The 127,749-nt window shown below is 31.4% G+C and overlaps 14 protein-coding genes, 4 non-coding genes and 2 pseudogenes across 25 annotated transcripts; 9 read left to right on the top strand and 11 right to left on the bottom strand.

Moving 5' to 3' along the window:
- Positions 1-9,059: 9,059 nt before the first annotated feature.
- Positions 9,060-11,816, top strand: LOC101253916 (NAC domain-containing protein 73). The gene is made up of 3 exons (XM_004243336.5): positions 9,060-9,489; positions 9,604-9,793; positions 10,995-11,816. The coding sequence occupies exons 1-3, from the start codon at positions 9,397-9,399 to the stop codon at positions 11,525-11,527; spliced, it is 816 nt and encodes a 271-aa protein (XP_004243384.1). The 5' UTR covers positions 9,060-9,396; the 3' UTR covers positions 11,528-11,816.
- Positions 11,817-11,951: 135 nt separating this feature from the next.
- LOC101254219 (uncharacterized) lies at positions 11,952-16,250 on the bottom strand. Of its 4 annotated transcripts, XR_011210889.1 has the most exons (3): positions 15,009-16,250; positions 12,386-12,629; positions 11,952-12,304 (listed from the first exon to the last, which is right to left on the bottom strand). XR_011210889.1 is itself a non-coding variant. In XM_004243339.5 (2 exons), exon 1 carries the CDS (start codon positions 15,715-15,717, stop codon positions 15,043-15,045), a length of 675 nt encoding a protein of 224 aa, XP_004243387.1. In that variant the 5' UTR covers positions 15,718-16,250; the 3' UTR covers positions 11,952-12,304; positions 15,009-15,042. The 4 variants fall into 4 exon arrangements, 3 of the variants coding, with proteins under 3 accessions (XP_004243387.1, XP_069143619.1, XP_010323754.1); XM_004243339.5 differs by lacking the exon at positions 12,386-12,629; XM_069287518.1 differs by lacking the exon at positions 12,386-12,629 and having other exon boundaries at positions 11,952-12,254.
- Positions 16,251-34,210: 17,960 nt separating this feature from the next.
- LOC101254916 (zinc finger protein NUTCRACKER) lies at positions 34,211-36,851 on the top strand. The gene is made up of 4 exons (XM_004243340.5): positions 34,211-34,435; positions 34,546-34,670; positions 34,805-35,201; positions 35,661-36,851. The coding sequence occupies exons 2-4, from the start codon at positions 34,568-34,570 to the stop codon at positions 36,667-36,669; spliced, it is 1,509 nt and encodes a 502-aa protein (XP_004243388.1). The 5' UTR covers positions 34,211-34,435; positions 34,546-34,567; the 3' UTR covers positions 36,670-36,851.
- A 3,215-nt stretch (positions 36,852-40,066) lies between these two features.
- LOC101255214 (protein ECERIFERUM 16) lies at positions 40,067-45,602 on the top strand. The gene is made up of 5 exons (XM_004243341.5): positions 40,067-40,194; positions 41,017-41,409; positions 41,929-42,038; positions 43,884-43,988; positions 44,810-45,602. Exons 2-5 carry the CDS (start codon positions 41,049-41,051, stop codon positions 45,431-45,433), a joined length of 1,200 nt encoding a protein of 399 aa, XP_004243389.1. The 5' UTR covers positions 40,067-40,194; positions 41,017-41,048; the 3' UTR covers positions 45,434-45,602.
- On the top strand, positions 44,604-44,725 carry LOC112941945 (U5 spliceosomal RNA; annotated as a pseudogene).
- A 906-nt stretch (positions 45,603-46,508) lies between the features above and the next one.
- On the bottom strand, positions 46,509-46,955 carry LOC101255509 (glutaredoxin-C9). The gene has a single exon (XM_010325453.4). The coding sequence runs from the start codon at positions 46,953-46,955 to the stop codon at positions 46,509-46,511; it is 447 nt and encodes a 148-aa protein (XP_010323755.1).
- Positions 46,956-59,345: 12,390 nt separating this feature from the next.
- LOC101256014 (fasciclin-like arabinogalactan protein 9) lies at positions 59,346-60,417 on the bottom strand. The gene has a single exon (XM_004243344.5). It carries the CDS (start codon positions 60,181-60,183, stop codon positions 59,440-59,442), a length of 744 nt encoding a protein of 247 aa, XP_004243392.1. The 5' UTR covers positions 60,184-60,417; the 3' UTR covers positions 59,346-59,439.
- Positions 60,418-62,854: 2,437 nt separating this feature from the next.
- On the bottom strand, positions 62,855-64,016 carry LOC101266654 (fasciclin-like arabinogalactan protein 9). Its single transcript, XM_004243769.2, has one exon. It carries the CDS (start codon positions 63,956-63,958, stop codon positions 63,206-63,208), a length of 753 nt encoding a protein of 250 aa, XP_004243817.1. The 5' UTR covers positions 63,959-64,016; the 3' UTR covers positions 62,855-63,205.
- Positions 64,017-67,848: 3,832 nt separating this feature from the next.
- LOC543591 (uncharacterized) lies at positions 67,849-73,418 on the top strand. 2 transcript variants are annotated; one of them, XR_742394.4, is made up of 3 exons: positions 67,849-68,714; positions 70,039-70,151; positions 72,944-73,394. XR_742394.4 is itself a non-coding variant. In NM_001312645.1 (2 exons), exon 1 carries the CDS (start codon positions 68,000-68,002, stop codon positions 68,702-68,704), a length of 705 nt encoding a protein of 234 aa, NP_001299574.1. In that variant the 5' UTR covers positions 67,916-67,999; the 3' UTR covers positions 68,705-68,714; positions 72,944-73,418. The 2 variants fall into 2 exon arrangements, 1 of the variants encoding a protein (NP_001299574.1); NM_001312645.1 differs by lacking the exon at positions 70,039-70,151 and having other exon boundaries at positions 67,916-68,714; positions 72,944-73,418.
- A 308-nt stretch (positions 73,419-73,726) lies between these two features.
- LOC101266956 (putative pentatricopeptide repeat-containing protein At3g08820) lies at positions 73,727-82,154 on the top strand. Of its 4 annotated transcripts, XM_069287516.1 has the most exons (4): positions 73,727-76,211; positions 76,345-76,905; positions 77,040-77,382; positions 81,622-82,154. In XM_069287516.1, exon 1 carries the CDS (start codon positions 74,197-74,199, stop codon positions 76,078-76,080), a length of 1,884 nt encoding a protein of 627 aa, XP_069143617.1. In that variant the 5' UTR covers positions 73,727-74,196; the 3' UTR covers positions 76,081-76,211; positions 76,345-76,905; positions 77,040-77,382; positions 81,622-82,154. The 4 variants fall into 4 exon arrangements, with proteins under 4 accessions (XP_069143617.1, XP_010323757.1, XP_069143618.1 ...); XM_010325455.4 differs by lacking the exon at positions 81,622-82,154 and having other exon boundaries at positions 77,040-77,894; XM_069287517.1 differs by lacking the exon at positions 81,622-82,154 and having other exon boundaries at positions 76,353-76,905; positions 77,040-77,584.
- Positions 81,269-82,760, top strand: LOC101267252 (cytochrome P450 83B1-like; annotated as a pseudogene).
- A 740-nt stretch (positions 82,761-83,500) lies between these two features.
- LOC101256787 (uncharacterized) lies at positions 83,501-87,656 on the top strand. Its single transcript, XM_004243347.5, has 4 exons — positions 83,501-83,793; positions 84,745-84,879; positions 86,926-87,012; positions 87,118-87,656. Exons 1-4 carry the CDS (start codon positions 83,665-83,667, stop codon positions 87,271-87,273), a joined length of 507 nt encoding a protein of 168 aa, XP_004243395.1. The 5' UTR covers positions 83,501-83,664; the 3' UTR covers positions 87,274-87,656.
- Positions 87,657-90,252: 2,596 nt separating this feature from the next.
- LOC101257485 (ras-related protein RABA1f) lies at positions 90,253-93,237 on the bottom strand. Its single transcript, XM_004243349.4, has 2 exons — positions 92,606-93,237; positions 90,253-90,999 (listed from the first exon to the last, which is right to left on the bottom strand). Exons 1-2 carry the CDS (start codon positions 92,824-92,826, stop codon positions 90,567-90,569), a joined length of 654 nt encoding a protein of 217 aa, XP_004243397.1. The 5' UTR covers positions 92,827-93,237; the 3' UTR covers positions 90,253-90,566.
- Positions 93,238-93,874: 637 nt separating this feature from the next.
- Positions 93,875-113,292, bottom strand: LOC101257189 (uncharacterized). The gene is made up of 19 exons (XM_004243348.4): positions 112,827-113,292; positions 109,453-109,527; positions 107,819-107,969; positions 107,673-107,741; positions 107,342-107,511; positions 103,137-103,274; positions 102,407-102,532; positions 101,163-101,261; positions 99,240-99,360; positions 99,008-99,071; positions 98,539-98,593; positions 98,327-98,451; positions 97,670-97,743; positions 96,216-96,265; positions 95,267-95,353; positions 94,842-94,892; positions 94,683-94,766; positions 94,375-94,425; positions 93,875-94,196 (listed from the first exon to the last, which is right to left on the bottom strand). The coding sequence occupies exons 1-19, from the start codon at positions 113,151-113,153 to the stop codon at positions 94,113-94,115; spliced, it is 2,001 nt and encodes a 666-aa protein (XP_004243396.1). The 5' UTR covers positions 113,154-113,292; the 3' UTR covers positions 93,875-94,112.
- Positions 110,939-111,031, bottom strand: LOC112941931 (small nucleolar RNA snoR113). The gene has a single exon (XR_003247580.1). It is a non-coding gene; the product is annotated as a small nucleolar RNA snoR113 (small nucleolar RNA).
- LOC112941928 (small nucleolar RNA snoR113) lies at positions 111,462-111,556 on the bottom strand. The gene has a single exon (XR_003247577.1). It is a non-coding gene; the product is annotated as a small nucleolar RNA snoR113 (small nucleolar RNA).
- Positions 111,884-111,978, bottom strand: LOC112941929 (small nucleolar RNA snoR113). The gene has a single exon (XR_003247578.1). It is a non-coding gene; the product is annotated as a small nucleolar RNA snoR113 (small nucleolar RNA).
- LOC112941930 (small nucleolar RNA snoR113) lies at positions 112,303-112,397 on the bottom strand. The gene has a single exon (XR_003247579.1). It is a non-coding gene; the product is annotated as a small nucleolar RNA snoR113 (small nucleolar RNA).
- A 1,077-nt stretch (positions 113,293-114,369) lies between the features above and the next one.
- Positions 114,370-116,784, bottom strand: LOC101257785 (senescence-specific cysteine protease SAG12). Its single transcript, XM_004243350.5, has 2 exons — positions 116,310-116,784; positions 114,370-115,045 (listed from the first exon to the last, which is right to left on the bottom strand). The coding sequence occupies exons 1-2, from the start codon at positions 116,731-116,733 to the stop codon at positions 114,441-114,443; spliced, it is 1,029 nt and encodes a 342-aa protein (XP_004243398.2). The 5' UTR covers positions 116,734-116,784; the 3' UTR covers positions 114,370-114,440.
- Positions 116,785-123,038: 6,254 nt separating this feature from the next.
- Positions 123,039-126,860, top strand: LOC101258080 (basic leucine zipper 61). The gene is made up of 5 exons (XM_004243351.5): positions 123,039-123,832; positions 124,368-124,458; positions 124,556-124,682; positions 125,104-125,282; positions 126,352-126,860. Exons 1-4 carry the CDS (start codon positions 123,282-123,284, stop codon positions 125,262-125,264), a joined length of 930 nt encoding a protein of 309 aa, XP_004243399.2. The 5' UTR covers positions 123,039-123,281; the 3' UTR covers positions 125,265-125,282; positions 126,352-126,860.
- The last annotated feature ends 889 nt before the right edge of the window (positions 126,861-127,749 follow it).

Here is a 127,749-nt window from a genome sequence, read left to right as displayed (position 1 = left end):
CGGACAAGAAACGAAGCGGGAATCGTAATTTGAAGTTGGCTGTTAGGGCTGAATTTTGACTGCGAAAATCTGCTCCTTTTCTCTCTTTTTGGCCGCTAAAAAACTCTCTGTGTATTTGAAAATAAGACCTAAATAGGCTTATATTTGCCTCATAAGAATGGGCCTATGGGCAAAAATGGGTTGGTCCAAATTGAGCTTTTATTTATCCACATAGGAAGGGAAAAAAGACCCATAACCCAACAATTCTCCCCCTCACGAGTATGTGGAGGAGACCGCTATCCGGCGACCATGCAACAATCTTCAAACTTCCCTCTTAGCAAAGCTTTAGTCATCATATCGGAACCATTGTCATTTGTATGAATCTTTTCAAGCTCAAGCAACTTAGAATCCAACACATCTCGAATCCAATGGTATCTCACATCAATGTATTTAGACCGACCATGGAACGTAGAATTCTTGCCAAGATGTATAGCACTTTGACTATCACAATAAAGCACATACCTCTCTTGAGCACAACCAAGTTCCCCCAAGAATCTCTTCATCCAAAGCAATTCTTTACAAGCTTCAACGATAGCAATAAGCTCAGCTTCTGTAGTAGATAGAGCAACACATTTTTGCAACCTAGATTGCCAAGACACAGCTCCCCCTGCAAAAGTAACCAAGTACCCTGAAGTAGACTTGCGAGTATCAACATCACCAGCCATGTCTGAATCAGTATAACCACAAAGAATAGGCTTCCCTGTACCAAAACACAAACTCAGACTAGAAGTGCCACAGAGATATCTCATAACCCACTTCACAACATTCCAATGTTCTCTTCCCGGATTAGAAAGAAAACGGCTAACAACTCCAACAGCGTGAGCAATATCCGGTCTTGTACAAACCATCGCATACATCAAACTACCAACAGCTGAAGCATAAGGAACTTTCTTCATATCTTCCTTCTCATCATCACTAGAAGGACACTGTTTCGTGCTCAATTTGAAGTGCATAGCTAAAGGTGTACTGACAACCTTAGCTTTATCCATGCTGAATCTGCGAAGTACTTTCTGAATGTACTTCTCTTGTGATAATACCAATTTCTTGGCCTTTCTATCACGAACAATCTGCATGCCAAGAATCTGTCTTGCTGGTCCTAAGTCTTTCATAGCAAAAGACTTACTCAACTCTTGCTTCAACTTCTGAATCCTGCAAGTATTATGACCAACAACAAGCATGTCATCAACATAAAGCAACACAATAATAAAGTCACCATCAGAGAACTTTTGCACAAAAACACAATGGTCTGAAGAAGTCTTCTTGAAGCCCTGCTGACTCATAAAAGAACCAAACTTCCTGTACCACTGCCTGGGAGCTTGTTTCAAACCATACAAGCTCTTCTTCAATTTGCAAACATAATTCTCTTTACCCTTGACTTCAAAACCTTCTGGTTGCTCCATATAAATTTCTTCATCTAAGTCACCATGGAGGAAAGCAGTTTTAACATCCATTTGTTCAACCTCTAAATCTAGACTTGCAGCCAAGCCTAAAACCACACGAATGGATGACATCTTCATAACTGGAGAGAATATCTCATCAAAATCAACTCCTTTTTTCTGATTAAATCCCTTGACAACTAATCTAGCTTTGTACCGTGGAACTGGATTACCATCTTCATGTTTCATCCGAAAAACCCACCTGTTTTTCAAAGCTTTTCTGTCTTTAGGTAACTTAACCAAATCAAAGGTATGATTATCATGCAAGGATTTAATCTCATCTTCCATAGCATCAAACCACCTTTCTTTTTCTTCACTTTCCATGGCCTCATCAAGGCTCTCAGGTTCTCCCCCGTCAGTCAAGAGTACATACTCATTGGGAGAATAACGAGATGAAGGAATTCTCTCTCTACTAGATCATCTGAGAGAACTCTCTGGAGCATCTATAATTGGTTGTTGGACAACCACATCATCTTGCACTGGAGCATCAACAACATCATGCCGGTCATTCTGAACATGATCACCATCTTCATTATCAACTTGATTTTCATCATTATGAAGATTTTCTTCCGGTGCAATAGTCAAAGGAACTGGATCAACATCAACTAAGCTCTCACTAGTCTGAAAATCAGCCTTGTCAGCTTTGTCAAAATCTTCAATTGTTTGGTCTTCAAAGAACACAACATCACGACTTCTAACAAGTTTCTTCTCAACAGGATCATAGAAACGATAGCCAAATTCATCTTGACCATAACCAATGAAGATACACTGCCTAGTTTTAACATCCAACTTTGACCGTTCATCCTTAGGAACATGTACAAAGGCTTTACACCCAAAGACTCTAAGATGATCATAAGAAACATTCTTACCAGTCCAAACTCTGTCAGGGACATCACCATCTAAAGCAACAGCAGGAGATAAATTGATAACATAAGCAGCAGTATTAATTGCTTCTGCCCAAAAGGAATCTGGCAGCTTAGCATCTGAAAGCATACATCTAACCCTCTCAACTAGAGTTCTGTTCATCCTCTCTGCTAAACCATTTAACTGAGGAGTCTTTAGAGGAGTTTTCTGATGCCTAATACCCTGCTCTCTGCAATATCTATCAAAAGGACCAATATACTCACCACCATTATCTGAGCGGATGCATTTCAATGTCTTCCCTGTTTGTCTTTCAACCAAGGCCTGAAAACCCTTGAACACATCAAGTACTTGATCCTTGGACTTCAAAGGAAATACCTAGAGTTTGCGAGAATGATCATCAATAAAAGTCACAAAGTAAAGTGCACCACCATGAGATCTTACCTTAAAAGGACCACACAAATCAGAATGTACCAACTCCAGCAAATCGAGCTTTCTTGAAGGCGGATGACTCTGAAAAGAAACTCTTTTCTGTTTACCGGCTAAGCAATGAACACATTTCTTCAACTTTGCTTGTTTCACTCCAGAAAGCAAATTTTTCTTAGCCAAACTATCAATCCCCTTCTCGCTCATATGACTCAGCCTTCTATGCCATAACTCTGATGAAGTATCATTCTCCACCAAATTTACTGAGTCTCTGGACATGGAGCCCTGAAATACATACAAGTTAGACAACTTGTCACCACGGGCCACAACCATCAAACCTCTAGTAAGCTTCCACTGGCCAGCACCAAGTGTATTAACATAACCCTCATCATCAAGATATCCCACAGAAATCAAATTCAAGCGAACATCTGGAGCATGCTTGACATTATTAAGAACTAGTTTGGAACCGTTGTTACTTTCCAAACAAACTGTCCCAATGCCAATAACTTCAACTTCATGATTATTGCCCATTTTCAACGTTCCAAAATTACCTGGAGTATAAGAAAAAAATAATTCCTTCTTTGGCGTGACATGAGAAGTAGCACCAGAATCCACAAACCAGCTAGACTCATCACGAACAAGATTAATATCATTTGCATCACAAGAAACAAGAAGATCATCATTAGCAACAACAACAACACGATTTTCATTATCGCCTTCTCTCTTTTGTTGTCTCATATATCTCTTGTGCTTGTAACAATATTTCATGATATGCCCATTCTTGTGGCAATAGTCACATGTAATATTCTTGTATTTAGACTTTGACTTGCTTCTACTTTTACCTCTATCGTTCTGACCTCTGGACTTGTTTCTCCCCCTATCTTCAGTAACCAAAACATCGGAGTGTGAAGCTGAAGAAGATGAGGCTTGAGATCTTCTTCTCATTTCTTCATTCAAGACACCACTCTTAGTATATTCCATGGTTACAACACCACTGGGAGCAGAATTAGTTAAAGAAACTCGAAGAGTTTCCCAAGAGTCTGGCAGAGTATTAAGAAGCCAAAGTCCCTGTATCTCATCATCAAACTTTACACCCATTCCGGACAGCTGGTCAAGAACACCCTGAAAATCATTAATATGATCAGAAATAGGAGTGCCCTCTTTATACCTGATATTCATTAATTGTTTCAATAGGAACAACTTGTTGTTGCCAGTCTTCGAAGCATAAAGTGTCTCGAGCTTGTCCCATAAACTTTTGGCATGTGTCTCATTCACAATATGATTTCTAACATTATCTTCAACCCATTGTCTAATATAGCCACAAACCTGCAGATGCTCAAATTCCCATTCTTCATCATTCAAAGACTGAGGCTTATTAGAAGCAAACACAGGTAAATGCATCTTCTTGACAAATAGAAGATCTTTCATCTTGCCTTTCCAAATATGATAGTTACTACCATTTAAACACACCATTTTGCTCATATTTGCCTCCATAATTCAAAACGACAATCAACAATAACCAATGCTCTGATACCACTTTGTTGGGAAAGACAAGACACTAACAAAGAATGCCTGACAGGATAACTGCGGAAGAATACCCAAGTCTATACTTTCCCTTTTCGATTTGAACCAAGAGAAGACAAACAACCACAAGCAATATGATAATAAGGCAGCAAGTAATTCAATCAAACAAATATAACAAGGCAATGATAAACCAATCACACAAGACACCAAGATTTACGTGAAAAACTCTTCGATGTGAAGAGTAAAAAAATCACGGGACCAAAAGCTCCACTATAATCACCAAGAGTTAAAATATTGTTCTCCAAAATTGGCCACAAAAAAAGTGCCAAACAACGAGCAACAACAAAATAAGATTGCACCAAATCTAGAGAATTAAAGGAGCAAAATCACCAATTTCGCAGCTACTATTCACGACAACAAAACTGAAGCTGCAGGCCACCAAATCCAACTCTGTCAGTTCCTAATCAAAGATTGAGATGAAGATAATATGCTGTCCAAAAATCAGCTCAATCGGACAAGAAACGAAGCGGGAATCGTAATTTGAAGTTGGCTGTTAGGGCTGAATTTTGACTGCGAAAATCTGCTCTTTTTCTCTCTTTTTGGCCGCTAAAAAACTCTCTGTGTATTTGAAAATAAGACCTAAATAGACTTATATTTGCCTCATAAGAATGGGCCTATGGGCAAAAATGGGTTGGTCCAAATTGGGCTTTTATTTATCCACATAGGAAGGGAAAAAAGACCCATAACCAACATTTTGTTGATTTTATTAAAACAAATTGAGATCAAACAGACTTTCTATTAGTTGGATGAAATGTGCCGCACTTTAGCTATGCAAAAGACTAAAGATGCTCAAAATTATATCTAAGGAATCGAAATAGACGTACTTGGTACTTCCATAAATAAGGGACGATAGCTATAACTCGATATTGGTAAGTAAGGGTCAAAAGTTCAAGTTCACTCGTATATTATCCCCCCCCCCCCACCCCCCCACCCTTTTTTTTTGCAAATTTTACTATTCCTTCGGCCCAAAAGAAAATTGTAGGTTACGGCCCAATTCATTTTTGGCGATACAAATTACTTGGAGCTTAGCTTTCTCTTTTGCTATTTGCGTTCTATAGCCAAACTTTTGTTTGTTATGGAGCATCTATTTTTGTATAAATCGTGGTGATACGTCGATTTGTATGAAAATTGTGTTTGTATATGTTCTCTGTGTTAGGCTAGAGTGACGAGCGAAATTGGAAGAGCGAGGAGAAGAGAGATGCCAGTGAGAGAGGTGAATTATATAGTATATTAGTTAGATAATTGTATATATGTATCGATGATTATGTTTGTATATCTGCATAAAATTTGATTACATATACAATTGTGTTGAGCTAAAACATTTGAATTTGTATATTAAATCTCTTTCGCTTTATACAAATAAACTCGTACTTTGTATTTTATATAATTTTGTGTCGGTATAAAGTAAGGGAGAAAGAAAGGCAAAAGAGAACTGAACACGGGGAGATTTGTATTTGTACAATTATAAGCGTATAGGACGGAGAGATATGTATTTGTAGGGATGGACAACTCCTTCCTCTTAGGGCTGTCGGGGAGTCCGAGGCGGCTCCAACCAAAAGTAGGAAACTGAGCGAAGTAAAGTAATCAAAGAGGAAGTCAGTGCTAGTAGTGTAGGTCTCCCATTCTATTACTGGGAGTTAGAACATGAAATGAAGAAGTAATAAAGAACGTTACCGCCCCAAATCTCATTGATTAGGTCTTCTGGATCACCTGATAATCGTCTAATCAAACAAATGTCATGACCTAATGGACTTTAGGACTAAAGCAGAGAAAAGTTCGGCTGGATCGAGAGAATCTGGATAGGCATGATCGAGAGATGTCCTTGTCAGAGGACCGAATGTGCAATCTCTCTCGCTTTATACGGACGCATATTGTACATTTGTGTTTCTATAAAATGAGAGAGGCGAGCGAGAGAGGGCTGAAAAGAGGAGAGTGGTGAGTGAGATTCCAGAGAGAGGGAAGATAGATGAATAGCAAGAAGTTTGCGGCGAATTGGAATTAAATTAAACTGTATCTGTATCATTTATTTTGAATTAATAGTTTACTATAGTACACGATAATTGACTTATAAATAAAAATATATAAATGAGTAATAAATTAAAAGAATACATATCAATTTCATCGAGTGAGTTTAAGGTTTTTATTGAATTTTATATTTAGGCCATCAATTTTATTCAACAGCGTTCTATGCATCATGTTAATAAAGATTTTAGTTTCACAATAATAAAGGTTCAAATTGATATTAAAATTTTGATAAAATTAAATGCCTAAATATGAAATAAATAAATACATCGGATTGCAATTTATCACCACAGGCTAATGGCTATAAAGAGCTAGCTCAGGTTCAAAAAGAAAAAAAATTATGAAAAATAATTAAGTAATCATGCTTGCTAAAAAGTTGATTAATTAATTTGACTTTCTTGCAAATCACCATCAACCCTTTAATATAATCATTCATCACTACTTAATTATTTCTTTTCCCTCTCTTTTCGAGTCCATAGGCGGATTCAACTTTTTTAGTTTACGAATTTTGAATTATAATTTTTTTTTAATTATACTCATAATAAATATTTATATATACTATGAGATTTTACTATAAATATATAATCTAATTTAAAAATTATTATATTCTATCAAACTCGTAATTTTTAGACTTCGCCACTGACCTATTTTAGGTGGGGTGGGGTTGGAGATTCACTTGAAGAATTTTTTAGGTTTTATGTTATTTTTGTTTGTACTTCTTTTTGGCTTATTGTGTGATGAAGCTATAAGTGGGGAATTATTAATGTTCTTATCACATGTCCAAAATCTTCAAGATTACAAAAGTTTAATTCTGAATTATGTTCAAATGTTGAGGAACACTTTAAGAATCTATGTTTTTCATTAACTACAAGAAAAAAAAAGGAAATTATGATTGATAATAGATCGATATCTTTAATTTTTGTACGATCAGATCTTTATATAATATTTTTATCTATTTAGATAATTTTTTACTATTATAATAACATGCTATTATATAGAACATATAACGTAATATGTATAATCGATTTCAAAATGTATTTAGCTATTATTGTAAAATGTTTTTATAATAATCTACACAAATGATATGACAATTTGTTACCGTTTGGTACAAAGCCACCAACTTTTGATTTGACAAATTTGGATAGTAAATTCAGCAACCAGAAAATGCAAACTCTTTATAAAACATTTGAATGAAATATATAATATAAGATTAAACTACCATTATCCTAGTTCGATATATCTACATATTGATCATATAGAATCTAAAACATAAATATTATTCTTTTTTTCTTATTTTATATAATAATATTTAACTAGATAAAGAAATTAAGAATATCGTTTCTCTTAATATATTATCTATCAGTGATGATAATAATAATGTTTCTAACACAAAAAAGTTAGTAAAAATCTTGTTTGATAGAGAAACCTTTTTTTTTTAAAAAAAAATAATAATGTATTTTTGAGACGAACTAATTAGCTGGTTAGTGTGATCCTATTATACGTATAAAACTCGAGATGAATATAATAAATTCAGTTGTACCCATCAAAACGCACTCTAGATGTCGTAAAACTTTCTTTGTGGAGGTGCGGAGCTAAAAAGTTACTTATGTACTATTAGCTTATATGGTCGTACTCAATTGCTTTAATCTAAACTCCGATTTGTATGTTAAGAAATTGATCATTAGATATGTGCACATATTTTTTAACTCAAACTCAATTAATCTACACTTAATGTCATTTTTTTAAAAATTTAAAACTCATCAAATTTAAATTCTGACTCTGTCATCTATCTCTTTTGTGTGCCCAAGTTTCTTGCATTGCATGAGAAGTTTAAGTGAAGCAATGTCATTATTGGTGGATGTTAAAGTTCCTCTTGTTTTTGTTTCTTTTCTAACCAAAATTGTTTTGTCTTTGTGTACACTCTAGGGTGACATTAGAACTGTAACTAACTGAGTGTGTGAATTTTGGGGGGGGGGGGGGGGGGGGGTTGTGAAGGAGCTAATACTAGGTTGCCTTATTTACACTCAAGTAGTTTCACAATTAAAAATAAAATAAAGAGATTTATCGCGAATTAAAGAGAGATTTATGCTATAAAACATGATTTTTTGTATTCAAGCTCATTGAAATAGTGGAAAGTTTTCTATTTTTTCTGTACGAAAACATTACTATTTTTTCTTTTCTCACAAATTCATTCAAAATATCGATACAAATATAGCCACCGAACATTTTTCAGTGCAAAATTTTAGTGGAAAATAATACTCTTTCTGTTTCAATTTATGTAACTTACTTTCTTTTTTAGTCCGTTCCAACAAGAATGACGTATTGCCTTATATATATTTAGTAACAATTTAACTTGAAAATGTCATTTTATCCTTAATAAAATGATTTCTAGCCACACAAATATCCGTAACTCATTTTAGACCAGAAGTTTCTAAAGTTTTTTTTTCTTTCTTTTTCAAATTTCGTATTAAATCAAATTAAGTCATACAAATTGAAACGGAAGAGTAAATATCCAATAGTGTTTAAGTTTAATTTTTTACCAATACATGGTAAACTGTCTTTATTAAAATGTTCCTTGTCAATGAAATAATCAATTAAACTATAACCCTTTTGGTTCTTCTTCACAAAGATATACATTTATTCTACATGAAGCATCCTTACTTAAATGAGCTAAAAGAAGAAGTGAATCCCAAGCAAACACTTCCTTTTTTTAAAATTTTATTTTTCTATCTTTGGTACTACTAATACTAGCTAATTATATTACTCAACTTTTTACATCTAATTTTAATCTTTTTAAGTGTTATAAGATGAATACAAAAAGTAGAATTTCAATAATATTATATTATACCTTCCCAACTTTGATGAACAATTAGGTTGAGGGAAGAACATGGTGTTGCTACTTTTTCTTTTTTTTCTTTTTAACCCTTTGTCTCTCCTTCTACAAATTTTGTTATTTTTGTAATAGTATTTAGTGGGAAAAAAAAAGAAGAAGAAAAGGATTTTCTCTAATTATTATTATTATCAAGAAATGACTTGTATCAATATTGACTCTCTTACTAGTGTTACAAAAATAATTAGGACTTGTCCTTCTTGTGGTCATTTGATCAAATATGAAGAAAAGGTTAGTAATTTTTTCTTTCTTTGATTTTGCTTATTTATTATATTATATATACAACATGATTTGATGATTTTAATTATTTTTTGTGAATTTTTTTTTATTAATTTTTAAGTATAGGCTGGGATTCATAATCTTCCAGGATTACCAGCTGGGGTGAAGTTTGATCCAAGTGATCAAGAGATTCTTGAACATCTTGAGGCAAAAGTGAGATTGGATGCACACAAACTTCATCCACTAATTGATGAATTTATTCAAACATTAGAGGGAGAGAATGGGATTTGCTATACTCATCCAGAAAAGTTACCAGGTAATTTATTAACGACAGATAAATTTTGTAGCTAAAAGACAAAATTGACGACGATAAGATATTAAAAGTTATGTTAGATACGGATTAAAGTTCGTAGCTAATTCAAGTGTTTTGCGAGATGAAATAAAACTTATAATTCTGAATGAGTTTAGCTTCTATATACTTAAATCGTTAACTAGCTTTTATACTATTAGATCATCTAAAATTAAAAAAGATAAATATGTGCATGTAATTATTCGTTATATAAGTGGATGATAATCGAAAAAATAAAGCAGGTTATCTACTAAAACAAGTTAATACATGGATACTGTTATATAACATCAGTACATGTATATAATATAAGTTAATTAAAGAAACTTTGAGTTGATAATTAATTAAATAAAATAGCGTTATTATGAATATACAAGTGCAAATTTTCAGTTCTTTTTTATCTGCTGATTTAGGTTATTGTGAATGAAATCTTCTATAAGCAGACAAATAGTGAGATTTTTTTTTTCTTTCTACTGATTTATTGTGAATTGATTTTTAGTTTGATGTCCAAAATATAATTTTTTCATGCATGAGGTTACTATAAAGTTTTGTTTTACTTAAGATATGCACTTTCACTTACTTGGATTATCAAATGAGTTTAAGATTAATGTGATCAAAGAGTAATATACATAATCAGGTCATTAAAGGTAATTACATATATTTTTCAAAATAAGTATTAGTAATCCATCACTTGGTAAAATTGACAAAATTTTAATCTGTATATGTTTGTTTATATTTTAAACAATTATTTACATTATCAGATCACTCAAAGAATATCTATACATAAGCCTTCTTTAAATTTTAAAAATATGTCAGGTTATTTGCTTTGACGTGTAAAAGTGACGGTCTAATAATTCCTTAATCTCATGATGTATATAAGAATAATAACGCTAATTTATAACTAACTTACTTACTATCTCACGTTAAACTATATTGATATTGTATAATACGAAAAAATTATATTGTTTGTGTGTATATAACTTAATTAAATTTTGATTATGATTATTATTGATGAATGATTTTCTTGAGACGATGAGGTTTTTACTTGTACACAATAAGAATAAAGTTTGCGTAAATTCCACCCTTCTCAGTTGGCCCTACTTGTGAGATCACAGTATTGGATATATTGTTGTCGTCGTTGTTGTTGATTATTGATGGATGGTGCATGCAGGAGTGGCAAAAGATGGCTTAGTTAGACATTTCTTTCATAGACCATCAAAAGCATATACAACAGGGACAAGAAAAAGAAGAAAAGTCCACACAGATATACAAGGCAATGAAACAAGATGGCACAAAACAGGCAAAACTAGACCAGTTGTGTTAAAAAACAAAGTGAAAGGCCACAAGAAGATACTTGTTCTCTATACAAATTATGGCAAACAAAGAAAACCTGAGAAAACAAATTGGGTAATGCATCAATATCATCTTGGTGATAATGAAGATGAAAAAGAAGGTGAACTTGTTGTCTCAAAAGTATTTTATCAAACTCAACCAAGACAGTGTGGTGGTGTTAACAATAACATCAAAAATAATTCATGTCCTCCTCCTCTTCCTCAAGTTAGAACAAGTCAAGTGGGATCTCAATTTGTTCAATGTTTCAATCCAACTACTCTCATATCTTTTGAACGTAATAATCCAACGATGACTACTACTTCTCGTCTTCCGAATTTCAATAATCTCCCTGACGCTTCATTTATTCCCTGACCTTTTCTTTTAGATGAGACAGTCACACTGAATAAGTTATCGAAACAAAGAGTAGGGTGGACAGGAGGACTAGCTAGGAAGAATAAGGAAGAGTTCTCTTGTGATTTTTCTATTTTTGATGTGGTTCCAATTTTATGTATTGTTAATGGTATTTACTTTGTACAGTGAGCTAGGCTGAAGAAATAAGTGTACATGACTCTTGACTGGGAGAGTAACTAATTAATCAAAGTTCAACTGTACAAAGATATCTATATATATAAACTCACTGTTCATTATTTTCTTTTACTAATACTGATCTTTATTTCTATTTATATATATACTGGTAAAGTAAAGTACTAATCTGGTTGAAGATAATTGATATTTTCAAGTTTAAGCAAATAGTAAACTGAAGGCAAAATAGCACATAGGAACAATTGTGTTGATATAGTGTATAAACCTGAGCTCTGGGACATGCATTTTCATCATAAGAGTGAAATATTACAAAGTTGATGATTGTACTTGCTATCCTTTGGCATCAAGATATCGTTAAGCCTGGTATAACCATAGCTATCCAATTCTTGTGGCAGCAGAATAGCCATCTATCAGAATACATATATATAAATATAGGTCTTCGACTATAATGATATGCATGCAAACACAGCGGTGATGACTGAGACGATATTCCTTCCTGGTGTTCTGCAGTTGGGACACTAGATAGACGATCCTTTCTGCAACAAAACATACCAGACTGGTTACATGGAGTGAGTACTGAGTCCAGTGAGTTGCAAGTTTCAACTCCTGCACAACAATATGTTAAAACTTATTGAATCTGTACACTCTTTACATTAGGAAAAATAATTGAGGTGAAAAGGTCTTTACTTGTACACAATAAGAAAGTTCAATCCCAGTTAACTGTGTCTGTATCAGTATACAACTCTCTCTCTCTCTCTCTCTCTCTCATGCTCTCACACTCTGTAACGGCTTTCTAACATCAATCCATTCCATTGTTCTTGGACAGTCAAGGCCTCAAACGGCAGTAGTGGTGGCCCGAGCAAATCAAACTGCATGTTCATGGACTACATTGAAAACTCCTTCTTTGAAGTGTATCCCAAACTGGAATCAACTGCAGAACCCATAGAAAAGCAAACTAACATCCATTCGTGTAGGCAAGTACGCATATCCAACTGAAGATACTGTAAAACCTAAGGGGGAACTGCAAGCTCGCTTCTATTACAGAGGAAAAAGAAAGAGAGTCTGCAAGCTCACTCTAAATTGTAGTATATAATTCCAAAAGCAAATTATCTTCTCTTTTTTCCCACCACCCCTAGAAGGATCAATAATGTTTGTACTTGCCCTTACTGGCTGATGTTAGAGGTGCTCGAACACTTGAGCAAGCCAAGTTATCTGCAACGGCTTTTGACATTAATTCATTTTCCTAAGTTTTTCTACTAACCAAAATAGTTCTCATTTCTTATTTGAGTAATATAGTTTTCACTAAAAATAGAATGGTTTCTCACTTAAAGAGGTCAACCCCTATTAACCCAACCCATTTTTAACCCACACGAATATTGGTGGGTTAGGATATGACCCATTTTCAACCTGCCCATTTGCCACCACTAACTGTGTGGGAATACATATTACCAAGTGCAACTATTCAGTTGAACTGCCCTGATCTGTTTGGAGAGTACGAAAGCTAGTTGCAACTGAAAAAACAGAGAAGACACTAAGGAGAGAACCTCAAATACAAGGTAAGTGTACAGTCAATTGCCTTGTTGAGCACATGTATGTATCATGCAGGTAGAACAATTCCCAAGCAATTTCCCTGGGCACATGTACCTTTTTGTATGGATTGGACGAAACTCTTTGAGTGGAGAACTAGGATACATCACTAATAATTTAGAGATTCAAGTGGGAGAAACCTCTCATATTAAAGTAGAAAGAAGCGTTAGAGAAACCTGCCTAAAAGGAAGGAACTGTAAGAGATTCAAAAGGAAAACTACTAATGGCATAGTGTATTACTTCTTTTGATCGGTTCAAGAGAGGTATTAGTTCAATGTGAAGGTGCAGGCGATGCTTTTGGAACTTAGATGGTGTAACAATCACTCAATCAAGGATCTTTAAAGGAAAAGGATATCTTGTACTCTCCAGAGCAGTAGAAGGAATGACGACTACAAAATGGTGACCGAAAGATTATACCAACGAAACCAAGACCTCCCTAGCAGATATAAGCAATCAAGTTCACTAGCAGATAATCAAGTAGCAAATTCAAGGTAACCTATGGACATCAAGTCAGTTCTTGTCAGGTCTATGTTGACTGTAAGGAGCTCAGACATGATACTAAGGGCTATCCGAAACTTGGAAAAAATCAGTACCCTTTCTTCATGATCAGATATCAAATTTTTTTTTAAAGGCAAACAAAATGCATAACACCATTTACACTGCAGAGTTGAAATAAATTCAGCTCAAATTATAATTGAGGACAACCACCATCCCATCCTACATGTATATATCTATTGGATTCGAACATACGTGTATATATCTATTGGATTCCAAGGTACACATATATATGTGTTGGATTTGAACATACATGTAGGGGTGGTACTAAACCGCACAAACAAAGGTAGCTACTTTTTTTGGTATGAAGAGGACCTATATAAAATGAGACTGCAAGGCAGGTTGGTCTTGTATCACAGCTAGAAGAACCGCATTCGACAGTTCTCTCAGTCTCTCACATTCTTAGTATAAATAAACAATATCGGTTAGGTTTTTATTTTTTGGTCTAGTAACTAACATATTCAATGCCAAAGCAGACAGGCAATACAGATATGATGAAATAAGAAGTTGCCAAATAAGGCACAATAGGAGTAGGTATAGTTGCAAAAAGGAGTCTTTTACAAAAATCTGACAATACCAGGGAAAGAACTCTGCCGCCAATCCTTAACAGGGGCAAATCGTTTACAATGGAAAATTGCAGAGGTTGCATTTATGACATAAAGTATTCATACAATTGAACCCAACTAGCTCGGGGTCGAGGTATAATAGTAGTAGCAGTTTATTTCGAGGGGTTTAAGCTGGACAAGTGATTGCTCTTGCACCAAGAACACCATCCGGTAAAGGAGTTCTTAGGAAAAATAGCTGAGACTTGAAAGTTGAAGCTGACACTTCATTTTCTTATTTATCGACTAAAATCTTAAATCCTTCAACCAATATTATTATTCTCTTCAATGTACATTACTCTTATAGAGAGAACAGTGTTCTTTCGTATAAATAGAAGTATGCATATCTAGTACGAAGTTCGATTCCTCAACAACAACAAATTCCAAGCTAGTTGGTGTCTACTATATAAATCTTCATTATCAGTTCAACTCCAACTTAACCGTTTCATCGCAATACTCAACGATTTCAACATCACTAAACATCTTAATTAACACAAAAGATTTCACGCCAATGCAGAATACGAAAAATAACACACACAAAAAAAGTCGAGCTTGTCAATAATCACCTGTTAAGATTACAAAATTTCGAAGGAGGGGGTCCTATAGTTTCTTCTTCTTCCTGAAAATATAAACGTCAGTCTCCTCATAGGCGTATTCTGGATGTAAATGCTCGTGTGGAACCTTTTCGACGTCAAACATCTCTCCACAAAGCTCCCAGAACTTCTCATGCGCCTCAGGAGATCTCAGCTGATACCCCAACAAAACGACACCGTTTTCTCCCACCAAAGCATCCATAGCCGACAGCAACGGACCAACCGTCTCCTCCAAGTACACCACATCGGCGGCGATGACGACATCAAACGGCGGGCCGAGTGATTTTATCTGATCCTGATTGGACCAGTTCAACTGAGCCGTCTTCAAACTCTTCTTCAAAACAGGCTTGTTTCGCTTCAGATTGTGCTTTAGGGCTGGCATAACCGGAGCAATATCGGTGATAACGACGTTGTTTAGACCTAATAAGAAAAGCCCCATCGCTGCTACTCCACAGCCGGCTCCGAGCTCTACACCGCGCTTGTTGTGAAAGTTAAGGATTTCAGCATAGGGATTTGGGTTCACGGCGCATGTTTGAGGATGCCACCTTTCACCGAACTTGACAAGGACTAGTGAACAGGGCCATACACTGGTGCCGACATGCATAGATCCATTGTCTTGATGGAAAGCTAGCTGAGAATCGAGGACTTTAAGGTCGATCACCGGCGAGTCAGTGAACTTCATTATCTCTTCAAGGTCGATCACCGGCGACGGTAACGGCGACGGCTAGTCGGAACTTAATTGAAATTTGAGTGGGTTAATGGGCCAAAAAGATTAGAACGTGCAAGGTTTAGTCCACAAAAAAAGAATTTGGGCCACGACCCGTGTTAAATATTGGGCTTATATATGGGAAATATTTCAAAATGTCATTATTTTGTTATTTAAGAGAACTCATCAATACTTCCATTATTTAGTAAAAATACTTAAAACAGAAAGAAGAAATTAAGGGGAGAGAAAAAAAAAAACTAAAGATGGAAGTATTGCATAAAACTCTCATCAGTTACAAAAAAAAATTTAAAAAATTTAAAAAATAAATCGACACTCTTAAAATTTTATGAATTCTCTCAACTTTTGATTTTCAAGATTACCATTTTCCATACAAATTCGATGAGATAATTGTTTCTTCCTTGTTCTTTATCTTATTGATATAATTGTCAATTGTATTCTGTTTTCGTATATTTGAAATTGATATAGTACGAAAAAAATTGAAAGTGTAATGAAAATAATTGTAAAGCATAGTATTCAGGTTTTGTGTAATTGTAAACAAGTAGTATGTTTTTGTTCGTTTTTTTTTCGTCAGTATTCTATTTTAGTTGTAAATTGTATGAACTATGGATAACGTATGACTATTTGAATAAGTTATATTCCTTAACGAAACAAATATGATAATGTAATGTATGTTGCAAGCGTTTGATTTGAAACTGATACAGTTTCAATATTTGTTTTGTATACATATATATTAAGGGACTTCTATGGAATATGAAGAATTACTATTGTGAATACATAATATTTATTACTATGATGAAGTTTTCTTCATGATGATTATTATGTATTCAGTAAGTGATATTACTTGAATAAAGTTTTGTTCATAACATGATGCAAGTACAATTGTGAATGCATATATTAGTTACTTAATCTTGACTTTGTTAACAACTCTACTCCTGACTTTATGAATACAATAAGAATACACTGAATAAACACATCTGAATTTAAAATACAATAAGAATACACTGAATACAACTAATATGTATTTATTTTGGAAACATACAAATAGCATTACAATGTGTATATATATTTTACGGATACAAACAAGGCTTACACAAAGTACAATTAGTATAAACACATCTGAATCCAAAATCACCCAAAATGAATTCATTAACAATAATCATATAACACAAATACAATAAATACATAAAAATTTCATAGCATACAACACAAATCCAACAAAAGTTCATTAGTAAAATTTGAAAATCATAGTCATGTAAAATGTATTCATAAATTATTGAATATCTACAAATGTGAAAAATTATAAAGGAATGAATAAAAAAATGATATCAAAATTAACAAAAATTGATCACAAAATACAACAAATAAATAACAAGTGAATACAAATACAAACTAATAAATATTGCACGGTGTACATAACAAGAAATTTACAAATATATTCAATACACATGGTTGAACAAATTGTTCTTTAACTTCAACTCAACATACAAAAATCTAAACATGCAAATATATTTAAATACCTCTTCATCAACAATTTGGTCTTCTCCGTCATTTTTTTGTACTGTACGAGTTACATTTTCAATATGAATTTGATGAAGATTTTGTTCTTGTTGTCTCTCTTCCCTTATTTTAGAAGCAGATCTTACAATATTCGCTATTTATTGAGTAATACATAGATTAAATGATAGAAAATCACTAGAAATCATTTTACTAAGCTGAATAGTGTCTCTTAGAATCATCCATTGAAGAGTATTTTATAGTTCTAAACGAGAATTATCCCACTTTCACCAAATAAGAATGATTTAAACAACAATAAAATCAGACAATAAATCTAAAAAAAGAAGAAGAAGATAACGATGAAAATACCTTAATTAGAGGAATTTGTGTGAATCTAGATTTTGAAGATAAAATAATAACCTTTCGGTAGAAGATAATAAGACAATGGGGTTGAAATGAAGAATTTGAAGGTCGAATAAGAATATGAACAAGAAAATATGGAGAGATAATTTTACTTTTTTTCCTTATGGGATAAACATGGAAGAGATATGGGAAAAATTTGCAGATTTTGATTTTTGTTAAATAAAAATAATTTGGAAAACGTGAACTATGGATGTACATGGGAATATAAATAAATAATTTTTTTAAGAGATAAAATAAGGGTTTAATTAGGATACATATTCTTTTTTAAAATAATGACACTTTTGACATTTTAACTAATATTTTTAAAATAGTGAGATTTTTACTAATTAAATTATTAATTTTGACTAATTTGCTAATTTTTCCTACATAATTTTCAGATAATTTCTTCCATTAGCCACAATATTCGAGAAATTGACACAGACATACTATTACTATATACAATTGACAACATGTAACTCAATATTAATTAGTTATTAATAATTCAAAAAGAAAAAATATGTAATAGCCTAAAAGAAATATCACGCCTTTTAATAGTTGTTTTTAACCACGTTGGAGATGTGGAATTATTTTTCTTCCTTATTTTTAACTTATATAATTAAGGAAGTTAGCTTTTTAGTTTCTTTGAATTCTCAAATTCAACTTTGTTATCACTCTATTTTTTTAAAAAAATTAAAAGAATATTAAACACGGTTTACAATAACATAAAATATATATTTGAATGCTCGTAAGCAATGAAATCAAAAATTTGACGTTTTAAATAAAGTAAAATTTACGAATAATGCCATCAATTCTGTATCATTTAATGTTTAAAGTGAACCATTATAATCATTTTATCAAAGACTAGTACAGATGTAAATAAAAGAAACTTCAAGCGTTCATAATTTTGACCTTGGATGTTAGTTTCAGATATTGAAAAACTTTATTTCACGTTTCATACATCATTTTGTAACGACCTGTTTAGTCGTTTTGAGCAGCAGATTTTAATTCTGAAAAAGCTGTCTTGGTCGACGGACCCCACGACGGACCGTCGAGGGTGTCTCGTTCCAAAATACTTAGAATTCTGAAAATTGGGTACTGAAATCGACTCTCTAAACTTCGTGACGAAGTGGCAGGACGGACCGTCACAGGCATGACGGGTCGTCACAGACTCTTCAGTAAATTTCAGTCCCTGAACTCTGTGACGGAAGCAGCAGGACGGACCGTCGCAGTCACGACGGCCCGTCACAGGTTGCGTAATCCCAGGCTGAGTCGGATTTCTTTAAATGTTTTAAGGGACGTTTTGGACTATTCCTGCTTTAATTATAAATTTAGTGGTTTAATATTAATAACTCAATTACTTGGGGGTTAAAAGAGATAACCTTGAGTTAATTAGTGGGTTAATTCCTCATCTTTTATACTTAATTATATGATAATTAGGGTAAAAGAAAGAGGGTTTGAATAAGAAAAATAGAAAGAACAAAGAGAGAGAGAGGATCGAACGAGAAAGAGGAGAAACGAGAAGAAGAACAAAGCTTTGGGAACTTGCTTGCTTGATCACGAACCTTCGGTGGAGGTAGGTTATGGTTGTTATACTATTCGTAGTAACTCTTAATAGCGAATGATATGTGTTGGGTTGTATTGTAAGGTCTTCTATATGCTTAATTGTATGCTTGCATGAATGTGATTATATAATTGTGATGAAATAAGCATGATGAAGCTATTGAATCCCAAATCTTGAAAATCCCTTGTTAATGATGATGCCTTGGTATAAAAGAAGGCTTGATGAACTAAAGTAATGAGATTGATGATGCCTTGGTATAAAAGAAGGCTAGATGAATTAATAGAATGAGATTAGTGGAGCGGGTGTCACGAACCGACACGTAGAATTAGGGGATCGGATGTCACGAACCGACACGTAGAATTAGGGGATCGGGTGTCACGAATCGACACGTAGAATTAGGGGATCAGGTGTCACGAACCGACACGTAGAAGTAGGGGATCGGGTGTCACGAACCGACACGTAGAATTAGGGAATCGGGTGTCACGAACCGACACGTAAAATTAGGGAATCGGGTGTCACGAACCGACACGTAAAATTAGGAGATCGGGTGTCACGAACCGACACGTAGAACTAGGGGATCGGAGTGTCACGTTCCGATACATAGTAGTAGGGGAGCGGAGTGTCACGTACCGACACAAGAATAAAGGTGATGAATCTTGAAAGATGTTAATATACTCAATCTAATGAACCTAATTCCCAAATGAGTATGGTATTGAGGCTTGAGTCCTCATGTGTGAACTTGGCGGTACTTATTAACGATTATAGGACTTGTTGTTGCTACATGTTGAGTAATGTAGTTGATTTTATATTATTACTTGATATATATTGTTTTCTATTTTGAGTTGGCCGATGATACCTACTCAGTACTGGTGTTTTGTACTGACCCCTACTTGTATGTTTCTTTCTTTGTTATCTGTGGAGTGCAGCAAACGTGCCGTCGTCTTCAACTTAACCGCAACTCTAGCCAGTCTTCATTACATCGGATTTCAGGGTGAGCTAATGCTTCTAGCTTGGACTGGATCTTCCTCTTCATGTCTTGATGCCTTGAACTTCCGGCATGGACTAGTTTTTTTACTTATTTCAGCTTCTTAGATACTCTTAGATTAGTAATTTGAGGATAGATGTTCTTGTGATGATGACTTCCAGATTTTGGGGATAATAATAAATGTTTGAGTTTTTAGAAGTTATTTGATTTATTTTGTTAATGAGTTTTTAAGTCTTCCGCAATGTATTCAGTTCATTATGTTTGAAATGATGGGGTTAGATTGGTTGGTTCGCTCACATAGGAGGATAAAAGTGGGTGCCACTCACGGCCCGATTTGGATCGTGACACATTTGAACTTATAAATACCTATAATTACCCATTCGAACTAGCACGTATAATTATTAAATCATCACAAACACCCAAAAAAAGTTTAATAAAAAAATTACATACAATCAATGTGTGCTTCTCTTGAAAGCAAATAATGTATAATACCATATCTTTTAGTACGTAATGAATTAGGTGAGTCATGACTTATGAAAATTGCAGGTCAATGAGTTTTCTTTCAAATGTCACCTATTTTGTATCATTTTTAATGTTTTAAATAAAACATTATGACCATTTTACATGAAACTATTATACACAGAGAAACTTCAAATGTTCATAATTTTGATTTTATAAATCAGTTTCATTTATAGGAAAATTCTATTTCATGGTCCAGACCACCTTTGAACTTATATACATATAATTACCATTCAAACTAACACATATAATTTATTAAATCATCACAAATACCCATAAAAAAATTTGGTAAAGAAAACAACATGAAAATTGAAATCAATGTGTCATCTATAAAAGGCAAACACTGTATACTACCATATCTTTTAGTACATAATGGATTAGGTGAGTCATTACAAACGAAAATTATAGGTTAATGAGTTTTCTTTCAAATGCCACCAATTTTGTATCATTTAATGTTTAAAGTAAAACATCATGACCATTTGATTGGAAACTAGTGCAGTTGTAAATAAGAGAAACTTCGGACTTTCATAATTTTGACTTTAGATGTTACTTTCGCGTATAGAACAACTCTATTTCATGTTCCATATCTCATTTGAACTTATAAATACCTATAATTATCCATTCAAACTAACACACATTATTTATAAAATCATCACAAACACCCACAAAAAATTTTTGTCAAAAAACTACATGTAATCAGTGTGTGCCTCTCTTGAAGGCAAATAATGTATACTACCATATCTTTTAATACGTAATAAATTAGGTGAGGCATAATATGTGAAGATAGTAGTTCAATGATTTTTTTTTAAAATGCCACCAATTTTGTATCGTTTAATGTTTAAGGTGAAGTATTATGACAATTTTATCAGAGATTAGTGTAATTGTAAATAAGAGAAAGTTCAAAGTTTCATAATCTAAGCTTTAGATGTTTTTTTCACGTATAGAAAAATTCTATTTCACGATGCATACCTCATTGGAACTTATAAATACCTATAATTACCCATTCAGACTAACACATATAATTTATTAAATCATTACAAACATCAACAAAAAATTATTAATCAACCCACTAAAAAAAGTTATCAAAAGACGGCGACTACTTTTAATGTAAAAAAAAAGATTATCGTTGATCAATTAACGTGTATTAATTATCATATAATTGATACTAATTAATCAAATAATATAAGAGGTAATCTTTTTTTATTAGAAACTATAATAATAGGTATGCAAAAATTATACGATAATGGAGTTGCAATTACATATTGTATACATTAAAAAATCTATAAGTATACACACAAAAAATCATTTATAAAAATAGGCGTGTAAATTTTATTAATGTATATAATAACTGTAGCATGTATACATAAACTTGTAATGTATACATAAGAATGTTACCAACAATTATAGGTTATAACTATAATGAATACAAGAATGAAGTTAATATGATAACTTTGAAAATTATTTTTATTCATAAATTGTATATGTGATTCTTGTTATGTATACGATAACTGCACTATGTATAATTGATTGTTATCTATGTTTTCATTTGTCTATATTCACCAAATAAATTTATTTGTATATATTTATTCAAATTGAGATTGACATTTATTGGTATACATTGGTTTGTATTCAAGAAAATCAGCATTCTATTTTTCTACGAGGATCTTATGAGAACAATTATTACCCATGAAATTGAAAACAAAAATTCAAATACTATAATTTGAATTTTTGACCTAATTTTTTTTAATTTTTTTAATTTCACAAATCATGATATTTCAACATTAATTGAAAAAAAACACTACATAATTACATATTAAAAGAAGATTTTGGGAGGATCAATGGATAAACATACATCTGATCTGCATAAACAAAATAAATTAATGAGAATAAAAGAAATAGAAAAGCAACAAATATACATATGAAAAAGATTTTAGAATGAAATAAAAAAGATTAATAACATAAATTTTCGCAAAAACAAAATTGAAAAAACTTCAATTCCACAAATTATGAAATTCAACAATTAGTTGGACTAGAACAAAATATATATAAAAAATTATTATTAGAAGTATCCATTAATAAATATATTGTTATATTTTCATAAACAAAATGAGTTAAAAAGAAGAACAGAAAATTTGGGAGAGAAACAAATATATGTATAAAAAGAATTCAAGAAAATAAAAGAGACAAAAAAAAAGATACCTATTATAAAATGATTGACAAACAATAAGAAGAGGTAAAACAAGAAAAATAAAACAATAAATTTTACCTTTTTAAGAAGAAAAAAAAAGAGCAATCAAACGTGTTTGGAGAAAAATAAGAAGAACAAAAATACATTTTTTAAGAAAAACAAAATAACTATTGAATGCCAAATAAATAAATAAAAAAGTCCTTTTTTTTGCCAATAAATTTAAAATGGGCTATTTTTTGCCAATTTAGTTTATAGGTTGTCATGTTGTGCCATTTATTCCTAATCTTACGTAAAAAACTGTATATCCAAATGTAACTTCAAGTTTCAAAAATTACAATTTTGAATACTCAAAATTCTAAATTTCAAGTTCAAAATCAATAACCAAGCGGGAGCTTAATATGTTCATGAATACGTAATAAGCGTCTAAATTTAAATCATAATAATTTTCGATCTATGTATTTATTAGTTCAACTTATTTTGATTTGCACAAATTCTACATAATCTTCCCTTTTAACTTAGTAATTATAAGTTTTTAACTCTTTCGATTTTTTTAAAACTTCGTCCTTAATCAAACTAAGACAGGGTGAGAGTAGTATTTTGTCCACACCTCAATCATGCATGAAGCAAAATATCTTTGTTAGTTATAACATAAACTTTGTTTATCCAATGTGCAAATAGGCCACAATTAGGTTAATTTATTTTTTTTAAAAAAGCCCATATCTTTTATTTTATTTTTCCTTTTTAAAGTGGCAAACAAAGTGGAATAAGGACCCTACTTTGAACATTTGAACCCCCCTTTTTTTATCCTACAAACTAGCCTTTTTTCTCTTATAATTCTTCCTATCATCTATCTGTCAAGATTTATTTATCTTAAAATTATAGCATCCATTATTAGTTAGTGGAATTCCTGTTAAGGTGAATTAAAATCCTAATTAAATGGTTATTAATATCATGTTTAAGATTGAAACATTTCATTATCAAATTGAATGAATATTGTCTTATTTATAAAAAGTGAATCATAGGATTACTAGGCAATGGATATATATATATATATAGGGACCATCCAATACACCTGGAGTAGGAAAAAAATAGAGATGAAAATTTGTGAGAGTGGATACCTTTAGCTTAACTTTTGCTTTTCCAAAGAAATTAAATTAAGGAAAAGATTCTTTACTTATTAGTCATGAGCACTCGATAGGGTGTCCAATGGACGAGTTGGTCTGGAGAATTAAACATGTCGAAATGTATCGAATTATTAGTAAAATAGAGATTACGTTAAAAATAAGGTCGGTTTGGAGAATTTAACATATCAAATTATTAGTAAAATAGAGATTACGTTAAAAATAAGTTATGTTAGACGGACTAAGAATTAATCTAATAAAATTATCTTGTGTCCAATTCTTAAAATTTTGAGTGAATTGAGCTGATTATTAAATTTTGGGCCATATTTTAAATTCCTAGCACTCAAGCATATTATCATTATTTAAATTTTTGATCAGATCTTAGCATGTCATCCTATATTAAGAAAAAAAAAGAATTAGTTATGGATTTTTATCGCTAATTTGTCACTAAATATTCATTTATGTACATAGGTAAATAGTCGTTAGCATATAGTTGGTAGTTAAGATGCTGTCAAGTATGAATTTTTATTTTTTATATAACCACTCCTCCGAAACTAGCTCTATTCTTTTGTTTCTCTAGTGATTCAAACTCGTAATTTTACAATTGAAAATCGCAACACTATCTCTAGTCCATAATTGAATTGGACTAGCAACAACTTCATTGCTTTTTTTTTTTAGAGTACTAATTAATTACGATTTCTTGAGAAAAATCCTATAATTGTATCCCAAGTCTTCACGAAATTTACGTTACATCACAATCATATAAAATAAATTACCAAAGAGCAATATTTAGCATCTTTGTTACAAACTCTTATCTGCCAAAAAGATTAAAAAAAAAAAGTAGTTCAATAAAATTATTTGTGCCATAGAAAACCCTTTTAACAACTTTTTGGCCAGCATGATTAAACAGTAGACACAAAATCACATTCAAAATCAGACGTACGTGGGAAGAATTTTCATTATTGAAACTTTACACTCATATTTGTCACACTCAACTAATTATATATGACACCAACCTTATATTATATGCTTCAAACTATTGCAAATTTGACCGGCAATCAATCAATCATACATGGGAAGTTACACATTTGATCGACTGTCCGAAAATAATTATATCGACTAGTAAAAAATATATGTTATCTTGTATATAACATATATAAATATATTTGTCAGTTATTATTTTGATGAGCGACTATACTGTATAGTTATTTTGTTGAAATGGGGATATTATTAGGTTTGCTAGTTGCCAATGTTTTAAGTAAAGTGACAATTCCATTATTGTATACAAGAAGACACTATAGCGTATTCTAGTTTTAACAGATTTTGTCTCTCAATAATTCATTTTCATTATCTTTGAAAAAGTAAGTTTGAATTCTTCAATTTGTAGGTCATCTTTATAATCATTGATAAATGGACTTACTATTAGTCATGGAATATGAAAGTTTATAAAGTTTATCTTACCTATGTCATAATATACATATAAAGCTAGCTCTTAAATAGATGAGAAATATTTATTATTATTACAAGTTCAATTAGATAGAATGATGATTGGTTGGTGACAAAGGTGAAACAAATAAATTTTTTTTATAAATTTCAATTTTTAGACCCCTAAGATTTGTGAAGCTGCACTTAGGCTCTATGATAAAAGTCAAGGGACATTATGGTCATTTGCATCAATAGTAACGATTCATATAGAGTTGTCAAAAATGAGCTTGAGTGCTTCTAGAGGCTAGTTTTTCCCAATCGGCCAAATAAATATGATCGAGGTAAAAAGTTTCAACGTTTTAAACATTAAATTACTAAATTCAGTTTTAACAATTTTGTGATCGCTCATGATTTACTTAAAGCCTAGGTCAAATTCTCCGATTTGTTAAGACTATGCCAACCATATTAATTCATTTGCAAGAGAATTTGCTAAATTATGAAAAGTGGCATTTAATTTATTTAGTTTTAATGTAATGTATTAAGTTATCTTGGTGTATTACATTACCACTTTCTCAAACCTCAAGGAGTTAAGTGTCACTTTCCAAAACTTTAAATTAAAGTGTATAAGTGGATATTATCTTTTAAAAAATAAAATATGAACCTTATTGTTGAATTTACTTGGTGGACCACTTTGATGACTTTTGTTAAAAGAGGGTCTTTTACGTGATATCTATTTTCCTCCGATCTCAAATATTAGTCGTTTTCAAAAAAATTATTTATTTTATACTATTCTAAATTTTGCAAATTAAAAAAGTCAATTATTATATTTTTTTTTCTTTAAATTTATCTTTCATGTGTTACAAGGAAAAAAACAAAATATATATAATTTAAACAAATACTTTTGCAATCAAACTATTATATTGTCTTTTTCTTAAAGGTATTCAAGAACCTTAAAATAAAAATTATATGTAATGGAAGTAATTTTTTTTTTTTTGGGAGAGGAATGTGTCAAATAGCTAGAGGAAAGGATTTGACTAAAAAGTGAAACTACAATTATTTATTCAAAAAAACAAAAGAAAAGAAATTACAATTATTACAGTGCATGCTCCAATTTCATATATTGCAAATTGTAAATTTGAAATTTTGTAAGTGGTGTATGTTCTCATCACCAGAAAACACTTTTAATTCTATACCAAAATAAAAAATAAAAAGATATAGTACTTATAATTGATCTAAATATTTAAATTTGTGTTTGATGAATGCATTGAATAGACATAGAATACACTTTGTAGAGCCAATAAAGGTTAGTACAATTTAAAGATTAATTAAAGCGCCTAAGGATGTAGCATTATAGCCTAGCTAGCGCGATGAAAATCATGAAAGATTAGAAATCAAATATTTTTTCGTGAAATTACGATACAGTAAGTAATTTATTCATCGAAGTAAATTAAAGTCAAAAATTATTTTTAAATAGTAAAAGTTTAAAATTTAAATGTTACTATAACATATGTTACGCAAAATGTATGAATTATGTATTAACGATATATATAACTTATAATGGATAGTTATTAATTAATATGTAAAACCAGAGAGGAACAAAATGTGGCCTGGATGGCTGAGTAGCAAACAGCATATTCAAACTTTAATTAGCTCTGAAATATAATTAACTGATAAAAGAGCAAAAGAATATTCATCCACCTACCTACTTTGCTTCACCAAGCTCCATAACTTTTTTTTTCGAATTTAATCACGGGTTTCCGATTTGAACTTACGAAAAATATTTATTTTTTTTTGTTTGGAATGTCGCTTTTCATAAATGGGCTTGCAATGGGCTAATCTAGATATTTTATTTCTGAGGCGGAATCAGATAGGATCAAGGAATTCATTCGAATCTTTTTCTAAAGAAATTATATTATTTATATATGATTAAAATTAATTTTTTTTATGTATACATCGTAAATGTTAAATTCTTTTGACTAATCTGTGTATGTGCATTTCATATTTTAGATCATCTTAATAAATTTTTGGCTCACGATATCAAACGTTGAATAAATAAATAAAAAATAAAATCTTTCTGTTAATGAAATCCCATAAAAAAAGAAGTGAAGAAAAATGAAGAAATTAGGATTATATATTAATTATATATAAAGGTTTATATTCTCCACCTTTTGATAAGTAAAAAAAGCTTTTTGGGTTTCCCTAATAGATAGATTCCTAGATCCAAATTATCATTCTTTATTTATCTAATATCAAGTTTTAAAGGTAAAATAAATTTGAATCTTCTATTTTCAAGGGAAGTTTAGTAAAATTATTATTTCTTTTTAAATTTGCAAAATTATAGATGGTGTATTTATTTATTAATTGTTCACTTTTGAAATTTAATTGGTTCTTGTTTCAACTCTGAGAAAATTAAATAAGCAGGTTCAAATGGATGTGATTAGGGGTGATAAAGTAGCCTATAATACATTATAGTCAATCCATATTGACCTATACAATTTAGTTTATCTAAAAATTAAGTTGATTTGGGTTAATATATAATCCAAATATTGGATCCGTGAAAAATATTATAAAAATATTTTTATATTTTATATTTATTTATTTGATATGTAATATACAATTATTAATAATAAAAAAATTAAGTAATTGAACAAAATTTAAGAAAATAAATTGACACCACTTGTCTATAAGCTTGAGTCGAGTCATGAAAAAAGTTATGATAAGCTAATTTTATTTTCAAGATTGAATTTCCGTCTTTTTTTATACAGTAAATTGGTCTTTTTACTTCTTCTTTTTTTCTGCCGAATGAATTTCTTTTTTGAAAAATGATTAATTATAATTTCTAATTTCGTCATGGATCACACGACGAAATAGTCATCTATCACACGACTCTCAGACCCAACATGTGATGGATTCTGCTAAACAAAATCATAACGCAAATACTTTGAGATGCTCTTCCCATCATTAACTCATTGAATACAATGAAATTTTATATCTGATGAATCTTTCACTCTATATTTCCTTCCACAAATACATGAGGGTTTTCGCCAACATTCCTTTAATGGAAATTTCACTGTGTAATTAGATAAAAAAAAAAATATTATTTACTGACACTTTTTGATTTCTATGTGATTTTACTTCTTTATATTTTAAAATTCATCAATCAAAATTCTAATTCCGCCATTACTAAAAAGTCTCACTATTTTCAAACTCATTTATTTGCATCAAAGTTGTGTTAGCAATTTGTCTTATTGTGTTCGAACTAAATTACAAAACAAACAACGTAAACATCATACATAAATCCCTTTAACCAAAAAGAAATCTTGTGCCATATCTATTTGGATTTTCTTCATAGTTATACTAAACGACATATATTCCATTCCTAATTCTCATCGATCATTGAAACCAAATATTTTTAAAAATTAGAGGAAAATCTCACATGAAATTTGACTGAGTTTTTGATTAACAACATATAGACAAAACTAATAATTCTTGAAATTTGGAAATAATTTAATTAATCTACCTAAGCTATAAAAGGTAAAAATAACTAGATTTTCCTTCAATTTCAAAAGTAAAAGACAAACAAAGAAACAAACATACCCTTGGTGACAACGTTTTACTTTTCCCCACACCCTTTCTCTTTCAAAAATCTAAAATTTTATATACTATCACTATTTTATATATAAGTATATTTTAATTTGTTATAACATATTAGATTATATTATTTAATTTTATAACTAATCGCACAATTTTATGAATGAATCATCGAAATCTTTTTCTGAAATAACACTCATATATTGTTATGCTTTTTGTGAGGTCAAACACTTATGCAACAAACAATTTCGCTACTATTATAATTGTGACTATTGTTCACCTTCGATCACTTTCTTATTATCAGGTCACCAACTTTTTTGATATTTCGATAGTACGTAAATACCTTCAACACCTATACACGATTTTCTAAATTATCTAATAGCATAAATTAAATGGACTATGTACAATAACATTGTTTATTTCAATACTTATTGTGATTGCTATCGTAAAATGTCATTGCAGAGAACATATAATATAACATCATTAACAAAATAAAATCGATTCCAACAAAATTTGAATGTTATATATAGTGAAATATTATTACATATATAGGATGGCTGTTATATAGAAATGAAACTGTAATTATTATATCCCACTTTTTTAACGATTCGAATTCACAAATTTAAAATTAAACGTAAAGAATACTTATCGTTCAAGCGACCAAATAAGGAATCTAATTTTTGAGGGATAAAGAAGAGAAGTAATTAATTAGCTGGACCTTGAAAGTTGAAGCCTTTGAGAGGTGTGTGAGAATATTCCATAGGCAAGAAAGTTCAAGAACTAAATTCCAAAGATTAAATATTAAACAAAAGATATAAAGTGAAAACATAATTAGATTATGATTAAGAGTTTAATTAAACAGGAAAAGTCAGCCCACAACCAGACGACTGCTCATACTTCTAAAAATTCACTGCTTTTGTCAGTTCTTTGTCTTTTTTTTTTTTTTTATTTTTTTAAAACTTTCCACTCTTCTCTAAACTTTATTTAATTAACTTCTTCTAATTTTTATTATATTATATATTCAACCCTAACCCTACTACTAGTCATATTATACCAGTCAATGAAATTCTTTTTACATGACTAATTAATTAGTAGGGTAATATTCAAACTTACTATAACTATATACTAAAAAGGTATTTTGGTGATTCAAAATTTAACGTCTTTTATATATTTTCCAAAATGAATAATTCTTTTATCACAAATTATTCCCAATTTATATATAACACTGTTCGATTGATCAAGTATATAATTTAAAAAGTCAAATTATCGATAAATTCAAGTTTTATGCCAACAGATTAACGATATTAAGAAAAATAATAGAAGTTACCTAAGCTTTAAGGTAAGTAGAAATAAATTGCTATGATAAAATTTTTTTATAAAAAATGTTCAGTGATTATTTCTATAAATATTTTGATTGAATCATTAAAAAAGAAAGAAAAAAATAGAAAGCCTCTTAATACTTCAATAAAATCTATTTTCACCGTGTATTTTTCAGTGATTTAATTCGATTGATAAATTATGTTCTATAATACAAATTTCTCGTCGATCAATAATGAAAAAAAAATTGTTTGAAAGTATTTGTACATTTTGAAAGCTGATGCAAGTAAAATCATTGAAAAGTTGCCAAAAAAAAAAAAAAGCAGAAGGAATATATGAATAAGGCTCTTCACATACAGTAAGAATAATTGATACCAAAGAATTTGTGTCACCTTAGCTTTGAGTAGAGTTGAGAATTTAGAGCTCATATTATTATTTTTGTGTCAGAAATAGATACCACAATATTACAAATATTCCTTTAAGGAAAAAAATTGAATAAAGACATATATACTTTAATTCACATCCATAAAAAATAAAAAAAAAGCCACAAAGTTTTTGCCTTTATTTAAACTCATCTAACATTCAACAAAAATCATCCAACAATCAAACTTCTACTAGATATATCCAGTTTGAACTAATTCTTCCAAAAGAAAAAAAAAGATGAAATTAAAGGATGGACTCAATTTCGTTATTATTAGATAAAATGGTATAATCAGAATTTTTAATAAAGAAAATTAAATATAAAGAAATAACCGTATTAAAATTAAAAAATATTCAATATTTACTATATATACATAAAAATAATAATTTAACTATCACGTACAATATGTAATTATTTAAACAAAGAGGTTCGAATGAATCCATCTTCACTCCTACTTGATAGGTGCCTATTGATCGATTCATTCGAATTTAATATTTTCAATATGTGAAATATATATGTTTATTTATAAAAACATGTTAAAATTTGAATGAACAATATAATTGAACCCATAAATATGTTTAAACGTCTCATTAAATTTAAATTTTGAATTCGTTTATGATATCGGATACGATTGATGAGAGATTAAGCTATTGTTTATAATGCATGGTGGGACTATCATGGTCAATTTTTTCATTATAAGGACGATTATTCCCTTTTATGTTTGTGTGTGTGTTCGTCGTTTCCTTTGGAATTTATATCTATTTTTTTTTCTTTTGGAATTTACCTAATTGTTTCTATAGTTGGGCACATGCATTTTTTTCTTTTTTTTTTACATTCATCAATTATTAAGGATACAAATTTAATTCACTACGAAAAATAAAACTAACTACAAACTTCATCATTAAATGGCTCGTACCTAATAGTTTTTTGAGATAAGTATTGATAACACCTTTAAATATATAGTTCATGTTCAAGCTATTGACAACCTTGAAACTATCGTTATATTTGGCTAATTAAACTTAAATACACTCTTAATCTTGCAACATGCCTGAAATACAATTCAAAAATTCTCGCCTAGTTTAGGAGTGTTTTCAACACTTTACTCGGCTTAGTATTAAGAGTCACATGCTCCTACGAGACTACTTCCGATGTCATGTGACAGATCATAGATGTATCTAAGTTAATTATTCAAGTAAATTAATATTTTTAAGACTGTCAATAGTGAGAGATAAAACTAATAATTCATGACAAGTATATCTTACGAAACTTCAAAAAAAAAATTCTTATTAGTGATTTTTAAGTTGTTTACTTGTAGAGTATATTATGGGAAGAGTCAATGGTGTGTCGTTTAGTATTTGATCAGTTTAGTTTGGAGTTACCTATCTGATTTAATACTTAATTAACCAGTCAAATAATCTAATAATGGATTAATTAATTTACTGTTTTAATTTATGGCAAAATGATTTAAGACTTTTATATACTTAGCTTGCAATCTTTCTAGGACTAGGAAAAGCTTCCAACTTTTCTTTTTCAAAAAATAGCAAATTAAAGAAGCTTTTAAAAAAAAAAATCTTAGCTTTTAGAATTTATTTACTCTCTCCATTCTTTACCCAATATTCCTAAAAATAAGAAATGTTTTTGCTAATTTATCCTTAATTAAATAGTACATATCTAATATATTTCTTGATTATAATTAAATAAAAATCCACAAATATCTAAATAAGAAGCTTAATTTATTTATTTTTTTTTAAAAAAATACCACTTAATATAAACAAGAGAAATTAACCTTTTTAAAGGTTTTCATTGACACTACAAGAAAGGAAAATATATGAGTCATGAACACTTTAAATTAATTAATGGAAAAATCCAAGTACTATATAAGATGTGGTGTTTTCCTATCAATTTATTCAAAAAAAGATATCCCTTCATTCATGAATATATGCACTTTGAGTAACAAACATATTATTTCTCGAGAATCTCAGTAGTCAATAGTTTAGTTAGTTAACTATCTGTACCCTCACTTCGTTGATGAAGGTTTGATTCCTGCGTTGTAATCGCGTCCCAGTTTCAAACATATTATTTCCCCTTTCTTAAGTAAATAAAATAAGTTATACATTGATAGAATTAAGTCAAAAATTCAGAGGATATACTAGTTGAAGTGTTTTGTTTTGCAGTCTGAAGAATCTTAAAAGTCATATCTTTCCAGCATCCATGTGTCCAAAAGAAAAGTTCAAAAAAGGTGAGAAAACCACTTTTGTCACCTATTTTTCAAACTCACTATTCTTATAAATATAAACACCATAAATATTTACATATTTCCCTCTAAAGCCAAATAATATGACCCAAAAAAAAAAAACAAGGAAACTCAGCTTTTACCTCAAAATCTAACCAAAAAAAAAAACACCCAATATTTGTACATAAAATGTCAAAGCACTGAAGACAGACATACCCTAATATAGTTTTAGTTATAACACTTTCAACTTAATAATTTTACATAACTAGGTCATTTTTACCTATTATAATAGGTAGAATGTTTTATTTCATAATCACACGTCTCACATTATCTTTAAGTAAACTTACTTATAAATATATTTACTCAGTAACTTGATATATAGTCTTCAGAACTACCAATTTTATCGTTGATCCTATGCTATTTTACTGATAACTAACTTTATCGCTGATCCATCGCTATTTTACTAAAAATCTATCGCTAAATAGGATTAACAATGAATTTTGTGTTTTAGCAATAAGATTTGTTTTGTTGCTAAATCCAAATTTTTTTCAAGTATCATATACTATGGTGAATATATTACTTTAAGTTCATGATCCTAGCATATATATATATATTTGGGGTGGGTGGGGTTTGTGGCAAATATTAAAGCATTTAAGAACATATATTAATCATATTAATAGACACTATTTACCTATGGTAATTGGAGTATAGTATTATAAATTATTAATAAGAGATATCAAAAGAACAAAAAGGAAACAATTATGGGATAATCATTCCAATGAAAAGTATGGAGTCTTCACCTTTCTCCAGTCCTCATCATATGTGTCATCATGCACCTTGTTTTGTGTTTTTTGCCAACCCCCACCCCCCTTCTTTTCTACACAAACATATTTTACTTTATTTTTTAAGTCTGAGCCAATTTTTGCACACCTCGACTAATTTTACACGGTATCTGTCATTTCTTATCAGTAACATGTATCAAATAACTCTATTCACCAACATTAAAACCTCAACTAATTTCACAGGATATCTAACACCTCGCATCAATAACCTATATCAAATAACTCTGTTTACCAAAATTAAGACATATCGAAAGAATCATAACCTACTTTTATTTTCAAAAGAACCCCACCCCCACCCTCAACCCCCATATTTTTTTTTAACTTTTCACCACCTCCCATGTTTAATATTACTATAGTAATATTAAAAATTCCGACAATAAGCAGTTAAAAGACTGCAGTATGTGAGAATGTGTGCATTAGAGAGATCTCATATTTTCTCTTCCTATATACTCCCACTCTTATATTTTCTCCTTTTCATCTCTTCTCTTATAAATTCAACCAACAAATACATAGATCTAAATAATCAATCTTTCAAACTTATGCTATATATCTTTCTTGGCATCATAAATAAAAGGTAAAAAAAAATTTGTAGTACATATATATATATTTATTTATTTTTTTGCTTAGAGATAGATCAAGTTTTAGCTATAAGCTAACAATTTTAATAAATATATATTTTTGTAGATTGAATTGAATCTCATCTAAGATGACTGAAGAAGTGATATCAAATGGATTTACTCATGATAACTCAATTGAAGGATCTAATCCTCCTCCTCTCAAGAAAAAAAGAAATCTTCCGGGAAATCCAGGCAAGTTTATATTCTGAATCTCTTTAGTGAAAATTCTGATTCTGTCACTGATCGCTACAGTAGGTTTACAAGCTATATATCATGATGTATATTCATATGTTTTTTTTTAATACTAATATTGTCATGATCACCAGATCCTGAAGCAGAAGTGATTGCCTTGTCACCAAAGACACTGATGGCAACAAATAGATTTTTGTGTGAAATATGTGGTAAAGGGTTTCAAAGGGATCAAAATCTACAACTTCATAGAAGAGGACATAATCTTCCATGGAAGTTAAAGCAAAGAACTTCAAAAGAAGTGAGAAAGAGAGTTTACGTGTGCCCGGAGAAGGTGTGTGTGCATCATCATCCTTCAAGAGCTTTAGGAGATCTAACTGGGATCAAGAAACACTATTGTAGAAAACATGGAGAAAAGAAGTGGAAATGTGATAAGTGTTCAAAGAGATATGCTGTGCAATCAGATTGGAAAGCTCACTCTAAGACTTGTGGTACTAGAGAATATAGATGTGATTGTGGCACTATTTTCTCAAGGTAAATTTATTAATCTCGAGATAACCTGTCTTGTTTTCAAGATCACGAATCTCATCTTTTTGTCGAGTGTAATTACTTGTAGAAATAATCATTTGAATGGATCTTGAACTCTAGTTATTCTGTGATTGTGATGCGTTTGTCTATTTACACATGAACTTGAAAAAGAGTTGAAATTAATTTATTTTTTTTCATCTTTGTTTTCATCACTTTCTTTTTATTTTTAGTGGGTAGTTTAATGAAGACAAAATAGCTGTTTGTAATATTTTTCTTCACCTAATTGGTACTACTATTACTAGGATCCTATAGAGTAGTACTAGTACACCTTTTTTATTTTTCACTTTCTTCCATTTTCATATTCATTAGAAAGTCTTTATTTTGTTTTTCTCGTTCTTTCTATTTGAAAAAAAACATTATCTTAATCGTTCAGTTGATTGATTATCTAAATTTTTACTTGAGCAGGAGAGATAGCTTTGTGACTCATAGAGCGTTTTGCGATGCATTAGCTGAGGAGACGGCTAGAGTTACTGCAGCATCTAATATGCACAATCCATTAGCCATGGCAAACAACATCAACTACCATTTCATCGGCGCGCCATTAGGGCCAAACATGGCACAACATTTCTCTTCTCTCTTCAAACCAGTTTCCAATAACAACAACAATAACAATAACAACGAGAACTCGGATCCAATGAGAAGAAATCAGCTCTCACTTTGGAACAATATAGGTGTGGCCCAAGAGCAAGATCAAATCGGTATCAATATCAATAATCTCCGCGAAATACATCAAATTAATCCCCTTCTTCATCATACTTCGGCACCAGCACCAGCACCAGTTTACGATGCAAATACGCTTCTTGCATCGTCACGTTCAAATGCTCCACCAGTTAGTTATAACAACAACAATCATATCAACTGGGATCAGTTCATCGGTAGCAAAACCTCTCCAATTAACAATGCTGAACAATTATCAAACACCTCATCTGCAAACATTAGCGTTCCGTCATTATTCAGTTGTCAACAACAAATTGCACTTTCTTCCCCTTCTGCAAATATGTCTGCAACAGCTTTACTCCAAAAAGCAGCTCAGATCGGAGCAACAACAACAACAGATCCATCGATATTCCTCGGAAATTTCTCGATGAATAACTGCAGCAACAACAACAACAACAAGAACAATGACAATAACAAGTTTTGTGGATTTTATGTGAGTACTCCGACTACGAATAATTCAATCAGTAATAGTCTCGGAAGTGACGTAGATCAGAGTTCATCTGTAAATGATTTTTCCGCTACTATTCACCCGATACAGATGTATCCCCCGCCAAAACGCCGTCACATTCAAATTGAAGATAGCGTAAAAGGAGTCGAAGTCGGAGCCGGAGGTGGAGCAGGAGGACAAACTAGGGATTTTTTGGGGGTTGGAGTACAATCAATCTGTCACCCTTCATCAATCAATGGATTGATATGATTAAATTTGAGTATTTTCATTTTATTTTATTTATATGTTACGTCTAACTATCAAGCTCGTCTTACTGTTTAGTGATATCGATAAGAGTCTGTTACGAAATAGATGTGAGTTCGATTCTCACTGTCTCTTTTCCTAATGTAATAATTTTTCCTTTTTAATATTAAAAGCTAAGATGCAATAAAGTGGATTTTTTTTTTTTTTTGGGTGGGGGGATTATAGTATTTGCATACTTTGCAGTGAAGAAAAGTTGGCAATTGAGTGCTTGAAGAAAGTTAAAAAGTTGATTTGAAAAGAAAAAAATGTTACAATATGATCAAAAGAGCTTGAGGAGATCCATGCATATTCTGTTGAACCCTGAGATGTGTTCACTTTTTTTTAGCTTTATCGATCAGATTGTGATAGAGTGGTAAGTATTCGTTCATTTTTAATTAGAAATTTCAAATTTGAGTCCCCTAAATGCGAAGTCTTCTTTGTCAGTGAGTTGTGAGATTTTCTATCGTAAATTTAAATTTAGTCACGTTTCAATGTGAATACCGAATTAAACAAAAAAATAAAATAAAAATGGTTGCTCTAATTTTATTTTATTTTTAAAAATAAAAGTGGGGTGCTTAGTGGGGGCAAAGCAAGATGGCCCTTTTTTCAACTCCATTATTGATATATCTTTCATATTTGTTCTAGTTATTATCTTCTCAAAAATGCTTTTAAAAGAACTTTTAATTAATATTTCAGAAGCAAAAAGCCTACAGCAGCTAATTAAAATAAGATAAATTATGTTTTAAATTAATAAGTTATTAAGTTGCATGCAAAGGAATAGAAGTTGATTAAAGTTTTCTTTGATCCCACACACAAAAGGATTTGAACTTTTTATTTTCATTTTTTTCCCCCTTTGTTTAATTTTCCTTGTGCCTAATTTCTCATCATGATTATATATTTCTTATTTATATATAATATCGTCACTTTTGAAATGGTTAGGTGGACATAGTGGATTTTATGTTGTGATGCAATTCTAACTTTGATACTCATATCTGAATATTTTCTACAATTTAACGTGATATTCAAATAAACAGATCATTAAAATTTTAATTAAAGTGATGGTGAACAATATTATTTACTTCAAGCATTTTATGTACTTTTTATATTATTGTGATGACATGATTGAAGAGAATCTAAAAGGGTTAGCAATCTCAAATAATTGGAATAAAAAATGTACGTACATTAGTTCATGAACCACATATATATGTACACGACCAAATGTTCCAAAATTCAAAAACCTTATAATGTGCTAGAGATTTGCCAAAGGGACAATTATTCAAAAGACAATATGTATGAGTGATGCCAGAGTAGGGGCTAAAAAGAAAGCTACTATACTAGTCTCTTGTATATCTTTTTTCTTTCATTCGTTCTCAATCTGATGTCTGATAATCACATTGAATTTCAACTAATTTTCTATTTTTGCATTATTGAGTTCATTTCTAGAAACAATGTTTTCAACATGTTTTTTTTTTTTTTCATTTTCAGGAGCTTGAACTCGAGATCTCTTGTCAAAAGGTGAATAAATCTCGAACCGTCCCACTATAACTCATATTGGTAAAACTACTATCACTAGTCTAATATATCCTCTTTTTTTTTTTTTTGTTTTCCATTGACTAAATTCAGATTCATGTATTGCAGGATTCATTTTTAGAAACACCATTTTCAATAGAACTTTTTCTATTTTTAGGAAATCAAACCTGAAATCTCTAATTAAGAGCGAATGGGTCCTCCAAACCATTCGAATACAACCTTAATTGGTAAGCTACTAATAGTATATTTACTTTTTTTGTTTCCTACCTGATATAAGTGTATATACTCGTATTAGGATTAACTAAATTCAGATTCACTTATTGCATAGTTAAACTTTAAAGATACCCCTTCCAACAAACTTTTATCTATCTCTAGAAGTTCAAACTCGAAATCTCTGATTTAACTACTGATACTACATCAATGTGTTTGATGTTTGCCTTTTGACTAGTGCTTGAGAAAAAAGAAAAGTAGTGATAGGGTTATGTTATGAATTATGTACAAAGAGTTGATATGACAAAAGAAAACTGCAAAAGGCTGGGGTCTCTCTACTCGTGCACAGAATCCTTAACATCATATGTGTATTGTTTGGTTTTAGTTACCTCACTTTTATGGACACTAATTTCTGTCAATTGGTTGCTGACAATTTGTTCAGAAATCTTCCTCTTAGCTACCTAGGGCTATATCTATTTTTATTTTTATTTTTTTGGTTCGAGGTTTGATATTGTTTTTTTATGATTTAACTATTCTTGATTCACGCTATGAGCTATGATAAAAATTATGTTAAAGTATTTATATTTTATGATTCCTAACAAAAAATTTTAGCAGCCGTCGAAATGATAATTCATAGTTGGAGTAGGAATACTAAGTTGTTTAAATTTTTTTTTTTTTTGTAATTTTTGGTATTTATATAATTACTATCTAGTTAGAGTTTATTTGTCCTAATTCATATAAAAATAGGTTTTCTATTCTTAATTTAATTTGATTTCTCATTAGTATAAATAGTAATGTAACAAGTTATTTTCGATAGATAGAAAAGAAAGAAGGAACAACAAAGAAATAGAGAGAGAGAAAGACGAAAGAACAACAAAAAATAGAGAAAATTTAAGGTAAGATTTAAGAACTTTTGAATTTATATATTTTAAAAAGAAATTCGTTCAGCAATTGCTAATAGGTTTACCATATGTGAACGTTTTGCATATAAAGTTTTTAGCATTATATTTGTTATATTTTTTAAATTATAAATTTGAAAATGAGAATCCTCACATAGAAAATAATAAGGAAACTTACGTAAATATATTATATTAAGAAAATATTTACCATTTATAGCAACAATTTTTTTCACTTGATCATTTTTAATATATTTATAATACTATTTTAGTATATATTAGTAAGAACAATTTATTATTGACATATAATACAAGTTTAATAGATGATTAATACATTTATCACATAATTAATAATACAATTTGTCAATTTCTTACAAAACATACCTAATATATTTTTAAAAACAGTTATAATACATATTTATTGCATGCATAATTCACTTTTAATAAGTATCGCAGATTTAACATAGTGTTGTTATAAATGATAATAAATAAAAATATCACTAAAATTAATAATTATTTATTAAAATGTATTACTCCAAGTAATTTTTCTTTAATTTATTGCACCAAAAAAATCAATTGTTATGATGGATATAAATTAAAGACTTGGACACAAAATATGGCCAAATTTGGTAAACAAGAAAAATCTTGTCCATTAGTTTTCAAGCCCAAAATCCTACAACCCGGCCCAACCTGGAGTCCATCAGTTTTCAAACCCAAAATCCGACCCACTTTAATCTTTTTCAAGTGTCGATCCAGAATTCAAGTATCTGAGTTCAGTTCAAGTTTTTCTTCTTCCTGCCATGTTATTTCGATTTTATTTATCATTAGCATCATTTTGATTTCGAGTTTTATTGCGGTAAGTCAATATTTTGTTAATTATTCTCGGTTCAGTGCGAATTTGTTATAGTTGATATATTCAGATTAATTGTTCCTTGCTGTATGTTAATTTTTTCTGTTTATATATTTGCATTCGATTATGATTGTTTAGCATTTACATAGTTGAATTATGCACATCGTCAAGGGTCTGGTCTAGTCGTCAATGAATAAATCCCCGAAAAATAAAAAACACTAGGTGATTTGTTTTTGGATGTTCTAGACTCAGTGGATAGAGTTCCTGATATTTGTTATGGGTGGGAGATGGGAGGCAACACCCATGGAATTAGTCGAGGTGTGCGTAAGCTGGTCCAGACAGTAGGGTTATCAATTATTATTTTTTAGGCATACACATATACAAAGGCCAAACTAAGTAGACATTGTGATTCAAATGGTGTTTTATCAAGTTTTGGAGTTACATTTGATAATATCAAAAAGAGTAGAATCGTTATTGTTGGTGGAAGGTGATAGGTAGTCTGTGGAATTAGTCTAAGGTTAGATTAGATTGACATGCTAATTCAATCCAAGTAGGAATAGGAAGAGTAGCTATGACATTGGCATACTTTTACTGGATGGATGAAATTAGTCGAGGTGCGCGAAAGCTGGTTCAGACACCAGCGTTATTATAAAAATATTAATATACAAATATGCTAAGGCCCAACTAATCAGCCAATGTGATTAACATCCATAGGGACTTCTGGTTTAAATATTTGATGCATGTTATAGTAAACACGGAGATCAGTTTTCTAGCGAAGTTAATGTTTTTGACCCATCAACTGAAATCGGATATTCTTTGGTTCTACAGGTGTGATTAATCAAGAGTTCTGAACAGAGAAAATGGATGCAAAAGCGTTGGCAAAGTCGAAGAGAGCTCATTCGTTACATCTTAATAAGAAGCATAATCCACATCATGCATCTAAGGGTTCTTCTGCTGTTTCTGGCACGTCTGCCGGTGATAAGAAGGTTACTGTCAAGCAAGTTAAGGAAAAGCCTAAACCGAAGCTCCCATCAAATTGGGATCGATATGAAGAAGAAAATTCAGATTCTGAAACTGCGACCCCAGCAGGCGCAAGTAATGCAAGTGATGTGGTCGAGCCGAGAAGTAAAGGAGCAGATTATGCATACTTGCTTTCGGAGGCTAAGGATCAGCTTCAGTTTTCTTCAGAGGATGTTTCTTTTGGTGATGATATTTTAGATGGTAATGCTTTTATCCTAGAACTTTTAGCTATATAGAATTGTTTTCTGACGCTATCATTCATAACCTGTCGAAATTGTATGACAGTTGTAACTGGTATCTTTTTATTGCTCTCTCAACTCAAGTTGGCCATAAATGGTTTTTGAAATATAGAACATAGCCTTTTTACTGTTATTTGTCTGTTGTTTGGTTACTAGATTCAGATTAGTTCGAGTGTAGGGGAAAGTTAGGGGCGAGGCATGACTAGGAGCAGTCTCGCACAAGTGTTGATTCAGAAACATAATTATTAAAATGATTGCGTCAATAATTCAACATTGAAATATTATCTTGGCTGTACTTTGTTTAAGTTGTTGATTCTTGCTAGAAAATGTGTTGATTTCAGGTTTGTTGCAGCTTAAACGTATTTCTTGTTTTTATTACTCTACAAATTTTTCGCAGACTACTGTATTTCCAAGTCTTTGCGTGGCTCTGCAGTCTAGAAATTTTTGGTCAAAATGATAGTACTGACTTAATATTTTTCAGACTTTTACCAGGGCCTAGGAGCATTACTCTCTGCAAAAGGACAAAGCAAGTCATCGTGGATAGCAGAAGACAATTTTGCTATGGAAGATAAGGCACCTCCTCCCACTAAGGTGATTATTCTACTCTCAGTCCATGGGGTTGTCTGTCTCCTTTGCTCGTATTATCTGTTCTTGTTTTCTGGTATTATAAGGAGAGCAGTGTGGGATACTGATAACAATTTATCTCCACTGCCTCAAACATTTTGGTTAGAGTAGAAACTTCTAACACTATGGTTATATTAACATGTTGAAAACATGCTACGACTTTAGTTGACAGTTCAGTCTGTTCTTTGAAAGGGTGTAAAAATAACCTTTCTTATAAGTTAGCAAAGCAAATAGCACTTCATTCTATCTATAGTTACTAGAACTTAGCTCAATATTTATCACATGATCCACATTAATCAGTGGGTATGGATGAATCAAGTGAAGTGTCTAAGTCACATAGATTTGACATGTCACACTTACTCCTTAAGCCAAAAATACAGGAAAGTTTATTTGAGCATATGTGCTGGTTGACCTCGTCCTTTGAAATAATTCTGATTCATCTCCTTCTAGATGATCAAAATATACATACAGAAACTCTGTTGCCACGAAGGTTTTGGTTCAGTAGTAAGGAAGCACTATACATAATGTCTGAATAGCTGACAGGAGCCTGATACTAAATGTAGGAAGGGTAGAGGGGTAGGCTCTTCCTGTGCGTCAAACCAGTGACTGAGGGGCCGGCAAACCAGCACAACAGATATTTTGGTAATTGAGCCAAGCACATGAAGATTTTTTATTTTTTTTGAGTGATGATAATATTTGAACCCAAGCTCTAATGGCATAGGAAATACTTCATTATCTTACTCAACATGAGACGTATACGCCTTTTTACTCCTGATTGTTAAATAAAGTCCATACAAACATATATACCTCAACATCTTTCAGCCCATATCGGATGTTTGAAGAGAATAATCATTAATAATTGTTGTGAATCGAGGAGTTGAATCGTTAGTAGTTGTTTCAGTATCAGAAGATAGGGGTGCCGAATCATTACGAGTTGTTGTGGATTGAGGAGTGACTTACTTTCAGCGAATCAGCACTTTCTGATTTCCTTTTAAAACCTGATTCTGGAATCCATACACATGTCATACCATACATACATACAGACTCCTAGCATGATTTATGTGAATCACCAAGACTTCTTTTTGAATCCAATCCACCTAATAGTTCGTGGGTTAGTCTCAGACCTTGCTGATTCACTAAAAGCAAATAGAAACATAAGTTATAATTTGAAGGAGGGGTATATATGCATAGCCTTCTAAATCAAAGCTAAGACTGAGTAACACCGACTCCTTTACTGTATGGCACTATAACATGTTCCTTTTGCTCTTATTTACAAAAGGATAATGTATCTGAAATTTTCTTGTATGCTTTAAGTTAACTATGTGTTATTAGAATTACTTACAGTTAGTGTAGCTGACTTATAAATAAGCTCAAAAATCCATCAGTCTTTCAGTTAACTGTCAAATTAGACATGAGTTATGTGTTTCGGATCAATCAGTTGACAGTACTATTATCCAGCTGATGAAGGCAAGAAAGGTGTTGATGTGCGAGACGCTTGCTTACTAGCTATTCTTGATGATTCTGTATTAATTAACATCACATGTTTATTCTTTCTTCTAGTAATGAAGTGAACTTTTGCTTTTGTTGATAACCAATCATATTAATGGCACGGCTCATCTCTTTTTGTCTAGGAAGCAATAGCATATGTTCATTGCTAATCCTGCTGAACACCAGTTTTTTTTTTTAATTACGCTTTCTCTGATTTCTGATTTGGTTTGTTATTTTCCTTAAATGCCGACGTGCCCCCATCAAGATTGCTAGGCTACCATATGGTGAAACTCATTGATAACTATGTCACTCTTGTATTTGCAGGCATCATTTCTTTCACTTGATCTGCAAGCTCTTTCAGAGCAGCTTGAAAGAGCAAGTCTACAAGAGAGACTTTTCATTGAACCAGATCTACTTCCTTTGGTACTGGTATGTAATGTCATCTACGATTTCCTTCTATGTTCGGTAAATTTAATGTTAGTTAATGGTTATACGCTGGAAACACGGGGCCTTTCATTTAATTAAGATGCGGTAGTGTAAGTTTAGCAAAAAGGCCTGCAAAATGAGCTTTGAGCTTAAAATGAATTTTGGACCTTTTGTCCATAGCTGCTGTTGCACCTAAAAGCATTAAACTGCACCAACATATATGATGCAGACGAATCATCTCTCCAGCTATGGTATCCTCTCCAGCTACTCCATAAAAAATATTATGTTGGTAACTCAGCTTGCGATAATGGCATAAAATCATTTCATGTTATATATAGCATGTAAGAATTCAGTATGAGGGTTTTATTATTGGGTGAGGATAGTGAGAAAAGAAACTCTACTTCTGAATTGTTTGAAAGTCAATTTTATTGAAATAACTGGAATTTTAACTTGTGAGGTTTCATCCTCGACTGTCAAGCCACTTTATTGTTTTGCGGAGATCCGAGAATCCAAATTACTGATCTAGTTTTATTGAGGTTTAACTAACGCAATCCTTCTATGACTCTCGAGCTATTCTTTTTTTACGAGGTTTTTAGTTCTAAACAACTTCATCTTATGCAGCCAGGCAATGAGCACATCGCGAATTATTCTTTCGCCTTTTACTAAAAAATAAATACCGTGTGCTCGTTGCAAATAGTGGCATACGCCTACATTCAGAATGCTCAATATTTGTTTAAAATTTTACTTGGTGAACTCCTGTAGGATGTCTTTGTACTATCTTGTAATATAGTCTAATACATGTACTTGATGTGCAAAACTGGCAGAACGATCAGGAGTCGCAATCAGCAGCTAAAGAGAAACATGACAGCGATCTAGCTTCAAGCAAGAGTTCAACGGCCGAAAAAGACTCCAATTCATTAACTTCCACTAACAAAAGCAATGAAAACAGGCATCAAGATTCGCATCTGGGCACCACAAGCAACAATAGCAGACATCCAACTTTAGCTGATGAATCCTCTAACCCTTCGACTGCATCTAAGGATGAGGCTGGACAGAATGATACACTGATGTGTGTTTCTAAGAAACCGTCTGCATTTAAGGCAGCAGCTGCAGAAGCAGAGCTTGACATGCTTCTTGATTCAGTCACCGAGATTGAAATTTGTGAATCCACCAACGTTATTGACCAGTCTATTCGTCCTTTCCCTGCGACACAAGCAGGAACACCAACTCCATTATCAGAGGTTTCCACTCAGCCCAAGCGAGACCACGATCAACCCAAACCTGCAATATCAGATATCAGTTTGGACGATACACTGGATGATCTTCTCAAAGAAACATCCATTGTGACTAAGGTAAGCTCTACTGCTGGTCATGCATCCTCTGCTTCTCAACCTGTCTCGAAGTCCAAAATTATCGATGATTTTGATTCATGGTTTGACACATTGTAACTGAACACCAGATTGGGAAATTTTTCCCATGATAACACCACAAATTGTGTAATTCTGAGTGTTAACCTTCTACCATTCGTGTTAAAAATCTAACCTTTGTCAACTCGTGTTAATATCGAAAGAAATTTATGTATTATTTTATGCAAAAACTAAATCTTGTGTTACTCAACTCCCATTTGGTCGACAATTTAGAAATTCACGGAACTAATATATGTGTAAGTTACGAGAGAATCTATATATTATTTTATGCGAGGATCAAAAGTGGAATAACTAATATACATATATAGCTAATTTACTTTATGTACATGAATTCGCTCATAATTATTAGTGATACCTACGTACTTTGAAATAAGAAAATTTGATGACTTGTACTTCAATTATTTGGAAAGAAAAATGAATTGTCTCATTAATTATTTTCAGTATATTTGACGAATAAAAGGTAAGAGATGGAAGATCAAATATCTGTGTTTGTTAGGTTTTCTTTTCTTTCCATTTATTTTATTTTAGTTTTGGCAGACAGCGTTGTGGAAAACGTAATTCATGACACTATTTTAGAGTAGACCTATGAACAAGTACTAGTCAACTTTTTTTTAAATAAATAAAAAAAAAACTTGTAATTTTAGATAGTATAAGACTGTAAAAAAATAAAAAGTTTAAATTACTTTACTTTTAAATTAAGAAAAAAGTTGTTAATCTTGATGTGAAATATGAATTAAGTAATTAGATTTACCTAGATATAGTGAAACAGTGATCGACTTGAATCGTAATTTAAATTTAATCAAGATTTAAGGTTAAACTAAGATTGTAACTAATAATGAAATTAAGATCAAATACAACTAGAAATCGATATTTTCTCATAAGCCACAAGTCTGAGTATAAAATCGTATGTAGTAATTATTGTTTGGGATTATTTTTCAATATGAATTGAAAGTAATCAAGTTTCAAAGTGGATATATCGAAATCATTCATAATAGTAACCCCAAATTATAAAATTTGAACCTACCCTTATCTAAAATCTTGTATTTCCACATCTAGTTTAATTTATTTCCCAAAAACACAAAAAAAAAATAAAAATTCAAAGCCATAAGGCTCCAGCCTTTTTCAACACAGGAGTCAACTCGCCGGTAATATGAGCCGCCATAATCCGATCCAATCCACCAAACAGCTCCCCTCCGACGAACACCGCCGGAAATTGCAACCGTCCGGTGTCTTTCCGATCACTACCTCCGGCGACGATAATATTCTCCAACTCATCAACCACTTCGTTTTCATCGTCTTCCTCGATTTCATAAATGGCAGGATTTGCTCCGAGACAATGAAGTAAACGTTTCACAACATGGCTCATACAACAACCTCGTCTTCCCACAACGATAACCGCGTTATCCTTAACAACGTTATTCAATTCTTCTTTTGAACCTTTAACGTATAATAATGAATTGATATTACTTACACGATGATGTCGATCAACTCTTGGTGTTAGAGATATACATGATGACTTGTAAGGAAGTGCTTGTTGCATCATGAATAATTATAGCTATATGATTTTTTATTTTTTTCTATTTTATTTTTGTTGCTTAGATATTGTGCATATTGAAAAAATATATATAACACATATATATATATATGTGTGTACAAAATGGTAGGGGGTAGAGAGGGGGGTGGGGGTGTCAACGGTAGTTACGATGTGTTACGCGTAATATAAGTTGTGGCTTACGTTAAAATATGTCATCACCTGCCTATGCTCTTGTGTATCTAAAGTGGGTACCATATTGGATTACGTTCTTTCTCCCATTATTTATTTTGGTTTTCTACTCGGTACGTCATTAGGGTCGATTAAATTTATATTCACATTATCGTGCAATGTCACTTTTAATTAAAAAAAAAAAAGATTTATCCTTCTTAGAAGATTGAACTTAAGATGTCTAATTAAAAATGAAGGAATAGTTGGATTTTATTTATCTTAAATTTCTTACGATAAATAGATTTTCTTTTTTAGGAAAAGGTTTTGGATTGACTAATTTTTTTTTGGTAGGAAAAGGTTTAGGGCTTTATAAATAGAGACATGTTCCTTCTAACTTAATCAGCATTCACAATATAGTCTTAAAGGCTTTGAGAGTTTATGGTTTAGGGAGAGAAATTGTGGGTCACAAGCTTGATACGTTATCACTTGTGTGAACCTATCATGTATTCTGAGTGAATTTGGTTGAGGTTGTTTTCCTCTCTGTATTTTCTATTCTCATATTTATAGTGGACTGCTCATCTCCTTTGTGGACGTGGACGTAGGTTGGTTGACCGAACCACGTTAAATTTTTGTGGCTTTTGATATATTTCTCGTTGTCTTCTTACTCGTAATCTTTCGAGGTTTGCTTTACTAGCTTCCGCATTTACACCTGCTTATTTTCGATCCTAACTGAAATTTTCAATTATTTTATTAGAATTCGTGATGTCGGTTCCATTATTGGTTATAATTTATAACCACTTAAGTCGTTTCTAGTGGTTGCAAGTATATTTAGTTACTTTTAACACCTATAAATCTTTAGATCGGATAAAGCTCAGTAACTTAGGCTTAACTTTCATTAAGCAATAAAAGTTATGGTTCAAAATCGATAAAGTAAGTATCCCAACTTTGTTGTTAGTAAGTTAAAAATGTATAAATTCATAGATTTTGAGCTTAAGTATTTTAAATGTTGGTGAAAATATTGAAAATTTTGGTTGAAGAATATTTTCAAGCGGATAATTTTATGAAGAAGGACAGTTTAAGTTATTTTTTTCGAGTGAAATATAATTTGTACCAAATGCAATTAGTTAGTTATTTTCAATTCAATTTTAAATACTTAAAATTGAAGTTTTATATGGGATGGATTACTATGTTAGATTAATTTATCCTTAAGTTTGGTACACTTGCTAATTACTTTTGAGTGACTTACTAATTTATCTACTCTATACTTACTAAAACTTGCTGGCCTAATCTCAATAATTAAAAAAGATGGCAAAAAGTTAGGTAAATATTTACTGATTTACAATTTAATTACTCCATTCAAATTTAATTGTGACATACAAGATACCCAATATTAATTAACTTTAGATAAGGATGATATATCCCTATCAGATTAGACAAGAGAGGTTGAGTAAAAACACCAAAAAAAACTGCTAATACATTTGAAGAAGAATTATTCAACTTGGATTTTGATTTCTTGTTTTAGTATAGAATTTAAATATTTGAAATTATATAATAAATGTGTATAAGAAATTGTAGACAACATCATTCATAAGTAGAATCTGATAATGAAGATAATGTGTATGCAGTTTTAACTTTTACATTATAAAAATAAAAAAATTATTTTCAAACGTTCTATTTAAAATAAAAGAACTTAGAGTCGTGAACTTTATTAAATTGTTAGTTAGTTTTTACAAAGGATGATGTTTCATTATTCCTCAACGTCACTTATTTCGTTTTTATTCCTTTAATTGGCTTATTTTGTTACATATTCCAATTTGTAACACTTCTCTAATTTTGGATTGTGATCCCTATTTTACGTTGCAACTTGCACAAGATATCCACTTATATCATTACTTACCATCATTAATAGGATATATATAACATTTTTTTTTATCGTAAGTAAGATATTTCGTTTTTAAATTTTAAGATGTATATATCAAAAAAAATTTGATAGAAACATTATTTTTTTTAACAAATATTAATAAAAATCTACATTAATTGAAACTCTAATAACATCAACCATCAAATGTGAATAAAATGAAAAAAAACATATAAATTTCTTTACGATTAGGAAGATTACTAAAATCAATCCTCCAAAACAAAGAGTCATTAAAACTAGGCTTATGAAATCTAACACAATAACGATAGCAATTTATTCAGTTTAATCTCATATAGAAGACATGAAATGTAAAATGTGTTATAGATCTTCACTACCTTTATTCTCATGAGATAAAAGAGAGGTTATTTTCAAAAAACAGATCTGACCCACACCAAAAAAAAATTATCTCTTAATTTTTTAAACTTATTTTACATAATTCTTACAAAATAAAAAAAGTATGAAAATGGATTTATCGTTAAGAGTTTGTTTGTAGTTTGGTTGGGACAAAAGTTTTGAAAAATGTTTTTCGAATTAATTCATTTTCCTTAAAATTAAGGAAAATGACTTTCCTTCAAAAATTAAAGAAAACATTTTCCAAAACTCTCCCCAATTTCAAACTACATTAAAAAAAAAACATCAATTTAAAAAAAGTATTTTCAATTCAAAATTTTATTTTATCAGCTAATCCTGATCCCTTCCCACCCACCCATCACCACCACCACCCCAACCCCAACCCCAATCCAACCCCTCCCCAAAAAGTTAATTTTGCTTTTTAAAAATATTTTCAACTTTAAAATTTTATTTTTAAACTCCTACACCCCCCTCCCCACTCTCACCCCCCACCCCCAAAAAAAAAAAAGATTGTTTTCTAAAATACTTATCAACTTCAAATTTTTATTTTTTCACTCCTACCCCTTCTCCCTGCCCCCACCCACTACCCCCAACCTCAAAAAAGTAATAATTTTTTTTAAGAATATTTTCAATTTCATAAAATATTTTTTACTATAGTAAAAATAAAAGATGTCTCTCAAAAATGTTTTTCATTCATAAATTAAACACTAAAAATTATTTTCAAAAAATATTTTCTACTCACCAATCAAACATAAGAAAATAAGTTCAAAAATTACTTATTTTTCAAGAAAATATTTTCTACGGAAATACATTTTCCTCCGTACCAAACACTCCTAAATGTTGTATAATTTGGATTTGTTTATACGTCTTTATCAAATTAAGTCATGATGATTTTGTACGAATCAAGGAATATTGATCCTACCTTTTTAAGTCTTTTGACTACATATTAAAAAAAATATCTTTTTCTTAAGAAAAAATTAATTATTTTTTTTTTTAAAAAAAAGGTATAGACAATTGAAAAACACATGGAGAGTGACGTAAACAAGTAGAGTGATTAAGCGGACGGTGCGCCAATGAGAACGTCAGCTAAACGACACCGTTTATAGCGGAAACAAAATGTAATAGTCTACGTCATTACCAATGGGATGACATAAGCAATAGATAGGATCTAGAGGTAGAGTGGACCCCACAACGTGGCATTGACAATATTGTTTCAAAAAATTATTTTTAAAAAAAATAATGTGACGTAACACGTAGGTGTTGACGTGGACTTAACTATAACGACAAAACTAGCCCCGCCACATGACGGAGACATTTGTATTTTCGTATATTATGTATTTCAGATACATGAGAATCTTATCTGATATATGTATTTAGTGTAATTTTGTGTTATATATAATACATGATTATGTCGTTCGTCTCTCTCGTGTATATTTGATATTTTAGATACATGTGAATGATGAATCACATCAAATACATGTATTATATGTGATACATGATTATCTACTTCATCTCTCTAATATATCTGGTATATCAAATACATGTGAATCACATTATATAAATGTATTCTCTCCGTCCCATTTTATGTGACATCATTTCATTTTTAGCAAATTTCAAAAAGAATATTACATCTCCTTATATAATAGGTATTTAAAAGTACAAATTTTTTTTACCGTTGTTGGTTTCACTTAATTTTAGAGACAATGCTCTAATATACTACGAGGAGAGAAAAAGTGAGTTTACTTTTCCGAAGGACAATTTCATAAACATTTCAAAGTCATCATTATTTCTTAAATTTCGCGTTCGATCAAATGTTGCCACATAAAATGAAACAAAGAAAACATGTATTTAGTGTGATTTCGTATTATATGTGATACATAACTATCTCACTTCACTCTCTATTTTGATGTATCTGAAATAAAATATATATTTTTAAGACTATAAATATATTTATTTTTCAATATAATATAAAGAACTCTTAATTAATAATAAGTAGGTGATTATTTAAAAATATACCTCAAAATATACTTTGATGTGTTTCTCTTTCTAAGGGAGAATAGCGTGTGTTTTTTTCTTTGAAATAGAAAATATAAAAGGCCAAAAGCAACTTAAGAAAACTATGGGTTTTTTGGTTTAAATTACATGAATCCCCAAGAAAATTTTAAAAATATAAATAATTAATACATGAAAAAGCTATATATAAACAATAACATCAATTAATTTACATAAATGTTTTTTTATTTTATTCATCTTATTTTTCATTAAAGTGGAATATAATTCCATTAGGCCCTAACAATAATTCTCCTTCTCTAGATAGCTTCTCTTAAATATTTCTATTTCTAGAAATTTATAGACTTTTTCTAAAAACATGACCTTCTAACTGAATAGTCAAGTGATACGTAATAGACCAACTAGAATTGTAGTGTTACAAATTGGAATTCATATTGTTTCAACAATATTTTATCTCCTTTAACTTAATCGAATTGATTGAGCAGATGATCTCTCAAATAAGACGCTTTAAAATTTAAAATTCTTTATACACTTTTTTAATCGAATTCATTTTACCATACTTAGCCTCCGGAGTAATGTACTTCCTCCCAATTGTTTTTCTTTAACATGCTTCACGCATAGTTAAATTGAAGATTCTATTTAAGCCAACTAATGTAACTTTGATTACCACAAAAATCAATAATTTCATCTTTAACATTACAGTTGTCACATAAAGTTAATTGAATTGTCTCTTGTATTAAAAGATGGACAACTTTCGCGTATAACAAACAAAAAACTCATATTTATATGTTATAGCAAAGTTTGCATAATTGCACTTCATAACAAACATAGAAACTGTATAATTCGCTATACATATACAATTGTATAATTCGTTGGCCTATTTCGCTGTAATTGTATAATTCGCTATCCTATTTTACTACGATTGTATAATGCACAATTGTATGATTTGCTGCCTATTTCGCTGCAATATTTTTATAAAATTTGTTTTGCATACAGTTGAATTGAATTAAAATGTATGTATATTGTATAATTATAAGTGTATAGCAAGAAAATATATGTTTTTCTCTCGCTTTATACAAAAACAGAAACACAATATATACACTTCTGTTGTATAAAGCTAGAGAAAATTGTATTTCACTGCAATTGTATAATTAGCAATTGTATAATTCGTTGGCATTTTTCTCTGCAATATTTGAAGTAAAATGTTTGTATATTGTATAATTAAGTGTATAACACAAAGATATATATTTTTGTATGTGTATATACAATTTTCTCTCGCTTTATACAAAACAGAAACAGATTTTATATACTTCTGTGTATAAAACGAGAGAGGCGAGCGAGAATGGAGAGTGGCGAGCGAGATTTTTGGGAGAGAGACGTCTGGTAAACTTTAGCTAACATTTGTTATGGAGCACAATTAAATCAAACCTTAGCTACTCCATTTATTTTAGGTTATTAATTTTTGCTATTATATAAAATTTTCCCTTAAAAGAAAATATAAAAATAAAATATCTTAAATAATAATAATAATAATTGAGAAAATAATGAGGACAAAAATTAAGTTATGACGAAGCAAAATTTCAGCCAAATGTAAATAAACTAAACTTCATCTCGTGATGCTCGTGATTTCTGTACTCCAACATTAATCACATTATTGTACAAGAAAATGAAATTACCAGCGTGAATTTTTCGTACTCTTAACATTAATTTCATTGTATACGAGAAATTGACGTATATTAAATAACAATATAAATTGTGGTGGAATGATTTATGATTTCTCCTTTACTAATTGAGCATATAGAATTTCATGTTACGAACGTTAACAATAATGTAACTATTTTGAAATAGATATTTTACGTTTTAACATTTCCGAGAATCATTTAATTATTATTTTTTAAAAAAATATGTGATTTCTGGTTTATATAATTTCGAAGTAATATCAATAAATTATTCTAAAAACTTCAAAAGTTAATTAATTCCACAAGTATTTCAACGTGGTATTATTATTATTATATTTTTACTCGTTCCAAGAAACTAGTTACCGTATTAAATATATATATCGGCAATTGACATGCGTTTAATATTGTGCGACTTGTCAGATATATTTGAATTATATGATATTTTTCCGTTTTAATTGAATCATTACAAATTTGAAGCGTAAAGCACAATTTATATGGTTAAATATGTGAGGTTACGTTATTGTAAATTGACATATTACTATTCTTTGCATTAATTGGCACATATAGTTAAAAGACAAGTTTTAAATTCTATGGATATTTTTTTGTCTTACTGTTATAAAACAGTGACTCAATTATTTATTTCCACAAGTAAACATTTTTTTTTCTAATTAATCTAATCTCATTAAGTCACCAATGACGTCATTGTATAGCTAATTAAAACATGAAAATAAAAAAAAATATAGTAGAATTTAGTCAATGCTGATGTTTTTGTCATCTTTTTTAAAACAAGTTGTTTTTTTATTTATTTTAATGAGAAGATAAGGAAGGCAATTTTAATTTGGATTTTTGACTACGTAAAGATTGATTCAGCAGTCCCACAATGAATTTTTATTTTATTTTTTTTTTAAAAAAAAACATGGCTAGTTCTTATTGATTATCTATTTAATAATAATGTTTAAAATATGTGGAGTTGTACAGTCAAAGTTAACGTGTAATATAGTGTTATTTTCGAAAAAAAAAAATATAACAAATGGAAACTGGGAAATGGTCCTATTTTAGCCTCTAGACATTGTTTTTCACATGGTTGATATAAGAAGGTTTTTGTTAAAATTTTATGTCCTGCGTAGTTGTTGTTTTATGGGGTTAATCGATCAAATTAGTTAAATAAAAATAACGTTGAATTCTGTACATCTTCGGAATAAGAATAGTAACATAAAGGATAAATACAAATATATGTGCAATTCTATTCGTCGATACATATTGGATCGATAGATGAAATTATGACACATATATATCTGTTAGTATAAGGGTATATATGTTCAAGTTATTGAACGACAGAATGTGTGTATTTACATATCATTTGTGATAGTTTAAGTATATATTTATTTACTTTTTTCAAAAGGAATAATAATAAACAAAAATAGTAAATATATAATAGTTAGCGTAATTTGGAAATGGGCGTGAAAGATGAATAATAATATCCACATTTATTTGTAGAGGAAAAGAAAAGAGAAGGCGTGGCATGTTTGGTAATTTTTTTTTATTTGATGTCTGAAATCATATTAAAATTTTGATTAAATTTAAATTATGTATTTTAGGGCTTATTCAAAAATAATGCTTTTAACAAAAGTTTCTCTAAATATCAGACTCAAATATAAAACCTCTAAATAAAAATAAAATATTTTAACCGATACACCACGACACGAATTATATTTCCTAATTTTGGTACAAAGTAAAGATAAACGTAAAGGTCCGCAGTATAATAATTAATTTTTGCACTGCTAGTTGCATTATTTTTTCTTATTGAATTGTCGACGACCAATTACACACGCTATTTTTATGTAGCCGTGAACTTTTTGTTTGTTTTGTCTTGTCACTTGGTCCATTAATTTCTTCCAAAAAATAATTTGACATTTGTAACGATATTTGATCTAACGATTATAAATTTTAAAGTTGAAAGTTAAAATTATATTGGAATATTTGATTATTTTATCTAAAATGTTAAATAACAAAAATTAAAGATTATTTCGAAATATGGGTATATGTGTAATGATCCATTGCTTTAGGCAGCTCAATTGGAGTAATAGCACATATAAATCGATTTTGATATCTTATTTAAGTTATGATTGAAGTTTATAAATTTGGTAAATATAATAAATTCAGACTTAAGTCCAAAAAATTATATGATTGAATTGCAAAATTTGCATCCAAACGTATAGATTTATTTGAAATTTGGCATATTATTTGTGTAAGTGAAATTCAAGACATAATTCTTTAACGTTGAAACAATAATAATAATAATAGTAATAATAATAATTTTCAAATGGTATTTGAAGATAAAACTTTTTTTAAAAAGAGTTGAAAAAAACTAATTTTAAAAAATATTTCTTGGAAAAAAACTTGTCATCACACAGATTTGAGTGGACCAATTAAACAAAATCAAGCTCAAGCCCGTTATCTGTAAAAGAATGGGCCAAACTATATATTACACATACATTACTACTTTGAAAATATTACATATCCTCTCACTAATTAATAATTTCATACGAAATTTCTTGTCAGATACATCTATATACATGCATTTCTGTTATCAGATACACTCTAAAATACATATTCATAGGGAGAGAAGCGAGTGATGGAAGAGAGAGCCAAACGAGAGAGTTTATATATTTCACATACAGGTAAAACACACTAGATATATGTATTTGGGATACCATATACATTCTGAAAATACATGTATATATATAGAGAGATAGAGGCGAGCAAGATATATGTGAACCTATTTGTAAACAATATATCTTAAACGAATTACACCTAATTTTAACCTGATATATTCAAGATACATGCATCTGGACGTGCTAGATACATATCTATATCATTGCTATGATACCAATAAATTCACTACTTCAACACCGTTATCGAACATTGTAGGCTGAACATCTATTTTTTTCATATATCATTTCATACCGAGAAGAAGGATGTGTACCTCATGATTCCACCACAAAATATTATCTGTTCTTATCTATCTGTTCTTATTTGAGACACATTTAGAGACTAATTCTTATATAGTGTTGTTAATTATCAAAACGTCATATTTAACCTAACTCAATTTAGAAAATTGATTTTTAAAACAATTAATTTGACAGTCTGTGAGATAATCTCCCAGATTATTCAATATTTCAAATGTGTTAATTTGAAATGTCTTGTCTACATATCCATTATAACATATAATTATTCAAAATTTTAATAAAAAATATTTAGATATTTTATATATAAACTAAGAAAAGCTTGACCACATGGCCACTTGGCCACAATTATTGTTCCGTTGTGTTTACAGAAGAATCCATTAATATTATTATTATGTTGATTATTTGAAAAAAATTATATAATTATTAAAGGGAGATTGCAAGATATATTTATAAAATATTTTTTTATTAGGTAAATCAGTTTTGTTTTTATTAAATAAAACCTCAGAGATAAATCTATTTATAAATAGTAGTTAGTAATCTGATAAAAATGATTCCCTAATTTGCTATTATAAGTTATAACTTATCGATAATATTAAAAAATTCTTTTAAATTATCGATATATATATATAACTTAAATTCTATGTGAACACCAATTTGTACACATAAGAGCCTTCAAAATAAATGTTTTAAAATGACTCATCATGTCAATTGACCCCTATTTTCTATTTGGATACTACATAAATTAAAAAAATAGGTTTAAAAAAATTAAATTTGACACCACACGATATTTTAGAGTGTGTTTGGTATGAAAGAAAATATTTTCTGAAAAATATTTTTTAATTTTTTCATATTTGGTTGGGGCAAAAGTTTTGGAAAATGTTTTCCAAATCAACCCATTTTCCTCAAAATTAAAGAAAATGACTTCCCTTCAAAAATTAAGGAAAACATTTTTCAAAGCTCTCGTCCAATTTCAAATTATATTTTTTTTTTTGGAAAAACATCAATTTTTTTAAAAATAAAAATATTTTTCAATTTCAAAATTTTATTTTTTCACCCGATCCCTGACCACCCTCCCCCAACCCCACCCCCTCCCCAAAAAATTAATTTTGCTTTCTAATAATTTTTTCAACTTTAAATTTTTATTTTTAAACTCCTACCTCCCCTGGCCAGCCCCCCTACCCACCCCTATCAGACCCCCAACCCCCCTCCCCTCCAAAAAAAAAATTAATTGATTTTTAAAAATACTATCAACTTCAAATTTTTATTTTTTCACTCCTATCCCTTCAACCTGCCTCCCCTCACTACCCCCACCCCTACCACCCCACCCCCAAAAAATTATTTTTAAAAAATATTTTCAATTTCATAAATTATTTTCTACTCTAGTAAAAATAAAATATGTTCCTCAAAAATATTTTTCATTCATAAATTAAACACTAAAAATTATTTTCAAAAAAAATATTTTCTACGCAATAACCAAACATAAGAAAATAAATTTAAAATCTACTTATTTTCTAGAAAAATATTTTCTAAGAAAACATTTTTCATGAAAAACATTTTCCTTCGTACCAAACACACCCTTAGTGTGTTCCTTTTTTCTTCCAGATAAGATAGATGCTTACAATTTATTTATTATCTAATAAATGGGTTTTCAATGCCCATCTAACCCTTATCTTTACTTCAAGAAAACACAAAACTTTCTGTATAAAGTCGCATGAAGAGCTAATGCTTGCTCTATGAATCTCATCTAAGTTGACTCATTGGTCTTCCAAAGGCTAAAACTTTATGAAATTAGGGAAAATGGTCTGATATATTCCTCAACTTTGTTATTTGGAGCCGATATATCAGTCGTTATAAAAGTGACTCATATATGCCCTTATCGTTATACAAACGGCTCACATATACCCCTGCCGTTACAAAATAGCTCGCATATACCCTTCATTTAACGAAAGTTAAAAAATTTATATTTATTATTTCTAATTTTTTTTAAAAAAATAATTTAGGAGTATATATGATTCTTCTATCAAAGTTTAAGATATATTTTAATTTTTTTCATACATAAATTATTTTTTGACTTCTTTTATTATAATCATTTGCGTTTCTTATTATTATTTTGTTTTTTCTTTCATTCCTTAGTTTAAAGAAGAAGAAAAAATAAACTATTTTTTTGTGTGTATTGTAATTTAATTTCGTATTCGAAGAGAAAATTTGATCGTCTACAATAAATTTTACAAGAATAATAGTGAAACATAAATAAATTTAATTATCAAAATAATAATTATAAATTAGTCATTAAAACAAAGAACAGTAAAAATAAATATGTCTGACGAGGATTAAATTTATTCATATGAGATTATATTTTTTAGAAAAAAAAATTTAGATTAAAATTATATTTTTTTCATTTTCGTTAGAGAAAAAAGGGTATATGTGAGCCATTTGTTTACAAGTAAGGATATATAAGTCACTTTTATAACTAGAAGTATATCAGCTCTAAATGACAAAGTTAAAAGGTATATCAGATCCTTTTCCCTTGAATTTAAAATCTCCATGTGTAGCTGAGTTATTAATTAATGAATTAAGTGTAATAGTGTTTGATCTTTTTATACTAAACAATTGACTTCTAACTTCATATGATCCCAACTAAACCACAAGTGGACTTGTTCTACTTCTCCTAAAGTCATGGTTGCATGTTATCTTCTCTTAGAATCAAAACATGTTTGTCAAAATTAGATAGAGAAAAATAAAAAATATTCCAACACCGTTTAACTTCGAAAAACATGTCTAATCATACAATTTCTTAACTCTAAAAAAGTTTCCTTCACTTCAAAATACTTACAAAATTCAAAAACTTATCATATCCAAACACAATTCCTACTTTTTCAAATATCATTTTTTACGAAATAGAAATAACTTTTTTAAAATACTCGTAATTTTCATAGTCAAACGAACCCTCCAAACCAACCAATGGAGTATAATAATACTCCCTTCGTTTCAGACATCCTTTCCTTTTTAATTTATTTAAAAAAGTGATTTTGGTAACATTTTAATTTCAACTTTTCACGTGACAGGTTTAAAGCCACAAGATTAAAGAACAGTTTTGTATATTTCACATAACTTTAATTTAGAATCACAAGATTCATAAATCTTCTTTACATTCTTAAATTTCGTGCTAGATCAAACCTGATCATTATTTTTTAAACGGATGAATAATAAACAATAGAACACACAACTCATGTAATTGCAAGATTGTACCAAAAAAAAAAAGATGAGAAGAAATCACATCATAGAAAGAATGAAATCATAAAAATGAACAAAAACAATCAATCTTGAAGAAAACAATGTAATACAAAATGGCTTAGTATAAGCAAAAGATCATAAAGTTAACAACTCTGTAGCCCCCTTCAAGATAGTGTTGCCATCAAGAAAACACCACAAACCAATCCAAGAATCCCACCACTGATCCTTTTAGCATCATTTGGCTTAGTGTTACTTGCTGGTGATGGCTCATCAGCTGTTGTTTTATCATTACTAGTACCATTCTTGGGTTTAGTAGGTGCAGGGGCATCATCATCACTAGATGGATCAGTAAACTGAGAAGGTACTAAAACTTTGTCTAATTGAAAAACAGCCAATGGGGGGTCTTTTCTAATAGCATTATAAATGTTTGTAACAACAGAACCAGATGAGACATTCACTTGATTGTTACTTCCAGTAAAGTTAAGTCCAAAAGGCTCACCTTTAGGCCCTGTTGCTTGTGTTCTAACAGGGTTGCTTACTGTTTGTAAGTCATCAAATGTGTAGAACTTTGGTATGACATGGTTCAAAATGAGTTGTACTTTTTGTTGGTCATTTAGTTGGTTGAGTGTACCACTTGGGAGGTTGTTAAATGCATTGTCTGATGGTGCCAAAACTGTCATGCCTTGGTTGGAGTTGTTTACTTGGTTGTTGATTTGGTTACCAACTTGTGATTCATTTAGGAACTTGATGAATGTGTTGTATTGTCCTTCTTTTTTGAGGATTGCAAAGATGTCTATTGGTCCTGAGGGTGCTGGTGCTGGTGCTGTTGGTGATTGAGCTTGTGTGAGAATGAAAAGAAGTGGGAGTGTAGATAGAAGAATGAGAGAAAGAGGCTTTTGATGAGGCATTGTTGTTGTTGTTGGAAGAGCTACAAATGTGATATGATGTGTGTGGAGTTGTAAAGAGGATTGTGGTGTTAATTTATGGGATAAGTTTTGGGGCTAATCCTTGGTGGAATGAGCTGTATATGAACTTGCATCAAGACAAATAGGTATTATTTTGAGAAAATGAAAATATAACAACCAATGAATAGACTAGGAAGAATAAAATATAGTAGTAGTTAAGATATCCCAAACCCCCAAAACCACACTTAATTTTTCCATCAAATCAATATTATATAATGTTAACAAAGTATTTGTCGAGTCTAATTCAACGTCAAAAATCATCTGTCTGGTCTTAGGTTCATGAAATGAGCGTTGTTTACATTCCTTTAACTAATTTAAATTTTTTTGAACACTAGTGGATAACTCGAGTTTGAAGCGTGAAATAACATTACAAGACAAGTAATGTGTGACACTTTAAAACCTGTTGGCATGTCTAGGTTGAACAACTAAAGTGTCTGTCTGGTCCAACTCAACATCAAAAGTTAGATATTGTGTCCGTCTAAAAGTTAGGTTCATGAAATGAGTATTGTCCACATTCCTTTAACTAATTCGGAGCAATTTGAATATGAGTGGGAAATTCGACACTTTAAAACATGTTGGCATGTCTAGGTTGAACAACTAGAGTGTGAATAGAATAACATGTGAGTTCAACATTGGAAAAATATAATAACATAGACGGATTTAGTTTGATATTTGAACTTAATTTAACCTGAAAATCTAGTTTTAAGAGATAAGAATTGTCTTAGCTGAACAATATGGGAGGCACTTAAAATGATAATTATAGTAGTTAATGGGTAGTAATCACTCTTTGTCAACTGATTATTACAGAAATTAAGTTAGTAATAATGCACTAAAAGATCAAGCTTGACTTTAATAGAAAAAAAAAATAATGAATTTTAAAAAAAAGTGTAGGCAAGAAATGAAAAGAACCAGATCCAATTAGCCAAAGTAGCAATACCAACTACAAAGATGAAAATACAAATTTTATAATATGAGAAAAGCATATAATAATAGCATTTGACAGAGTGGCATAACATGGCATTACACATTTGTGATAAAACTTACATGGTTTCAACTAAGAAACAGAGAAACTTAGCTTGTCATTCTTTAAATTTATGATTAGGTAGGTCCATTATATATACAAATATATCTTCTTCTGTTTGTGGAATGTCTTTATCCCTTGATTTTTTTAGTTTTACTTTTCATCCGATGTTTGAAGTCGACATTTGAACCTCAATTTAATTTGGATCGTACCCTACACGGCGATTCAGGGGCGCCAGGACGACGTTTTTAGTAGGATTTTCTCCATATCCAAAACTCAGGACGAGCCACTTTACTTTTAAAAAATAGCTAGTGTTATTTTCTTTGGGAATATATTACATTTTATTTGCTTTAATGTAAACTCAATATCTATTTGAACAGAATTTTCTCTTTTTCTACAAGGGATAACTAATGTTTTCTATGAGGAAAAGCACTTAGGTGAGATTTGAAATGACAACTAATTATAAGTTATTACAAACAAAGATGAACTCATGAACTATAATTTTTGGTTGTTGTTATTGTTACTTCATTGCTATAGGTTGTGAGGTGTGCGCTTATCTAGTGTGACAATACTACAAATCAAATTATTTCTCTAGGCGGATATTTGTGTGATAATATTACAAAGAAAGTGGTGTTTTCAACTTAATATGTTATGGTTTCAATGCCCTTGCCAGACAGTGATGAGTTTTACGTGTTTGACCGCTTTATGGTTAAAAAGTTTTGCCGCATAAGTATTATCCATACTACTTTCCCTACAATGTTATGCAACGGTCATACAATCACCCAAAAAGTATCTAAACTTTAATAGAGATCGTATCGAGATTAATAAAATACCCATGAAAATACCAATTGATTGAGCATCTCTATCAATTTGGATTGAGAAGCCCATTTTGTTGGTCTCTCACTTGCCATGGGCTAAATGAGTGGACTCCTTTATTCTAATAAGAATATATTCTAACAAGCTTAGAATATCATCTTTATGGACCTTTGTTTCCCACAATGTCCTATTTGGCTAAGTTTGTATTGATTCCAAAAATTTTGTAGGTTTTTTAAGATAATAACTTTATTTCACGTGATTTTAGATGAACATTAAATTAGTTTTATCATTGACCATAGTTTCACATATATTAATTCACATACCTTCATGACATGAACAAACTAGTTCAAGCGACATTTTGTAATTTGATGTATAAGTAATCCGTAAATTAGCTATATATAGATTCAAAATTTCTATCAAATATAATATTAAATAATATGCGGATTATTTCTCGTATATTATCTACCAAATAACCGTATAGGGTGTGTACATAGGTCAAAAATTTCTAACAATCATAATACTAAATAATTTAAAATACATAATATATGGACCATTTCTCCTATACTCCCTGCCAAACGAACTTATAGTATGCATACATAAGTTCAAAATTCCTACTGAACATAAATGATACTATACGTAATATATAGACCATTTTTCTTATACTCTTTACCAAACGATCCTATAGGGTGTATACATAGGTCCAAAATTCCTACGAATATAAACAATATCATACATAGACTATTTTTGTTATGCTCCCTACCAAACGACTCTATAGGGTGTACACATAGGTCCAAAATTTCTACCAAACACAATACAATACATAATACATTGACCATTTCTCATACACTCTCTACCAAACGACCCTGTAGGGTGTATACATAGGTCCAAAATTTATACCCAAAAAAATACAACACATAATACATTGACTGTTTCTCATATACTCCCCTACCAAACGACCCTGTAGGGTGTATACATAGGTCCAAAATTTCTACCAAACATAATACATGGATCACTTCTCCGACCTATACACCTTAAATCGACCCTGTAGATTGCTCAAAATTCCTTCCAAACATAATACTAAATAATATTATATGTAACTATTTCTGCTAAAACTCTGATATACCAGCTTCAAGAAAGTTGTCCCATCAAGAAAACACAAGAAATCAAACAAAGAATTCCAACATTAATCCTCTTAGCATCATTTGGCTTAGTAGCAGCAGCAGTTATTGGTGATGGCTTATCATCAGCTGTTATTTCATCATCATCACTAGTACCATTCTTGGCCTTAGCAGGTGCAGGGGCATCATTACTAGATGGAGATTTAGGATCAATAAACTCAGAAGGCACTAAAACTTTGTCTAATTTATAAACAGCCAATGGTGGATCTGTACTAATAGATATTGCTTTTTCATATACATTTGTTACCACATAACCAGATGACACATTCAGTTGATTTTTCTTTCCGGTGAAGTTAAGTCCAAGAGGCTCATTATCTTCCCCTGTCGCTAGCGTCTCTACAGGGTTATGCACTGTTTGTAACTCATCAAATTCGTAGAATTTTGAGATTACATGGTAATTTATGAGTTGTTGTAGTTTATGCTCGTCGTCAGATATACTATTTATGAGGTTTTTGAATGCATTGTCTGTTGGGGCTAACACTGTCACGCCATCGCTGGAATTGGCTTTGTAGTTGATTCGATCTCCAACTTTTGTTTCTTTGAGGAATTTGATGAATGTATTGTATTCTCCTCCACCTTCGAGGATATGATATACGTCAACGGTGGATTCATCTTCTAGGATTCGAAATCTGTTAACTGTAGATTCAGCTCTAGTAACAAGGATGAAAAGAAGAATGAGAGAAAAAAGGTTTTGATGAGACATTTTTTGGAACAGAAATGTGTATGGTGTTAGTTAGTATATAAATTTATAGGATAAGCTTTTGGGCTAATCCTTAGTGGGAATTTTTGAAATCGTCTGAGCCTTTTACTATCTTTTTAGACGTGTAAGAAAATAAAGGAATCAAAATTTGGTCTCCTTATGACTTGAACAAATCTCCCCTTGTGAGTTAGCTTTTGAGATTCAGATAAATTTATCCTAATTTATTGTTTACTAAACTCAGTAATTATGCATTAAAATTTAAAAAAATCTAGCTTGACTTCAATTAAAAAAAAAACATTTTAAAAAAGAGAGAAGGCAAAATATTGAAAAGTAGTGACACTTCAAAAATTTCCACTTAAAAAAATACTTTTGGAAGACAATTTTTTTTTTTTTGTGGCCAGCCATAGTCATTTTCTTGGTGAATATTATAAAATTGAACTTTATCTTTTTAAAATAATTTTTTTTTGAAAGCATCGTACACTTCAATATGTTATTAACATTACTAGTTATAAAAAAATAACAATATGTTTAATTTATAAAAAATAATCGGACTCATACACTTCAATAATTTTCGAGCTCTTGTTCAATTCCACTTTTCTTAGTCCAAAGTTGAGACATGTAGGTCCTAACTCGTTAATCATACTACAAATATTTAAACGACAAAACTTGATAATTATGTGACAACACTAGAACTGTTTTTTCTTCCTTTTTATTTTATCTCTCCTCAGGTAGCTTTCACGTTTATGCTTTTTAATAATTCGAACTTATAAAATTGAGCTTAAAAGTTAAGAAATTGCTTATATACATACAAATACAATATGCATTCATCCTATATGCCAAATGTATTATGTATCAATTGTATCCAATCAAATATATGTGAGAGATTTGCATTTTATATTGATAGTATTTGAAAAATAAGTATTCAATTGTATATGTATTTTGTATCGGTTGTATTTGTTATACAACGAATACAACATGTATTTTTCCTCCCTCCTCCCTCTCTTGATCTCACTCTCTCCTCTTTAGATTTCGCTCGTCTCTCTCTATCTAATATATAATTCATTGTAATACAAATCAACTTGCATTTATATTTTTTCTGTAAAATACACAAAAAATATAATGAATACAAATATAAATGGCAAACCAAAATTTAGCCACGAATTGTATTTTTTTCAAGAAGTTTTAAAATGTTGAGACATTGCGCTTACCTACAACACTATATTATACATTATTATATAATATGCTATTATAATTGCGAATTGTAATTAGTGAAACCATAACTAGCTAAAAGGTCTTATTTAAGCCCATACATTAAATCATGAATTTTAAAGGATATTTGACAAGCCCAATATTTTTGGTCTCTTATTTGTCATGGGCTTAATGAGTGGACTACTTAAGTATAGATACTTATGAGTCAAGAATGAATGGAGATTGAGTTTGCTCCATCAATTGTTTTGTCATTATTGCAAATGTGGGAAAATAATTTTAGTACTATGTTTCAATTCCAATAATATTGTTCATGAGTTGCTTCATTTAAGTTCAATTTGTATCATCATAAAACTAAGACACGAATTCCAAATAAATTGATATATAGTATTGTTCATGAATTGCTTCATTTAAGTTCAATTTGTGTAATCATAAAACTAAGACACAAAACACAATAATTAATATATAATAAGAAGGGAAAAGGGTCTGATATACCCCTTAACTTTGTCATTTAGAGCTGATACACCCCTTATTATGAAAGTGGCTCGTATATACCCCTACTTGTAACAAATGACTCACATATACCCTTTTCCTCTAACGGAAATGAAAAAAATAATTATTTTTTTTCTAAAAGATATAATCTCATATGAGTAAATTTAATCCTCGTCAAACATATTTTTTTGATATTTTTTTGTTTCAATGACTAATTTATAATTATTATTTTGATAATCAAATTTATTTATGTCTCACTAATATTCTTGTAAAACTTATTGTAGATGACCAAACTTTTTCTTCGAATACGAAATTAAATTACAATGCACACAAAAAAAATAGTTTAACTTTTTATTCTATAAACTTAGGAATGAAAGAAAAAACAAAATAAGAATAAGAAATTCAAATAATTATAATAAAAGAAGTCAAAAAATAATTTATGTATGAAAAAAATTAAAATATACCTTGAACTTTGATAGAAGAATCATATATACCTCTAAATAATTTTTTTAAAAAAATTAGAAGTAATAAATATAAATTTAAAATTAATTTTTTAACTTCCGTTAAATGAAGGGTATATGTGAGCCATTTTGTAACGACAGGAGTATATGTGAGCCGTTTGTATAACGATAAGAACATATATGTGCCACTTTTATAAAGAGGGGTATATTAGCCCCAAATGACAAAGTTGAGGGGTATATGAGACCCTTTTCCCTAATAAGAATATAAGTTTCTATCAAGTTCAACTCCTATTTCAATTTATTAAAAATATTCTTTCATGAAACTTTTTTTACTGTCCTATTTATACCTAAATTTGTATTAATTGAAGAAATTTGTAGATCTTTAATAAATATTAACTTATTTTAATTCTATCACTAAAAAGTTTTACATATATGAATCAATGCTTCTACAGATTATTATATGATATAAACAAACTATAGTGTACATTTGATCATTTAGTCACTAGTGTGTGCTATTTATACTTTTTGGTGAATATGGTCTCCTCCTGACTCTAAAATTATAAAAGAAATAGACAAACTATTTCAATGGATATTTGATTATTTAGTGATTAGTGTGCGTTATTTACACATTTTGATAAAATTGTAATAATATATAAGATGTAGAGAAAGAGGGAAAATTCAGTACGAGCGGAGGTTGAAGAAGACATCAAGTTAAATTTTATAAATTTGTATACAATATTTTGGTTAAATTTTATAAATTTGTATACAATATTTTGGTTATAATAATGTAGTTAAAATGTGAGCAATGTGTTACTATTCAATGACGAACACGAAGAGTGTTAAAAAAGAAAATCAAATAACAGTAGTTGAAAAGATCAAGTTAGCCTATAGAAAAAATACTCATAACGAAGAGAAATAAATTTCTCTTAGAACTCTTATAGATATGAGTAGTTAATGTGAACGTTGAAATTGATAATTAGGTGGTGATTTTTATTTTTAATAAATAAAAAAAGAAACAATATTTGCATTTGTTTTGTTTTAAGCAATTGAGATATATTTAAACTTTTTTAATGACAAGTAAATATTTAATATTTAATTTGATTTAGTAAAATTAATTTTAGCTTTTAAATAATTTCACTTTACTAATTTATCAAATATATAAATAAATTAAAAATATCATACGTTAATTTGATCTACTTAAAAACTTATCCAAACACCCTCCTAGTCATCATAGTTAATTTGATCAACATATACCCCAATTTATTTGTTATTAAATATGAAATTGATAAAGTTATTTTATAGATTTTTATCCTATTATATATATGGAATACATCCCCTTTCTCATTTGAACTAATGAAGATGAATTCACACCCCATTTCATTTCTTATTTTATATATTATGATATAAATAATAAAATATATAATGTGGAATCTAACTATTACTCGTAATTAAATACAAAAAAGTATAATTATATCTCGAAATTATTATTTTTTATTCCTCATATTAAATATGTTAGAATGGCTCCAAGTGTTCGTTCATAATCAAAACATAGTTTAATTTTTTAAAAAGAAGAGAAAAACAAAATTGCCACAAACACCTAAAAGTAAAAAAGGAAAAGAAAAGAAAAATGACACGTGCCATAAGATCTAGACACTTCATCATCACCAATCAACATCAATATTATTGCCACGTCACATATCGTCCCTAATAAGCAAAGCCCCACCGATATAACGTGCACATCCCCTACACTTAATTTCTTCCTTCCTCCCTTTTTCTCTCACAGATCCCAAAAAACGAGATCGTAAAAGCCATTTGTTCTCTTTTTCCGATCACCGGTAGTTACATTTTCCTCTCCTTTCACGGCGGAACGCGGCGGCGGCGGTGGATGGCAAGAACCAATAAATATACCTCCCTTAACTTTAACGACATCTACGAGAAGAAAACTACTCCCAACTCCGCCACCTCTGGTAAATCAAACTCTTCTTCGTCGTCGTCGTTCGATAGTCGTAACAAGACTATTATCTCCAACTCTCGTATCCATGGACATATGCTTGTTCTGAGCCGGCCTACTCCAAAGCCAATCGCTATTCCACAAACCCAGCCTATTCCGATCCAGCAACAACCAAAGTTACAAAGCCCGAGCGCACCGGATCAAATCCGAGCTGGAGCTGGAGCTGAATCTGACTCTATCTCGCTTCGTCCACAAGGCCGTACTGGGGCTGGACCCACCACCACCACCTCACTTTCATCATCTCCTGTGAATCCGCCTTCACCTTTGCAGTCGCCTTTGCCAAAGTCGAACCGGTTCGTGCCCCCACATCTGAGACCGGGATTTGTAGGCAGGGAGGAGAAACCGGTCCCGGATGTTGCGAAGGGTGGTCAGGGAGTGAGGGCTAGACCGGAGGTTGGGGGTGGTCAGCATTATCATCAGGGATATCTTGGGTCGTCACCTAATAGGTACGGAGACAACGGTAGGCCGAAATCTGGAGGTGGGTATGATCGAATGAGGAGAGGATTTAGTGAAGCTGATTCTGTGAACTTTGTGAACCGGCCTAGTTCTAGCGGAGCTCGGCCCAACTCTAGTGGATGATGGCATCATGGTATGATTCCTCATCATTTGACATCTTACATATTCATATTTCATGCTGTTGGGAACTTTTGTAGAGATGTGGAGCAACTGAGAAGAATATATTTCTTTTGTATTTATCTCGTTTCAATTTGCCCAATTTTCGTGAAGTAGTCCCTTTTGATATTCATTTGGATCTGTGAATTACGTTTAAACTAATTTCATGAATGTGATTTTGTTTATTATGAGCTTGTTTGGTAGAGCGTATACTCCTTTCCCTGACCTCGTGGAGGTAGAGAAGAGAAATCAATAAGGTTGTTTTCCTTGACAAACATGAGAAAAAGTTTCATTCGATATTATTTGGAGGGAAGAGTATATATAGGTTTGATTTGACTTTTTTCATCTGATAGTACAATATAGGTTCGAGTTGTTATCCTTTACTCATCTTTGGATTTATCTTTGTTATTGCCTTTGATTGGCAAGTAATATATAGTTCAACGCTTGTAAGGCCACATACCCTATAGTATGCGAATTCAGGCTTTTGTCTTGATCGTAGATGCTTATTATAAGATTTTGTGAGTCAACGTTTAATCACTAATAATCAAATAAGTGCAACGTTTAATCACTAATAATCAAATAAGTGCAACGTTTACTTTCCTATAATTGGTTACCCCCCCAACCCCCCCCCCCCCCCCCACACACACAAATATGATAAAAAACGGGTCACCATGTTTTGAGGTTAACAAAGTTCTGTCTTAATGTTCGTAAGGGCACATTTACGGTCCCCTTTTTTAATTCAGATTTTTGTGAGGTCCTATGCTTGCAGTGTCAACTATCAGCATACTTTTCTTTCTTATTGAGTAAATAACAAAACAGGATACTAAAATGCTGTAGTATTATAGGCACTAACAAAAAAAGAAACTTGAAAATGGAGCTGAAAATACGTTGTATCTTTATGATAAAAAATAAGAGAAGGTTTTAGCAGGCTTTGTTTCTCTTCACTGAATATCTCGCGAAAATATGTCCGGGGATGTGGTGGATTTCCCACTTTTTCTGTGTCATCGGCATTTAACCGTCTATCACAAACATTCTGTAGATGTTTCTTTGTGTTTCCTAAAAATATAAGTAGTTAGCAAACGAAACATGTTTCCTTAACTCAAACATGCTTTTTCAATTTTGTTTATCTCAAAATGTCTTTTTGGTGTTTCATTCCCTCTTTCTGCTTTGAAGAAAGTGTCTTAAAAAAGTTGTGATTCATTTTAAATTCAGCCTGCTGGTTTTATGAATAACCTTTGGAATCTTTTTTTATATACAATAGAACTTGCCTAACTGTAGCTTTGAAGTTCTGTTTATGTCAGTTGGAACTTGGAGGAGGCTTTTTGGTTGAAAAAGTGTGACAAAGAACTTCACTCGGTTTCTTGAGGAAACTTTTAGGGATTTTGTTTGTGCAAATCTTTTTCAAAAAGTGAAGGTAATATTATCATTATTTGAAATGAGGTGTTTCGTTCAAAATTAATAAAGAAAATCACATATGTTTGAAGAACTTTTTGAAGTTGAAGATAGATGTAAAAACTATTGCTCACCCAAAAACTTTCTTTCCAATCATGAAACACACTCACAAATCTTAGAATTGCAACAAGTCAATACTCAAATGTTTAGTTTAAGAGGCTTCATAGATAGATAGTAGTCAATCAAATAAGGCATGAACACAGTTATGTTTTGACTTTTATGTCTCGTCTTTACTACTATTGTCTCGCTAATTATATTACCTTATCCTTAGATTTTTCTTTTCAAGAACAAGACCCTAACTCTACTTTTATTTCAAAGAATCACCTAAAAGTATCCCTCAAAACTAAATACTATTGATCCGTTAGGGTCGGGCTGTATAGATATAAGTAACATAAAACCCGAAAGGTTTTCAAATAAAATTAACTTAAAAATGCAATCGGCAACCTCATTTTGACCTATTTCAGCCCTAGCTTAGAACGTCTAAAAGGGATCAACTTATTTACATTCTTGGACCTTAGGATTAAACTATGCAGATAATTGAACACCCACCTATTGAATATTTTATGCCTTGTCTTTACTATTATTGTGTTGGAAGGATAGAGTGTACGCAAACTTTACCTCCTACCTTGTGGAGGTAGAGAGACTGTTTTCAAAAGATGTTCAACTCAAGTAGGTAGTAAAAAGGAAAATGACGACTTTAAACACTAGACAGAAAAAAGAGAAGTCAGGGAACTAGCAAATGTGTTGATTACATAGTACAACAAAATAATGCCCAATGTCATTCATCACTATTGCTAGTCTAACAATAGGGAATTAACAAATATATGAATTACCAAAATACGAAAAGTGTGGCCTTTACGACAAAAAATGACCAAGGCCATCAATAACTACCCTAAGTCTAAAGTTGGGGATTAGCAACCCTATCAATTACAAAATATGCCTTTTACAATAGAACTTGAAACGCCATTCAAATTTAACAACCCTATTAATTACTAAATACATACTTTAATCAAATTTATCAACTTCTCAGCATCAAACCAGAAGCAGTTCAGTCCCCCTCGTTTTGTCGAGACAGGTGGCGCTCCAGATATCTGTGTAGGTTTCCATGGAGTATGAACTATGGAGGTCATGTTGACAAATGCTATTGTATCGCTGTAAATAGCAAAAAGTTGAATGTCAAAAGTATTCATAACAACACTATTGGACAAACAAAAGAAAAGAAATATTATTTATTAGATGCCATGGCATCTTTGTACGGGGGCTAATGAATGTATTAACCATTTAATATACACGTTTGGGTGATTCTATGAAATAAATACTTCTAGATCTCGCCTCTTTACAAAGCTGACATCTAATAGACAGAGGATGGATCTAAATAATGTTGCCTAATTTTGACTAGTAGAAATGCTAGGAAATATAGATAGTCTATCATGTTCCATCAATGGATTGTGGGATGCATCCAATGTAAGATGGACCACAATCTACATTTCTACTTGCAACAAATTTCTGAGAGTGTAAGAAGGTAGGCCGATATTTCTTTTGGCAACTTGTGTATCCAAGTCTATGATGAGTACCTCTTTACTTAGTTAAATTACTATAGCTTTTCTGAACTCTGCACTCTGTCATGGGTAAGGGTGCTTGAATTTTCCTCAGATATGTTCTGAGCTCATTCAAGATGTACACTTGAAGTGAAGAAGAGGGATATAAGCTTTTAGAGAGTTTGTTAAGTCTTTCCTAGGCCTTGAAAAAATCTGTCACAGACCTCTTTGCCATCAGCACACAGGAAAGGGGTTTGTACTGCAGTTCACATAGAATTCACTCTATTGTGCATTGGATCAGTCAACCCCGCGATGGAGGTCATATGCTTAATTTCCAACCTTCCTTCCAGCCATGCCCATACGGAGCATGACTTCATGTGCAAGTGCAGCTATTACTCATGTATGTTGCAGGCAGGTCCAATTATAGAATCTGTTTGTTTATCCGGTGCTTGAGACAAAAAACTGGTCCATAAATGTGGAAAATAAGATTTTTGTTCATAATAAGAAGCTATTTTCTTTTTCTTTTGAACCACTTTAAAGTCTTCTGAATGGTACTTGCATTGATGGTGCCAACCATTGGGGTTGTGCTTCTTCCTGCTATCATTCACATTTTATTATTTTTTGGGTGGGTAGCTGTGTTGCAGTTGGTTCAATTGTATCTTTGATAACAGTGGTGTTCGTGTCAGTTTGTGCACACCTCGATGGTTCTACTAGTTGTGTTGCAGTCAGTTCATGTGCTTCATCACTAAAGAGTATAGTGTTCTATTTTACTGGTTGCATTCTGCAATTTCTTCAAGTGCTGCTCTGAGGGAACTCTATGCAGTTTCTGCAATTTGATGCTGCTCGTTCATGAGCATCAGTACGAGGAAAGTGTAGTGTTTTATTCTGCAATTGCTACGAGTGTCAAGTTCAATTTTTCAGCATCTTGTAATATGATTGGTCATATGACATGCTTTATCATTCTGTTTGTTAGGAGAAAAGTAAACATGACTTGTATATTAAACCCTTTAAGCTAAAGACATTCATCGGGAGTTTAGGAACCACAATCTTGCAACTCCAGTTGTCGTCCATAGTTGATTTGCATGTTGTAAGTTGGACATTGTTGAACATAAAGTATAACGATGACCCTCTTCCCTGGCACTGTTAAGAGGAAACTGAAGTAACATAATAGTGAGAGGGCTATGTTTCTGATCCACATTTTAATTTTGGTTGACAGATCCTGATGGAGCTTAGCTCCCCTTTGCCGATGAGGATGGAGAGGTCTTTTCTGAGGCAAATAGGCTTGCAAGATCAGCTATGGATGGATGTTAATGGTTGTTGAAGTCATGGAAGTAGGATTATGACCAGGTTGCTCCTTTTGTCTGCAGTAGTCCAGTAACCAGATTATGAGTTGCTGGTTTTAAACGAAGACGTTCAAGGATCAAAGATCGATCAAATTGTTTCTTTCATTTACCGCCTTCTAATTTTCTTTGCTTTCATATCTACCTTCTCTACTCTCTCAGGAAGAGAGAAGACTTGGATGAAATGTAATGTATTGTATGTTTTACTCTATGTTATACTGTGCAACTACCATAAATTGGTGTATTCTGATGGTTTAATACCACCATCACCATATTGTATTTCCAGACTTATCTGTATCACAGTGCATACTAATTTTCTGTTTTCAAGGTTTCTTTCTCTTTCCCCACTTAGTTTTCATGGTGATAATTCTACGTTTGGATTGGTTATTAGTCCAGAAAAAAATCAATTTAAGCTTCGATTTGTTTGTTTCTATTACATTTTCCAGGCAAAATATATAAATAGATCTCTAAACGTGTTAGGGTTTTATTTTTTTATTGAATAATTGAATCAATCATGATTTATTTCTTTTAAATATCGTTGGTTGATGTGTTGTGTGGGTTATTGATAGAGGATACATGTGTTCTTTCAGAATTTAAATATTCAAGAATAATTGTGGTTTACTTTAAGTTATTTGAACACATTAGAAAACAAATGAGACTAACACACAATTTGTCTTTCATTTCTTTATTTAAAATCATTATAATACGAATGTAATTAAAAATATTTAAATAGAAAAGTCTATCAAAATCTGTCAACAGTGTTTAAAAGGATGGATGGTACAATTATTCTACCGGAAAATGTTAGTAATTGAAGTACTGAGGGAAAATCTCAACATAAGTGAGATACATGTTTATGAATTCGGCCTATTTTTCATAAACACGATTCACACAAGATCGAGTGTCGAATTAAAATCAGACAAAAAAAAAAAGGGGTAAAAACTTTTATTCTTCTTTCCAACGGGCCAAGTATATAAATTTGATTTTTTGAATAATGTATAACTAGACTCGAACCAATTTGTTGTGCGATTGCAATCGTACATCGCCTTCACCGGGATTATTGGCCGGAGGAGAAACCGGTGCCGGATTCTGCAAAGGGTGGTCAGTGAGTTCGAGGTAGACCGGAAATAACATGCCGAGTCTCTTCTATCGTACTGAATCCATCAAATCCAACTCCATAATAGCTCATTATTGCCTCAACTTTACCCGTTCATTCTCTTCAACTTCTGATCTCCATTCTTCATCTCTCTGGAACCTCTTAAAAGGCCGTATTACCCATAATCACCTTCGACAAATCCATGCTCGGGTTTTCCGTATTGGTGCTCATCAAGACAACCTCATAGCTACTCGCCTTATTGGTCAATACCCATCAAACTTTTCTCTTCGTATATTTCATCAGCTAAAGATACCCAACATATTCCCCTTTAACGCTATTATTAGAATACTAAGTGAAGAAGGAAGTTTTACTGATGCATTCTTGGTATTTAACAAGTTGAGGGGCCAGTCCCTTTTGCCTAATGAATTGACCTTTTCTTTTCTTCTTAAAGCTTGTTCTCGTTCTGGGAATTCATATTATGTTCAACAGGTTCATACCCTTGTTGTGAAATTGGGATTTGGTGAGGACCCATCTCTATGTAATGGGTTGTTAAGTGTTTATGCCAGGGGTTTGAAAGAATTACATTCTGCGCGTAAGGTATTTGATGAAATGCCTGAGAAGGATGTTGTTTGTTGGACTTGTTTGATTTCTGGGTATGCTAAGTTTGGTATGTCTGAAGAAGCTTTGGGTTTGTTTTTATGTATGGTAAAGAAGAGTTTGATCCCTGAAAATGATACTATGATTAATGTTTTATCTGCATGTTCAAAACTTGATATGTTAAATATTGAGAGATGGATTGGGAATTTTTGGTATTCAATGCAACAGTATGATTTGGGATGTTCTGGATGTGACTCAGTTAATACTGTTCTTGTTTACTTATATGGGAAGTGGGGAAAGGTTGATAAGAGTAGGGAAATATTTGAACAGATTTCTGGTGATGGGAAGAGAAGTTTGGTTCCTTGGAATGCTATGATAGGCGCGTACGTTCAGAACGGCTGTGCTCTGGATGGTTTATGTGTTTTCCGGTTAATGATGGAGCTTAATTGTTGTTGCCCCAATCATGTGACAATGGTTAGTGTGCTCTCAGCTTGTACTCAAGTTGGTGATTTGAACCTTGGTGTGTGGGTTCATGAGTACATGCAAGGTAGTAGGCAAAAAAGCTTTTTACTTTCAAATGCAAATCTTGCAACTGCTTTGATAGATATGTACTCTAAATGCGGGAGTTTAGAGAGAGCAGAGGATGTTTTTGACCAATTGTTTGTAAAAGATGTGGTTTCTTTCAATGCGATGATCATGGGTCTTGCAGTAAATGGTAAAGGTAAGGAGGCGTTAAAACTTTTCTCACAAATGCTTGACCTCAATTTGCGTCCAAATGCTGGGACGTTCCTTGGTTTGCTATGTGCTTGCAGTCACGCAGGGCTGGCAGCAGAAGGCCGTCAAATATTTAAGGAAATGAGCCAATGTTTTAGAATTGCTCCTAGATTGGAACATTATGCTAGCTATATTGATCTCCTTGCTCGAGTAGGTTATGTTGAGGAAGCACTTCAAGTTGCTACCTCAATGCCTTTTAAACCCAATAATTTTGTATGGGGAGCTTTACTTGGTGGCTGCATGCTACATAACAGATTGGAATTGGCCCGGATTATTTCCTCCATTCTTGTTGAAGTGGACCCTAACAATTCTGCTGGCTATGTGATGTTGTCCAATACATATGCCATTGATCATCACTGGGGTGCTATTTCACGGCTGAGGTTGTCTATGAAGGAAAAAGGAGTTGTAAAGCAGCCAGGATGTAGCTGGATCAACGTTGATGGAGTAGTGCATGAATTTCTGGCTGGTTCCTCGTCGCATCCTCAGAATGAACGCTTGCATACTGAATTGCAGGTCTTACAGAAGGAGATGAAGCTAGCAAGTGTTTAGACAACTAACAAGCATATTCTGGTTAGGAGTTACTTTGAGTAGCATCGTCTTTCTACCATAAAGATTTTCCCAGAATTAAGTATGGGCTCCGTGGGATAGAGCTGCATTGAAGATCTCTGTTGTTTGGAAAGGTATGCAGACTTTCTGGAGAGCACTAGGCTAATGGATACTGTTTCTTGGTTTTACTTTATAGCTATCTATTTTTACAGCCTTAACTGCCACAAATACTTTCTTGATCTCCTAGCTAATTTTTTTGATTTCTAGTTTGGCAGTCTCAAAATTGGCGAGGCAGGACGTTTGACTTGTTTGAATAATAACCAGAACTATTTGAGGAATGGCCTAAATAGGATTGTTAGTGCAGAAACAATTTGCCTTTAGCTGACTGTCAAATACTACAAGAAGACAATCCTCTCTAGCCATGCAGATGTTCTGGACTCACTTGGCAGAGATACTCAGGAAAAACTCTCTTCCTCTTATAATTTATTCTTTTTAATTGGTGGGGCAGCTTCTTTGAAAGCTAGCTTGACTTAGACTAACATCCTAACGAGGGCCAAGAGCTTGGCAAGCTAGTATTATTTTTGGGAAAACACTATTGATACTCTAAACCTACACTCTGAGTTGGTTCAATGTTTGTGGCACATGCCTTTCATTGTTCAAAATATCTAGTGCATGGAGCTTGGTTCTGTCATAGTCCAAGATCGTTTGCCTGACTGGCATGGAGTCAAGATTGGTAAAACCAAATGGATTATTTATAATGCATCCTCCTGTTGTTTGAAGGAAAAGGGGCGGAATCTGTGAAGATAGAGGTCCTTTCTTTTTCTTAAGGTATGTGGACTTCAACATTGTTTTTGTTGGTAAACAAGAGTGTCTAGAAGGAATAGAAGATATGTTTCAGTTATTAAATTTTCAGCGCTATCATTATTAAAATTGCTAATATCTTTAGTGGTAGTTTTGCTTAGAAATGCTAGCCCCTGCTTGTGGGCTTTCCTTTGGAGAAATGGGCAAACTGGTGTTTTGGGAAGTGTGAATGATACTACCAGACCCAGTGTTTAAGCTAGGGATATGTTCATACATCCCAAGATGTCTCAAGAACGTGCACACCTAGCCTAGCTAAGGAGTTCAAGGATTGGACTTCCAGTCGCCACCTCAAAGGCGAAGAGGGTGCTCGGAATGAAGGGCTTAACAACATGATAACATGGAAGCACAAGGCTCCACCTAAAAGAGTACCCGGAGCTGAAAAGAGGTTCCTAACTTTCATCATCAACATTGCCAGCACCTACGTCTTCAATTTGAATCTTTGAGGTATCTCGAAAAAACCATTACATCTCATCATCTTACTGATCTCCCACAAACATGTCTTTGTATCCACATATATGATTGTTTGCTACATTATCCAAATACATGTTATTGAGAAAGTTTTGAAGTTAGTTTGTGTGTGTACATGTATAACAATTGTACATGATTTAAAATGGAATTTTAACATTGAGCAGATGTTTATACATAACATTTGTGAAGAGGTGTTAGTCAAGCTGAGCCAAGTTTATAATTTGGTTATTATATCTTGGTATAATAATTTCTAAACATCTTTATAATATAACAAATATGAATTGGTGTTTGGGGTGGGATATTTACTAAGTTGGATTTTGGGTCAGGTTAAATGTTGGGGAACGTTGAAATCGGGTTATCTTGGCTGATTTGATTCGAATAAGGGTTCCTTTTATGAATATTTTGTTAGGACCGGAAATAAGCAGGTGTAAATGCGGAAGCTAGCAAAACAAACCTCGAAAGATCACGAGTTATAAGACAACGAGAAATATACTAAAAGGACACAAAGATTTAACGTGGTTCGGTCAATCGACCTACGTCCACAAAGGAGATGAGCAATCCACTATAAATATGAGAGTACAAAATACAGAGGGAAACAACCTCAACCAATTCACTCGGAATACATGGGAGGTTCACACAAGTGATAACGTATCCAACTTGTGACCCATAAATTCTCCCCCTAACCAAACTCTCAAAGCTCTTAAGACTACATTGTGAATGCTGATTAAGTTAGAAGGAACATGCCTCACCTAAACCTTTTCCAACCAAAAAAGGATTAGTCAATTCAAAACATTTTCCTAAAAGGAAAACCTATTTATGGTAAGAAATCAGGGTAAATAAAACCCAACAAATCTCCCCCTTGGCCTGAATTTCTGACAAAATAAATTTGTCCACCTTCTTTACTTAATCTTCAACAACTTGCTTCTCCTCTCCTTAATCTCCTTTGCAAAATTTATGTCTCAACACAGAGAACCTCTCTGAAACAATTTCTCCAACAAAATCTTCGTTACTGTTAAAAAGGTTGCGACTACAGCTACACCCGTCAAGATGAACACCTCTTTCTAACCTGGTTCAATCATCGATTATCGAACCACTAAACCTGACTCCATCATTGAATCTGGCTCTGATACCACTTGTTAGGATTGAAAATAAGCAGGTGTAAACGCGGAAGCTAGCAAAGCAAACCTCGAAAGACCATGAGTAAGAAGACAACGAGAAATATACCAAAAGACACAAAGATTTAACGTGGTTCGGTCAATCGACCTACGTCCGCAAAGGAGATGAGCAATCCACCATAAATATGAGAGTACAAAATACAAAGGAAAACAACCTCAACCAATTCACTCGGAATACATGGGAGGGTCACACAAGTGATAACGTATCAATCTTGTGACCCGCAATTTCTCCCCCTAACCAAAACTCTCAAAACCCTTAAGACTACATTGTGAATGCTGATTAAGTTAGAAGGAACATACTTCTATTTATAGAGTCCTAAACCTTTTCCTACCAAAAAAGGATTAGTGAATTCAAAACCTTTTCCTAAAAGAAAAACCTATTTATGGTAAGAAATCAGGGCAAATAAAATCCAACATATTTTAGTAATGACGTGGGTATATTTGATCTGATAGTATAACTATTTACAAATAGACGAAAGTAAACAAGTGTTTTTGGCTCTTTTCCATTTTTTTCTACCACGAACACATCATCTACTTCCTCTCCATACCTTCTTAATTGATTTACAACAATATCACTTTTAACAATAATCTGAAATGGATTCAAATTTTTCCATTTTAAAACTTGTGAATCGGCCTTTAGAATTTAAAGTTTTATCTTCTTTATTATCAGCTTCCTGTGAGATGGTTGCATCAATCACCTTATCGAGCGTTAATAAATGGAGTTTTGGCCAAAGTCATCCTTCAACTATACCCCAAGAAATTCAGAAAACTAACACATTCTATAAAAATCAAGTCATTCCTTCACAATTATTATTTTTAGATATTTCAAAAATACTATTGTGAACTTTTTCAACAGTTGAATTTAGCATTATGCAAAAAAATTTAAATTGACAGTTTTATCATTTATTTTTCATGTAATTTGATATTAAAAATATTATTGGCTGAAATATGTTTCTTCTCAATTGAATATGCTGGAAGCGGCATTTGTTGGAGACTTCTTCTTCTAACTAATAATGTGGAATGAAACTCAAATGCGAGACAATCAACATTTTAATCACTTTTATATTAGACTCATCCAAATATTTATTAATCTTAATACATATCGGCTAAGAATAAGGTAAAGGTAATTAAGTTTCAGTTTTTTTTCGCTATCAAATGAGAAAAAGAACACATCATGTATTCTCGCACCTTCAAACACTTTTTGTTTCATTAAGCAGTAGTGTTTAATATTTTTAATATATTTTTTCAAGAACTTTATAGCATGTAACAAAATTATGCATGAAAGCTTTTGTAGATAGTTCAGTGAACTGCTCATATTTTTGTAAGATTCATTAATTTTTTAACGATATTTAATAGAAGGATGAAAAATCATCCGTATTTAAATGAAAGATATTTTTTCTTTAAGAATGGTTGCATCAATCACCTTCTTGAGCATTAATGAATGAGAGTGAGGGCTTGTTGATTCTCCAATGTCATTCTGCCACATATCTTCATTTACAAATACAGTAGGCATAAGCATATATATATATATATATATATATATATATATATATATATATATATATATATATATATATATATTCTCACATTTCTTTGTTCCTTTTATCAAAAAAATATGATGTGTCGTCCTTTGATTGGCTAGTCATAACATTATTTCATTTTACCAAATTACTCTACAATGTTTGTTGTCAACTAGTCATATCTTGGTTTAGATTGAGCAACATTAATGACAAATAACATATTCACATGAAATTTGGAAAGAATAATAAGTACACGTAGATTTTATTTTTATCTTAATAAATAAAGAAAAGGTTCTTTTTGGAGAAATATTAGAAGCGGTTCAAACATATTAGTTGTCTGAAGCAAAAATTGAACAGGGCCTTAAATTTTAATTGTTAATAACTTTTATATAATTAATTTCTTCTAGTTTTCAATTGATAATACAATCATTCTTATTTAAATTATTTTTCAAGAGATATAGTACTCCAAATATGCCAAATTTCTTCTAATAATTTTTTCATTTTCATGAAAATTTACTTTTTCTACAAATAGTATTCAATATTTGTTAAATAAATAATAACTTGTAACCTATTATTATTAAAAATGAGGCTCCTTAAATTTGAGGGCCTAAGGCATATTTCTTTTTTTTATAGTGTCGAGCCACCCCCGAGAAATACAAATCCCATGTTTACTTCTTTAGATTACAACGTTAAATTATTTAATGTCTACTTTCTTGTTAGACTTAACACTTAAGTTTCAATGGTAAACAAATACTTACTTGTATTACATGTTTTACGTGGGATTTCGATTAGTGGCGGATTCATGTCAACCAAAAAGCGTAATTGCAAGCTAAAATTCATCAACATAGATTAATTTTTTTTTTCAATTCAATGCAATAAACTGTCAAAATCTTTGGATTGGTTCAAGAAAAAAAAGGAGAAACAATATACCTTTAGTCCTTCACATACAATTGTAATATCAAAAGAGACCAAAAAAGCAAACTAGTGAGAAGGGGACTTTTTCACTTTTTGAATTGGAGAATTGATATTAAAGGCACTAGAACAAATTGTTTTTTTTTTCTATCATGATTGTTTAAACTTTTGGGAGATTAATTTACGTAATAGACATGATTAGTGATCGATTTAAATTTTTAAGATTGTGGTTACTTTTAAGCTATCAATTGTAAAATGTAAATGTATAATTTTAATACTTGTATTTAAAAAGATAATTATATTTAAATAAGATAGCAGAAAAATAAATAAGAAAAAATAGAATAAAATTATTTTGGAAAAGAAATTTTATTTAAGATATTGGTTTTGCACCTTATGATGAACTATTGGAGGGAAAAGAGAAAAGTTTTTCTTATTCATTTATTTAGTCTTAAAAAAGTGCGATCATTTAGTTCAATTCGTGTAAATGAAATTTCAAGAATGATTAAGAAAATAACGCAAAAGGCTATCACTTCACAAATCACCAATTTGAGTAATATAGTGATTATACTAACGAGTATAATTATTTGTAGAGTTGCTTTTGGTATTAGGTATGATGAAGAAGCACATGAAAAGAGGAGGTTTGATGAGCTTTTAGCAGAGGCTGAAGCATTGTTGGCTAGCTTCTTTGTCTCTGTTTTTTTTCCTTCTTTAAATTGAATTGATAAGCTCTCTGGATTGACTGATAGACTCGATAAGAATTTCAAGGATTTGGATTAGTTTTATACCGAACTCATTGAGCAACATCTCTGATCCCAATAAGCCAAAATCTATGGAAGGGGACATTATTGATCTTTTGCTCCAATTCAAGAAAGAGAAATCAACACCAATTAATATAAAAGCACTTGACATGGTAATCTCCTAAATCTTAAACCTACCTACAAACAAATGAGTTTTAAGAAGATTCATCCTAATTTAATTAAACTAACTAATTTTATGAAGTGTATATTTTTTTTTTGTGTGTGTTAATTTCTTGTAGAATGTAATAGGATCAGGCACTAGTGCATCTACAATAGTATGGGCAATGACATCTTTGATGAAGAATCCAAAAGCCATGAAGAAAGTTCAATCAGAAATCAGAAAATTAGTTGGAAAAAAAAAGAAGGGTTTGTGAATGAAGATGACATCCAAAATATGCATTGTCTCAAAGCAGTTATAAAGGAGACATTAAGATTGTATCCACCAATTCCTCTTCTATTGCCAAGAACATCAATTGAAAAATCCGCACTAGAAGGGTATGAAATTCAGCCAGGAGCCATAATTCATGTTAATATTTGGGCTATAGGAAGAGATTCTGAGATATGGAAAAATTCAGAAGAATTTATTCCCGAGAGATTTCTGAATAACGATATTGAATCTAAAGGGCAAGACTTTGAGTTAATTCCATTTGGAGCAGGAAGAAGAGGATTACACTTGGTGTTGCAATGCCATTGTCAAATCTTCTTTATGCATTTGATTGGGAATTGCCTGGTGGGATGAAAAAAGAGGATATTGATACAAATGGTAAGCCTGGAATTGTAGTGCATAAGAAGATTGATCTTTGCCTTATCCCTACTAATCATATATAGATCGAATATACTTACACTTTTGTTTGGATAATTTTGTTACGTATTATTTCATAATATATCATATTATAGTGTTGTATTGTTTTGTATGATATTGTTTTAATGAATATAATGTTTGGATATGATGTATCTTTCTCCGTCGTTACATAATGTCATACACCTATAATTTGAGTGATGACCCTAAAAAAAAGTAGGATATAGAATAGAGTTCGGTAAGATAGAAAATGAAATATGATTTTAAAAAAATAATAATTAAAAATAAATGAGAAATTAATATCAAAGTAATAACACAATCATACTAAATTTAATTATTACATAAATGAATTTTTTCGTTATTACTGATATACATCATGAAAAATAACATAGAAGATAGAACTATTCATTGCAAAAAATTATTTTTGCTTTTCCTCAAACAAGCACAAGTCATATCATAATTTGATATGGTTATATTCTTTAAATTTTTTACTTCAACACAATATTAGTATTAGGTTACATTTGATTTGAATTGAAAGATAATTCTTTTTAACATTTAAGTTTAAATATAAAAGTTCCAAAAAGATTCAATTTTCGAAGTAGGATTAAAATATAAACTCCGTTTAAACATAAATTTCTAAATTTTAGGAAATGTGCTAAAAAAAATATTAAATTACTTGATTATATTTCTATTTTAACATGCTTTTTTTTTTTAAAAAAAAAAAAAGTTTAATTCTTGTTATAGATAAAACATATAAATATTATTCCATTCATGATAATTAATAAGACATAATTAAAATTTTAAAAATAATCACATTTTTTAAAATTATAATTTCCTTACATACATTTTCAATTGTTAATTAGTATTTTAGGTAATATAAAAAAAATTTAGAATTTGAATTTGATATTTATGTTTTATCTCAATTTTTCACTTTTATTTCTTTCCACTCTCCATGATTGAGAGCTTCAGAGTGATCAAAACCCTTTTGTGTTTTCTTCAATACTTTTTCTTAACTCTCTAAAAATTTCTCTGTTTGTTTTGGGAAGTGAGATCTGATGATATTACCAGTGTTTAAGCTTGGCACACTTGCCCTCAAATCTTTCTGTAAACCTATCGGTAATCGAATCAAGAAAGAGGCTGGATATCACCCCAGGTTCAGAAATTTCATCATCAACATTGCCCAGGTTCAGTTTTGCCCTAAAAATCATTTTTTATTTGTGGGTTTTTGTTTGCGTAGCTATTGTATGAGTTTTAGCTAGTGGTAATTTGTTATGATATGAAAAAGTTTGTTGTATATAAAGAGCTGGATTTTTATGAAATGGTAAACAACCTTTAAGAAGAACCTCTGAGTTTGTGCTTGGCTGAGCTCAGTACATGAAGTTGAAGTTTTTCTTTTTGGGGTGAGGGAAATGGGGAGGAGATTATAAAATGGATAATAGAACCCTCACTTTGCACCAACAAGGTGATAGTTCAAGTAGTTAAATAACTGAGCTACAAAGAATATAGGTAGATGAATAGTTGATTATCCTCATGGAGTTAGCTAATGGTGTGGGATGATATTTAAATAAAATACATTTTGATGGTCAAAAGTTGCAAAGATCAAAGGATTCTAAGTGTTTTTAGTTGATTATAGAAACTAAGATGCAAAAAAATAGATTTCTTAAATCATGTTTGACTGGGGAAGACTATTGAAGTAGTGAGTGAGAATTTGTGATTCTATGGGAAGTTGAACACGTTGAAGTAAGTTATGGCTTAGAAATTGGAAGATGAAGAGATAAGTGACAAAAACCAATTGATTCTTGTAGGTTGGACTTATAGTCGCTCTGCCGGCAGAACTATATACTGAAAAGAATAAATAGGATTATTGCGACTGCTTTAATTGAGCAACTTTTGTTTGTTGTGTTCTTCAATGCATTTATATTAACACGGATTATTAACATCCATATACTAGTTAAGATCCTCAAATCGGTCTTGCCATGGCTCTTAAGTGTATTTCGATCTTGCTTTATCTTTCTGAAATGTGTGATCTCACTTGATGATTCCTTCCTTCTCTTGGGCATTGAAACTGAAGATCATCAGAATTGGAAACTAATGGACAGTACACATTTGATTTCTTTCTTTTTTCTTTTCCGCAGGCAAACCATAGACTGTCAACTAAATTGCAAAGACGTATATATGGTCATGCAACTGATGTGGCAATTCGCCCATTAAATGAAGATAAAGCTGTTCAAGCTGCTGCTGATCTCCTAGGTGAACTCTTTGTGTTCTCGGTAATGTTGTCTCTAGGTCCTTAATTTGTTCTGTTACACAAATATTTCATATCAAATTATTTTCAGTTGGGATAATTATTATGTATCATCATGGACATGGTGATGTTTACGAAATGCTGATTTGTTTATCAATGAGAACACCCTTTTTATGTCCTATTCCACTTGTGATAGAGCTGTCGATTCTATTTCATATGTTCATAACAGACCATAGCAGGAAGGTCATTAGTCCCGAACTTAGTCTGATATTCTAGATGCAATGAGAAGGCATGGCATGTTATGCTTCAGAATAGGGGCTTGTTCTCGTTCAACCCACTAGTTTCTAGAAGTGCTATCTGGATACTGAAGGCTGTCTGACATTAGTTTTGCTCCAACTACATACCTAATGTAATCCTGAGATGGGCTTCTGGGAAGGGTTGGATGTGCGGGGACCTTACCTCTACCTTTGTCGGGTAGATTGGCTGCTTCTGATAGACCCCCGGCTCAAGTTTCGCAAAATAATATAAATCTTTTAATTCATAAGTATTTCAAATAGTATTAATTTGTGGTACTGCTAATTGTCTTCTTTATGCATGTGCACTAAAGACGTTGACTTAAATGTGTCTAATATTCTTATGTTAGTGGTCATGTTATGTGTTTCAATTAGGTTGAGTACATTGACTCCCTCAAACTTCCCCAGAAAATTGAGATTCCTCTTCGAAGGGTTCAACCTTTTGAACACCTGATCTCGGTTCAAAATGTGCTTATCGTTACATCGGCCACTAAGGTTTATTCTTCGAGTCACTATATCTATAGTTGTGGCAATAGGGGCGTGATCTGGTAATATGCCAATTTGATCACTATTCATAGATAAAACAGGTTTTCCTCTTCTGAGTCCAAATAATTTGATTAGGGGTCAGTACACTAAACAAATATTGCTACATGGCAGCGTATGTTAGAAACCAAAATTCTGAGCGTGTTCAGGTTAGTTTGTAAGCACCTTGATTATTTTGCCAGGTACCAACATATTTCACCCCTACATGTAAAGAGTAACTCTGATCACTGATGTTTTGGCTGATAGGAAGAAATCACCTATATTTTTTCTTCTACTGGGATTTGAACCTTATTCTCTTATGGTTTCAATTCCAGCTTTACCATCCTCTAGGCCACGCCAGGGGTACTCATCTAATCTATCATTTTGCTGCACAAATTAATAGGATGACTGCACTTGTTTCTTAACAGATATTAAGTTCATAGTTCAATTTTATTTTCTATTGTGCCAAATGAAAACTAAACAAAGAAATTGGGATGAAGGAAGTGATATCTAATGATTAGAAACTTTTAGTTCCGGTGACAATGTTCAAGTTTGAAAGCATTTGACGTGGTATCGGATGATTTGATGTTTCTATTATCAAACTTGTCTAGTAGGATTATCAAATGGTCCCCAAGTACGAATACAAAAACCTACGCATTCTGCTTTTATCAGTAAAAAATAGTATTGTAGATTGCCAGCATTAAGAAGATTCTGAGTAGTATGTGCAACTAGCAACAATTATATATTTTGTAATGTGCTAAAAAGATCAAGCACAGCTCTGCATCACTAATTGAAGCCATTTTGCACTTAAAAGTGAGGAGATACATCTTTATTTAACTACAAATACTGATTTACTATTGCTCTAGAAGAAATCCTAGATGGCAATTGATGCATTCAATTCCAACTGCTCAAGATGACTTGTTGAGTTGAGTGAAGTTAGCATCATGAAGGGCTGTTGTGGCATCATCTTTGTTATTCCTTCTCCTTTTTGTTCGCTGCACATTTGTTATCTGAAGAGTAATTGCCTTAGCCTAACCGGATACTGGATTGAAAATTGCAGTTGATTTAATTAATCTACAACAGAACATTGTAGATGGTCCTCTTAACCTAATATATTCTTTCAGTGCATAACACACCAATTATCTAGTCATGTGTAGTGTGGAGATTTGCATGAATTACTTTGTTCAGTCTTCTCTTCTTTTTTTAACCACCAAGGCAGAATACCATCAATATGCTTTTGTTATCTGTTTATTCAGGTCGCTGGAGTGGCCGTTATCTTTGAGGTGCAAAGAAGTTCCAGATCTGAAGCTAGAAAGGAGGAAGTTCGGAGGAAGGAACTAGAGGTGCATATCGACATTCATAATAGTGATTTTCTTGTGCTGAAATCATAGAGCGCAATGTTCTGTTTCCATGTAAAACTCAAATCATAATTTGTTTTCCTTTCATAGGCATTGAAACAGCGAGACGATGACCTTAGTAGAGAGCTTGAGTTCCTCAAGAACAGAATCGATGAACTGGAGCGACATTCCAAAACACGAGGATTAAGTAGTATTTTTAGCATCAGTCATGCAGAAAGTACCAAGGATAAAGTTAAAGCTGGTTGATCCTCTGCTAGTGTTGTGCTAACATACATACACATTGTAAGACACCCCTCTCCAGTTGAGCAATAACGACTCAATCTCTATTTTTCTCTACTTCTTATTTCTACTATTATAACTTCTGGAAGTAAAGAAACTTGAAGCAACTCCGACAAAAGGAAGATTTTCGGAACATGTAAGGTTGACAGGTGAAAGCCTTTAGAATATTACTAACCAAAATGCATTATCCATTGTTTGCAGCCTTTGGTCTTTGAATAAAAGGCAACATTTCATATTGTAACCGAATTCGATATTTTGGTGAATTTTTGCACCTAGCCATTGAGGCAATATTGATGACTATTTCACTTGTTTGGCTTTCAGTTCAGTAATAAGAATTATTATTAAGAGTTCATTGTGCGTTCTCCTGAGATGTTCAGGGAGTTTTACCTCTTAATATAAGAGGATTATGAATGTTTATGTTGCTCGGACTCTCTAAAATGTTGGTAAATCTATCAGATCCTATAAAATGCATAGCATTCGAAGGATTTGACACATACCTGGTGGTATTTTTGAATAATCCGAGCAACATAAGGTGAATCTGATTCAAGTGTTATACTTCTTATTATGTTAGTTCTTGGATCCATTTTGGACCTAAGACGTTGCTCGTCTGCAAAATCAAATAATCATATATTATTATAAGCATGAAGCTCTATAGTGTAAAGTTGAATTACTATTTTGTCCTTTTATTAAATTAAAATTTAATTTATTGTTTAATTAAATATAAATATTTTAATTACACAATGATATGTATGTATCATATTCTTCTATTTAATTTTCTTAAGTATTTAAATTATGGAGAAACTTTTAATTTATCCAATCAATGACTTTCAATAAGTAAAACAAAGAATGAGATTTTTTAAAGTCTTTTTATTACTCCTATTTATTCATGCATCACTTAATTACTGAAGTTGAAAGGTTTTTTCAGCTTTAAATTTTGAAGACACTACTTAACTTACATTAATTACAATGAATATGGTAAATGAAAAGATGGCTTTTTTGAACTTCATTTCATATGTTACTTCAGCCTTTCCAATTAACTTGAATTATTTTCATCTTCCACATATTATTAAAATATATAGATATTTAAGACATGGAGAAAGAAAATAACAACACAAATCAAGAGCATTCAAAAGTACAAGAATTCATATTCCAACCCTTTTTTTGAAAATTTTCTTGGTCTTCTCTATTGCATGAAACTATATGATGGCACAATATGGTTCTAATACATTTGGAAGTGCTATTTTGACATTTAGATGAACGTATTATTAAAAGAGTAAGTCACAATTTAGCTAACATTTTTCCTTGTTGCTTTCCGTTTTAGTTTTGTTAATTATATTATTCTTTCTTCTATATTAAATGATTTTTTGTTATATTTAAATAATATATCGGTCTATTAATAGAAAAAAAAAGTAAGGTGGACTACAATTTTGATATATGTTGTTCATAATATTTTTTATATTTCTTTGATTTCCTGTCATTGTATGAAATAATTTCATTGTGTATGTTCTTTTTGGCTATATATGATAAAATCCTAATGCATAAATTTTCTTTCTGATATGGTGTCTTCTCTTCAATCTTTTGGTGTTATATTAAGCTGTGTGATATTTTTTTGGTTGAAGTTTAAAAAAAATTTAAACAACATAGTATAAAATTGGATTATCATTTTATCCTGTGTTAAATCAAAATATTATAAATATTTATATATAAATAGTAATCATTCTATATGCCACACTAAATATTAAAAAAATTGGTTAAAGTCAAAAAATTGAAAGACAATATTCATAAATAAATTTTAGGCATTTCTACCCTTTTAACGACTAAAATAGTTTCAATTGTTTGAATATTTTTCTTTATACTAAAACATAAATTATTTTATTATGAGACCATTGAGTTAAATCAATATATAAAATTCATAATCAATGCTCACTAAAGATTTGCAATGTTTCATAGATAATAGTTTTGACAAATTACTTGATGCAACTTTAGTTACTACTATTATTTTGAATAATAGTTGCAGTTATTGTATTTTTCTTTTCATTGTGATAAGGAATAATATATATCTTCATAACTTACACCATCTAATTATCCTATTTTTATTCCATATACATCTTTATTTGTTTCATGAGTATCCTAACTAAGGTTATTTTTTTCATTCTATAGTTTAAATAGTGCCGCTTATATCATTATTGTTTTATTTGATTCATACTTTAACTAAATGAAGAAGTATCTTGAATTATAATTGTTTATGGGAGAAGTGTCTACAAAAATTTCAAAAAATATATATAGATTTTGTATTTCTTTTTCCATATACATATTGTTATGACTAGAGCCTTCAAAAGAATGTGTATGTTGTCGCATGTTTTTTTCTTTGTTTATTTTGTATATGTGTTTTCTCTCTATTAAACTTCTTTAATTTGATTTTTCATAAATTTCTGATTGTTTTGATTGTATTTTTATTTAAGCTAAAGTTAATCTTTTGTGACTATATATAATGTAAATTGGCTAATTACTATCAAAAGTTCTAAATTTACGATTTGTTGATAAATTTTAGACATTAAAATAAGATTTCTCATTTGATGTTATTGTGATTAAACTTCTTTAATTTGATTTTTCATAAATTTATGATTGTTTTAATTGTATTTTTATTTAGGCTAAAGTTAATCTTTTGTGACTATATATAATGCAAATTGGCTAATTACTATCTAAAGTTCTAAATTTAGAGTTTTTTTGATAAATTTATACATTAAAATAAGATTTCTCATTTGGTTTTTTGTCACAATTTTATAATTTTATTAGTAAGTGTCGCATTTTGTTATTTGTTACATGCATGTACATGTAGAATTCTAATTATTATAATGAATATAAAAAATAACATGGAATATACGTGCGTGTCTGAAACTAGTTATAGATAAATGTGAAATGATAAAATTGAACATAACATCGATATGAAAAACATATGATTGATTTTGATAAATCTAGTGGGACATCATCTGTTCAAACACGTCTCAGTTCAATCTTTGCAATCAAAATTCACCCCATCCAAGAGATTCATAAGAAGCTATACTACATTCATACACTAAGCTAAGATAAATATAGAAACAAGGATAAAAGAATGCTGAGGAACTCAAGGGGAAGCTCAAATCCAAACTTGAGCACCAGTAAACGATTCATGTGGTGAATTCATTATACAGAATAGGAGAATTACCACTGCCACATGAAAATTTCAACTCAAAAGTTGGAATAGAACATCAGTCCTTGTTTTAAGAAGAACAGCACCCAACTTTCTTTACTGCTGAAACGTCGTCCTTGCTTCCGACATTAATGGTCTGTCCCTTGGGCAATGCTGCTGGGTCATCTCCTGCTTCAAGAGCTTTCTTGCTCACGACACGGTATATTTGTGTGAGCACTTCTGTGAAGGCGTTTTCCACATTCATGGATTCCAGAGCAGATGTTTCCATGAAAAATGTACTTTCCTTCTCAGCAAATGCCTTGGCATCCTCAGTGGAAACAGCTCGTAAGTGACGCAAATCTGCCTTATTTCCCACAAGCATTATGACAATGTTTGAGTCAGTATGATCTCTGAGCTCCTTCAACCATCTCTCCACATTCTCAAAAGTCACATGACGAGTGACATCATAAACCAGCAATGCACCAACAGCTCCTCGATAGTAAGCACTCGTGATTGCTCGATATCTTCAAGAAAAGAGCACATTCCCCGAATTTCAATTGTATTGATCATTATTATTGATGAAAAAAAATAAAAACACCAACAAATATATGGAAAGATAATAACTTAATTACTGAAATATAAATACGTACAAAATTATCCTATACTTTGAGAATCCTAGGTAAGAGAAAAAAAGATCATATACTATGAAGATCATTCATCTAATACATTTAAAAAATTAATTAATAAAACTCCAGCTTCTTTGTGTCGGAGGATTCACCATTTAGGCCCTTCTAGAGGTGGAGGAGGGGAGGGTGAACGAGGAGAAGTGTATTTATCTGGTGGCTCGTTCCTGCAGACCCACCACGTGGTTCTGTCTAAGTAGGCTAGGCCACGGCATAGAATCACCTCGCCTATTATTTTTTATTTTGTGATCAGCTATATCAGGAATAAATTTATTACAATGGTGGAAATGAAAGGGGGATCTTAGATCTCTTAGTGAAAATAGGAAAGAAATGGAGTTTTAATATTTATGGAAAAGGCTACCCTCCAATTTGTGGGATTACACGGAGTATGTTGTTATTACTGCTCTATAAGCACAAGACACCTTGCAATTTCCCTGAAAGTTTCACACTGTCCATGACCCTTCAAGTCTGTAAAAGCCGACTATCTCAGATCAAATAAGTGCAAAGAAAGCACATTTTTCATATTCTAGAGATTTTAAAATATTCACTGAAGATGTGTTACAATGGATGATGACCCTTTCCCATATTTTGGACATAAACTGAAGACTCATCGCTCATAGGGCACCTTCCGTGTAAACACACTTCACGAACCATCTGTTATTGGATGTCAAAGATGCTCCATAGCCAATGTGTTCTCACCATTTTGGTGTTGAAAATTCTGACAGACCCATTTACTGGATTTGTCACTCAACACACACCATTTCGATTAAAAATTCCTATATCACAATCTAATTATACCATACACAAGTCAACACAATTTCTTATCCACACCCTGAGAGGATCAACTGTATTCCTACTTAGCTGGTGGTAGAGGTGCTCTAACACTAGTGCAAGATGTTTCACAGATCATAATTTGTTTAGGTCCCTATTAAACTAGTAAATATATGAGATGGATAAGTTGTTGAGCTCGTCTAAAAATCAGGAGCACTTACATATCAAGACTAAAAGTTTCGAACTTTACTATTCTCATGTCATCATCAGACCATTCATTATCAGTTTAACCCTCCACTAATTACAATTCAGCTCACAAAAACCAACTCAAATGTAGCTACCAAAGGCAAAATCAACCACGCTAATACCCACAGCAGCCACAAGTATGAAATAGCCAGCATATTCATATGCATTTGCCTTTGAATCATCTTTGTATATTCAAAAAGAAGAAGAAAAAAAACACAAATTTGTACCAATTTAGCATGAAATAAGCACAGAGAAACTAACTAAATTACTGGATCTACCTCCTTCAATACTTCAAACGGAACGATCTTACACATAGCACTCTGATCTAACTTAGCAGAAAATGATAATCATCCATCCACAAGTAGAAAGCAGCAGAGTAGATCTCATATTTAAATTTTCCAATGAGCAGTAAAAAGAGTAGGATATATACCGTTCCTGACCAGCAGTATCCCAAATCTGAGCTTTAACAACCTTATCCTCCACATGAATGCTTCGAGTAGCGAACTCAACACCGATAGTAGACTTAGACTCAAGGCTGAACTCATTACGACTGAATCTAGAAAGAAGATTAGACTTTCCGACACCGGAATCACCAATCAACACCACCTTGAACAAGTAATCGTAATCGTCGTCGGCTCTGTATGCCCCCATTTTCTCAGATGTGGAGGGCACAAAGTGAGATCTGAAAGAGGCACCGTTTTGCTTTTTTAAAAAGAGAGAGGGAGAGAGATGTATTCAAAAAAAAAATTTAACTATACTTTTTCTTAAACCCCTCCTTAAGTCTCTGACTTTCCTCTTCTCTACAAATTCAAAATACGCACAATTTGAGTTTTCATAGGGTGTAAAAAATAATGAATATTAGTATTAGAATATTTGAATGTAAAAATAGTTATAACTATATTAAAATTTTAAATTATATAGAAACTTGTAAAATACAACTACATTAAAGAAGTGGTTCACACTAAAAAGAGTGTTGATCAATATTTATTTTGACCCGGATATAGTCTGATTATCTGACATCGACGGCAACTGTCCAGTAATTTTTTTAAAAATTAAGTGATTAACCAAAAGAGAACCTTAAGTTGGGTATTTATTACTTATTATATACGTATATGAAAAAAATGCACCCCACTTTTCTTATATCTAGTTAGTTAAAATTTCTAAAAGTTTCAAGGAATAGAATATTATACGATGATAGTATCTTCATCACGCCAAATTTTCATTCCAGGCTTGTTTCCGCCAACCCCACATCCCACTACTCCACTCCACTGTGATCGAAGTTTAGGTATTGTGTAGTAAATATTGAACCCCTTCAAAAAAAGACTGGTGAAGAAATCAAAAGTTTGCACTTATTGGTAAATGGGTAGGTGGAAACAGTTTTTTAATTCAACTAGGAGTACCGCGTTAATTTCGAATTTTCTACTAGTGTGGAAACAAAAAAATATTAAAATGTGTGCTAGGAAAATAATAACGACCAATAAAAAAGCAGCATAACTAATCAACAGTCAGGGGTATTTATCTTTGGCAGCTTGCTATGAGTTGTAAAACATTGGTACTAGAAAGGGAACGTGCACACAAGTTAAAATCTAGAGATAGATTACAACAAAATATTATCGAATAACACAAAGTAATACAATTAACAATAACATACTCAGTATAATTAGTTCTCGTGAATTGGATGAACGATGCAAAGGGGAAGTGTTAAAAGTAGGACAAAATTTTATTGCATTCAAGCATTTATATTTTCGGTAACTCGGCTTTTAATAAGCTGTGTTACGCTGAAATACATTCCCGATAGAGTGCTTGAAAAAGAATATTTATGTTATACAATTTTTCCCTATCTATTATAAGTGTAAAGATGTGTGTATAAATGAGGAACATTTAAGTAGAGGTGAAGATAAATTAAATTTCATTTATACAAATGTGAGAAAAATGCTTCAATCCTTGGGCCTCTTGCTCATTGATTTTCTCTTGTTCACTTCCAAGTATCTCTTTCTTAGCCTAATGGCTTTTGGTGTAACCTGCACATTAGCATAGGTTTATTTCATTGGTTTAACGAAAAGTAATACCAAATTAGTTTTTTTTCCCATTATAATCACCAATTTACACTAATGTAGAGAAACAACAAATTATTCGAAAGAAGTATTATAGAAAGTGTTATGTGTAATGGCGAAGTCATTATCCAAATAATAAGGATACCTCAATAAGCTCATCGGAAGCAACATATCCTATGGCTTCTTCGAGGGACATCTGCAAAAAAACCATCGAACGTCAGGAGCAAAGCTTAAATACTATAAAATCCTTTAGCTAAGAGATTTTTGAAGATCGACAATCTAGTGAAGTTCTAAATTTCTCATACTTCGTTGAACGCTTAACATTAGGAAATATGATAAAGTACAAGTATTGATAAAGTACAAGTATTGTTTTCCTGAGGAAGGTTAAAGTAACAGCGCAAAGGTTAAAGTAACAGCGCAAAGGTTAAAGTAACAAGCAAAGTAGAAACTCACAAGGCGGGGAGGAGTTAACTTGACGTTCTCATCCTTGCTAGCGCACCTTATATTGTTGAGTTCTTTTGCCTTAACCGGATTGACCTGTTTCATGCAATCACCCAAAAGTCACAAATGCACATGACAAACACTGTAAGAAATGAAATAACAGCTCCTTACATCAAGATCTGTATCCCGAGAATGTTCTCCAATAATCATGCCATCATATGTCTGCATATTATCCAAGACAAAGTAAGGTAACAGTGTTTTTATATTCTTCAAAAGAGCATGTGATTGACAACGCTATCATCAAGATCCCTGATAGTATACACATTGTTTTCTATCTTTACTTCAACACTTCGAATTTTATAAGCCTTTAAATTGCGAGGACTCTGGTCCTGTAATATATAATACATTCCACAGATAAAATATCTCCTAATCACCACTTTTAAGTGATCACAACTGGAATGACATCAACATCAAAACTATCAGTACTAGGTCATGCATATTTGAGATCACAAAAAATTTTGGTAGTTAATGAAGGTTGATACTCTTTTTACTACTTCTAAGGAAAGAAATTAGGACAAAAAGTTCAATTGAATCACCTCCATTGCAGGTGCCACAAAGAGAACTCCACGAGGTTCTAACCCCATCAGTGCATGAGCAGTGATTAACCCACGGCCCATTGATACCTGTTCAACCAATAGGAGGTACAGTTATCCACAAATTGAAACTGGAGATATATATATCCTTTGTCGAAAAACAGAAGATATAATATCAAATACAAGTGTGATATGACGATTTTTTATACATGTTCAAATCTGAGCTAAACTGCCTCAAAAGGCTACTGGGAAGCGGCATTTGAAGTACTCATAACAAATATACTAGACAATTGGAAGAGAACATAAAATTCAAGGGAATTTTGGGATCAATTAAAGATGTTTTGAGAGAAAAATGTTATATTTATTCGGACCTAGATCTCGTTTCAAGTCAAAAAATAAAAAGTCAAACTTGAATGACTTTTAAGTCAAAATAAAAACCAGGGGAGACCTACTTTTGATTTTTTAACTTTTTTTTAAGTTATTTTTAACCTTGTCAAATACTTACAAAAGCTAAAAATGGCTTGACCAACTTTTAAGTCAATCCAAACAGGCTCCTAGCCTCTTAAACATGGTAAGAATGTTAAAGGATCTCAAGAAGACCATTCTGGAGAGTACTGGAATACAAGCTCCGGTACACCAGCAACACATTGTAAGGCATGAAAATGAGAAATGGTAACTATGAACCATGAAAGTCACAAGTTGTAACAGGCCAACAGACAGAAAGTACTAACTTGTTAGGGACACATTTATGCAACGGTGACAATATTTAAAGTAGAAATTGGCTGAACATACATTAAGCTGAGTAGAACAGGAGATGAAAGACATCCCTGGCAGAACTGAGGGACACGCTATTTGTACTTCACAATTATGAAACAATAGCATCTTGAAGATGGCAAGAGGAATAAAGAAAGAAAACTCAAACATGTCTTTACAGGGTAGTAAGGATGCTTACTAGAACTCCTTTCCTGACATTTCCAAGAGGACCACGATATTTTTCATAAGCTGCACCAAGGAGAAAGAGGCTAAGAATAATGAAACGTTAAAACCATATAGCAGGCATTCAAACATGCATTAGATGTAATTAAAATAGACAGAAAAAGGCTAAAGAATAACTCCAAAAGAATTAGAACTTTGGCATTTGGAATGAAAATTTGTTCTCTATATATGTATCCGTGAATTGATTGTGTTTATGCACAGATTACCCATGCATCAATCTTAAAAGTTAAAATGGGAAATAACTTATTTTGAAGTGCCTATTCAGAAATCATCATGACAAGTCAAGCTTTTCTTTACTCTTGACTGTCGAGATCAGGGGTATTAACACTTTTTTTTGAGAGAGGGAATTGGTAAGTTTGTATTCTTCAGCATTAGGACATGCTGGCTACCTTCAAAATTCATCACAAAAATCACAAATTTTCTATCACTCTATAATCCAGTAAACATAATTGTTCACATGATCTATCTTCAAAACATTTTCTATTCCTTCCTCTCCACAGACCACCATATACATGATGATATCAACTTTCCCCTCTCAAGTTACTAGTAAACTCTAATTTTGGTCCTTGTGATATATGACTAAAAGCATATTTAACATTCAAAGAATAGATGTCCTTCCATATAGGGAAATATGGTACATTTACACTATTTTTAGAACTATATTACCCTCAAAATTCATGATTATTAAATTATGTAACAATTAACAATTTGAATGTGGTGACTCCACAAACGAGAGGGTTCCAAAATACATATTTCAATTAGTTGAAGGTCAATGTGGTTATCACAAGGACCAAAATCAGAATATGTTGATCTTTGAGGGACAAAGAGTTATATTAACTGTTGCATAATTTAATATCCATGTATTACGAGGGTAATATAGTTTTAAAATAGTGTAAAGGCAACATATTCCCTATACAGAAGGACCTGAAGGACATATATTAATTGAATGTTGAATATGCCTAGACATATATCACAAGGACCATAACCAGAACCTCAACATTTGAGGGACTGAGAATGCACATTCCCTGCTCCCTGTCAAAGATAAAACTGGCTCATGAAGAACCTCAGCCGACCAAAAGCACAGAGGATAATTTTAAGAAAGAAAAAGAATGATGGTTTACCCAAGGTGGATTCAAATAAAGAACAGGGAATATAAAGAGGGGTACATTTGTAACACCCATATAATTTCTGGAACCATCTAATACCAGACAAGAATGCGTTGTTACAAAGTTCAACTAAGCTAACAAGCTCACATCCACATATTGCTAGCACATACTTGCCTTCTTTTGCAGTTTTGCTATCATTATATAAATAAGCATGGAGATCCTACTGTGACGTGCACAGCACGAAATTGGAGAAATTATCAGATAAACTTGTCAGGATAGTACTAAGATAAGTTGAAAAGCATACTCAGAAAAGCTCGATGCATAAATCCAGAGCCACGGGTGTCACTGCTGAACACGCTTCTATAGCCCACTAGCCCTCTGCAATAGGTCAGGAAAATTCAAATTAGGACAAACTTAACAACAAAATTAATCATCAAGATTGAGAACATGCTGAATACAAACAGGTGCGAAATGTGAATATATAAAGGTAGCATGAATCTGAAATCTACAGATTTGTTAGTTGCCTCTAATACGATCTTTGAAGAAAATGCATTGATTAATCATTTTAACAAATTGGCAATTAGCTTTGTCATTCTGTTAACCAAATAATAATCTAGTCATATTTTAATCCCATACTTCTAGGTCGATAGGCATACCTTGAAATACAAAGACAAGATAAAAGGAGGATAGAGAACAAACAATATGCCCAGATAAGACTCATAAATGTAGCTATTAAGTACTTTATTTTACTCAAAAAAATGCTCAGATAACTACCATTCGGTATACATCAAAAGAGAAATCAGTATCATAATTCTATCCAGGAAATGCAAGGAGGGATGAACAGGATACTATTCCGAAAGGCAGAGATAAAGAGTGAGAGGGAGATAAAACCAATCTTCTAATTATGTATCATCATGCTCTGTACAGTAATAAAACCTGCAATGAACAACTGAAAAAATACCTTGAAGGACATGTCAGACACATTCTAGTCCTTCCCATGCTGCCAGGAACAGGGCCCATGTCAGTAACTTCACCTCGCCTGTGAGAAAGTGCTTCCATGACCAAACCTACGTGCTCGTCATCAACCTGGAAACAGAAGATGGTCCCAAGAGGTTTGGTATAAATTCTGAATAAGTAAAAGACAATACTGTAGGTTTATGCAGACTAGTGCACCTCAATAGTCACTTCTTCAATTGGCTCAAGCTTAGTACCTTTCTCTACTTTGTACCTAAACATACAGACATTGCAAATGCAATATTAGAAGCTTATCACAAAGGTTACTGGTGAATAATCGATACTGATGGCACAGATATCATTAGGTCATTCAAGACACAACAAAAAATACTGTCTTAAATGATACTATACATGTCTTGTCAACCATAGATATGTAAATATGTGCATATACTGGAATATGCGAGTAGAAGTGTATGTCTAGTTCCGGTAAGCTTTAATCAAAAGACCATTCCATGATAGGAAATAATTCTCTGGTCCTTTTTGCTGTATGCTCTGTATCTCCTGAATTATTGAGTAATCATAACAACATTTACCAATTCACAAGTTAACAGTACAGAGTAAGAGTATGCAGGCATATCAACATGTGATTCCTAGCAAACCAGTCTAGAATAAGGACAAAGGAGCTCACATGACTTTAGGTGGGGAGACAGAGAGCTCAAATCCTTCACGTCTCATGTTCTCAATTAAGATACCTATTATGAACAGGAGAAAACAGAGAGGAAGAGTTAGGTGGTTTGTAAAATTCAAGCGAGAGATTTCAGTGGACTGCTTGATCCGGTTTAATTTTGTCCCTTATGAACATATGAGACGAGCACAAATACTGACAACATTGTTGTAGGTTGTTACACCACACAACTCACCTAACTGAAGTTCACCTCTACCCTGCACTTCATATGATTCTGACGTACTGGGGAGAACATTTATGGCAAGATTCGTTTCTGATTCAGCTAGCAGCCGGTCACCAATTTTCCCTCCGGTCAACTATAAAAAGTACAGAACATTTTAGACAGTCACCAGAAGAAAGAACCAGTAGTTTCAGCATTCGCATTTGCCCAGGCAGTTAAAAAAAATAAGGACTCATGCTTTCTGAAATTTTTTGGAAGTCCGAATTGACTCATCTCTCTTCTTCTTTCCGGCCAAAACTAATCTCTGCTCAAAACTTCAATAATGTGTTGATACAATGGACACTGGTTCCGGAATGCTATATTTCAAAAATAGTAGCAGTCCTCTAAGTGAATGCTTGCTGATTAGAAGAAACAATCTATGAGTTTACTTCATTTCCCACATATTTCAATAACCTATATAAGTTTAATACTTCACACATGTATCAAATAAAAAGCCAGCAGAGGCATTTGAAACGACAAAATGAGGATTTACATAGCCGACCCCAACTAATTAGAAACTGAGGCGTAGCTGTTGTTGGACATCTGAAAAACCCATCAATTACTCTGCATACGGACCACCCTATCCTATAGATCTTCATTATCATTACCAATTATATGCTTCATGTTTTCCAGAAAACGTTTTTAAAACTGTAGAACAATAACCCTTCAATAACAATAACTACAGTCTATTTCAGTTTATGCTACAGGAAGTAAGGAAGAAATAATAAGTCTTTGTTATAGTAAAGCATACAATTACGGCAAGTTATAAGAGAAATCAATGAACTAGTGCTGGCAAATGGGTGGGTTGGATCAGATATGGACAGGTTGAAACAGTTTAGACAAAATGGATAAATTATGCAACCATCCATAACTACGACAGATAAAAATCGGATTAATACGAGTATCTACATTAACCATTGCTTGGTGTAGACTGTAGAAGACATGAAAAGTCAGCAAAACTTCAAAAACAAAGAACCGATATACATATGATAGATATCTTCAACCCCCCCCCCCCCCTATTCTCCTCCACGGATATTATAATATTAATAACTTATATCTTCACGTATCGCATTTTGGAACTGGAACCAGCTGCCCAATTTTGCGGCTGATTCTTGGCTTATGAAATATAAAGTTAAAACTCAGTGACTTACTGTCTCACTTTTTTCATGCTCTATATGACATAAGTGTTGTTCATGTTTTGTTGATGAAGGTCTTCAGCTATTATGTTTAAGTTAAAGAACAGTTCAAGAGGACTGACGATGAAGTAAAAGTTTTCCACCTTTCAGGCAGCTAGATTCTTCACATTCAAAGTGAGTTGCATTATCGATATCCATATATTATGGTTGGTTACATGGATATGATCCAGTTTACACAAATCATTTATCCAACCCGTATTTAACAGGGGATACCTGCATCTTTAATCCATTTTCCAGTACTACTTTTGCTACTGCCAAATTACAGAGGCTGTCAATTATCATAGTATCCCCAAAATTCAACATCCTAGCTTCAGTTATTCTTCCTATGGACTGATACATCTGCCAACAACTCTATCATAAGTTTGTCTCAGACTACCATTTGATCTATTTCTTTAAGATAGAGACCTCACCTCCATGTCCTTGCTCAAAATTCAAAACTATAGATTATCAACCTCAATCAAAAGAAATGATCAAATTAAAAAAAAAATATTCTAATTAAGATCAAAATTTACAAAGAACATTAGATGCTTTGACACAAAAATAATGCATGAGTTGGGTGTCACTTTCGGATACATTCTCACAGAATTACAGGGGAAAAAGACCTCAACTATGACCCTCCACAGAACATGCAGCTGGAAAGCAGAAGCAGCTAAACACAAAGATCTCAAAAATAGGAAATAAGCAGGGAAAATTATATACTTACATGAATACCATCAGAACCAGCTAAGGGAGAATCATTGACACCGAAAGTCATGGAGATGGTAGGGGGGTCAAGCACAACTGTGGGCAGCGCTGTCATAACCTATCAAGTTTCAGAGAAGTTCCAGAAAAGGTTAAGAAATTTAGCTCACAAAGAATTCAGTGCCAGAGACATGTTACAAGATCAAGAACCACATACCACGTGGACATAAAAAAGGAAACACAATCAGGAAAATATTATTAAACAAGTAACAAGTACTAAAGTGTATCATCTAATGAAGTTAACAAAGACTAGTCAAATTTAGGAGAAGGAAGTAAAACAGTGGTAACCATAACAACTTAGATATCAACTATTCCTTGGTCTTAATTCTGAATCAATTTGACCAAAATATATATTAAATTAAACAGTCGGTAGTAGCTGATTAGACTTGCACAATCGAGGATATCTCTGTACATTGATTTCAGTTTTAAGCATGTACAACTTAAGGAATGAAAGATGACACCTAGCCCATTTAACAATTATTACTTAAACCATCATATTGCACTTAAACGACTTCCTATTGTAATTAATTTACCTACAGCCCCAATAGTATCACTTTAGACAGTGTAAGTTGGTCTGTAGGCATAAAAAGGTTAATTTCCACATTCAAAACACAACGCTCTCGATGTTTATCTAGGAGAAGTCATGACTTTCTTCAGGGGTCATAGGGTTTCATGTTAGGAACGCTTGTGTATGCTACTGAAGTGCCTTTTCCTATTGTGCACAGCATTTTCCTTCTTTGATGTGAAACTTATCTTATATAAAAGGGATAATGCCCAAGTACCCCCTCAATCTATGCCCGAAATCTCAGAGACACACTTATACTATATTAAGGTCCTATTACCCCCTGAACTTATTTTATTAATAATTTTTTACCCCTTTTTGACCTACGTGGCACTATCTTGTGGGCCCAATGATGGTTGACTTTTTTTTTAAACTAGTGCCACGTTGGCTAAAAAGAGGTAGAAAATTACTTATAAAATAAGTTCAGGGGGGTAATTGGACCTTAGTATAGTATAAGTGTGTCTCTGGGATTTTGGGCATAGGTTGAGGGGGTACTTGTACAATTTCCCTATATAAAATAATGCCAGTAGAATTTCCACCCACACAATGACGAGATTCCCAGATCAAAAAGATCAATAGAACAAATGACACGACTTAGAAACAAAAAGAATTGTGTTGGATCGTTAAATGATGAAGTCACATACCTCTGCATTCGCAACTGTGTGTCCAATTGTTGGACTTGACAAACCTGCCAAGGACACTATGTCACCTGCACCAGCACTATCAACTGGATCTGCTCTCATACCCTTCTTTTTCATCAGCTTTACAACCTATGAAAGTTTAGGCCAGTAAACAAGAAAGAAACAGAAATGAAAATTAGATGACAATTTCAAAGCATGGCACTAGCTCAGGGCTTAGAATTCCAATAATAAGTAAATAACTAAAATAGATCCTAAATATAGTCCTAAACATTCAAGCTTGAAATAAGTCGTTTTGAGTGCTAAAATACCTTCATCCGAATCTATATGAGCTATCAATAACCATAGCTTTCCTCTAAAAAATGACTTACTGACACATAATAAAGTTGCCTGTGACAGTCATGGAAGTTATAATTGACACCTCGTAAAATAGATTATTTAAGTTATTAATCTCCTCTGTTAGTCAAAGTACCAGAGAAACATATCACATGATTAAAATTTTGTTACACCTAATTCTCTGATGCATGTTTTGATTATTTGACACCATAGTTACCCGTGTTGTGGAGTTCAATTTAGTTTGATTACCTCAAATTTTGCCAAAATTCGAAAAATTATTTGATGACTATATACATGACAATTTACTAGATTTTCAAATATCCCTCTAGCATCTTAAAACATACTTAAGTTACAAAAATGGTACAGAGAAGATTTCCCCTTAGTTCTGGAGACAACAGACCTTCCCTTCTTCAATTTTTACAGTTCCATTGTCTGTGTTCTTCAGCCCTTGTACTTTATCACCAACACGAACAACTCCACAAGTTACACGACCCGTCAAAACACGACCGAGATAAGGATCTTTCTCCATCATGGAAACCTGAAAGCAACTATTAAGCATAGTATCTTCTCAAGGCACATAAAAAACAGAAGTACAAGGATTCTGAAAGGATCAAGAATAGAAAATCATCAAACAAATGTGAACCCCAAGAAAATAAAGAAAGTTATCCAATATGAACAATAAGCGGTCCTTCAATGGAACAGTACATCTAATTAGGGCCCAAGACGTAAAAAGTTGATCCAATGAGTCGAACAAAGATGGAGGACCTTATTTCTTAAGTTGCAAATTACCTTTCAAAGAGGACAACCTAGCCACTAGGCAAGGTCTAAAATCACCTCCTCTGTTGTATTTGATAAAAAGTGGTCAGAGGAATCTTTTGACTAGATTCTTCGAAAGGAACCGTATGGATCAGATAAGTGGTCAGAGGAATCTTTCAGCTCTTTTGTACAAATCCTAAATCTTGAGCACCTTACTACTCCCCCCTCTTCATCTGTTTGAAATGACTTCTCACCTATTGGTGAATTGACCAAAATTCTTTCTTTCCTGTCTTTATTGTAACACCCCGAAAATTTCCAAGTTATGACCTGAAACATTCTTCATTTGTGTATTATAAGGTCTATCGAGTGATTCTTAAATTGTTCTTAGGTGTCCATTATTTAGTGCGGGAATTGATTTGGATTAAAGTCACTAGAATAGCCTAGCATAAAGATGAGTTGGAAGTTTCCATATCGATTGAGTTTTGATATAAGATCTACTTTGCTCAACTTCAAATGATCATATCTTTTACAATATGAAGAGTTACGTGCCCCGTAACCTGTCAAATTAAAAGTATTTGTGTCTTCTTTCCTACGCCATCAAGTTTGCATTATTTGAAATAGAGAGATACAATCATTTTTAACTGATTTGAGCATTCAGTGACGTTTTAACCAACGGGAAAACACTAAAAAGGGTTGTTTTGTCCCTAAGAAGACAGAAAACGGATTTAATGACTAATAAAAGGCCGAAAACAATCAGATTTTCATCTCACATTCTCTTCTCTATCAAACCCTAAATAAAATCAAAGCATAAGACTTCCAAGCAAGATTCTTTCAAATCTTTTTCAAGGTAAGTCCTAGAATTTCATTAATTTCAACTCAAATTCCTTCCTACAATTATGAATCATTAATGAAAATCTTAATTCTTGGCCATAGAGTTTTCAAGTAAATAATTCAAGAATATCAATAAAGATTTTCTTGATCATTCTCATTAAAGCTAGGATTTCAAGTCTTTCAATCAAGTTATTTTTCAAACTTCTTCATGAACTTTATTCTTCTAGGTATGTAAGGCTATTCATAGTGTTGGACTAGTTCGTACTTACGCCCTACATCTAAATTTAGCCGACAAAAGTTATGTTTAGGGTTTTATCCTAAAAAAGTCACATGAACCATATTGTTGACTAAGCATAACTATTGTTGACTGAATTTAGACGAAAGGCATGAGGACGAACAAGTCCAACACTATTAATAGTCTTACATAAAAGAACAAAGTTCTTGAAGAAGTTAGAAAAAGGAACTTGATTGGAAGACTTGAAGTCGTAAGAGAACAATCAAGAAAACTTTTGTTGAGATACTTGAATTAGTTTCTTGAAAACCCTATGGCCAAGAATTAAGATTTTCATTAATGATTTATAACCGTATGAAGGAATTTGAGTTGGAACTTGGAAATAATGAAATTCTTGAAGAGGACTTACCTTGGAGATAAATATTGAAAAAGATTTGGAAGAATCTTGTTTGGAAATCCTATGCTTTGATTTTCCTTGGGGTTCTGCGTTGGGGTTTGAGAGAGAAGAAATTGGAGGATTAAGAGATGAAAATCTGATTGTTTTGGGCATTTTATTGGTTAAGAAATCTGTTTAGGTTTATCTTAGGGGTACAACGACAAAAATGACAACTTTTAGTGTTTTCCGGCCGGCCAAAGCGTCACCGCATGCATCAAATTACTAAAATGATTATAACTCTATACTCCACTGCATGTCATCAGACTAGTAAATGATTATAACTCTCTACTCCAAACTCTGAATGATGCAAATTTGATAGTGTTGGAAGGAAGACTCAAATACCTTTAATTTGATAAATTATGTGTCACCTAACTCGTCATATTCTAAAAGATATGATCTTTTGAAGTTAACCTAAGTAGAATCTTATATCAAAACTCAATCGACAAGGAAGCCTTCAATCAAACTTTGTGCTAGAGGAATTCTAATAACCTTAATTCCTTTTTTTGGTAACTAGTATATTACTAGTAACCTTAACTCAACCAAATTCATTCACACACTAAATAATTGACATCAACCCCCAAGAATAATTTACGAATCACACGATACGACCTTATACACAAATGAAGAATGGTTTGAACCTTAGCTTAGAAACTTTTGGGATGTAATATATCCCCTTGGAATCCTACGTCCTCGAATGATTGTTGAACAGAGCATGGGAAGGAAAGGATTTACTCTTATTATATATGGGAAATAATCCTAAGAATACTACTCCTTATCACCTATTAAATAAACTTCGAGTTCCAATCAAGAAGTACCTAATGCATCATTCATTCATCCACGTGTTATCAATGCCACATTCAAGCCTGGAACTATAACCACTCTGTGGAATCTACTAGCCAATCCTTCTAAGAATTCCTCGTTCTCTGATCACCTCTACCAACTAAAATTTCACTTCTTACTACCCAGAAACAGCCTAATTACTCTCATCTAACTATTACTCATCCTAAAACCTCATCCCCTTCTTCCTCCATATTTGTAACCTTTAGATGGAATAAGCGCATCATCACCGTCACAATAAGAAACACCAACCCATTGTTATCTATCATCACACAACTACTATCAACATCACTCTCAAAACTAAAAAAAGATCACTGAAAGAGCTTTAGGGTGAAAGATCATAAGCACGACTCATTTGAGAATTTTGATATAAGAATATGAATGACCTAACATTACGTTGTTGAGCCAACTAACATTCGCTTGTAACCAAGGGCATTAAAGGGGTTGGATGTTGGATAAATGGCCCAAAAATATGTAGAGTCTAATGGACCTCTCGAGAGGCCCTGATGCTATGAGAACTAACTAGTGGTCCCAATGGAATCAGAGCCACTCATATGTCAGCCTTGTCAATGTGTGCCAAAGTTCAACTGATTTTTCGCAAAAATCCAAGTAAAGCGGGACAAAACTCAAGGTTGAGTCTAAGCAAATTCCATAAAGTGGGGCAAACCTCAACTAGGAGGTTGAGTCCATAAAGGGATTTATGTGATGCCCTAGCTTAAGATAAGAGATCCCACATCGATAAAATACAAGAGATATGTTAGGTATATGAGTAAGCAGACCTTACCAACTAGTGATACATCTTAAAGTCGTGCGGGCCTAGGCCCAAGGCAAAAAATATCATTACCAGGCTAGGTGTTTAGATTTATACAGCCTGCCTGACTTTTTCCTCACATAGGCTTCTTTTGATTGATTGTTTAAGCAAAGTGTCTCCACTCATAAAGGTATGTTCATCAACTCTTCTTACAACATTATATCCAGTATAAATTTATCTAGATTAGTTCTGGTCTCGACACAACACCACTTCTTAATCTACCTCCAACGATTTCTTTCTCAAAATCAATGAGACATTAGATTATTTTTCAATTATAAAAGATAACAGCCACTAAATCGTGTATTCACTTCTATCTTACATATATTCCCTTAATCACCAAATGAATATTAACACGCATCTTACTTCTAAGACTCTCATAATAAGCATTCAGCAACTTCTCCATCTGCAATACCTCTAGCCAATTATAAAGGAATTTAAGTAAAATATTTCTTTAGGAAAACAAAGCAAGCACGAATTTCTTACAAATGGGCCATGGAAGTGGTACTTGGAAAAAAGGAGGTAATCAACAAAGTACAGCAAAATGTACAATAGCTACATGTACGTAAGCTGAAATATATGAGAATTATTACCAGCTTTGGCACTTGCTACGTTTAATTTTGCGAAGTTGCATAAATGGCTATTCACCTAAATCATTTATCTCAATACAACATATGAACTAAGAAATGCAAATGCAATACTAACCAACATCTGAAAAGGGGCATCTAGGCTGGCACTCGGTGGAGGAACATGCCCAACAATAGCATTGAGCAATTGTGACATATCCTTCACATCAGGAGGACTTTTTGTATATATGGAAGATGCCCATCCTTCTTTAGCTGAAGCGTAAAGAACAGGAAAATCTAGTTGTTCCTCTGGAATAGAATAAAACAAGTTCGATCAGAAAGGTTGACTTAAATTTCAAATGCATAGAAGTTATTAAATATGTAGTTATGTATGGAGGGAGGAAGAGGTCCAAGCAAACTGACTAGAAGAAAGGAACTTGGAAATTTTTATGAAAGTAATTTTCTAGAACCTGAAGCACCAAGGTTTGCGAAAAGATCAAATACAAGGCTCTCAACTTCATTACATCTCTCTTCAGTCACTGCATATGTATAATTGAAGAGTTAATATAAACTATTAAAAGAACTTGTGATGAGAATAACCTCAAAAATGTAATACCTGCAGGTTTGTCTACTTTATTGAGAAGAAGAATGGGGCGTAAACCATATTTAAGGGCCTTGGCAAGAACAAATTTTGTTTGTGCAAGTGGACCTTCACCAGCATCAACAACAAGGACTGCTCCCTCAACCATGCCAACAACCCTCTCAACCTGTAAGAAAATGAAAAGTGAAAAGCTTACAATTTTCTTCATGTCAACCGAACAACACAAGGCAACACTTGGAATAAAAATCAATGAAACACCACATGACAAAGTCAGATTGATAGCGCACTTGACACAAGCTCCACTTCTTCTTTTTAACATGAAGATAACATATAAACAATAAACAAAAGCTATTGCACTTCAACAGGGTAAAATTGAATTCACTTTCATCCAAAGGAAACATCAGATATATGCAAAAGGGCTGACAACGAAAACAGTGCGGATTGTCTAAGAAAATTTTATCAAGCTAGTGAAAGAAAATTTTGTTTAGGACTTTTTCAAATATTTTTAAAGAAGTGCAGGTAAGGTACTTCTCATTCAAAAGCGCTTCTTCCACACACATAAGACTCATACATCTTCAAACAAAGAAAAAAATACAACTATCAACTTCCACAAAGTTCTTATTCAATATTTTTTGCAAAAAAAACTTTCCCAAGTATTGTCGAGACGGTTCCTCATGACAACCTTTACCACAAAGAATCTCTTTTACAACAGTCTTACTTTCAAAGATGTAACTAAGGAGATGATGGAATAACATTGTTATGAATCTTTAGGGAAGGATCGCTTCACCCGGACGATATATAAATTCACTTTGTTGAAGAGAGGCTGAAACCTTTTCATTTAAAGAGAGAACTCTGATCCCTTCAACTCTTCAAAGGGAGACTAAAACTTTAGAGTTCAATGGAAAAGAGAACTCTAATCTCTATCTTGCTTTTTCCTGGAATATGACTATTTATTCGTCAAAAGCCACTTTAAATAGGAGCCTTATTACATCAATAGGAAGTCTAATTCCTATGAAACTGGAGACTTAAATCCTATTCCAAACTAATAGCTTAACCTAATCCTTAAGAAACTATAAAACATAAACCCCATTCTAGAATAATAAATAAAATTACTTAAATTATAATTAATTATAAATAAATAAATCTACTTTAAAATATAATTAAATACTTAAATTAATTGACTTCCTCGCATTCACAACAAACATCTTCCCCTAGAGCTAATAGTAGCTTGGATCAATCATTTTTCCTCTTCACTAAGCCTGAATGACTTCCCAAAATCTTGAAATAATTATGATTCTTATTAACACAATACCAAGAGATCCATTTATTGATTTTAGAGACAATCTGACACCTAGAAATACTTCTTGCTTTTGGAGAAATCATTTACAATGGTCATCCTAATACAAAGAATATCAACTTTTTTCTATTTTATCAACCCCCCCCCCCCTCAAAATCTAAATAATTCATCACTTTCAAACACTGAAACACTTAAAACCCAAGGTAATAGTATAATTACCAATTCTTGTAGTAACTTCTATGTGATTTATATATCTGACATTGACTGATTGTACACTAAGAAAAGAAACACAAAATGAAAAAAATAATAAAAACACTTGACCACCAAAAATCTTCATAAAATAAATACTTACTTCACCACCAAAATCTGCGTGTCCAGGAGTGTCCACCATGTTTAGCTCTTTGTCCTTCCACGAGATGGATGTAACCTTAAAAGTGTTAAAAGCATATCAGAGCTCACCCAAATTTGGTCCAAACAACATAATTAATGGAGGTTACTTGAATAGATATCAGAAAAATAAAGACAAGCAAAACAGCAAGGCCCAAAAACACAACAATATCCTCATCTTCAAAAAGTGAAATAGCATCTACAATTCGGCGTGTTAGTTTAAACTTCACTCATCCCAAATTTATGAACTCAAATTATTCAAAAGTCAGATAACTTCTTCTTCAGTGTTATGTTAAACTACGGCTATTTCTTTTTATTGTTTTAAAACCCATATACTATCTATTGATAAGAACAATCAATTACGACCTGACTTAAGCTGAAATATAATCAACTATCCTAGTACTAAGCCATTTATTTTAGCATTGTAAAATTCGATAAAAATAAAATACATCTTTTTATGAAAAAAGTAGATTAACAGAGCTTATCAACCAAGGCATCACAAATCATCCCAAAATCTAAAAGTTCTATATGACATGTTAATTTACGCCTATATGCTTTCAAGTATGAGATCGTCATTCAAAAATACTTCTCATCCATAAAGAACTTGGACAAACCCTCCACAAGGAAACAAAAACAAAAAAATAAATCTCTGAGAAAACTTCTTATTAGAGCATAGGGGAAAGAACAAAAAGTAAAAAGGAATTGGACGCTTAATTTCTGCTTCTAACTCTATGTTCACTATGATTCTATACTGCCTTTGTTTCTTTTTATATGATGATATTACCTTTGTAGGGGGTGTCTGGAATTGCTTTTTTCAAGTGGCTTACTATACTATAAGCTAAACTCCATAAGTTGAGAACACCCAACTTTTGGATTTTGGCTTTTTTTTTTTACTAATTTGAGCCTAAAACAGAGCTTTAAAACAGTTCTTATGTTTCACAGACACTTCCAAAACTAAAAAAAAACGCTTAAAACCAAAAGTTGCTTATAATAAGTCAATCCGAACACCCACATAGTTTACCACAAAAAGCATTTACAGTTTACGATTTAGGGAAACTGCATTTTCTCTCTAATTGATTTTACCCTCTTAAATAACATCACCATGCATTTGTAGTGTTCAACGACTTGTAAGTCCAAGATGGTGTAACCATAAGACGGAGAGGAGCAAAAAATTGCTATAAAATTGTTAAAATAACACAAGCAAAAAATCTTAAGAGTATCACTTCAAGTTACCTCAAGTTTGATGTCAGTAAATGTGAAAATACTTTTTGATGTGTTAAAGTGTATGCACAGTGTAAAGTTTTAGGCATTCATAAAACCTGTCAATTTAAAAACAATCAACAAACCCTGAAGATAAGGGTGAAGGAAACCAACTATCGACCAAGGCTGAAAATAAGGGTGAAAAAACCCAACTATCAACTAAAACTATCAAAAATCAGTATCATCCATATCTGGCTCAGTAAATATACCTTCTTGTAACTTTCAACACTCAACAACCAACCACATGTACCAGCCTTAAGTCCGGCCTTTCTTTCATATTGCCGGTGGAAGTTGTAGCTTACTTTCACATGGTGACAAGCTCTAGGTTTTTAAAAATCACCATTACCATAAGTATTTAAAAACCAACATACATCTTCAAAATCACAGACAGGTTCCTAATACCAGAACATTAAGCTAAAGAACCTAAAAGCACCATTACCATATGAATTTTAAAACCAGACATACATCTTCAAAATCACAGAGAGGTGCCTAATACCAGAATGCTAAGCTAAAGAATCAAATTTGATCAGCCATTAAGGAGTAATCTAATGTAGGCGGATTTGGTCAGGGAGATGCAGAAATAGTACTTCAAGATCCATTAAGCATACTAGTCACTAGTGGCAATCACAAAACATCTTAATCTTAAAAGAAAAAATTTAATCCATATAAAGATTAAGTACCAACTAGTCGACTAAAAATCAACATCATCCATATCTGGCTCAGCAAATATACCTAGCTGTAACTTTCATCACTCTACTACCAACAACACGGTAGCAGCTGTAAGTCCGGCCTTTTTTTCATCATTGCCAGTGGAAGCAGTGACTCGTTCGACTCAAAGTGACAACCCGTACAATTCTAATACCCTATATCATCACAAGTATTTAGAAACCAACATGCATCACAGAGTAATCCTGAATACCACCAACAGTGAGTTGTACGTCAAACTCAAATAGCATCTTCAAAAACAAAGAACAGTTCATGGTAATCTTAAGAATCATACAGCTAGTCCTCACGAAACCTCTAACTCTAAGAAGGAAAAAAATCAAATTAGTACACAGATTAAGAACCAGGCAAAAGATTGGGAGAAGAAAACCAGCCCATTGGTTAAGACTTTCTAAGATCAACATCATCCATATCTGGCTCAGCAAATATACCTAGTTGTAACTTTCATCACTCTACTACAAACAACATAGTAGCAGCTGTAAGTCCGGCCTTTTTTTCATCATTGCCAATGGAAGCAGTAACATAGCATCAACCATTAAAATTCTGATATTCTACATCATCAGATGTATTTGAAAAACCAACAAGCATCTTCACAATCACAAAGCAATCCTGAATACCACTACAGTGAGTAGTGAGTCAAACTCACATCACATCTTCAAAATCCAAGAGCAGTTCAAGGTATGCTAAAGAATCATACTGGTGGTCCTAGTGAAACCTCTTAGTCTTGGAAGGAAAAAAATCAACTTATACACAGATCAAGTACCAGACAAAAGATTTGGAGAAGAAAACCAACTCATTGGCCAAAACTTTCTGAGATCAACATCATCCATATCTGGCTCAGCAAATATACCTAGCTGTAACTTTCATCACTCCACCACCAACCGCATGGTAGCAGCAGTAAGTCCGGCCTTTTTTTCATCATTGCAACTTCAAGATCACAGAGCAATTCTGAATACCACGAGTAGAAAGCTTTGGCGCAATAGTGAGTACTGTAGCGACTCAAACTCACAAGTCACCGCATCTTCAGAATCACAGAGCAATTCATGGTCTAATGATTGTAACATTTCCATCTGAAGTCTAGCAACTATGGTTTTTATCTTAAGATAATAAGGTGCAGGAGGGTGGACTTTTTTTGTAGATTTACCACATGATTATGCATTTTTTATTCCGAAAACTCTATCCACCTATAATTCAATTGGTATAAAAAGCTATGGACCAAGTGAACCCGACTTAATATATACAGTTGAATCCAGCTCCAGTCATAACATGTACGTTACAAAAAAATGAACTTCGTTATAGAAAAGCTTCAACAGTATCCGCATAACCAGTGGCAAATAAGGGATTTAAATTAAATACCTTAGAAGCAATAGTGATGCCGCGCTCTCGTTCGAGGTCAATAGAGTCTAAGGCACGCTCGTGAGGTATATCAGCGCCGCACTGACGAAGCAGCCTATCCATGAGAGTAGTCTTTCCATGATCGACGTGAGCTATAACCGCGACATTCCTGAGCCGGCCAGGATCCAGAGCGCCGCCGGGTGCTGTGGCGGCGGAGCCAACGGGGGCGGTAGCTGTGGCGGTGGAGAAAGCTCGAGCATAGGATAAAGGTTTGATATGAGAATAATGAGAGGAGGAGAAGGATCTCCTAGTGGTAGACCAGAGAGATCGAAGCAATGGACCGACCATTTCGAACTCCAAAGAGAGAAATGGCTCTTCTGCTTCTCTGCTAAATCTTAGTCCTCTTGTTTACTTGGGGGTTTAGGGTTTAAGAAAAATGAGTCCAAATTATAAAATAACATTTATTTTATTGGTCTTAGAAAAAAAATCCTTTCTCTATCAAAATAAAAATGAAAAATGGTCTAAACTATTCTTGAATAATAAATTATTATATATTTTGGTAAAAATATATAAGAGATATTTAAAATTGAATATCAAAGTAATATATTGTGTATGTATAAGTTTTAATTTGGTTCCGTTAGTTCTTCGATTTTTTTAATAAAAATCATATCCATATAAATTGGCATAAGTAGTTTTCGATTTGGATCATTTTTATCCAAATCGTGAACAACTCTAGCTAAGGTAAAGAAAAAATACTAGATTCTCAACTTTTGTCATTATAAATATATGTAATGAATATCAAAATTAGGTGTATGTCAAGATTCAATGAGTTTTTTCAATTGTAATTTAGGGATAAAAACAACTTCTTCTTCTTTATTCCCCCTCTCGCATTTTTGTCCTTTAGTAACTCGAATTTATAGTCTAAAAATTGAAAGTGAGGGTGCTTATCATTCGAAACTCCTTCCTAATGCGTGGAAAAAACACAATTTAAAGAAGTGAACCTAGTTCCACAACACAAAAGGAGAAATTAGTAAGAATCAAGGCACATGTAATACTTACATGTTCACCTATTACATAATCAGGAGGGGTTGAACTCCTTTAGCGGAAAATTACATTATTTATATATGATTAAAATTAATGTTTATATATATAATACTTATTGAACCCCTTCCAACTTTTTCTTGTATTTATTTTTTCAAATGTTGCCCCCCACCCACCCACCCCCCTCCAAAAAAAATTATAAAATATTAACGATTGTGGTATCAAAGTTTTAAATCTCTAACAAGTAATTGTATCTATAATTATTGACTAGTTTTATAATACATCTTGTCTATTTCGCGTGCCCAACTCTTGCATGGAAAAGGGAATCAATCGACCTATTTTGCCTTGTGACTTTACATTAAGTTTAATCATTTCTTCTTAATAAGAGAAAGTCTTAAATACTTTCTTTTGAAATATCAGTTCTTTCGAAATCAACCATTATTATAAAGAAGAGTTGGATTACTTGTTGGTCATAGTATATACATAATCAATTTTGATTCTTAATAAGAAATTTCGAATAAGATTTTGGAGAATCACAATTATTTTTCAAATATTTTATTATGATGACTTATTTATGCACATATTATGACTTATTTATACATATTCCTCCATAAGAGGGTAACTAGCTTGCATAGCAATACCACACATTCCTCCATTATCACTTGACCCCCTCTTAATTTTCATATAACCACTTTCACCCCACATAGTACCCCATGAATTTTTTACTATCCAATATTTCTCACCATTATTTTCTTCCACATCATAGCCAATTAATGTCACTGCATGATTTAACATATTTCCACAATAGCCAGAAAATACCCCTCTAGAGTATAATTGAAAATTATAGCCACTTGCATCAATAGCCACTGATATTGGTTGTTTGTTAATTGCAACTTGAAGTGATTCCTCATTTGGTGGTACCTTTTCATAATTACTTATCCTAACTTCATGTTGTTTTGCTTTTTTTGTGTTACATTTTTGTTTTTTTCCTATGTATGGATAATTTTTTGAAGTTGTAATCCCACCATTTTCCATTATGTAATCAAATGCACTTTCCATAAACCCTCCATTACATCCTTGATTGTCTGAGTAAACATCGCAATCCATTAGTTGTTGTTCTGATAGTGACACAAGTTTTCCTGTTTTGATCTTGTTGATGCCCTCTATTGCTGCTACTGCTGAAAATGCCCAACAACTTCCTGCATTGTAATAGAGCTTAGTGGCGGAACTAGAATTTTCAATAAGAGGGTTCAAAATTGGAAAGAACAAACATATGAACTAGTCAAAGGGAGTTCAACATCTATTTTATACATCTAAAAAATAATTTTAACCACGTATGTATAGTAATATTTTCCCGCCGAAGGGGGTTTGGATGAACCCCCTAAAAGACATGCTGGTTATGTCCCTGATAAAGTCCGGCCCGTTTGGATTAGCTGATCGAGAATAGTTGATAATCTAATTTTATAAATGAAACAAGTAATTATTCTATCTGTCTACTTTAGTTGTCATGGTTTTCTTTTTTAGAGTCAAACGATAAGAACTTTGACTAATACGATTATTTTTCATCATATTAATATGAAAAAATTGCAATGTATAACACTTTTGTATAGTTTTTCAATATTTAAATATAGAATTAATGTAATCTAATTTAACTTTGAAAAATAGTCGAACTGGCTTTTGAAAAACACAACATGACAACTAAAAATTGACGGACGAAGGAGTATATGTTTGGATGGATGTTATGAAACTAACAATAATTATTAGTTGGTATTGAATGGTGTAACCATGGCTAAATGTTTAGTGTAATTATTTCCGCTAGTATTTTGATGAAAAAATTACATAAATTGGTACATTTTTATAAATAATCACTAATTTTAGTAATTCTTTTTATTTATTACCATTTATAGCATTATTATGTAAAATCTGCAATATGAATCAAAGGTGAATTATATATGCAATATATATGAATTATAATTATTTTTTGAAATATATTATGTTTGTTTGGTAAAAATTTGACACATTATATTATAAATGTATTAAAATGTGTGAAAAATGTATTATCCATCATTAAAACTTGATTATATGTGAATAATAAATTTTTCTTTGTAATATGTATCAAACTTTTATTATAAATGAATTAAAACTGATCAAGTGAAAAAAATTATTATTGCTATAAATGGTAAATATTTTTTTATCATAGTATATTTATGTAAATTTTCCTTTTTTGATTGAATCGATCTGAAAGGGAAAAAATAGTACGAATTATTTCATATGGAAAAATTAGGAAGTTTCACACTTTTTTGGTGAGAACTTATCCCCCACGTTATATTTTTTCAGTAATTGAATTCGATGAAAAATAAGTGAAAAAGTCATTTAATATTTTTTTTTAAAAAGTACCCCTCAAATTATAAGCTTACCCAAATACGCTTTCTTAATATAATTTTTATGTTGATTGTTACGTACCGCAACTTTTTTGATCCTTGATTGGTGTAACAACCCCATCCTTCCTCCAATCGACACCAATCGGTAATGTGGATATATCATACGACGTAACATTATTAATGTCTTTTTGTTCTTGTATTGGTTTTTCGTAACCTAAATAAATAGAATTAAATTCTCGATTTGTCATGTCCGCAAAAGCATTATCAGTAAGGCTATAAGAAAGGTTTAGTGAATTGAAGAAATCAATGAATTGAATATTTGATTGATAAATTCCAAATCTCATATTCCATTCAGCTTCATTTTGGTATTTTCTTCTGTATTTTTTGACCCAATTTTGGTATCTATTGAGAATTATTGGATCATCTTGACTTGCATTTGTGACATAACATAAGGTTAAAAATATTAATAGCATAAAGTTTGAAAAAGTAATATAAGATGGCTTCATAATTGCTATAGATTGAGTATTATTGGTTGTTTAATTATTATGAGATTAATTTGTACATTAAATAACATTATGTTGATGAGATGATAGTTAATCGTATACGTAATTATTTGATAAGTTGTTTTTTCTTTGTTCATGTTATTTGCATGGTTTGGCTTATTGTTTAATTTGTTTGTGTTTAGTATTTTACGTTTACGTCTTGTGTTTATAATAAGGTGGATTTAAATAGTGGACTAATTCTTTCATATTCAATAAATATGAAATGTAAAATGACGTCTTAAATTTTAATTAAAATTTTAAATTGAATTTAAAAAAATAATAATAAAATAAAAATCACATTTTGTTTATTAGATCTTACACAACGTAAATCTAAATTAACAGATTCGTTAAGTGAATAGCACAAACCAAATTGAGGTTAATTAGCATGCAAGAACACCAAGAATTTTTCATTTTCTTTTACTGTGATTCTTTTACATTCATTTATTTGTTTTTTAATTTTATGTTTAGCAGAGATCAAGATCTAGTAACAAATGACAATATTTTATTATTATTATTATGATGATGATGATGAGTATAGTAATAACACAAATGACAATATTTTAGTATTATTATTATGAGTATAGTAATAACACAAATGGGTCAAATAATATTCCAAACATATGCTTGAAAATCTTGAGTTCAGGTGAGATGAGGACATAAAGATCCGATCCAATTGGATATTCTGCTTAAGCTGGACCATTAATCTATGTTGCTCGACTTGTTATAAATAACGATATGTATGTATAAATTTTTTAAATATATTTGTATTTATAGAAAATTTGATACAGTTATATGTGGTATATGAAGAGTCTGAGCAATATAGTCATTAATCGTATTAACTCACCAATCCCCAATTAGATGCCCCTATCTTTTTATCTACTTTATTTTTTTTTTCACATCATAACACACTATAAAAAATATTAATAGAACTAGCAGAATATTGTAAAAAGTTTACGTTGTTCATGAATTACAGGGGATTGTTAATTTTAATGTGATTCATAAATTGTGCGGGTTCCCGACTCCCAGACTCACAAATTGTTGGGGTTTTGATTCCTAGAATATGAAGTATATGTTTATTGATATCAATTTGGGGAATTCAAAACCCTCGCGAATAACCCCTTGCTACTAATAACAGGGGATGATAAAAAAACTCCAGCGACTTAATTGTGGCAGACCTAACAACAAAGGTTTTTACAACTGTCATAACAGCGAATTGCGGGGATTACTGACTGCCGCAATATGTAATTTTAAACTCGTAATTTGAAATTTTTTTTTTAGTGACATAAGAGGAGAAAAGATCAAATTGGACATTACTAATAGTCAAGAATTTATTGTGATTTGAACTCGTAACAATATGATTTGGTAACTATACTGGAAATTGCTCTAATATTGTATTAGATTTTGCTAAATTATTATGTTGCGAGCATATTATAACAGATGCAGAGTTTGAACATCGCACGATACGACGTTTAGATCAATTTATTAGATGATTCCATGTATTATTTTAAAATTAATCGTCACATAATCAAAGAATAAGTTTATGAAGAAGCAAATCATGATTCGAATTAAAGGATCATGACTATTAAACTATCTTAACATATGCAATTTAAGAAAGGAAAAACTTTAATCATTAATTAGCAGTTGCTTAAAGTTGAAGTGTTGGCGACCAAATTGTTATTAAAAATTCAATGTCGGTTTAAGTACAAAAGTTAAACTAACTTTTTTGTTAATCATAATGATTAGTGAATCCCTCACATTATCAAATGACAAAAAGTTCAAATTGGAGATGGAAAAATTGCATACACCTTTCATCCTAATTTATATGATTCACTCTCATTTTCAATCGGTCTTAAATAGAATGGTACATAATTTAACTTTAAAATAACTATTTCATTCTGAATGAACTGATATATAGCTTCAGAACTATCAATAACTTATTTCACACCACATATGTCAAAAGTTTTTCTTTCTTTCTTTTTTCATTTACTCTGTTTCATGTCAAACTACATTACACAAATGAAAACAAATAGAATACTATATACAAATTTTTATTTTTTAATTTCTCATTTGGTGTAATCTAATGCACACATTAAAGCTCGACTATTTCAAATTCACGCTATATAGGGCCTCATTTAGGAGAAATCACTTCCTATCAAAATTTTTTTCATATATTCAAATCCATAATCTTTAATTTAGAGTGTAAATAACTTCATACACTGCACCATATCCTTCGATCGTGATTTCTCTGTAAGAGAAAAAAGGTGAGATGTCCTACATGTGAAGTTAATTTGGAGACAAAGTAATAGAAAGACTAAGGGCGTGCACAAACCATTCACATGCCTTTCCCTTTTCTCCCACAGCTCATCCTCCACATTCTAACTTCCCTCTATTCCCATGCACCTATCCATTTTCCTCATCATACTCATTTTGTCAAGTCTCACCACTCACCACATTGATTGATACAATGAGATGTTCTTTTCTTGTATCATTATTTGATAGTGTTTACTCATGTCCTCTGTGTTTGTTATCTTTGTGTGATAATTCATGAGTTGGTTTAGTGTTTGGAGGGAGTTATATGTGTGGATCGAGCTGAATTGAGTTAAAATTGATCGATTGAATCAATAAATAAGTGGATCAAAGTTATTTGGAGGTGACATGCATATGTATATATATATATATGCATTTGAGTTTGGTGTCACTATTTAAGTTATATACTAATTAAATTTATATTCTTGCATGTTTATTTTTGTTTATACTTTTTAACCTGAATCTGGATTTAGTTGGACTATAATGTAGGTATCGGACATTAGGTGAAAAATAAAAAAAGTTTTTTGTTTATAATAACTTTAGATATATAACTAAAATTCAGACATTTTTATTTGAAGTACAAAAATTTTTAGACACATAGATTGAAGTTCAACCTTGTTTGTCTAAACTTTATTCGTTTTTGTCCAAAAATTTAGTTATTTTTGCATCAAGTTCATAGGCATATGGCTGAAGTTCAATCAAACGAATTAGTCATACAAACTAAATAACTAACTCAATTCATTTAATTCTTATTAAGTTTTCATTTTTAAAAAACAAAAAAACTTAAACATTATTTTCTCTTTTTAACATTTATATGGGCTCAACTGAGTAATTAGTGGATTGTTCACTCAAACTTAATAGGCCAGACGAGTAATATTTCATGAGCTAATTTTATTAACTCGATCTATATAATATTTCTAAATTAATTTAATTTTTGATCTTATATAATATTATTTACGCTCAAATATATATTTCAATATTGAATGTATTAGACTTGAATAATCATTACGTCATAAGCTAAGTTCTCAAGTTGAATTAAATTTGAACATATTATATGAGGATTCCCTCGAAAAAATAAACCTTTTTTCTATTTGTACGATCTTAAAATAATTATCATCGTATTATTAATTAATTAATATTGTAATGTTTTATTAGAAGAATTGAATTCCACTCAAACCCAACAAGATTGAGCATGGCCTCTTACAAATAAAATACAATTGTGAGTATGCTTATGTTTTCAGTTTTATTTTATTTTACATGTTTTATAAGCAAAGAGTCCTCTTTTAATAGAAAATTATATCATGTCTTTTCACTATTGGCCATCCCTTTTAAAGAAAAATTCTCCTACAATATATATATATATGGGAATTTATATATAATAACAAACTAATAACCTAAAATAAATGGAGTATCTAGGGTTTGATTCAATTGTGCTCCATAGCAAACGTTAGCCAAAGTTTGCCAGGCGCCTCTCTCCCAAAAATTTCGCTCACCACTCTCCCATTCTTGCTCGCCACTCTCCCTCTGCTCGCCTCTCTCGCTTTATACACAGAAGTGTATAAATTGTACTTCTGTTTTGTATAAAGCAAGAGAAAATTGTATATATACACATGCAAAAACATATATCTTCGTGTTATACACTTAATTATACAATTTACAAACATTTTACTTCAATTCAATTGTAGACAAATGCAAATTTTATACAAAATATTACAGAGAAAAAGGTCAACAAATTATACAATTGTGAATTATACAATTGCAGTGAAATACAATTTGCTCTAGCTTTATACAACAGAAGTGTATATATTTTGTTTATGTTTTTGTATAAAGCGAGAGAAAAACATATATCTTCTTGCTATACACTTATAATTATGCAATATACATACATTTTAATTCGATACAATTGTATACAAAGTAAATTTTATAAAAATATTGCAGCGAATTATACAATTATGCACTATACAATTGCAGTGAAATATGATAGCGAATTATACAATTGGCGCGAAATAAGCCAGCGAATTATACAATTTAGGTCCGCGAATTACACAATTTTATGTTTCTATGGAGCGCAATTATGTAAACTTTGTTATATCATACAAATATGAATTTTTTGTTTGCTATATGTGAAAATTGCCCTATATATAATACCGGTATCTAATAAACAAAAATATTTTTTTGCATTTTGTATGAATACAATTTAATCCGTTCTGTAAAATAATACTTTCTTCATTTCATATTAATTAATTATTTTTCATTTTATATGATACTATAAAAATTCTGAATAAGATGGTCAATTTATTAGTTTATCTATTATTCTATTATCAGTAATAATAAACATCAAGATAGTTTATGAAAAATATGCTTTATAGCATAAGACATATGAATAAATAATATCGGAATATATATAAAGTAGTTAAAAAACTTTTTGAAGGAAAAAAAATCTTTTGAATTTCTTAAATTGTGTAGGCTTCCGAAGATTATTCATTGTCGGTGTAAAATGATATTTTTTTAAAAATAATTTTATATTGATTTAGTAAGTGAACAAGTAACTAATAAAAGATACTCAATAGCTTGTCTAATTGTATATTTGATCACTTGATAAAATATTTTTATTTCGGTTCAAATTTCAAAATTTTTTTTGTGCAATGTGAAATTTCTTTATCTCTTTTTAAGTATACACAAACGGAACATGCCTGAGATTTCATAGCTTATTAAATAAAACAAATGTATATAATTAAAAAAGCTGAGATAATTTAAATAAATTGATTTATCTAAGTTATTGACATTTAAAAATATGAGCTTTCTCCATAAGTAAATCGTAATACTTATCATATATTCAAGTGCTTAATTAGAACAGATCATAATTAAATTATCCTTTCTTTTTATCTCTTCCTCGGAGCTTTCACCTTCTTTGATTTTCCTCCCCTTAGTAATCAAAAACCACAATTTCAAAATTGAAGATAAAGCATATACTATTCAAACTATTTTCTTTTGTTTATAATTTAAGTATTTAAATAAAATTTATGATACTAATAATATATTATGTTCAATTTATTTAAGACAAAATTGAAAATAATAACATGTTCTAAGAAAGTATAGTACAGAGGTACTGTACAATTCTAAGGGACATGATGATTTTCACATGGTGAATACTGATTGATTTTTTTAAATTAATTTTTGATCATACCCTAAAGTTCATGCAACTCTCTGATTGACCATCCAACTCAATCAGATGGCATATGATTAAAGGCAAAAATATAATTTTATGTTTTTTAAAAATAATAATAATTTAAATTATTACTTATTTTATTTAGCAATTATTTTTTAATTTTTTTAAATAAATCAAGCTATAACGTAATTAGATTTTTTTTTTATTTTTATATAAAACACATTTTAAAATTATTTAAAAATATACACGTTCTACTTCATAATTTAACACAAATATAAAATTTAGAAAAAAATCAGTGAATTCGATCGAACTCCCTTCGTCTATTATAACTCTGCTCTTGTGTATGACACTTTATTTATATGTGCTAACACTACAGTCTGAATATTAAAAAATGTATCAAATCAACAAAAATTAAATAAGACAAAATGAGAGATAATAATACTTAATTTTGTAATATTACTGAAAAAAATTTATTCATTTCGTTAACCAACAGAAATATCCTTAATTTCATCTGTCTAATCCTTAAAACATACAAAATTATTATAGATCTTATGGGTCCAATGCAACAATAGCTTGTAACAATAAAGAGACTTTATTAAAGTTATTAAAAGAGAGAGGATAATATTAAAGACTACACTGATATAGTTTAACGATAATAATAAATTTAGTATCAATTATAATTTTTTAATTGATTTTAAAAATATAAAAAAATTATTTTCGAAAGCTGGTCACAAGGGCACGTGGTCTCTGATTCCTCTACATTAAACTACTGCTACTTTCCAGTAATACCATTGAGACTCAACCTCTCTAACCAGCTGTAGATAGCTGTCCCAATCTTCCCATGTGCCCCACCCCCCAAAAAAAAGAAAAAAAACCATAGGTTAAAAATAAAAAATATGTATATCATAATGTTGATAATCATCACCACCATGTCCTTGTGCTAGTTTTTTTCTATTCCCTTCACTATATATAAATCACACATCCAATTCACATTTCTAGTTTCGAGTATTTTCGTCTTTCAATTTGAAAAACCAAAATGGCACATTTACCACCTAGAGCACCAAACATGACTCAAAATTGGCCTAATTTTTCACCACATCAAAAAATCGAAACCATTACTATCAGTCATCATCATCATCAGAACAACCCGTCATGGGTAGATGAATTCCTCGATTTCTCATCATCAAAACGAGGGTCTCATCGAAGATCCATTAGCGATTCGATCGCGTTTCTCGAAGCACCTATGGTTGAAGAATGCCGAATTATTAGGCTATCGAGTTCCGGTACTCGCACGGAATTCGATCGATTCGACGATGACCAACTTATGTCGATGTTTAATGATGAAGACACTGCAAATAATAACGAACAAAACTCCATTCCTTCGTCCCCATCGGATCATAACAGTATTAATTACGAAGAAAAGAAATTGATATTACATGTAGAGGAGCAGCAACAACAACTGAAGATTGAACCTGAAGAAGTTGAAAGTTCATGCAAATCTGATAATGAACAAAATGCTGCTGCTGATCATGATGATCATGTTGATAATTCTAGCGAAAAAATCATCGATCCAAAGAGAATTAAAAGGTAAAATCATTCCTGTAGTTAACAGTTGATTTTTCATATACTCACTCGACTATAGTGATAGTAAGAATTAGTCTATAATGATAGTACAAGTATTAACTTAGTTGCTTTTACATAAATCTTACTCCCCATCTGTCTCAATTTATATGATATATTTTATGTTGTGAGAGTTAAACAGTTAAAGTTTGATTCAAAATTTGTGCATGGAATCTTCAATTTTTTTGAAATGAAATTTATATATTTATAAATCACGTAAAAAATACTATAAGTTGCGATAATTAAAAATCTAAAATGCTTATAAGATCGATGAAAAATTTACGGTCAAAGGTAGACTTGTTTGACTCTTGAAACTCGAAAGATGACATATAAAATAGAACGGAGGTGGTAATTCATTAATACAATACCAATATTATTTGATTCCGAGCTCAGAGCAATTTAGTGCACACTATACTACAATGTGTAAGAAAATTGTAGAATTTATATAATTATTTGGTAATAATAATGATATTTTTGTTTTGAATTATTGGTTTTAATATAGGATTTTGGCAAATAGACAATCAGCACAAAGGTCAAGGGTGAGAAAATTACAGTACATATCGGAGCTAGAACGTAGCGTTACTACACTTCAAGTAAGCAAAATAAAATTTTATTTTTTATATAGTAATTAATGAGATTAAAAGTTGTTTAATTTTTGTTAATTAATTAATTTATTTTGGTTCTATGAAGGCTGAAGTTTCAGTATTATCACCAAGAGTTGCATTTTTGGACCATCAACGTTTGGTTCTAAATGTTGATAATAGTGTTCTTAAGCAAAGAATTGCAGCTCTTGCCCAAGATAAAATATTTAAAGATGGTAAAATTATACTTCTTTTTCACTCAACTATATATTATAATAATAAATATATATATGTAGCTTCTTTTGTACTCTTCATTAATTATTTTAATACATCAATTAGTCCTAATTCTACATGTATATTTTAAAAAGTAGTGGTAGTAGTTTTCAATATGTATAGTCAAAGTATAATTTTTCGATAAAAAAGATGTTTAACTGATAGTTATTATTCTTGATTGTTGAATATAATGTTACGTTTTTCATTATTAGAAAACATGAAATTAATTAGCTAAAATTTATTGGTAATCTCCCGCTAAATAGCTTGTAGCTAATTGAATTTTCGTATAATTCGAAATTAACATGTGTTTTTTATTGTTAGTTCAGTTACGAAATTTTGTTCATCCCTAATTTTTTATATATTTTTTTTTGTGTGGGAATATAGCTCATCAAGAAGCATTGAAGAGAGAAATAGAGAGGTTAAGGGAAATATATTACCAACAGAACTTAAAGAAGATGGAAAATGATGATGATGATAATGATCATTCAATAAAGATACAACAAGATGTTAATGGCTCTGAGAAGAAAGAACAGCTTGTCAACTGATCATTTTTTCAGCTATAGGTACACTTTTTGTTGTTATTTCATGTTATCGTTAGTGGCGAAGTCAGAAAATTTATCAAAAGGTGCTAGCTAATACTTATTTAACTTCTACGATAATAACAATAACAACATATCTTATAAAATTTGAAATCGGAGATGATAGAATATATTCAGACCTTATTTTTATAGAAAGATTGTTTCAACATTTAACCTATATATGTATACTACATAATTTTCTGGTAAAGAATGTGCGTCTCACCACCCTTCGCCTAAGATAGGCTTTTATCCATGGTTACCCTCAACAATTCAATGTGATGGATGAGTTTCTCTTCGCTCTTAATTAGCCCATGACCTCAAGTTTGAGCTCTCTAGAAATAGAAAAATTTATCATAAATAATATAAATCTAAATTAATCAGATCTAATAAAAAAAAAATACTTACCATATTGTTGAGAATAGCAATAAATAGTAGGGGTGGGAGGGTGGGGGAGGGGGACCAAAATTGGTACCAACAAATAGTAATGTCATAATTAATAGTATATAATAGTAATAAAGATACCAATGATGGTCAATCCTAATCTATGAAATAATTGTAGATGACTCTACCTTATGGAAAACAATAATTTCAATGAAAAGAAAGATTTTTATATCTTATTTTAATATTCTCTTCGTCTAGTATTATTTGTCATAGTTTGTATATTTAGAATCAAATTAAAAAAAAAAATTGACTAGCATTTTAAAATGTATTTTTTCGTCATATTAATATGCAAAAAATTGCAATTTATAGTACTTTTCATATAGTTTTAGAATATCTAATTTTTTTGTTTAAAATATAAAATTAATACGATTTAATTTAACTTTGAAAATTAATCAAATTGACTTTCGAAAAACGTAACATGACAAACAATATCGGACGGAAGGAGTACTAACTAATGCATAAGAAGAGAAGTAGTAGAATAATCATAAAGTCATCTAATATATGTCATAAGTTTAAGTCATAAAATTAGTTATATTACGATAAATTGTCGGTATTACATTTTTGAAGATGCGATCCTTCTCCGAACCCTAATTGCCCCATTATTTGTATACAGGATAAAAAGAATGTAGCTTGAGGAGAAGCACTAAGCAGATTCATGTGGTATTTGGACCTACCAAGAAAGTTTCTTATTATGGAGGGGACAAAGATAAGGTCACTTGAATTCTTGCATTGATCACTCAATTTCTAGGGGTCCATATAAACAGTTTAAATTGTTTTTTTTTTCTTAGGGATGGGTGTCTTATTATTTTTATTTTTCAATAATTAATTTTCTCTATTTTTTTAATTAAAAAAAATATTTCTATGAACTACTTTCAAAAATTTTTATTGTTGGAAGGGGGCATGTGGAGTTCTTTGTATTGAAGATTGTGACTTGTCAGTTAGCTGTTTGATGTCAGGGTTATGGCACTTTTTTTTTAATCAGTGTCTTTTCTTGTGAGTGGTTGTTATTTTTTTTTTATCTTGTATTATTTTTTGTAAATGTAAATATTTCTTTCATTTTATTGTATTTGAAATCTGAGTTTCGAATTAGTTGAAATCGATTATACGAATTTTTACTATTCATTCTAATGTTACATAGCAATTTTTTATTTAATACTTGTTGTTATGTTGAGATTCTTCTGTAAGATTATCAAATTTAAAACAGTAAAAGATTCTTTTCCCTCTAAATTATTCACAAAAATTTGAATATAACTACAGTTTGTATTCATAGTCAAACACTACTCAAATTTTCAAATATATGCATGTCATGTGTTTAAATTTATAGTTCAATTTACTTAACCATCATAATTAACATATGTTTTATTTTATTAAATCACATAATAATGAAAATTACATTAATTTGATATAAACACTCGGTGTGAATAAGTATTCTTCGTATTTTTTGCTTTTATTATGATCCACTCTTAATATGCAATTAAATACTCTCTCAATTTCATTTTAGTTATCGTTTTAACTTTTTCTATGCTTATAAAAGAAAAGTGATAATACAAGATATAGTTTAAAGTGACGATTAAAGTGAGACTAAAGGAGTACGATATTTAATATAACATTTTTATTAACCTCCATGAATATTAAATTTTAAATTCATAATTAAAAATTCAGTGAGTTAAATATTATATAGTGATAATTTCCATGTTTGTAGTCAGTCATCAATTTGCCTTTGACTGTCAGTGAATAGTAACTGGGGCCAATAATATAAATATAGAAACAAAATAAAAGTTAAAAAAAGTATTGCAAAAAAAAAAAAGGATAAATTCTTTAAAGCCAAAAATGTACAAAATAAAGTTTTTCATAAAGTTGAGTAAGCAACATGCACATTAAATTATGCATATAATTCAGCTGAAATTTATAGTTTGAGCTAAAAATTGGAACTACTCCATTTAATACAACAAATAATAATAATTCAACTTTCAGATTTGTCATTCTATGAAAAGCACATGCTATGTTGAAT

This window comes from Solanum lycopersicum, chromosome 7 (assembly GCF_036512215.1).
Source record: "Solanum lycopersicum chromosome 7, SLM_r2.1".
NCBI classification, from domain to species: domain Eukaryota; kingdom Viridiplantae; phylum Streptophyta; class Magnoliopsida; order Solanales; family Solanaceae; genus Solanum; species Solanum lycopersicum.
Note: the sequence above shows the minus strand (reverse complement) of the source record. Positions and strands in the feature narration are given on the sequence as shown.

Excerpts from the sequence above, each read along its gene's own strand:
- LOC101253916 (XM_004243336.5), top strand. The coding sequence starts at position 9,397 with ATGACTTGTATCAATATTGACTCTCTTACTAGTGTTACAAAAATAATT. Across the intron at positions 9,490-9,603 it reads TGATCAAATATGAAGAAAAG|GCTGGGATTCATAATCTTCC; the intron begins GTTAGTAATTTT and ends TTTTAAGTATAG. Across the intron at positions 9,794-10,994 it reads TCATCCAGAAAAGTTACCAG|GAGTGGCAAAAGATGGCTTA; the intron begins GTAATTTATTAA and ends TGGTGCATGCAG.
- LOC101254219 (XM_004243339.5), bottom strand. The coding sequence starts at position 15,717 with ATGAAGTTCACTGACTCGCCGGTGATCGACCTTAAAGTCCTCGATTCT.
- LOC101254916 (XM_004243340.5), top strand. The coding sequence starts at position 34,568 with ATGACTGAAGAAGTGATATCAAATGGATTTACTCATGATAACTCAATT. Across the intron at positions 34,671-34,804 it reads AAATCTTCCGGGAAATCCAG|ATCCTGAAGCAGAAGTGATT; the intron begins GCAAGTTTATAT and ends CATGATCACCAG. Across the intron at positions 35,202-35,660 it reads TGTGGCACTATTTTCTCAAG|GAGAGATAGCTTTGTGACTC; the intron begins GTAAATTTATTA and ends TTACTTGAGCAG.
- LOC101255214 (XM_004243341.5), top strand. The coding sequence starts at position 41,049 with ATGGATGCAAAAGCGTTGGCAAAGTCGAAGAGAGCTCATTCGTTACAT. Across the intron at positions 41,410-41,928 it reads TGGTGATGATATTTTAGATG|ACTTTTACCAGGGCCTAGGA; the intron begins GTAATGCTTTTA and ends AATATTTTTCAG. Across the intron at positions 43,989-44,809 it reads ATCTACTTCCTTTGGTACTG|AACGATCAGGAGTCGCAATC; the intron begins GTATGTAATGTC and ends CAAAACTGGCAG.
- LOC101255509 (XM_010325453.4), bottom strand. The coding sequence starts at position 46,955 with ATGATGCAACAAGCACTTCCTTACAAGTCATCATGTATATCTCTAACA.
- LOC101256014 (XM_004243344.5), bottom strand. The coding sequence starts at position 60,183 with ATGCCTCATCAAAAGCCTCTTTCTCTCATTCTTCTATCTACACTCCCA.
- LOC101266654 (XM_004243769.2), bottom strand. The coding sequence starts at position 63,958 with ATGTCTCATCAAAACCTTTTTTCTCTCATTCTTCTTTTCATCCTTGTT.
- LOC543591 (NM_001312645.1), top strand. The coding sequence starts at position 68,000 with ATGGCAAGAACCAATAAATATACCTCCCTTAACTTTAACGACATCTAC.
- LOC101266956 (XM_069287516.1), top strand. The coding sequence starts at position 74,197 with ATGCCGAGTCTCTTCTATCGTACTGAATCCATCAAATCCAACTCCATA.
- LOC101256787 (XM_004243347.5), top strand. The coding sequence starts at position 83,665 with ATGATATTACCAGTGTTTAAGCTTGGCACACTTGCCCTCAAATCTTTC. Across the intron at positions 83,794-84,744 it reads TCATCATCAACATTGCCCAG|GCAAACCATAGACTGTCAAC; the intron begins GTTCAGTTTTGC and ends TCTTTTCCGCAG. Across the intron at positions 87,013-87,117 it reads TTCGGAGGAAGGAACTAGAG|GCATTGAAACAGCGAGACGA; the intron begins GTGCATATCGAC and ends TTCCTTTCATAG.
- LOC101257485 (XM_004243349.4), bottom strand. The coding sequence starts at position 92,826 with ATGGGGGCATACAGAGCCGACGACGATTACGATTACTTGTTCAAGGTG. Across the intron at positions 91,000-92,605 it reads GATACTGCTGGTCAGGAACG|ATATCGAGCAATCACGAGTG; the intron begins GTATATATCCTA and ends CTTTTCTTGAAG.
- LOC101257189 (XM_004243348.4), bottom strand. The coding sequence starts at position 113,153 with ATGGTCGGTCCATTGCTTCGATCTCTCTGGTCTACCACTAGGAGATCC. Across the intron at positions 107,512-107,672 it reads CGCAAACCTTGGTGCTTCAG|AGGAACAACTAGATTTTCCT; the intron begins GTTCTAGAAAAT and ends ATTCTATTCCAG. Across the intron at positions 102,533-103,136 it reads TAAAAATTGAAGAAGGGAAG|GTTGTAAAGCTGATGAAAAA; the intron begins GTCTGTTGTCTC and ends AAACTTTCATAG.
- LOC101257785 (XM_004243350.5), bottom strand. The coding sequence starts at position 116,733 with ATGAAGCCATCTTATATTACTTTTTCAAACTTTATGCTATTAATATTT. Across the intron at positions 115,046-116,309 it reads CAAGGATCAAAAAAGTTGCG|GAAGTTGTTGGGCATTTTCA; the intron begins GTACGTAACAAT and ends ATTACAATGCAG.
- LOC101258080 (XM_004243351.5), top strand. The coding sequence starts at position 123,282 with ATGGCACATTTACCACCTAGAGCACCAAACATGACTCAAAATTGGCCT. Across the intron at positions 124,459-124,555 it reads GTAGCGTTACTACACTTCAA|GCTGAAGTTTCAGTATTATC; the intron begins GTAAGCAAAATA and ends GGTTCTATGAAG. Across the intron at positions 124,683-125,103 it reads AGATAAAATATTTAAAGATG|CTCATCAAGAAGCATTGAAG; the intron begins GTAAAATTATAC and ends GTGGGAATATAG.